Below are 143,871 nucleotides of genomic sequence, written 5' to 3'. Positions count from 1 at the left end.
AGGCACGATAGAGAACGCTTGGCCCAAAGCACCGAAGAGCAAACACAGCAAAACCCTAAGCCTCACGCTGCAGTCAAGCTGGGGATGAGGTGGTGTTGGCTGGAGCTGATGTTTGTTGTATAAATGATTGGTGGCTCTATGTGCCAAGGATGGGATAGCCTTGGCATCACATTCAAAGGTCATAAGAGATGGCAAATTTTCCCCAATAACTTATACAAAAAGGAGCAGAACATGTGAAAAGGAAGAAAGCAGCTGACATTAAATCTGTTTGAACCCATGCTGGCAATGATCTGAAATAAACTTGCTAAAATATGTCAGTAGGACAATTCAGAGTGAGATTTATTGTTACATTCCCAAACTCCCAAATTTTATGCTTCTAGTTTAAGAGTAACAGAACTAACCATCTCTTCTATAAAAATGTCTCACTAAATATTTGCAAGTGCAGTCATGTTAATTTCTACATTATAATTTGAATTCAGGGATGTGGCAGGATGGGACCAGTGCTCATGGGACCATTGAACCACAGGGGAGGTGGCAGCAATATTTGGTAACATGCCACTGAATGGTTCTTTTCTGCATCAGTTCTTACCCATTTAATTATATGAACACACATGGTTCTTCAACAGGCTTTTGTTCCAAGGATACCTCTTCTAAGCATCCCCAAAATACCCTGGGACATCTTTGTTTCTCTTAATTCAAAGGCCTCTTTGGCTGTGCAAATTCTGAATCATAGCCTTATGCAGGTTATTTATTTTTTATTCCATCTATCTGTTGATTTTGGTTAGATATGATATCCAAAATACGTCTGCACAGAACTGGGCGCTCCCTGATAGCTGAAACAACAGCATGGCAGGAGCTAAGGGCACCGTTAAGTAACCAGGGCTTGTTGTGTCTGCCGTGGCACCGCCGGGGCCATACGGTTGGACTGTATATGGTTTATAAGGTAATTTATAATGCTGGGCTTTATATGAATGCAACAGAAAGTCTGAGCTTGGCCTGCCGGGCAACAACTGGCAACAGAAAACTTGCAGCAAACAAAACTTCTTTATTCATTTTCTGTGGAAAAGAATAGTGGTAGGGAGGCCTAATAAAGAAGAAAATAAAAAGCTGGCATTACAGGCAGAGCACAAGCAGCAACCTCCTAAGAGATAATCAGTCCAGGAGCAGCCTGCAAATGGAGCTGGTTTGTGTTTGTCATTGTGCCACAAAAGCAGTGAATACCAATGCAAAGACATGAAGAGATAAATCTAGTCTGGGGGCTTCGCTCCAGCAATGGCTATAGAGGGGGATGGTGCAGGTGGGGTGGGCAGAGGGGAGGGGGGATCTGACATAATCTGCTCGGTGAGAATGGTGTTAGCAGCTTTCCAGAAGACTTATGTTCATAAGGTTGTGACCCCCACCTAGAGGGGGACTTCTGAACCAGTCACTCATCCAGATTCAAAGATGGCCTTTACACCTGGCATTAAAGTCCAGCTTTGGCAGTGCTCCTACAGCAGGTCTCATCCCTGCTATTCAGCAAGCTGCTGAAGCTTTTAAATGTGAAATACGTGCCTCCAGTGCCTCACTGATTTGAGGGTCTCTTTTCCAGGGGAGATGCCTACAAAGCACCATAAGCAAAGCGAATGACACAATACTGACAGCTAGGACCACCGAATATTATGAAACTTGGCCAAAGAAACATTATATTCCCAGCTTTGGCTCTGGATGTTAATTGACATATGAAATTCAGTGTCACTTCATGCTGGCCTCCTGAACAGGGTAAAATTTACCACTCTCATTCTAGCCAATGCTATTGCACTTTCATTTTTTTCTATTAGGACAAAGTGTACCTTTAAAATACAAAAGATAATTCTTTATCTCTGAAAGTTTCATTTAGAGCCATGGCTCAATATTTGCCTAAGACATTTGCATACCTGGAATTGTCTCATACATGATGATCCCTGCAAATTAAATGCATTGTTGATTTAGTTTATTATCCCAAAAGATGATATCGTGGTTAAGGTTTGTATGTGGTACATCAGGAGAAAAATACAGAAGGGTTGAATTGAAATAGATTTTAATTCTGCCAGGTATACTGCTGAAGTTAATGAAAGTCAGACATACATTTGGCTGCTGTTGCTAACTGAATAATACAAGTAATAACAGAGGCATCTATTCAATTTCTGATGAACATGAGTAATTTCCATTATCTTAAAATGTGTAGGAGTTATGAATTGTGGCTGCAGAGATTGCCCAACACTTTTTCATTATTATATCTTGTTGTCAGTTGCTTATACATTTGCCAAAGTTTAATGCATCAAGCTGAAATTTCCTATGCTGGGTATCAGCCTCTGGCTGACTTTATTTGTTTTGGTTTATTTTTGTTTTGCAAGTATTATCAAGAATGGTGCATCTGTATCCAAGAGCAAGGTTAGGAGAAAGTATGTTATTTTGTCTATGGTAAGACAAATTCCTTCAAACATTTATCTGAGAAGATGTTTTACCTCCGTGCATGGAAGCAAAGAGCAGAAATTTGGCAAAAGGAGTCAACCAAACACCAGAAATTTGCTTTCCAACACATTTGGGAAATTATTCCCAAATTTGGACCATGTCTAAGCATTACTGTCTTTGCAGTTTGTACATGCTCGGTAGACACTTGTTAAATTCTGACATCTAAAAATCCCATCTAGGCCGGGCATGTTCCAGCTCAGAGCCACAGAAATCTCTCTGTGGTTGGTCTCCAAATAAAAGGGCTGGCTGTAGATTTCCTCTCGGCACTTGCGAGACAAGGTCTGCTGTGTGTGCCTGTGGAGCGAGGGGGAAGAGAAGGGAATTTGCTTTGCTCATGGAGGAGTAAAGAGGGGGGCAGTGGTTGTAAGAGTTGGAGAGTGAGGAGGAAGAGGGGGGATATGGGGAGGGAGCAGCACAGTGGGAGAAGGACAAGAGCGATGGTAGAGGAAGGCGTTGGCACAGAGGGGCAAGTGCTAGGGCATCAGACCCACGGTTGGCGATATCTGCAGGGGCAGCGAGGGAGGAAAGCAGGGTGATGCAGTGCCTGGGGTGGCTGGGAGAAGAAGGGGAGGGAGACGGTCCTGCCAAAGGCAGGGTGGTAACTGCCCATCGCTGGGCAACTGCGGTTCTTCTCCAGACCTCAAAATTACCACTGCCAGACATAAGGCTCCACGTTCATCTGCTGTCAGCAAATAGTGATGGAAAGATGTTTGTCTGCCCCAACACTCTGCATTGGCTGATCAGCATAAATAATGGGCTGTGTAGTGAGAGATAATGTTGTCAGTTAGATCCATGCAGCGTTTTGTTGCCGAAGTTGAAAGCTACGGAGACAATGACAAAGACGACTGTAATTAAAGATCGTATCTTAAGGCATTAGCTGCAAGGACAACCTTAATTCTGATATTTCTCAACTCCGAGCACTTTGCTTTGTAGCTTAAGTGTTTTTATAGCAAAGGTTTTTTTAATGTTAGTCTTAAAATCTAATGTATAAGATGTCACACTTGGGTTAACTGATTTCTGTTGTCTGGCCCTGGAAATCTGTACCCATATGAGTAATGCTTACACACATGAAAAAATCACTGGAATTAATTGACACCACTTATCAACTCCTAACTTATGGGAGTAAACAGATACTGCAGGATTTGACCATATAATATACTGAACGTGCTAAAGTTAGTCCAGATTGGTGTATAATTGATGAAAGTATTTTAAAACAGTATCTTCTATCTCTTGCCTGCTCATACTTTATTCTTCAGATATGAGTATATAAATATATTTAAAATAAACATATATTCCAACAGCAAGTGAGCATCTGGCTATGCCAAGCCTTATCACAGCTACTTGGGTTTTTGCATTTCTGTTTCTCTCTCTGTTGGTGGTGTTTTTACCTTCTCAGGATGGAACTGGATCTGGAGCCAAAAGAACAACCAAAAAAAAGCTGTGTCCAGGTCATACATGTTTCAGTGTATTTATTTCAATCTCAGGATATACATCCTGTGAGCATCAAAACAAATTAGTCTGCAGTACAAGGAGAGTCTGTGGTCTGACTGTTTCTAAGAGAAAATGCAGCTGGACTTTTCATGCTAGAGAAGAAGCTTCATTTTCATGTTACAAGCTTTTCTTTTTTTTGAGTGTAATTGCAAACTCATCAGCTATGTAGACGATACTGCTTATTAAGGGTGGAATGAAATAATGGCCAGTGGCCCTCAGTGCTCGTATAGCAGTTCCTGAGGGAAGCCTGACACCCAGGTGAGGAGAAGAGCCACCACCTATCACCACAAGATGACAAGGTGTGGGGCTTCCCCTGGCTGGATCTTCCCTCATTTGGGATTTCTGAAATCAAAGGCTAGTACACACATTCTCGTTAATGACCAGCTTCCTAATGATAGTAAAGTGGGAATTATGCAGGGCTGCAAGCGAAGGACAGATTCTGAATGACAGAAAATTAGTTCAAAGCACGTGATTAAATAGTGGTGGGCTTAAGGTCTTAATTCTTCTCTCACACTATGCGAAGTAGGAGTAACTCATTTGTAGTCAGTGAAGCTACAGAGATGTAAAATGGCATCAGAGGAGAATCAGGCCATTGTTCTGTGCAAAACTCACTGATAAGACATTAATTACTAAAGAGAAAATGCCATCAAAAGGATTTTAAATGCTTTGCAGAACTCAGGAGACAAACTCATTAAATGCTATGTTGTACAGGGAATTAGTTCCAAATTTGTGAATGCAGAGAAGGCGAATGCAGCACTACAGATAAATGGATGATCATTTTGAAAGCCTTCTTCCGAAGGCCTGCTTTCTTTTGGAGGGGGAGCCAACCCTACACATTATATCCAGAGATGTGAAACAATCCCAGATAAAATAAATCACCCTGAACCTTGGTCCATCTCACACACTGAATCCCAGCCAACTGCAGTTGTTTAAGGTTTGTAAAAGTTCACTGGACTCTGTTTCCTGCCCAGCCTGTCTCCCCTTCCTCCCCTCCACTCCCAGCTCTCGTCTTAGGTCAAGCCAGGCTTGGAAGCAGAAAACCTAAACACCAGTCTGACAGCATCATGTGCGGTCTTTCTAACTGAACACCCAGTTAAAGCGCTAGAAACCTCACTGGGTGAAATCCCAGCTCCAGTGATATGATAAAATTCTCATTTGACCTCTCCAAGGGCAAGTTTTTACCCTCACCCTCAGGATAATCCCCATAGAGTTTTGCAGACCCCAGTTGCTGAGATATGGTGACCAAGTATTTGAAGCTTCTGATGTCTTTTTTGAACAAGAGCCCCGAGCAGTTAACCCTCCATCACATCCACCATGGAGGAGATGAAGTTTATTAATATACAAGGAAGAAGAGCAGAGGAGTTATCACTGAGAAGTGCAAGCATGACCACATCACAAGACACAGTGCTCTGTGCCCCCGCCACCACATGTCGTGTCCTGCTGGGTGACCCTAGATGTTGAGGCTGCCAGTCCAGCATCCTGGGGATCTTGAAGGCACATTTTTGCCCCAGGACTGAACAGTGATAAGCAGGATGAATAACTGCCCCATCTGCCCTTGCTCAGGGCATGGACAAAAGCCCTGCGTCAAGACACCAGGAGCCAGGCTTCTCGGGGCTGAGGTCCATCAGTCTGTGTGATGGGATGTGGGAAGCAGGACAAGAAGGTGCACGTGTCAAATGAGCCAGGGGCAAGGTGGGTATGCCAGGTGAATATGTCCTTAACACATGGCTTGTGTGCAACACTGTCCTGTAACCTGGTGGGGTGACTGCGTTCCTGTCACGGGATCTGTGTAAAGGAGAGTCCGTTTGAATGTTCCCTACATCCCAGCTTTTTCTTGTCACTGTTGTTCAAACCTAGCCACTCGAAGCGGGAAAAGGTTCAGACTATGTCATTGGCGTCATTGCGTACTGATCACATGTTGGGACTGGTGGCAGGAGCTCAAAAGGATTATTCACAGTCCCTCAAGCTGCCAAAGAGGCCATCCATGGCAGAGCAGCCAGAGTGGTTCCCTGGCTCACGGGAGGATGCGTCTGCCAGGACAGCAATGGCCTTGGGTATAGGATGCATCTGCCAGGACAGCAATGTCCTTGGCTACAGGACTTGCCTTGTCATCCCCATCCAGCCCTGGACACCTGCAGTTCAGAGTCCTGGGTGCCAAGAAGATTGACAGGTACCTAGCCGTGGTCAAAGCGGTCATGATAACAGTCTCACTCCTCAAAACAGGGGCAAGTTGTGCATTGGCCACAGACTGCCCCAATTATGTGTCTCAGTGGACGGTGCTGCTGCCTCACAGATATCAATTCCAGCTCAAGTGACACAGCGAGGCTGTCACCTTTCCCTTGCACACTGGGCTGGATGCTCTTCTGCTACCAGATAATTCAGGCTTCTCCTGCCCATGCAGTTCTTGTGTTTTCACAGTTTGGCTGAACTTGGTTGGAGTGTTGCAGCTATCAATCCTGTGGTATAATTCTGGGCAATAGTGCAGATGATACACCTGCAGAGTTTTTTGGACCTTTCCTCCTCCAGTCAAAGAGATCAAGTCTGATCAAGTGAGTGTGACCACAGAGGGGTGTGGGCAGCGTCACCAGAGGTGCAACATCTTAGGCACAAAACAGGAATGACCTGGAGGGTGTCCAGCTGCACAGTTTGAGGAGGATAGAGGTTTTGGTTGTCCTGTTACAATGGTAGTGGTAGCTGTGAGCACCCCTGTGCCAGACTGTGTTGCTCATCTAGGTGGTACGTGCCCAGGCAGGCTGACCGCAGGTGACTGAGATCATGGGCAGCAGGGAAGTGTGCACCATTGAATAGAGAGATGTACAACAGGAGGTCCTTCAATGCAGGTAACCACTGTCTACCTGGGGCACATCTGACCTGTCCTGTGCTGTGTGTGATCCCCCAGAGGCAGCAAGAATACGTGGTCATGGATCGGGGAAGAACCTAGGGAAGGTGTGAGCCAGAGGAACTACCCAACAGTTCTGGGCAGGACCAGAAGTCAAGACAGGTCAGGAAAAGTCTTAGAAGCAGCCACAATGGGTTTATGTCAGTAACAGTTGGATTAATTGCAAGCACTGCCTAGAGCAGTAGATCATCGTGCTAACCCTCAGCTCCAAGGCTAGCCAGGAGACTGTCCTTACTCAGCAGCAGGTCAATGATGGGTGAACCCTAGTAGAAAGAGCGCCTGTCTTTGTGAGTGATATATTTTGAATCCAAATCTACATGAGATTCTTTTAGTAATAAATTTATACTCAATTGGGGAAAATCTTAGAGATCTGCTTTTGCTGTGTTTGCAAAGACATCTTTCAAAGCTGGCCAAAAACTGGATTAATAGTACGAAATAAAAAAGGATTAAAACAGCCAACATCAAAGTCACGGCTGCACTGCTGCACTGTCCCATCACTGGGCATCAGCTTGCTGGAACTGTGTCTGTTCCAGTGTTTTGTTAAAATACTGCATTGGGAACAGTAATTAAACAGATTCTGATGATGGTTTTTAACACATGCCAGCTGGCTCCCAGCCAGTGTCGAAGCAAAAACATTGTGCAAACTCATGGTCAATGATGACTTTGATCTTTGAAGGGCTTTGTAGTGGCGGAAGGAAATGGGAGGATAGGAGGGAGGGAGAAGGGTGCAAGCAGTGGAGAGAAAAAAAGAGTAACATGCACTAAAGTGGGAATTATGTCCTGCACCTTGACAAGGGCGGTGGGTGCTTTCTTCCTTCCCTGCTTCCTTTTTGTAAGGCAGTAGCCACAGTCATAAACATTATCGTAAAGTCTCAGTTTTCTTAATGGCAACCCGTATGAGTAACAGAAGTCCCTTGAATATTCCCGCGTGTGCGCCATTGAGATTGCACAGTGAGTGACTCCCTCTGTGTGCTGGATTGCAGTAGCTGGCCCTGCAGCGTATTAATGTGCAATGGACACTGGGAAGTGTTGGAGTCCTTCAGGAGAGAACCTGGGGCAAAGGTGAAAACGAGGTCTTCTGTGGCCAAGAAAATTGTAAACACGTATGCTATTCAAATTATCTGCCTAGACGTTTCCTGAGATGCTACAACAGCTCTTCAGGCACAAGGAGAATTGTTGCTTCTGTCCAACAAGGTCCTCTGTTTAGATGTTGAATGAACAAGGATCAGGGAAAAAGGACAACCTCAAATGGCAAGAACGAGAAGAGAGGCATGTCTCTACAGTTCTGAACAGTTAGCTAGTTTAAATTCAGTAAGACTTTCCCATGTTAACTGTTAGCAATGGGCACAAAGAAGGAGAATCACGTTGTTCCTTATAAGCCTTAGAGATATGCAGATGGTTTAGGTAGATGATCTTGCTGATTTCCAGGTGTAATGCTAGCTGTGCCTTGGTCAGCAATGAGCCTGTGTTCCCGAGCTGTCCTGGAGGGCTCTGAATATTGGTGTGCTCTCTCTCAAGTGAACCTTACTTCAGAGATTGCAGCTGCTTTTACTCTAATATTCTTATGAAATTCTTCACAGAAGCAGGATTGGCTTGACAGTACAAGCTGCAATGCTTCTGTAGTAGCACAGGAAAACTGGAAAACCTTGCAAATATCTTCACATAAAAAAAAAAATCTTTATTTCCCTTCCAAATTCTTCGCTAATCTTAGATGATGACACTTGTGATTTTTCCCTCTTTCTTCTTTTCTGTAATGAACAACATTTTAAATTCATTAACTTCCAACTCTGGAAGGACACATTTAGCAGCCATGGGGGTTTGGTGCGACTCCTAAGTATTTCAAAGAATAAAGTCCTTAATGAGTTCTCCAGTGCTTTTGCATGCACAAAAGATGCTGTCAGTGAGAATAACCTTTATTTTAGTTCAAGGGCTCCAGCAGACAGCTGAGTTAAGTAACTAACCTTGCATCAGCCGAGCTCCTGTAGATGTCAATAATCATCTATGTGCACTCCTCACCTGCTCTAATTGCAAGGTGAGGCAACTCAGCATGAACTCTGTTGGGAGCGTTTTAAGCTAAAGCGTTTCCTCCACAACTGAATGACAGTAGTTCAGTTTTGTATTTGAGCCACAAAAAAAACCAATAAGCTGGAAAAGATAAGTATGTTGTTTACAGGATAGCGTCTGGCCCCACTGCGAGGAGACCTTGAACTGGAATGTAAGTACAAGCAATCTGTGAATCGGTCTTGCTTTTTATACCAGTCAGGTCCTCTGTGTGGACATATTTAATTGATTTACAACTGACTAATAGCAAAGAAATTGATGTAAATCAGTTCTAAAGCAATTCAAGTGTGCACAATGTAGCTCATCCTCTTAATTAAAATCCTGTTAATTAATGAAGTTTTTGTGTTCATACAGAACATATTGCAAAGTTCTTTAGATAGTACACCTTGAGCTCTAACAGCAAAAGTGGCCATGGCATTGAATACCCCAGCAATAGGCAGAAGTACAAAGACCATGCCCAAAAAAAAGATCCTGGCAATTATGTCCACCATGGACTTAAGGTAAGAAAATTTCCTGTATGTTTCTTCAATGCTCCTCACATATTTTCAGCATCCTTGCTTTTTGAGTTTGTTTGGATACTGAGGCAGGCTTGCAGAGATGTGCTAAAGAAGGGCAGCAAGAACTCAGAGGTTCTCCCTCAACATAAAGGAGACCCTCCTGCACGTACCTACTTCGTCTCCCTGTTGGCTTGCAGGAAGGAGATCCAAAATCACAGCAGGCCTAACTAAAACGCACAGTCCCTTGGTCATTATTTTAGTGCCATGACAAAATCCTTGTTCAAAAAACTGGGAACGAAGAACAGCTCTTGGTGCTGCAGCAGGAAGGACCGAAGCAGGTCGGCAGCCACTGCTGCAGGAGCAGCCTCTTCCCGCAGAGCTCCCAAGTCAGCAGCCAACAGGGCTGCTGGGCTCCAGCATAGGACAACACCCCTGAATTGCCCCAACCCCATGAGGATGGAGCCAGGAGCCAGGCCTGCAGCCCAGCCAAAGCAGTAGCTCTGCGTCAGAGGGTGCATCGGTGCCTCTGTCCCGGCGCTGCCTGCTCCCAGGAAGCTGCTCCCAGCACTGTGGGGAGCCACTGCCGCTGCAAGGCTGCGCTGCAGCGGAAATATTTGCCATGTGCATTTTTAATTGGATTTTTTTCCAGATGAATAGACACATGTATACACACAGAGATGATAATGCTAAATAACTACCTTACAGGTCATTGATTAGCCTCACCTTTCACAGATACATGTAGAACTTAGAGCTTTTACAGTAACACAGGAGCCAGTAATAAATACTACATCCTATCCTATGATGGGCACTGGCACTGACTGCAGTAGAACAGCTGCCATCATCAGTACTTACTGCACACGCTCTTTTGCAAATGAGCCTCGACCTGAAAATAAAAGGATTGCATCTGACTCCTAGAGACGCCAACAGCAGCTTCAATGGCTTGGGACTGCAAGTGGCTCAGTCATGGTGTGGAGGGGCATTTGTAGACATTTATTAATCCAGAGCTCCTTTACTACAGAAACGTGTATTTTTGCTAAGTGAAGATAGTAAGGCAAGAGATCTTGGTTGTAAACAAAGACTTGTTTACTGTAAATGCAAAAGGGAAACAAAGCCAAGATAACTGATCTTCTACAGCCATGTCCAGGGAAGTCACTCTCACACCAGCCAGCCCTGGGGGATGGAGGGAGGGCCTCGTACCTGGGCAGAAGTACAAGGACAGTTGTGCTGCTCGTAGGCAGGCGAGGCAAAGTGTCACCCTGGAAGAGTGTGCATGGCACAGGCAGGGGAGTGACATGCACACGGGGTTTAAAATTGTCTTGTCGCAAGATCTCAGCACGAGACTGGGAGCGCTGATCTCATGCCTCTGCTCTGCCAGGAGCACCTAGTATGAGGCTGAGCCTTCAGGTAGCTCAGCTGCAGGTGGCGAGAGCAGGGGTGGGAGCACTTCTCCACTGCACAGGAAGAAATTGGGACAGCTCACTGAAGACCGGGAGGCTGTCACATAGCAGGAGCAATTCAGACACAATAAATATATCCATGCTTTGCTGGAAGGCCCAATATTTAGGGCACTTGAAAATGTTGTCCTGTGTAATTAAAGACTCACCTCTGCATCCCAGTGGAGAGCTAGACAAAGCCCGGTAAGGGTAGCATTTCATTATGAGCTTTCCTTACTTAGTTAAGTCCTATTTTCCAAAATACTTGATGAAACTAAAGCCACTATTTTCCTTGGAAAACCAGATTACTGCCACCCTTATTCTTCTGGGCTGCTGCTCTGTCCATGTGAAAGGGAGTTCCTAGGAGATATTTAGTCACAGATTAAACAGACCTTGCTTCTTCAGTTGAGTTTGATGGCTCACAAAAAGTTACTCCTCCCTTAATGAGCCCCTGGGGATCCAGTTGTGTATTTTTTCAAGATCTGTGATGCACATATGTATCTATCTGGCATCCTCCCAAATCTTTTCAAAGATAAAATGTGAGATGAACATCTGGTTCACACTATTACAATCTTTATTAAACACTAATTTCTCCTCCAGAAAAGCACCATCTGCCACAGCTCCAGCCCTTACTTTTCTAACATGGATTTTTCTTCAGAAGTACACAATGAAATAAACCTTCACCAGTTATAGTCCCCAGAATTTCCTGAGATGAAAAAGCACAGTGACAGTAGTAGGATCCAAGAGCTGATTTGCTTCAAAAATCTTATGTTATTATTTAACTCAGTAAGAAACCATAGTATCAAGGATACTAGCTCCACTTCACATTATGAAGAGTTCACTTAAGCATTTTGATAAATCCACTGCTGAAGAATTTGATACTTTTTCAGCAGCTTAGAGTGCTGCAACTTCAAGCCTTGGTAGTCAAGGTGCGGATTTTTCAAAATCTCCCTTGCTTCTCACAAAAGCTTTGGAAAAGGGAGAGAGCTTGTTATAGATATGTAGAAAGTTAATTTTCATGCCAGTTAAGTCCCTGTCTTTATGACCTCTGTTCTTAAAAGCCAGGGGAGAAAGCACCTCTGAGCTGTCATCTGCTTGCCTCCTTCAGAGGCAACAGGATTCCCCATGTTTCCCGTGGTCGGGGCACAGTCCTGAGTCACTCATGTCTTTTACATGACATTTGGAGATTCACCTCATCCTGCTCGGGAACTTGAGTGTCTAAAAGGATTATAATCTCCTGGGCTCTTAGGCCCTTATTCTTGCCCATTACTAAAGCAAATTTAAATAAATGCTGTTAAGAGGCTAAATTCAATTTGCTGTCTCTTGGTGTTCCAGCATCACATCAATAAGAAGCTGTTTGCACATCACGCTGTGCCTGAGGAGCACTGTACAACCGATGCCTTCAAAGGGCTTTGTGAAGTGCCGAGTCCTTAATGTCATGGCATTGGGCAGCAGCAGTGCATGACCCCAACCCCTGCAGTCAGTCCTGCCTGGAGAAGACAAGGCTGAATTACCGCATTTAGCCTGATTTCAAACCCTTGCAGGTACTGGCAGCTGAAGAGCTTTGCACATAATGAGCTGCTGCCAAGATCAATGCTGGTTTTAGGCTACAGGGAAGCGGGGAGACCAAGATGGGCTCAGTCCCTCCATCTGTAGCTGGCTGAGGATCTGACTTGACATGCAATGGCCAGGCAAGCCTTTGCAGGGACTCCTTCTCCGCTACAGGCTAGTACTGGTCCTTTCTGTCTAAAGAGACTCCCAAAGCCTGAGTTTATATCTGCTGAATTTTTGGTGTCAGTGGTAGGAGAGACGACAGATGAACTCCACAAATGCCACATAACGATGCTTTCCTCCACATCAACAACTGAGAGCAGCTCCCTGTACCCCCAGCTCTGTGTGATGGCAACAAGCAGCTACACTCGTATTCACAAATTCTTGTTGTATTTTGCTGCCTGTGTAACTGTGCTTTTGATGCCCAGGAGTTGCATGGTCCACGGTGCAGCACAATATGACAACAGCCATGGAGACTGGGCCTCCTGCCCTTCTCTGCCAGCTTGCTCTTCTGGGGTGCCCTCCCTGCCTGAGTACCTCTCACAAGAGTTTGCTGGAGTTTATGGTCACAGCTGCAACAAAAAGGAATAAAGAAAAATAACCCCACTATGACAGGAGTCTGTGGTGAAACTGTTAAAGTGTATTTACATACTACAAAATTTACATATTTCTAGTCTGGACCTGCTCTTTGAAGAGTATTAGAAAGATGTACTGAGTAATAAAAATGTAAGAGATAAGGAGTGTGTCTTTTTAATGAAAATCTGAAATTGATCCCAAATGTGCTAGTGACAAGAGTGCTTAAAGAAAAACCCTTGGCAAGTATAAATGGTTTAGGGATTTTCATCAGAGTTATGACCTAGTGAGGTGCAGGTTCACATCTGTATCAGTTTCACAATAGGTTTCCCTACAGTGAGGGATAAAAAGGTAGAAACTGAGATTACAGAGAGTGGGCGAGCATCATTTTGAGCCAGAAATGCCTGCTCATGCCACACTGTACATGGGGAAGGCACAAGTGATGGCACGCTGACTTAAGGGAAACTGAAGTTTTCCTGCAGAGGTTCCTGAAATGTGTACACCTTAGGCGAGAGAAAGGTTCAGCCTCCTGTGGAAATAGACACCAGTAAGAAGGACTCAAAGGAAAACCAGGCAGCCCATGGTCACAGCTATCTGAGGTAAGAATCACCTTTTCTTAACGATTTCTGGATTTCAGTGGTGTTCCAGCTCAGGTAGTCCTCACTTGCCCTCCAGTACCGACACAAGGACCTGAGTGTCTTCAAGAGGGCAGCTGAAACTGCCGCACTTCTCCTGGTGGACATTCTCCTGCCCTTGGTGCTGTCCCTCCAGACACCACACAGGTGCAGACCGTTCCCAGAAAGTGTTGTTTATCCCAAGTGGAAATGGGGCTGGAGCCGCAGTGGGCAGAGTGCAGGAGTATCTTCTCCAACTGCATAAAAATCCTCCTGTTGCTCCTGTGGCGGTACATCCTGACCAAACTGCCAGGGACCTCTGGCAGCTCCATGAGAAAGGGTTGGCCTGCATCAGTATATTTGCTGCTAAAACTGAAGCATAGGCAAGTGGGAAAATTTGGTTCAAGATCACTGTGCTTGAGGGCGGCACTTGCAGAGCAGCCCAGGGCTGGCGGGCTGCTGCTCTGACTGTAACCCAGCTGAGTCCTTTGGAGGAAGGGAGGTCAGAAGTGGAGGTTGCCTTTATGTCACCCTCCAGGTCAGAGATCAATCCCATGGCATTCCTTGAAAAAAGAAGAGTGAATGTGTAACCCTAGCAATGTCACCTAAATTCCTTCTGAAACAAGCTGAAATAGGCATCAGAACCCTTGGAGCTGCTGTACGTGAGAATTACCTGCGCTATGTGGTTGGATGCTTGCTGCCAGCTGATGAACTGCCACCATAGTTTTGCATACCCAAAGTGTGAAAAATGAAATAAAATCCAAAATCCTCAGGACTTATTTCACAGCAATTTTAATTTTAAACAGATCCTGCATGCAGGCAGGGCAGGTACAGAAGGTGAACTCAAGGCACAGGGCATACAGTCACACAAACAAGACTTCCAGTGAGCAACATTTGTCCAGAACTGATATCTATTGCCAAGCACATGCACAGGCTGATGAAACCCAAAGTGACAAACTCTAAACGTGTGCACTGAATTGGTTGTGTGAGCCGCTTCCATGCACTGAGCCAGGAGATTACCGGAGCTTGCTGCATTGGATAATTCCAGTGGGGTACGAGGAGTTTCACCCCGTTGCCTGAGGGCGGTTTGATTACTCCGTATAGCGTGTTGCAATCCTCAATCAGAACTTTTCACTACGTTCAGTATGCCGCATGGAAACATCTGGAAATTTGCAGCAGAATGTCTTGTAGCATTTAATACCCCAGTATCTCTTTCCTACAACCTATTTTCATTTTACTGAATTGAGACCCAATTTCCTGAATTGTTAAACAGTCTTGCTAACATAATCAAATTACCATGATTACTCGGCAATAATTTCAAAAAGTCCTAAAAGCGCTGTTCCAACTTTGCAGTGAATTCCTATTACATGTAGAAGATTTTGTAAACACTCTAAATAAAATGCTTTTAATTCAATCAGAAGAGTAAACAGTGTTTGTTTTTAGCTATTCAACGTATTTGAGCCACAAGCATTTTTCCAAGTGAGTGGCTATAGGGGTTTGTAATGCAACGCAAAGCAAACACTGAGAATACAAAATCACACTTGTTCAAACAGGATTAGAGAGTTTATTCTAGCAGAGTTTCCAAGGATTTCAAAGAGAAAATAGCTTTTTTTTTTTTTCGGTTAGGGAGGTGGAAAATATGTGATGCCTGGTCAGTGATTATACTTGGTAGGATCCCAGCGGTACTGTGCAGCCCACACTCATGCTGGGGAGCAGAGCAGGGATGCCATTCATTTTTCACAATCTCTCAGCCCTCTGTGGCTTGCTCTGGTTCTGCCTTTGCTCAGCAATCGCTTTCACTGTATTTTGTTAACATGAGCTGGAAGCCAGCTAAAGCCTCTTTCTGGCATGCATACAGCATTTGATGAAAAACGTAACTACTCCATGCTTCTTCATGTATGATTTTTGCAGGCCATGTGTAAGATGTGCTGGTAAGAAAGGGAGTGGTTTCCTTGCCCTGGGGTGCAGGTTAGAGCCACGCAGAAGGCACAGTGCCTCAGCCCTTGCTTGGGCGATAGCTCTTGCATTCATGGCCATGCCACTGAACCTCTCCCTGCATCCCTCCTCCCTCACTGTCCCTCCCTGTGCCTCCTGCAAAGGTCTCTGGTACCTTTTGCCAGTATTTTCCAGCAAAACTTCCTGCCCAGTGCTGAAAACATACAAAAGCACAGGGTGAACATTGTTTTTCCTCTGCTTTCAGCTGTGTTGAAGAACCTGGTGGCTGGCCATCCTCTCTCCCACGGCCCTGCTCCCCCAGGCAGGGGCACACTGGGGAGGCAGCAGAGCTTCGTAGGAGTCGACCACAAAAACCCTGTCCAGTTCAAAATATTAGGCAACCCAGAAAGGTCACTGCAGACTCCCCTGGAAGTATTTCCTAGGTACCACACTCCAATTTTTCCATTATAATAAAGTACTTGTCACCGGGGGTAGTGAATACTTCATACTGGATGATGATTATCAGGTCAATTTGTGATCCCTCACACCCATTTCTTCAAATGTATTTGTTATTCATAAGCAGCCACTGGATTGCTTGGACAGATGATTTGCAGATTACAGGTTGTGCACAAACTTTTTTTGTTTCAGCCGCTCCCTGTTCAGGACTTGTTTTGTGCAATAGGCAATTTAAGTGACATGGTGTCACTTCTGATCCCAGATTAGATGGCTGAAGTATTTTAAAGAGAAGAGGCGAGAATGGCGGACAGAAAACAATGCCGTTCTGCTGCAAAGACACATTTCTTCTACAGTTCATCTAACTTCCATGGGATTTTTGTAGCCATCGACAGTGGTCCAAACATTGTCAAAATATCAGTAAAATAATTCCACCTTTCATAGTAAACTGAACCCAGGGTATTAAAAAAATATATTAAAAATTAAGATTTCTTTTACCAGCTGACCTTGTGTGTGTGCATGTACGTGGGCATATTTGTGTAGGGGCACATGCGGATGCACACATTTAAAAAGAAAATATTAACCTTGTGCAAATACTGTATGCACAAACAGTTTCTAGACTTCTAATGTGAAAATATATAATTTTGAAACCCCTCTGCAAAGTTTGAAAAAATGTTTAATGTCACCCATTACAGTACCGAATCTCTGAATGCTGCCTTGATTTAGTGCCCAGCAGAAAAAATCAGAGTGCTGCATTTTTATTTGTCATTGATTTCCTTAAAGTAGGTGTTCAAAATCAAATAACATTTAGGAACTGCAATGGTACCTAATTATTTCTGCTTTAATTCAGGATGTTGGGGTGCTCTAGAGAGCCTGGATAATAACAGGGAAAATTTATGTTGTTATTTAAGAGTTATTACCATCAACAGAAGCCCTGATATAACATAAAACCAACCACCCACATGGATATTTCCCAAAAAAAGGGTGATATTGATCGCAGGTGTTTTGGAGCAGGGCAGCAATGCACCATGACCCCTCTGCTCCACAACTCTTCCCACCAAGGGCTGGGCAGCGCCGGTGCCCAGCAGGATTTTGAGGCTGTGGAAAAGCAAAGCTTGGCAGTGAGTCCTCCCCGTGAGTCATCCCCACACTGCAGGAGTCCCCAGCACATTTTGGGGCCAACAAAAAGTGAGGATTTGCATGTGTTTTCTTTCCAGGGTTCCTTTTCACCTCGTTGATGAGCTAATGATCACATTCATTTGACAAAACTAGGAAGGATGTGTTTAAAATAGGGAAAGTGAATGCCTCCACTGGAAAATTTAGATTCTGAAGAGTTATCAAATATTTTTGTCACATGGGTGAGAGGATTTCCCCATACAGCTTGCAAGATGATATTGCAGGAAGACTACATATAAGGGTAATATTAAGCAATAGTCATATTTTTAGCAGCCTTTTAAGCAATTGAGCAACTGGAAGTAAGGAGAGTGAATCAATCACATGTGATTCATGCTGTAGGATCTCCTTTGTAGGTCAGAGTTTGGGATGCTCTGTGCTACCAGTATCTATTTCTGCAACAGTGTGACACTGTGAATCATTGGGCACCAGCATGTAGTGCTTTCTCATCAGCACATACTGTTGTCACAACTTCCTTAGAAACCCAACTGCAATGGCAAAGCTTTCACAACAGGATCTTCAGGCACAAGACTGTGGCTCAACCTAGAAAATATTCTTGTCCATAAATCTAATGGTGAGGAATTTCTTGATGACCACTATTTCTCAGCTGGCTGCATGGCATTCCTGTGTCACTGTGGGGAACACGAGAAAGGCTATGGCCCTAAACAACGATGATGGAGTGAGTTAAACATTATCAGTTCTCCCGCTGGAAGTCCTCTTGCAGTTTTTCAATCCCTTTTGCTTGGCTATTTTTATTTAAGTAAGTGCAATCTAAATTAACAAACAAATTACTGAGCATTTTGGAAACAGATTTCAAAACTTTATAACCAGCTGATATAGCCAGTTATTTACAAAATATTGAAGCAATGAGATTCTCAATGCATTTGTTGAGAAATAGAAGGCTAGGATATTTATGGAATTTATTTTTGTCTTACCAAAACCATGAGTACTCAATGCCAGTTTTTCACAGTGCCACCCCACAAACTCTGTCCTCACAGTGTGGGGCTGCGAGCAAGAGCTGCAAATGGGGCCGTGAGCCAAATTCAGCTCTTCTCCCAGTAAAGCCATCCCCAGGCCACACCCGGGTCCTGTCTCTGCTCCTTCCTGTGCATCCTCGCCAAGCTTCTAGCCAGAAACCCTCACATAACAGCAGGGGTCATGGCACGACTCTGGGTGCTGTGGTAGAGACCACTTGGTGGTGGGCAGGGGAAACCCTCTTAGGTGGCCACATGCTTTACCCGTGCAGCAGGAAGAAGCCTGCACATGCCCCCTGTCACGGCAGAGCAGCTATCATATGGTAAAATGATGTGCTGACAGGTAAGGTGGGTGGGAGGAGAAGGATCTGTTGGGGTCCAGCAGGTGCTCTGGCTGCCCATGTGCAAGGTCCAGGCTGCTACCATGGCATGGTGAATGACCGCCTCAGGTCCTTTTTTTAATGTGCAAATATTACATCCCTTGCATTCAGGTGGTGCTCATGTGAGGTTTTTTTGTTTTGGTTTTGTTTTGGTTTTTTTAGGTGAAAGCCCTGGAAGAGTAGGGATTGTACCATAATGAGAACATATAAAATAAATTAAACCCTCCTTTTCTGCAGCTGGATGCTACAGCGTATGTGGTGGCCACTGCTGGGGCCTCCAGCCAAGCCTGGCAATTCACTGACACAATAGATCAGTTGTGGACACTGGCAGCTAGTGAGGCACAGCGTGAAAGCTTCTAATTCTTGCTTTTATCATTTTATCTCATCACCTTGACATCATTGGAGCAGCATTTTATTGGTAAGCTTTGGAAGCCAGTAAATAACACCATGTAGAAAAGTGGTATGAGTTAAGCACTGATAATGCGAGCGGGCTGAGATTTCAACTACCTCTGGAGACGGTAGATAGAGGTAGGAGATGGGCACTGGGGTGTTTGCCGTTTTTTTTGTGTGTGGTTTTGTTTTTGGTTTTTTTTTGTTTAAACTGCTGCAGGTTGTGTAGTTCATTTGCAATTAAAATACCAAAGAGCAAGTGGCCTCAGGAATACAGTAATTTTCTACTGTGGCAGTGAAAGACAAGAATGTTGAAATTTCAGTGAATGTTATTCACAGCCTCTTACTTATCAAAAGAACCATGCTATTCAAAGGTAACTAATGGATAAAATATGGATAAAGATTAAACTACAAAGGGTAAAAAGGATTATTTAGAGCACTTCCATTATGCAGAGTCCTGACATTAATATTTAGACACTCATGAACACTTACATAACCACAGCTTATTTTTAATGGTCTTCTATCTTGCTTTGTTAACAGGCTGACAAAATGTAATTTAGGTCTGTAAGCTGTGAGCCCCACATGGAGAAGAAAAGCCTATAATTCACATCATGCTCTGGCTTTTAAGACTTAAGAGACGATGGCAATTGTATGGCAGAATGCAGCTTGCAGGGCAATATCCATTTACATGCCATTTGAGACCCTCAGGCTACGCAAAGCACTGCAGAGTGCCATCACAAAAAAAAAAAAGAAGAAAAGAAGCCAGTTTAGTTACAATTGAACTGATGTGATGGCAAATTAATTCATAAGGTAAGGGGAAGAAAAGAAGCCCCGGTTCTGTCGGTGCTGCTGCATACCCACTGACTCGGGCACGTCTCCGACTTCACTTTGCATCATTGATTCATCACTCCAGATTTTCTGTCCTTCCTTTGGTATAAAACCGCAGGAAGGGGGCAAAGCATCAGATCAGCATTTCGCAGGCAAATAGAAAATCAAGCGGAGCCAACATTAAAAAAAAATGGGTTTGTGTGTACTAGGAAATCAAGGTTATTAGTTAACATTTGTTTTCTCCTCGTTCAGCCTGAAGTTAATAATTATTAAGTCTGTTTTGAGAAAGGCAGGGCTAGGGCTTGACCCATGTTAAGCGGAGATGTCACCAGTAATTATCCAGGACTATACATGATGTGCTCCCTGGGGACGCAGTGTGGGTGACACTGCAGAGGTGCAGCTGCAGCACCTGAGTGCCTGATCTGGCTCTAATTTGTACTTCTGCAGCTATTTTCCACTTGGAGGCATCCATTAATGTTGTTAGCGTTCCCTGAGGGAGACCCTCAACACCCTGTGTGTGCTCAGAATCTGAAGTGTGAAGGCAAAGTGCTGCTCCCTCTGTCCATGCTCAGGTGTAAGGAACGAGGCACATGGGGCTGAGAACAGAGAGACCAGGCAGCTGCTGCAAACAGAGGAGCCCCGGCCACCCTGGGGTGAGGGCTGATGCTGATGTTGGTCCTGGAGCACGTCTGGAAGGTGGCTGGGGGACGTGCCACCTCCCTCTTGGTTAGCCCCCTCAGGAGCCAGTGACCTCTCAGGAATTGCATGGAGTTCCCTTCTCTTTGCTTATGATGGTTTGTCCTGTTTGTCTCCAGTTTCATGGCCACATGCTTTTTGGCCTTGAATTTATATGCATAAAATTATGTGTTTATATTCCTAGCCTAGCAAAGCTTGTTTCTATTCAGGGATTATAAGCAAGAAGAGAGTGAATATAAAAGTAAGATGAAGGCAGAAGGGATGACCGCATTTTATGCACAGTCAACATATCTGCCACCAAAGTCAGGGTCTATTGCTGCACCATGTTTCCAGCCTCCTTGTCAACTAAACTGCCGGTGGAGACTCACAGTGGCATGTAGGTCTGGCTCTTGGATACTGTCTCTGGGGGAGACCTCAGACATTGCTCCTCTCATCCTCCTCCCAGAGCTCCTCAGGGAACAGAGCAAGGCTCTGGTTCAGAACAAGCCTCTCCTGGAGCCTAGGCTGCTGGGACAGCCTCTTCTGTACAGACTACCACCAGTGGCCAGCACCTTCTACTCCTCATCCCATTTGACTGGTGCTCTCAGATGGGCAGTTTGTTTTATGTTAGCTTTGCAATAACTGCTTTAGTCAACAACTTCATCTGCCGTGGCTGGTTCCAAGGAGGTCACAGGCATGACTATAAGTCCCCTGTGTGATCTCTCAGGCCTGCCTACCACCTAGCACCTCCCAGCCAGGCATAGGTGTCCTGAGCCTGGCTGAGGCCTGGCTGCTTCCTTCCTTTGCTGGAGCCTTTCTTAGGAAAACATCCCTCCAGAAGGTGTCTTGTGGTGCCACAGCTGTGCCAAATCAATAGGTGAGAATCAATAGCCTATCTCCACCAGAAAAAGAGACCTGTTAACAGTTGTGGCATGCTAAAGCTAGAAGCTAGTGGCCTCAGTGTTCAGATGAATTATGGGGGAATTTGGGAAAATCCTGGTGGATTAGTCTGGGAGAGGGATGGGCACCCACGCTGTCTGCTGGGTCTGCTGGAGAATACACTTCCCTGCAGACATACTTGAGATTTTCCTAGGATTATGTCACTTGGGTCATCCTAAACCTTGTGTAAGGGTCATTCAGGCACTCAGTCCAAGGGTTTTCTCTTAAGAGACTATGTGAGTCGCCAGGCTGCCTCCTTTAGCTCCTGCTGCCAGCAGGTAACACGGGCATCTCCTGAAGGACTGACCCTCCCCCTTGTCCGCTACTGCTACAGAGAAGACTGTGGGCTGATGGCTCTTTGGTGGTGTTAATGCAATAGTGTGGTGGTGTAACTACACGGGTCTCAACATGTCACTGACTGTGTTAGTGCATAAAAATGGCTGTGAGAAAAAGCCACTTCAGCTCTGACAATTATAATTTCTTTCTTTGGTCCTTGCTTAAAGATAAAACCTACCTCTCCAGTCTTTTTCTGATCTTCATCTTTACTGAAAAGACCTGTGTCTTGAAGACATTTGTGATAGGGTTCTGGAAGCCCCAGGTTTAACCTGTGACAGGCAAAGGAAATAATTCAATGCAGAATTAACTTTACAGAGGACAGGCATCACCCCAGTCCTGCAGCCAGACCAGTCACCCCCATGGTGCTGTCAGAAAAAAGGCATCAGGCAGAAAAATCTGGGGAGCCTAAACTGGGGTTGCACACAGAAACGGCACCAAATGGTACACGCTGGGAAAAGCCACACCGCCCTACATGGAGCTGTAGGAAACAGAAGGGACACACAGGTTCTCCACAGATTAAGGGCATTGTGAAGAGCATGACATGAGCCTGGAGGGTGGCTGACATGTGTATGCTCAGAGGGCTACTGGCCTGAAGCAACAGAGAATGATGCAAGGCAGGATGAACAAACCAACAGCTGGAAAGAAGATGGACATCACCCACACTGAAGATGAAGATACTGCTTGGGGTACCTTGCTCAGACAGTATGAGAATGTCACCTTGGGTGGGCAAAGTGTCAAATTCTCCAGGCACTCAGAGGGGGAGGAAATGCTGCTGAGACAGCCATTCTGCCCGAGAAGGTTTCAGAGACAGCTGTGGCCACTGGTCCTTGCGCCTGGGAACATAATGCAATGCGACGTTACAGAACTGATCTAACAAACTTCCTCCCCAGTGACACTGGGGAACCCTCATAGGTCCAAGCCACGACAGAGGACTGCAGATGGCAGCAATGCTGCTACAGGACTCGGGCAGCTGCTGCCTGCCCTTGGACCAGGAGCCTGAATCATACCAGAAATGCCTATGTTGGGGAGGAAGAGGCAAGGAGGAAGAGGCAAGAAATTCCTGAGCCTGTTCTGACAGGCAAAAATCGGGCAAATATGGCAAATTACAAGGTTTTTCATATGTGCGAGGACTTCTCTTGCACTAACAGCAATGCTAGTGACCTTTTGGTAAGGCTGGAAAGGGAAGGAAGAGGCTGGTGACAGCCTCACAAGAGTCACGCCAGAGCTAGTTCCTGCCTTGTGCAGTGGCTCATGTTGCCCTTGTTAAGTAGTTACAACTCAGAGTCAGCAGAAGCAGACCTCTGCCAATTCTGTTGCTAAAAGAGGTTTCTAAGCAACACCTCTACAATGTGCCTATCTTTTTATATATCTAAATACATAAATGTATCGCTCCAGCTCAGGACAAACTATGCAAAAGTCACAGGTAGAGTGGCTGTTAGCCCGAGACCTTCAACAGAGTTGGAGTGACAAGAGATGCTGGGGACTCCATTAATTTTGCATGGGCTTTTATGAAGCTGGTTGTCAATGCTGTTTGTGAAGACAAGTTTGCTAGTTAAAAGCTTGATGGTGCTGTTAATGGGTAAACCTAAATGTTCTTTCCAACCTACTGATGTCCCAAGAAGCAGCACGGGTTAGCTGATGTAGGGAGATCATACTTTTAACATAGCAATACCCTGTCTTCTCCTGGTGAATTCAGCTGAGGACTTCTCTAAGCAACACTGTACAAAATTATACATATTCCTGTCACTGAACATTTCTGTTGCTTGGGTAGTATTAAACAGGAGAATTATTTAGGTTTGTAAAGAAACAGTTACGAAGAACATAAAAAAACTTGCTGTAGCTCTTGTCCTGTGGTTCTCAGGGCCTATTGAAATCCATAGTAAATAATAATATTTATTAATAATATTTAACATTTACCACATCGTAAATATTAGCAATGAGTTAGGCATGCTGTTCAGTAATGTTCTGCTGTTGCTTTGAATTCTTGTAACATAGTGTGCTCCCAGAGCTTTGAAGTAACATAATTTTAGAGAAATGCCTGCTAGTGTCATGGATGGAGGCTTTGCTGTGATGCCTGTACCAAAGCCAGCACATGCCAATGGAAACAACCCCATATGCCAGATAATGGACTTTGGAACTGCCAAGGCCTGGCTGGAACAGGCACCTTTCGTCAGAGCAAAGACTAATTCTGCCCTGGTAGCAGGTACTAGACAGTGTCATTCATTTAATTTCATTTTTTTGTCTCCGTATTCATGATGCAAGGTAGTCCATTAAATGTCAGATGACAAATCAATGTAAATGCTGTGTGCTGCAGAGACACTTCTGCTTATTTCCTGTGTGAAACTATTTATTTCCTACAAAACCTGTAGCCTGGAAATTCAGACTTTTAAACGGAACATAATTCTTCCAACACAGCAGGATAGCCATCATATTCCACACAGAACCGTCTGTAGTAATAAAAATAAAAAAACCCCAGACCTCACCATGAAAAAGTCCTCTTCTTTTCATTTTTTTAAACGTTCTTCTTTGCAGTAGTGATACTTTTTGCTTCCTCTTGCTCACTTGCACTGTGAGCCCAGATGGATCTGCCCACTGGTTTAATTTTCTTCTTAGAAAATGAAAAAAAAATAACTACTGGAGATACATTGTTTTCAACCTGACAAAGAAGGACTTTTCTGTGGTACGATGGCGGCTGCTTTCTTCTGTCAATCTGAATTTTTAACCTCTCTCTTTATGACGGACTGGGCACCAAAGGATGGGGATTATTTTGATGTGCTGCAGAGTGAGAACTTTAAAGGATATTTGTTTTAAATATTTCTTTCCTTGATGACTGCTCAGCTCCCAGGCCACAGGACAGCATGAGCAGCAATGAAGCCCTGCATGACTCTTGTCCCCACCATGGACTGCAGAGCAGCCCAAGCAACTGCTCAAAGGGAAAAGCCCGCACTGTCTGCAGGCAGCCCAAATGCCTGAAACCTCCCTCCTCCTAAGGTCCTGAACCCAGCTAGGGAATCCTCACAGCACAGGCTCAAAGCTTCACTGAGTGTTGATGGGAGGTGAGTCTTTGCAGAATAAAAAACTTGGGTTCGGGTCTATGAACATCCTCTGAGCCCAGTTCTTCAGGCTTCTGGTAGGCAATTTTGCCTTGGATTTCATCAGGGATTTGTGTTGATGCTCTCTGGGTCATTTCCTTGTCTTTACCCTCCAGCATCAGGACTGTGGTTGGAGGCAAATTGATTCTCTGAAGTCCTTGCAAATGAATTAAAAAATCATTTCAAATACAGTTGAGAAAGGTTTTTCAGGCTCCTGTGGACAGCCACCTTTCAATGATAGATGATTCTGGCTCCAGATCTTTTTCGTGAAAATACACTGAAAATAAACAAGCAGAATCCCATAAAATTGGTAACTTGAGTAAGGCTGTATACATAGTTGCTGTTCATAATAAATGATCAATTTAAAGAAGGAAATTTTAGCATTAGCTCTGTTTTAATTTCCCAAATAGAAAATTACATCAAGGAAGAGAATAGAATGACTTTTCTGACACAGAAATTACAGGAATTGATTTCCTCCTCCTTAGCACAGACATAGAGACCCCTTGGGTGAGTGCGGTACCAATAAGAGGAGAGCCTAACTTACAGATTTGGGTGCAAGCAAACCCAGGAGTGCTGCAGTGAGTAGGACATTGCCGTTCACTTCAGGATGTGTAGGCTCTGACTTTTATACGCACATTTTCCTTTAAAGTAATAGCACGCCAGTTAATTGTTTGTGTGTGTGTGTATGTATGTGTATGTGGACCAGATGCACAGATTTGTGGACCCCAGAGAATTTCAGTGCTTTCAAAGGATGTGATGTAAATTTCTGTACACTAAATTTATTTCTTCCCATGCAACTGTGTACAATCAGTTCTAATAGGAACTAGACACTTCCTGCACGTCTGTTTTTTAATGGAATCTGCTAAGTTTTATAAGGGCCATATTTAGCTGTACATCCTCTCAACTGTTAACTGTATTATCCTTTTAAGGAAGTCATTAACTGTTCACAAAACACTCTTCCTATAGTGGTTTTACAATGCATGCACATTGAAATGTGGTTCTCTGTGGGCTAAATAGCTCTTCATAGTAAAAGAATCAGTGTGTATGTATGTGACTAGAATAAATGAGGAGAACCTCTAAAACGTATGGCACGATTAGCAAATAATTTCTTCTTGTCTGCCCTCCAACAGCTCCTAACACAAACTTCATATATTTAAACGATTTCCTTTTTTTTACAACCGATCCTGGGACTATTGCTCATGCCGCCTAGAAATTATATTTTTAGTTACATTTTTGTTTCAGCTGGAAGGAGAGAAATTATTTTCACATCCTGACTGCTTCAGCATTTGCAGCTGAGGCTGTTTTCTTCCTTGCATCATTCTGGACTAGCTCCTACATTTCATTTCACACTGTTCTGTTATGCTTTCCATGTACATAGTGGAACCATCAACTTTCAGTCTAAAAGATCTATTTTAAGATGAAGGGGAAATAAAATGAGGAAGATTGTAAGTGAAGTCTCCATGAAGAAGTTCACTGCACTTCCTTTTCATGAAAAAAAACTGGAGACTGCCCCTGGCAAAATGAGGTCTGTTTTAATGTAACTGTAAAGACCTTAATCCTTGAACCTGCCACAGTCCTGTTCTGTGAAGTCTTCATAGAGTTTACAAGGGAGTCATAAACCAGAAAGAGATAACACCAAAATAAATGGTCTGTAGTTCCTATGGGATAATGGTATTGTTCTCTGCCAAGCTGCAGGTTAGTTTTTTGCTGTACCTCTTATGCACTTGAATAACCAAATATCAAGAAATTAACAACTGCATTCCTTTCTTCACTTACCTGTATCCACTTCCTTTGCAAAACAAAACAAAACAAAAACCCCAGCAATTCCTTCTTTCCAATGTATGTATTTTCTTCCTGTCGTTTCTGGTTCTTTCTCCCCCTGAGACTTGTGGAAGTATGTAAGCAGGTGCCCAAACAATTTCAGGCATTCCCACATAAGGAAAACTTCCCTTTCCAACTGTGTGGGGCTCTGCAGCCCCTGGAGGTGGGTTGGTGGTAACGGGAACTGTGCACAGGGTCACACAACCCACCTACTCTGCCTTCCACTTCTGCAGGCTTCTCCTCCCATGGCAGTGGTAGACTGAAGATAAAAATAAATAGCAGAAAAATCGTTATGCTACCTTATACTTTTAAGAATTTTTATGTTTGGGCTCTTTTCTCCTCTCTGATTCTGTCATGGGAAAGGCAAGAATGGATGGGGTCACAAGCCTGGTGCAGTAGCAAAATGCTGAGGTATGGATGCACAAGTAAGACCCGTATCCCAGCTGGCAGACAACATGTATTTGAAGAGAAAGAAACAATTAGATGGCCACGGGAGATGAAATCTTGACAATGTGTGTGCTCAGAACAGGCTAATACTGAGCCTTGGGAAGGTATTCGCATATGTCTACATATGTCAGAGGAAAAGAAGAGAACCATGAGCAACCACATCAGCTGAGACCAGCCCAGCAGTTCCCCAGCCCCAGCACATGGGTATTTACAGTCAGCACCAGGGTTTCTCAGCTCATTCTGGGACGCTGGTGGTGCTGTGACCTCAGCCTGACGTGTGATCGCCCTGCTGTGCTTTGCCCAGAGGAGAGGGTAGGGGAGTGGGGAGAAGGTTGTAGGTCTTGTCTTCAGTCCGGCAAAAGGACACCTCATGTGCTGTCAGGCTCTGTAAAGCCAAGGGGCCACACGACATCCTTCTTCCCAAAACTGCAAATCCCAGGAGCCTGATAACTGGGAAAATCCAGAGTAAAACATGGAGAAAATTCTTAGAGAGTTTTTCCTTCATCTGCGTCTTTAGGAGACATGACCAAGCTCTCAAGGTTGTTAGCCTAACATTTGGCATCCATTTAAAAAGTATTTATTTTCAACATCCACATAAACAGGATAGTTTTTTCCTCCTCCCTTCTGAAATTAAAAAAATATTGGCTGAATGTTTCTAGGAAGCTAACAGAAAGTGAGAGTGTATACAAAGCTGTACGTGTCTGCTCCCCATAAAGCTCTGCTCTGCTCAGGTGTTTGTAGGACTTGGTCCTTTATGAATGAAAACAAGAGAAATTCATTGAACTCAGTATGCCCCAAAAGCAAAGATTCCTGGAGGAATAATGTAAGAACAATGAAAAGAAAATACTTTTATTTTACAGAAAGTAAAGGAAAAAACTACTTTTCAAAAAGATCCCCAACCTGCTTTTCTAGAAATAGTCAGAGCTTAATTTTTCAAAAATTCACTTACATTTTGTTTTGTTAGTTGGGGACTACATCCACTGACAGAGCAAGGAAAATGTCAGGATGGCAATGTGTGCAGCAGACACAATCTGAATCACACAGAAGGGCTGTCATCTGCACGTTAGACTTTTAGGGGCATCCCAGAGGCCTCATTCACAGCTTGGACCCCACCGAACAAGGCCCTGTGTAAACTCCCTGAGACATGCACAGCTGATTTATTTTTAAGAGCAGAAGTATAAAATCAGTCGTTCTTATACAATAGGAAACGGACCCGGTGGGTATGGTTTTGATTAAGCAGAAGTTTACCTCTATTACGTGCAGGAATAAATGACTATGCAGAGAGTGGGGCAATAGGGAAACAGTCTTTTTGATGGAGAACTTCAGTCTAAAAGCCAAAGTCTGGTGTTTAGGATAAAGGCAGATCCCTGCGTCAGGGAGCTGGTGGAGGACCTGCTGCACACTGACTCTTGGCAGATTCAGAGAATCAGACAGCTTTGCCTGGGCTTCTTGACCAAAGGCTTCTGACAAAACTTCTCACCAGAGCCCTGGGAAACTGCAGGCTTGGTTAGAAGAGAGGAAACAAAACATAACTTTGCAATGGAGGAAGGTCACTAAGAGACTTGCAATTTGTGCTGGGACCTGCTGTTCAATATACTTGTAAATGACCTAGACAAAGAGGTGGGTAGCAAGGTGAGAGCATTTTCTGAAGACAGAAAGTGTTCAGGATAGCAAGGCACCCTGCATTCTCTGGGGCAGAGTTATAAATTTCAACCTGATGCATAAAACACACAAGAGAAATTCCTGAACATATATCTTCTAGTGGCAATGTTGGCAGCTCTAGACTGCCAATGGCGTGTAGTATGTATAACTACACTGTAAATAGATTTATTTCAGTTTATCTTTTAGTTAAATTCATGTCTGTAAACTGCAAAAACTAAACACTTCCTGGGGACTTAGAAGAGCTGTGCCGGATGAAATGACGTTCTTCGGCTTTGAATCGGATCTCGTGGCTAGTGAGAAAGTATGATTAACAAAGACAAACATCTGGTAAACAGCTGATGATGATGTCCCCCCAAGGGACACAATCAAAATATCCTGAAAGAATATTTTGGTTGCAGAGGCAGGGCCAGTATTGCACACAGAGAAGTAATTTTTCTTGGGAAAATAAAAAAGTGTCCCTGTCCAAAAGGCTTTTTTTTCCTCTCCCCATTAAAATTTAGAAAAAAAAATTGAAACAGTAATTCCTCCTTTTTCGGACAATGAAAATAAATGCTTACTAATATCTCCATATTTAGACAGGCCAGCATACTTGGGGGATGTAGTCACTCATTTGGTATCAAGGGCTCCTTTGTTTGCAGAAGCAAAAATAGCTTTAGTGGAACAACACTCGTGGATACTTCTGCCTTCAAGCGTAACCTGGCTGTAATAAAAAAATGCAAGTGATTCAAACCCCCTTTGAAATCAATGTCAAGATCCAGCTCTTTAAAGAGAGGTTGACTCCAGAGGGGTTTGCAGGGTGTTTAGGTGAACATCAGCCAAGTCCCGTTGGGTTCATCCCCAGAGCTGCACTTCTGGCTGTGCAGTGGCTCAGGCAATGGCCAGCAGCCTTCCAGCAGGACAGCTCTCATTAGCCTTGCTTCTTAACTGGACAGAGAGATACCTGCACATCAAAGCTCCCTTCCATGAAGGATGACCTGTCACTGTCATCTTTAAGGCCTGAACTCATTTCCTCCCTGGCAGAGCCAGAGACTTGCTCTTGTACGGTGACACAGGGCTCAGCTCTGTCCTCCACAGCCATGTGCTGCGTGGGATGGTGCAGAGCTGGGTGCATCAGTCTCCAGCACAGCTCTGCCCAGGACAACGAGCAGAAGCAGTGGATGCTTGAAGGTGACCTGGGGCAGCCTCCTGGCTGGCCCCCTGCCATCCTGACAGAGCCATGCCCTTTCCCACTTGTTCTGCACCCTGTCTTTTCCTTGCAGGGTGTAGACATCCCCTCCAAGATGCTCCGTCAATCCATACAATTTTGCATCATTTATCCACATGCATTATCATATCGTATGTATCAGGGGAGAAGCACTACTCGGAGATCTCAGTCTGCTCAAGTTTTCCTCCACGACCTGCTCTGCAAAAGTGAAGATTTGATAGTGATGAGCTGTAGTAAGTCCCTCACATCAGGAACAGCACTGGACAGCTTGAGAATTAAGAGAATGAAAGCCTAACATTTAAAAAGGGAGCAGAGAAGAAAACAATCTAGGTAATCCCCAGACTATTTCCCTAACCCCCATAAAGTCCAGTTCTGGAAGGCTCTGCACAATTTGAAATACATTCTGTGGGGAAAGGCATTTACAAGCATGGAGTTAACTGGAAAATGGTAGACATAGAGATTTTTCTTTAATAAAGAGCTGATGGTATGGATGATGGAAATTTTACGTATCACAGATCTCATCTGTCTGGACTTCTGAGAACCAACTGATGGGAGGACACAAGGGGAATTATTTCTTGAAATGATGAAGAGGGGAATCTCAATGAGAAATCTCAATGAGAAAGAAAAAGAAATAGAATTGTAAAATCACAGAATACCAGGTTGGAAGGGACCCCAAAGATCATCTGTTCCAACCTTTCTTGGGAAAACCACGGTCTAGACAAGATGGCCCACCACCCTGTCCAGCCAAATCTTAAATATGTCTATATTGGGGAATCCACCACTTCCCTGGGGAGACTGTTCCAATGGCTGATTGTTCTCATTGTGAAAAATTTTTCTCTTGCGTCCAATTGGAATCTTCCCAGGAGTAACTTGTGCCCGTTACTCCTCGTCTTTTCCATATGACTCCTTGTAAAAAGGGAGTCCCTGTCTTCTTTGTAGCTACCCTTTAAATACTGGAACATGGTCATCACAGAATCACAGTATCACAGAATGATAGGATTTGGAAGGGACCTCTAGAGATCATCTTCTCCAACCCCCCTGCTTGAGCAGGCACACCCAGAGCAGGGGGCACAGGAACGCATCCAGGTGGGTTTTTAATGTCTCCAGGGAAGGAGACTCCACAGCCTCCCTGGGCAGCCTGTTCCACTGCTCTGGCACCCTCACAGGAAAGGAGTTTTTTCTCATCTTTAGGTGGAACTTCCTGTGTTCCAGCTTGTGCCCATTGCCCCTTGTCCTGTCATTGGGAACTATTGAAAAGAGCCTAGTCCCATCATCCTGACACCCACCCTTTAGATATTTATAGGTATTGATGAAATCCCCCCTCAGTCTTCTCTTCTCCAGGCTGAACAAACCCAAGTCTCTCAGCCTTTCCTCAGAAGGGAGATGCTCCAGCCCCCTGATCATCTCGGTAGCTCTCCACTGGGCTTGCTCAAGCAGTTCCACATCCTTCTTAAAATGAGGGAGCCCAGAACTGGACACAGGACTCCAAATGTGGTCTCACCAGGGCAGAGTAGAGGGGGAGGATAACCTCTCTTGACCTGCTGGCCACACTTTTAATGCAGCCCAGGATACTGTTGGCCTTCTTGGCCACAGGGCACACTGCTAGCTCGTTGTCAATTTTCTGTCCACCAGCACTCCCAGGTCCTCAACAGATCCACTTTCCAGTAGTTCAGCCCCCAGCCTGTACTGGTGCATGGGGTTGTTCCTCCCCAGGTGCAGGACCTTGCACTTGCTCTTGTTGAATTTCATGATGTTCCCCCTCGACCCAGCTCTCCAGCCTGTCCAGGTCTCGTTGGATGGCAGCACAGCCTTCTGGTGTATCAGCCACTCTTCCCAGCTTGGTATCATCAGCAAACTTGCTGAGGTTACACTCTATCCCATCACTGAGGTCATTGATGAATATGTTGAACAGGACTGGACCCAGCACAGATCCCTGGGGAACACCGCTAGTGACAGGCCTCCATCCAGACTCTGCCCCTTGATCACGACCCTCTGAGTTCTGTTGCTGAGCCAGTTCTCTGTCCACCTCACTGTCCACTCATCCAACCCACACTTCCCTAGCTTGCCTGTGAGGAGACTATGGGAGACAGTGTTGAATGCCTTACTGAAGTCAAGATAGACAACATCCACTGCTTTCCCTTCATCGACACCATCATAGAATGATATCAGGTTGGTCAAGCATGATCTCATATTGGTGAATCCATGTTGACTATTTCTGATAACCTTCTTGTCCTCTACATGCCTGGAGATGACCTCCAGGATGAAGTGTTCCATCACCTTTCTGGGGATGGAGGTGAGGCTGTCTGGCTTATAGTTTCCCAGGTCCAGGTACTTGCCCTTTTTGAAGACTGGAGTGACATTGGCTACCCTCCAGTCCTTGGGCACCTCTCCTGTCCTCCACGACCTTTCAATGATGATGGAGAGTGGCTCAGCAAGAACATCCACCAGCTCCCTCAGCACTTGTGGGTGCATCCCATCAGGGCCCATGGATTTGTGAGGGTCCAGTTTCGATAGGTGATCTCTGGCCGAATCCTTCTCAACTGATGGTAAGTCTTCCTTTCTCCAGATCTTTTCTCTCTACTGTGGGCCCAGATGCCTGAGGGCCAGCCTTAGCAGTAAAGACCGAGGCAAAGGCGGCATTCAGTAACTCTGCCTTCTCTGCATCCTGCATCACCAGGGCCCCTTCTTTGTTCAGCAATGGGCCCACTGTGTCGCCAGTCTTCCTTCTACTGCTGATGGATTTAAAGAAGCCCTTCTTGTTACCCTTGACATCCCTTGCCAGATTTAATTCCAAGTGGGCCGTGGCCTTCCTCATCGCATCTCTGCATACCCTGACAACATTCTTATATTCCTCCCAAGGGGCCAGTCCCTTTTCCCACACCCTGTGAACCTCCCTCTTCCATTTGAGTTTCTCTAGAAACTCTTTGCTCATCCACGCGGGTTTCCTGGCTCCTCTGCCTGACTTCTTCTTCCTGGGGATGCATCGATTTTGAGCTTGGAGGAAGTGTTCCTCGAACACTGTCCAGCTCTCTTGGACCCCCCTGCCTTCTAGAGCCCTAGCCCATGGGATTCCTCTAGCAGGTCTTTGAAGAGGCCAAAGTTGTCCCTGTTGAAGTCCAAGGTTGTTACCCGACTCGTAGCCCTGTTTCTACCTTGCAGGATCCTAAACTCGACCATCTCACGGTCACTGCAGCCAAAGGTACCCCAACTCTCACATCCTCAGCCAGCCCTTCCTTGTTTGTTAGGATGAGGTCGAGCAGCACATCTCACCTCATTGGCTCCTCCACCACTTGCATCAAAAAGTTGTCCTCGATGCTCTGCAGGAACCTTCTGGATCGTGCATGGCTTGCTGTGTTGCTTTTCCAGCAAATATCAGGGTGGTTGATGTCCCCCATGAGGACTAGGGCCTGCGGTTGCGAGGTTACTTCCAGCTGTCTGTAGAAGGCTTCATCAACTTCCTCTTCTTGATCAGGTGGCCTGTAGCAAACACCCACAACAGTGTCGCCCATATTTGGCTGTCCCTTAATTGTTACCCACAAGCTCTCAACTTGTTCTCCTTCCACTCCAAGGCAGAGCTCAATGCATTCCAGTTGCTCCCTCACATAAGGAGCAAAACTCCCCCACTTCACCTTGCTGGTATGTCTTTCCTGAAGAGCCTGTAGCCATCCATGAGTGCATTCCAGTCATGCGAGCTATCCCACCATGTCTCTGTGATTGCAATGAGATCACGGCCCTGCGACTGCACACAGACCTCTAGTTCCTCCTGTTTATTCCCCATGCGGCGTGCATTGGTGTACAGGTATTTCAGAAGGGTGCTTGAGCACACAGGTTTCCCTGGAGGGGTGTAAAAGGACCCACTACAGCCATGTAAACCCTTGAGGTGGTTGGTCTCCTGGTTGCCATTGCATGAGGTTGCCACGTCACCTTTATCACTGCTCAGGTTGTCCTGTCTTATTCCCCCATAGTGTGATGGCATTAGCATTGCCGGTTTGTACCCCTCCCTTGGAGTTCCTCAGCTTAAAGCCCTCCTCACCAAGTTTGCCAGCTTGCTGCTGAAGATTCCCTTCCAGACATGTGGATAAGGTCTCCCCTTCTTTTCTCAAGGCTGAACAAACCCAGTTCTCCCAGCCTATCCTCATATGGCAGGCTTCCCAGTCCTTTGATCATCTTGGTGGCCCTTCTCTGGACCCTCTCCAGCCTGCCCACATATTTTTTGTATAGCAGGGACCAAAACTGGACACAGTATGCCAGGTGTGGCCTGACAAGCACTGAGTAGAGTGGGATAACAACTTCTTTATCTCTGCCGGTGATGCCTTTGTTGATGCAACCCAGCATCCGGTTGGCTTTCTTTGCTGCAGTAGCAGCACGCTGTTCACTCATATTGAGGTTATTGCCCACCAGGACCCCCAGGTCCCATTCCACAGAGCTGCCCCCCAGCCAGATAGATCCCAGCCTGTGCTGCACTCCTGCACTGTTTTCCTAGGTGCAAGACCTTACATTTGTCTTTCTTGAACTCCATAAGGTTCTTGTTAGCCCACTCTTCCAGCCTTTCCACTTCTTGCAGGGTGGCTCTCCCTTCTGAAGTGTCTGCTTCCCCACTCAGTTTGGTATCATCAGCAAACTTAATCAGGGTCCACTTGATCCCACCATCCAGATCACTTATGAAGATATAAATCAGCATTGGGCCCAATATCGATCCCTGGGGGACCCCACTTGTGACACGTTGCCAGTTTGAAAAGGAGCCGTTTACCACCACCCTCTAGGTGATCCCTGTCAGCCAGTTCCCCACCCACTGCACAGACCACCTGTCCAGACCGTAACCCATCTGTTTCTGTAGAAGGAAGAAACTGTATCGAAAGCCTTGGAAAAATCCAGGCAGGCAGTGTCCACTGCTCACCCCACACCAACCAAGCAGGTTACTTTGTCACAGAAGGCGATCAGGTTTGTCAAGCAAGGTTTGCTCTTGGTGAATCCGTGCTGGCTTTTCCCAGTCGTGATTCATTTGACTTGTGATAGTCCCCAGGAGGATTTGTTCCATAACTTTCCCAGGGACTGAAGTAAGACTGATGGGCCTATAATTTCCTGGATCCTCCTTTAAGCCCTCCTCATAGTTAGGGGTCACTTTAGCCTTCTTCTCATCTTCTGGGATGTCCCCTGGTCTCAGCGACTTCTCGGATTATGGAGACTGGCCTCGCAATGACATCAGCCAGCTCTCTTAAAACCCTTGGGTGGATAACGTCAGGGACCATCGACTTGTAGGGGTCAAGCTCCTGTAATAGTTCACATATACCAACTCTTCCTTCACTGACAGTGGGTCTGTGTTTGCATTAACCTGGATTTTTGTTCCCAAGGCCTGGGGCCCAACAGTGCTGGTAAAGACAGAGTGAAGAAAGTGTTGAGAACCTTGGCCTTTCCAGCACTGTTGGTGACTAATTCACCTCTCCTGTTTAAAAGCAGGCCAATATTTTCTTTTTGTTTCTGGTTGTTGTTTACATACCTGAAGAACCCTTTCTGTAGTTTTTGGTATCTCTGGCCAATTTCAATTCAAGCTGAACTTTTGCTTTTCTAGCTGCATCTCTGCACACCCTGGCCATGCCCTTGCAGTTCTCAATGGTTATTCACCCAGTTTTCCACCTCTGGTACTGTGCTGGGTTGACCCTGGCTGGATGCCCAGTGCCCACCAAAGCTGTTCTATTACTCCCCTCCTCAGATGGATGGGGGAGAGAAAATATAATAAAAGGCTTGTGGGTTGAGATAAGGACAGGGAAAGATCACTCACCAGTTACCATCATGGACAAAACAAGTCTTGACTTGGGTAAATTAGTTTGATATATTACCAACCAAATCAGAGTAAGGTAATGAGAAAATAAAAACTAAATCTTAAAACAACTTCCCTCCACCCCTCCCTTCTTCCCAGGCTTAACTTTACTCCCAATTTCTCTACCTCCTCCCCATGAGCAGCACAGAGGTCAGGAAATGGGGGTTGTGCTCAGTTCATTACATGTTGTTTCTGTTGCTACTTCCTCCTCAGTGGGATGACTTCTCTCACTCTTCTCTGCTCCAGCATGGGGTCCCTCCCATGGAGACAGTCCTTCATGAACTTCTCCAACATGGTCCTCCCCACACACTGCAATTCTTCACCAACTGCTCCAGTGTGGGTCCCCCATGGGGTCACAAGTCCTGCCAGCAATCCTGCTCCAGCGTGGGCTCCTCTCTCCATGGGCCCACAGGTCCTGCCAGGAGCCTGCTCCAGTGTGGGCTTCCCACAGGGTCACAGCCTCCTTCAGGCATCCACCTGCTCCGGCATGAGGTCCTTCATGGGCTGCAGGTGGATATCTGCTCCACCATGAAACTCCATGGGGTGCAGGAGGACAACCTGCTTCACTGTGGTCTTCATCATGGGCTGCAGAGGAATCTCTGCTCTGGTGCCTGAAGCACCTCCTCCCCCTCCTTCTTCACTGACCTTGGTGTCTGCAGGGCTGTTCCTCTCACATAGTCTCACTCCCCTCTCCAGCTGCAGTTGTGCAGGGTCTTTTTTCCCCGCTTCTTAAATCTGTTATCCCAGAGGCGCTACCACCATCACTGACGGGGTTGGCCTTGGCCAGTGGCGGGTCCATCTTGGAGCCGGCTGGCATTGGCTCTGTTGGACAAAGGGGAAGCTTTTAGCAGCTTCTCACAGAAGTCACTCCTGTAGTCCCCCCACTACAAAAACCTTGCCACACAAACCCCGTACTTCTCTTTTGGGTTTGAGCAGACTCAGAAGGTTGCAGTTAAGCTAAGGGGATCTTTTGCTCCACCTACTCCCCTTACCTTTAAAGGGGATGAACTGGTTTTGTGCTTCCAGAAAAGTGTTTTTGAAAAACTTGCAGCACTCACTAACTCCTTTATCCTCCACGGAAGCTTCCCACAGAATCCCTCCCAACTCAGCTCTGAGCAACCTGAAGTTTGTTGTTCTAAAATCTAAAACCTTTGTCTTATACTAACCTTCAGCGTGCTCAGCAGGATCCCAGACTCCACAATATTGTGATCACTGCAGCCATTGTGATCACTGCACTAACCAAGATATTACAAAGCAGTTTTTCTTGATTTGTGAGTGGCAAGTCCAGCAGTGCCTCCTTCCTGGTTGGCATATCTAGCATGTGTGTGAGGAAGCAGTCCTTTACACATTCCATTAATAGATGACATGTGAGCTGCTGTATTGTTCTTCCAACAAATGTCTGGGTAGTTGAAGTTACCTATAAGAACCAGGTTTTGCTGACAAAAAGCTTGCTTAAGTGTCATCTCGTACACCTAGAGCAGGGTGCACAGGAACGCCTCCAGGTGGGTTTTGAATGCCTCCAGGGAAGGCCTGTTCCACTGCTCTGTCACCCTCTCAGGAAAGAAGTTGTTTCTCATGTTTAGGTGGAACTTCCCGTGTTCCAGCTTGTGCCCATTGCCCCTTGTCCTGTTGTTAGGCACCACTGAAAATTCAATGGGGCTTCCACAATCACCGTAGTTGACTTCTATACATTCAAGGTGCTTCTTAACATAAAGCATGACTCTTCTGCCTCTTCTTCCCTGCCTGTCATTATGAAACAGACTACAGCCATCCATCGTGATCCTTTAGTCATGTGAGTTGTCCCACCATGTTTCAGTTATTCCTATGATATCATAACTTTCTGACTGGGCACGGAGCTCCAGTTCCTCCTGTTCGTTTCTCAGGCTGCATGCATTGGTGTACATACACTTGAGGTGGTTGGTCTTCTGGTCTCACCTTGGGAGGTAGCTAAGGAACATCTGTTGCTGCTCTGGTTGGCTTGGCTTATTCCCCAGTTAGTTGCAATGGTGTGAGCGTGCCACTTTGGACCCCGCTCCCCAAATCCTTCAGTTTAAAGCCCTCCTCACCAAGTTGGCTGCTGTCAAAGATTCCCTTGCCTCTTCTAGAGAGGTGAATCCCATCCCTCCCTGCCAGGCTATAGTCATCGAAGAATGTCCCATTCTCATAAAAGCCAAAACCCTCACTATGGCACCAACCACGAAGCCAGAAAGTGATTTGTAAATTTGCAAATTTATAAATAGGGAATGGAAAAATATGAATGGTGAATTAAAAGATTAGACTGAGAACTGATTCATAATATCTTCATAAATGGTCTTGATACAAAACACGGAAGTGGCTTTTAAAAGTCTGGTTGTGACACAAAGCTCCAGATTAGAATGGGATATTGGATGGGGAGAAAGAGGTGACTTTGATGGCACAGGTAACAGATGGGACTTAAAGAAGTGGAATGAAAAGTAGGAATTCAGGATTTCACAGATAACAAATGAGGATTCCTCCATAAACCAGGAATTAAAAGGAATAAAGGAAGGGAAAGATGTAGATGCCTCAGTTATTCTCAGGCTATAAATCACCAATGGAACGTGACAGAGAGTGCAGTAAGTAGTGAGACATTTCCAGTAGAAATGGGAATTGTCAATACTACTTTGCAAGCCTCAAGATGTAATCCAGAGGCATGTGTTCAATTCTGGCTACCAGCAGTCAGTAAGCACAAACTGAGCCTGGGAAAAATGCAAGAGAAGAGGAGCAGGCCATGTCTAACTTGTCCAAACCAGGAGGACATCAGTTCCTGTCCTCAGTGTGTGTGCCAGGCACATCCTGACCCGCAGCAAGGCAGGAGCTGGCAGCATGCCCCTGGAAGAGTGAAACCTGAGAGTACAGTCAGGGGCGATGCAGCACAGGTGGGCAGGTCCTTGGCTGGGGTAATGAAGAGAATGACACCTCAAGAGCTTCTTGGAGGGCATTCCCACCCCTCTGGCTTTTTGGCTGCCCCAGTCTCCTCTTATGAGACAGGACCGCATCGGGCTGGCTTTTCCAGCCTACTGAGGCAAGGCCTGGGCAACTGCTGCCTCTAAGTCCTTTCCTAGCCATCCAAGGGCATGGAGGCTTTAAGTCAGCTTCCTAGTCATGACAGTGGGGACAAAAGAAACTGATGAGCTTTAAGATGGAGCTTGATCCATTTAGTAAAGGACTTTGATGAGTTGTTGGACCACTTCTCAATGACCTGAGAGCCCCAAGTTCCTAGGAAGCTATAGGCTCTGTATTTTTCCATCAGTACAGTACCAGCTTGTGCTCCCAGAGGACTGCCGGCAGCATCAAACAGCTGATTCCTTGAGTGTTCTGCAGAACTACAGAAATGCTGGCCAGTACTGTTTTCAGATATTAACCTTTGATGATGGCATTTAGTTAATACTTGCTCGCACTCTGGTAGTAAAAGGTTCCTTCTTATTCCTGAACTTGAGTATTGCCTAGTTCTGTTCTATTTCTAGGGTATTTTTCTCCACTTCTTTTACACTTCCAGGAGGAAACCAAGGAACCAAAGAGCTTTAAAACAACATTTTTTCAGCATGATATTTTTCCAATATGTCTTGTAGGCAGCAGTTGCTATTACCAGCCTCTTGTGCCTGTCTCCATGGGATTAGTTTTTCCCTTCATGGCAGTATTAAGTTAATACAATCCTGCCATTACCTGCAGTGTTTCCAAGGTGCTTCAAGTCCTTTCGGTGGAATCTCAAAAGCAGGCATGCTTGGCTGCAGCAATTTCTGGCGTATGACAACCACCACATTCCAACGTACCAGCAGCAATTAGGTCTGCAGTGTGAAGTTAGCCTCCATAACAAGGAAAGAGAAGTGAGAAAATGGCAAGGAAGTGGGAGACTTGGAGTCCAAAATTTCAGGTAGTCAGAGCCATCTGAGATCCCATACTGTGAAGGCTGGGTGAGATATCTATTAATAAGGCTGCATGACTCAACGCTTCAGTCCCTTTTCATGTCTTCGAGCAGCGAGCAGCTGTGCTGAAGTCAGGGACAGTCCACATGGCTCCAGCTACTTGGAGGTTCAGGATTTTTGCCTGAGTTTTAAACAGTTACCAGAATGTAATGGGAAATGTGATCACAAGGAGTCCAGACTTGGTAGCTTTCCTACCTAGTAAACAAGCCCATTTATTTAGACTTAGTAGTTTCCTGTGGTCTACAGTGTATTTCCAGAGAGGAAACTCAAGTGCTGGTCTACAACCACTGCCTGTACGTACCATCAAAGAAAGACAATATAGAAGCCACTTTCATTTATTTCACAATTCGGAAGTAATCACCCTCCTTTGTAGTCATGTGCCTTCCATGCAGAGCGCTCTGTGTACTTACTTCTCCTTACCACAAAGTCACTTTCTGTTGCTAAAATTTATGCTTCCTAGATACTGCTCTCATGCCAGAAGAGCTGGTAACACCACTGACTCAGTGCCACCCACATACGTTGCTCTGCCCAGCCAACACCTTGCCAGAAGGAGTCAAACCTGCCCCTGGGTGCAAGCTGGCATGCCACCGAGTCCGTTCCACAGCCCCCTGCACACGGTTCCTAATGACCTGCTTTGCCTCCAGCTCCTTAGCGCTGCACTCACACTGCCTTATTCCACATAGAGGTACCCAAAAGAATTGACTCAGCCTGTGCAGCCAAGCTGGATGTAGGACTGATGGCCTCTTGATTTCCAACCATGAGTTAAATTCCCATCTGGCACTATACTGATGTTTATTAAAAACAATAACAAACTCTCAAAACTGTGTAGCATTCTGTTGCTGTCTAAAACCAATCCACTTATGAAGAAGAACATCATCACTCAACACTATGAAAATAAATAGAAAAGGAAAATTAAGTGGGGTACGTTACGACTGGTTGCCAGCTCCGGGCAACTCACACTATGCCACCAGACCTTCTCAGAGTTCATCCCTATAACACCAATTAAGTCAGTTGTCAGTAATCTGGCTAAAGATAGCCCATGAGGCTGAGTAAAAACAAAGAAAATCACAGCAATGAAGGAAAGTGAATCCAAAACAATATGCATAACAGCAACCAGTAAGAATCCTGGCTCCTCTTTTCAACACCATTAACAGTTATTAAATTTCTATGCAGTCATTACAGATGTGTATGCAGGATACATCAAATAGTTGTAATCCAAGTTCTTGCAGAAGCCTTCAGCTGTTAATGCAGGGACTGGTGAGAGTAACCCAAAAGGCTGTGCTGTCTTCCCGCGATGCTGGCTCTGCACGAGCCTACGCCCTCCAAAGTGCCGGGTGGTTTGGTGTGGGTAAGTCTCGGAAAGGATCTGGAAAACATGTTCACAAAGATGTTATTTAAGGGACAGAAATTATAACCAGCAAATTTGTGGTCAGATTTTATTGTAACATGTGTATTTATTGTTTACCCAGAAAATTGACTAATTAACAGTTCTTCTTATAGCCACAGCAACTGAAAGTATTTGTACTGCCCAGGGTATGCACAGTGACTCTGAAGCCAAGCTACAGTTTGCATTTCTAGCCAAGGCTTTTCGCCTAGTCCTTTGCCAATGGGGGTTTTGGAGTGAAACAATCTCCCTGTCCTTCCTTTGGAAAGACTATGTCATAAACCTTCAAAATCTCATATCCTGTCCTCTTTTCCCTCTTGTTCCCACACCATCTCTGTGCATGCTGCCACCAAGACTGGTGGTCCCTTGCCCGTGGCAGCCAGTGATGACAGGGGTCCAATGGAGCAAGTGGAGCAGTCCCCAACTGATGGAGAAAATATTGCCTGGGTCCAGGCACCTGAGGCCAGCCCCAGCCTTACCCATGTTGTTATAAATAAACAAGCTGCCTCATTCAGGTTCATTAGCAGTGGGGTAGGAGCGGTTTAGCCACATAAAAACTTAAGCAGGCTGGTGGGGATGGCACCCAGCCCAGCAGGTCCCGCCTCCATCCATCCTGGCAGCCGAAGACAGCGTATGCTCGGCCGTGGCGGCTGGCATGGCTCGGAGCTGGGGATAAGCAAGCACACCAGTGCCCTAGAAATTGGAGAAATATTGACAGATGGATGGACTTTAATTTGCACAGGCAAACTCTTATGTCGCCGTATTGAGGGTGATTGCGTACTGTTCCCGCTATTCCAGTTAGTCTGAGGTAATTTCATTGGAAACTGCTTGTTTTCTCACGGGTGGTTTTGGGGGGTTTTCTCTGAAGCATGGACTGGGGGTGACTTTTAACTGGTTTTTAAGGGTTTCCCAAAGGGATCTCCATGGGCAGAGAGTTCAAAGGCTGTCGAGCAGTGCTGTACGGATGCTGTTTTATACATGTGATGTTAGCAATGCTATCCCACCACACGCAACAGAGCAGGCTGTCTTGCATCTGCCCTTCCAAGCCATCACACCATTTTATTTCTGCTTTTAGCCAAAGAAAAGCCTGGAATAGTTTCTCCCAGGAGCAGCCAGTGGGCCTGGAAGCTGGGCTATGGATCTAAACCTAAAGCTTCATTTGGTGCAGAAGTCCAACCAAAAGGACTTGTTCTCTCCTTTTCCTCCCAGGCTAATGATTTGTATTTACATTAACTCTACATTTCTACCTGGGTTTTTGATCTAACAGTGTTGGCGGGGGAGGGAAAAGCTGTCATAAATTGTTTCCCCATCCTTTTTTTTTTTTTTTTTAATCAAACAAACTCTGGAGAAATCTATTTTACAAACAAAAAAATAATCTACAATGAAATTTGGAGACCCATCTAATCCCAGTTTCTCACTGATTTCCAGAGCAGTCACTCACACTTAAAAACATGGGCGTAAAATGCTGCAGAGAATCTCGTTCTGGAAAACTTCATCTAACATATCTCATGAAAAGTATGTTTGTATTAGGAATGCTAAATAGATAGATATGTATTTATATATATACGTATAAGATTTTCAGGCCAATATTAATGTCCAGAATGTTAAAAGGTAGCTCACTGTGTCCAGTTTATGCAACAGAAATATTGACCAGCGATTGTTACCAGCTTCCTCTCGCTTAGGTCTGAAATCACCGTCTCTCTGTTTGTGAATGCCTTGGGAGACATTACTTGAGAAAAGAAGGCATGAAGCAAAACCCAGCTTGTAAGACGTTAGTGTGTATTGGCTCCAGAAGAGAAACTACAATGACAATTAGATTTTGCCATTGACAATGGAGCAGCTAATCATCAAAGCTAAAATCAGATTACCCAAAATGAAAGTCTGTTGCCTGGCTGCAGCTGAATTTCAGATGTTCTTATTGTAAGTGTACCAAGAGGAATTGCAATCCCGTTATCCAAACAAGGACCAAAAGCCCAAATCAAATGCCAGACAGATTAAACAGTGACTTCCCAAGTTCCCTCCACCACCCGCACCTGTCTTGCTGCTGAGCCCAGAGCCGGGCACTGTCCCTCCTCAGACACCTCCAGCCAGGCATTGCCTTCGGCTCTCCACCAGCAGAGTTTAAGCCAATTCACAGGACCTAGCCTTCAGCCCCAGTCTGAAAGATGATGTAAATGTAAACTGAAAAGTCTCAGTATCTTGCCTCGTTGGTCTCTGGAACTTTCCCACTCTGTGTTCACATGTTGGTTGCAGGATTGCACTTAAGTTTGATAAATTTTATCCTCTGCTGGTCATCCGAGCCATGGTCAGAGGCAGTGCAATATCATGTTGGCAGACATTTGGGGTCTATGGTATTTTTGCAAATTTACTAATATTCAGCTCAAGTTTGCAGAAGGGTTTAACTGAAAGGTCAATGAAAGAATATCTGCATATTGTAAATCTAATTATCAGGAGAGCTGTAATTTGTTTAAATTTAGGGAAAAGCCAAAGTAAACTCTTTAAAAAAACTGCTCATATATTTGAGGCTAGCAGTGGGGTAATAAAAATAGAAATTATGTACATAGGACCTATTGTGGTATAGAAACTTAACCTCAACATATTGATTGAGGCAGTTCTTGTCCCTGAATTAATATACGCCTACAAGTGAGTATTTGTTTTAGGAAAGTTAAATAGAAAGGCCATGAATAAATATAAAGGCTGAGATGAAATAGCCATCTGGACTATATTAGACCAAAATGCGTAATTGAAGCAAAGAGAGCGTACATCCTTTGATCCAGTCACGCACAACTGAAATGAAAGTAAATGGGCAATTCCTCTTATCTAATCATCGGAGAAGAGTTTGCAGCACATGTGAGTGAGAAGGACCGTTGGAGGGCTGCAGCTGAAGCCACCTCTGCGCCACAAGGACCCCAAATGTGCCGGCCACAGGTATCCTGATGTCGGCTGCTATGTCAGGCCAGGACTTCAGCATAAGCCCTAGCCGGGCTTATGTTTAAACTGCTAAAACCACACACCCAGCCTCAGCATCTCTGCTGTTTCCATGGGATTAGCAGCACAGACATATGGCAGGGCAAGCTTGAGCTTGGCTTTTTGTGCAGATGGAAGAGATGGGGTGGCTTTGTGGTGCCCTGCTCTGCCACAGCAGGGACACCCGTGCAGCGAGCCAGGGCAGGCAGCCAACCAGGGAAACCCTAGTCCTTTTTAATCCAGATTGGTTTTACAAGAAATGGCACAGAGAGGGGACATTGTTGTCCCTCTGCTTTGCAGGGTCCCCCATTTGATTAAATATGAGGGCATTGGGATGGGATTGCCAGAAACTGCTGACGGGAATGAAAGCCCATACTTCAAGAACCTGAATTCTGCCTCAGCCTTTGAACCCAGGGCTGCCTTGGGGCTGGCACTAGTCTTTGGGGTGCACAGCCATACTTAACACTAAGGTGAAGGAGCAGGCAGAATTGAGGTCTTCTGAATAGGTTTTGTAATCTACTGTTGAAATCCCAGCCAGCTCTTGAACAAGCCATAAACTAATCAGAAACTGCCTTTAGCAAGTTCTGCTTTACTGAGCACTGCTGCCTCCTCACCCAGGCAACATGCCACCCACCATCAAATCAAAGCCTGGAGCAGGTGGCTCTGCCCCCTGGCCCCTTGGTCCCTTGGTCAAAGCTGTACTGTCAGTCAGGTCTGCAAAGAGCTCTCGTCCCAGGTCAATAGTGTTGTGCTGACAGAAAGCTAACAGATAAATCAAGGAACATTAGAAACTTTTCCCTGGTGTAGCTGATATGGTTTATGTTCATGTTACTAGCCTAGCAGACCACCAAGCTTTTACAGCAATAGAGCTGTACCAATATCAGAAGAGCTTCCCTGGCTGAATAAAGGTACCCCTGGAGAGATACTCTCAGATTAGACTTCTCCAGCTTTCCAGCTGAGCCCCTCATACCTGTGGTGTTTTTGAAAATTATGCCCTAGCCCTGACATGCATCCTAAAGATGCTGCAACTGAGCCCAAGGGTTGACCTCCTGGAGTCTTAAACTGCTGATACAAAACTCCCCCAACATCCCTCGATCATCTCATCTCAAATAGGACTCATCAAACTAGTAGGCGCCATTCTACCAGCATGGTAAGATCCCCATGCTAAGGGACAATGACATTTGGAGGCACGGGTGTGCTGCTAAATGAGTGCCAAAGGGTCTTGCAATCAGGGCATAGCATGAGGCCAGGAGACGGAGGCACCTGCTCAAGGCCCAAGCAGGAATAAGCTGCCTGTTGATTTGGTGATAGGTAGCACGTTGCCTGGGCAAGGAGATGGCGGTGCTTGGGAAAGCAGAGATTGCTGAAGGCAGTTTCTGATTAGTTTTTTGCTCGCTCAGGAGCTGGCTGGGATTTCAACAGCTGTTTCAACCACAGTGGCCCAAACTGTCTCCTAGGAGAGCCCTGTCTGGAGCAGGGGAAGAAGAAATTCTGTTGAATCCAAGGAAATAATTTTTCAAGATCCCGTTGTCAACTGCCAGCTTCTTGAATAGCTTTTCCATTTCTCCCGTGCTCCTCAGTTCTGTGCCTGTGGTTTAGTCCTGTGTTTAATGTGATGGGTTTGGGAACAGGCAGAATGTAAAGTCAGCTCTTCTGTGCCAAGGGCAACAGGCTGGATAATAACCTCGAAACAACTCTGTGGCCAACAGCATAATATTATCTAATAACTTTTCTTCATTATTTTCTCAGCTCACAGAGCTAAGGAAACTATTTGCAAATGTTTATTTATATATATGTGTGTATATACTTTTTAATATTTTTTATACTTTTTTATATATATGCATTTTCTGACATTGCAACATAAAATATTCACGTGGAGATTTTTTCCGTTACTTCCCAAGCTCAAGCAGAAATTTCTTAGAACAGTTTGTCTGGTGGACATTATGTAGGTCATTTCAGAGTCTTTAGAGGATAGAGATGATAACCCCAGAAAAAGGGGGTGCCAGAGCCTGATGACTTTGGGAGAGAGAGGGAAGTTTTTAAAGATTAAATTTTCAAATCCTTGAAAAATTCTTCATGGAGTGACTTCCAGACTGAGAAAGACCCATTTCAACTAGCTCTGTTATGCAGTGGCAAAGCTGGCTGAGTAACTAAGAGATGTGCCTTATGTGCCTCCCTTAAGGCTATCAAAAATTGCACGATGAGGCCTGTGACATGCTGGTCACGATGGATGCTCTTTGGTAAAAGCCATCAGTTCAGTGAAGGTGGGTGCTTGCTTCCAGCTACTTAGGGAAGTCTGTATGCCAGGCCCTTGTACCCAGAGCAAAGACAAGTAGATACAGGGAGGGCAGCTGAAAAAATACGCTTTTCCTTTGAATAACAGCTCTGAGTCCTGACAGCTCCCTGATTTAAATCCAGTCTCCAAGCTGGAAAAGGACTTGAAAAAAGTTTTCTGTCATGGGCTGTATCTATCACTGTCCTCTCTATCCTCTCACTGGAGGATGTCTTCCCTTTGAGCCCAACAGTTTGGAAGAACTTTTTTTTTTATTTTCTCCATTTGCATTTCACTATAACAAATGAGTGCAACTTGCACAAGGGTTCAGAGAAAAAGAGGATCCCCCATATTGTGGGCACTCACTCTTTCCCACGCAGCCTGGCCACCCTCCTGCGCTGTCCATCTGCCAAGCAAAACTCAACATCACAGAGACAAACGGCAAGGGGAAAGATTTTGCATGAGAAATGGTGAATTTTCAGAGCAAATATCATATTCATATTTGTCAGGAACAAGAAGTACAGTTTATGGCCACGTGTGGCTGAATATAAATTAGTTTGCACAGCTGAGTTAACCTTTATCCCTGCTGCGGAGGAAGAAGTTTAGCTTAAATGGGAAACCCCAGGGCAGATTTCTCCAGCCATAGCCCCACGCACTCCTGTACTGGCCCTTTCAGTCACACCATTGCAACCTGCCACCAGCCACCTCCGTAATGGAGAGGTTCGTAAAGAAAATGCTGTACTTTGGGTCCAGAGGAAAGAAATACAGTTGCGGACTTTTTTCACCACATTGTTCTCCAGACCTGAATTGCCCACTTGCATTTGCAAACCTACCACGAAAGCCCTCCGTGCACTTACTTAGCCAGATCCCATCGTGGCTCCGTGAAGTCCAAAAAATATTGTCTGAAAATTAGGTCAGGGTGACCCATCTGAAACAGGAAGGGTGAAGTCAGAGGGTGAGGCAGATCTTTACAATGATAAACAAAAACAATTGCTACCTTTTGTCCCATTTCCGAGTCAGTCTCTCAAGGTCTGTAGTTTCTCATCTGGAGATGTGGCTTAAAGTTCCTGCTCCATCTCAATTGTTCACATAGGCATTTCTGCTGGAGCTGGTGTCCTCTCTGGCTGCTCTTAACTGTACTTACCCAGCACTCACAGCATCACTGCCCACCCCTGGAGGTAGCTGGCTCTGTGTTTGGTGAACACAGGACCCTGTTTCTTTCCTGCAGGCTCTGGGAGGTTTGGAGAATAACTCAAACTTTTTTGGGGGCTTCCTGGTAGAACTTACCATTGCTGACGTGGTGCTGTGTGTGCTAGGCTGCCTGTGACAGCATGCCATTTGCTGCCACCCTCCCGTCACGCAGAAGCTGAGGGGAGCCCAGGGGTCTCTCTGATGAGGTCCAATTGCTGCGACTCCCTTCCTCATTTGGCAAGGACCAGCTGGAGATACTCAGGGCACACTGTGAGAGCTGATTAGCTGATGTGGAGTTGCTGGCGGTCAAACACACGTTGCCAGAGGAAAGATTAGGGGACAGAAAAGTGGGGGAACACCATATGTCTGGGATTTGTCCTCTTTCTACCCCTATGCCTGTTGCCTGAGTCAAGTCTGAAGGCTCCATATGTGTGCCTGGCCACCAGGTGACAGCAGGGGCAGCAGCCAGGCCGTGATATCCCGCAGTGCTGGTGGCGTGCAAGCTCCACAGCAGTGTGGGAAGAGCAGGTCCCCTGCTTTCCTGGTATGGCTGGCTCCGGTGCTCTGGCCAGGCTGGCTCAGGAAGGCAGTGGCTGCTCTGCAAGGAAAAGGTGTTTATGTGGCTGTAGGCTGAGGGGGCTGATATAGTTGTCCCTGTTGAGCTGGTAGGTTAGATATTGCTGGAGATACTGGGCTGTGATATCAGTTGAGTGTCACAGGGGCCAGGTGCCAGCCTTGCATTAAACAACTCCTCCGCAGTGAGAAACTAGGGTTTAAAAGATTTGGGTACCCAGACTGTCTGCAGTATGAGGCAATGTTGTAGTACATTGTTTGAATCAGACCTAGTACATCACGGGTGTAAATGGGTAACCTGTGTAACTTGGCCTTAGATTCACTTAAATGGACAGACGGATCCATCTCTGGTAAAACTCCCCCGGCTTTGGTGGCCTTATCCTAGATAGGCAGCTGCCTGAATCTTGTTCCAGCTCAGTGACAGCGGGAAAGGCTGAAGCAGGCTGTGATGGAGGAGCTTCTCAGGATCTTAAGTCTCTCCAAGGCCACTTGAACATCAGCCTGTCGCTGAAAGTACGTGCAGTTCCTGTAGGGAAGAGGGAGCCCTGGGCTCGGCAGGGGAGCTTGCAGGCAGCTCTTTAGTCCTCAGTCCCTAAGCAAGACAGTAAATACAGGAAGGCAAAGAAGTTTTCCACAGGAAAAAAAAAGGTGAACCTCCACACATGATTTTTATATTGAGATGCACTTCTCAGGAGCAATGAAACCAACACTCCTCTAAAAAAGCAGGAGCCATGAAGGGCTCATTTGCTGAAAGGCTCAGTCTCCTGTGGCTGTTGAACTTGAGTCCTACAGGGAAGTACAATCATTTATATAGTGCAAAAAACCACTGGGCTTTATCATAGCCTGCCACGGGAATAGAGACGCCTACAGATCCGGGGGTGTAGCTCTGATCAGCAGAGAAGACTAGAAAGGCGGGAAAATTTCCCTGAGGGAACTGAAAGCAAAACAACCCCCCAACCTTCAAAGGCAGCTTAGCAAGAGAAACAGATCCCACAAGCTGATTTCTGTAGGCACTGCTTATCGTTCCAAGTGCTGGAGGTTTCACATTTTAAAGGCTCACTTCCTCTACAGTGCTCACACAACATCAGTGTAATAATATTTCCCCCTCCTCCCCGATGTCAGGCATTATCCTGTAGCCTCCCATATGTCTTATCCGAATTATAAACACTAACCATTTGTGGGCTCTTTTGCAGAGCCACCCGTCCACACTTAATATCCAAACAATAAATAATTGCAAATCGTTCCCCAAGGTTTGTTTTTCCAGTGCTGTCAGATTTTTTTAAGACACCTTATAAAACCCAAGCAAAATGAATGGTCCAAAAGAAGAAAAATAATAACGTTCAGGGTGATTTTACCCAACCTATTAAGAACTATACTTCTGACAAAAGATAAATTGCCAGCATCTGCAGATGGCATAACAAAGAGGACCTGAAATGTCCTACATTAAAATTATCTTTTTTCTATGCTTGTCTTTGGTGCCTGTCTATCCACTTCATTACCTTATGCAACAACAAAATGTTTTCTAAATAAAGCTCCAAGCCTGAAGACCCCACACTAGATAAATTAACTGAAGTAAACATGCAAAAGCACCTAACTGGAGCTAATTATATATCTGCCAGCAGCCTTTCTTTTAAGCACCTTAAAGGTGAACATTTTAATTACTTAATGTGCTCTATTGTTCTCAAATTAGATATGAGAAAAATAACATTGATCCAATCCTTTTTTTATTTTTACGCACTGGAGGTGGAAGGCAACTGGCTTTGTAAGGGGATTACGCGTGCGTTAATCCTCCTTAGCTATGATAAAGTTCTCTGCTTCCTAGTGAGATTGTTTAACCCTCTTCTAACAGCTGCAGCTAGCTCCTAAAGAAATAAGCTGGGGAATATGAATTACAGCTTGGGGGAGTTGAGAGAAAAAAGAAAGAAAGGTTTGTCTCTTATCTTTTCCCATGCTGAATATCACTTATTATACTAGCAGGAAAATGGCCTCAAATTTAGCGGGTCCTGTAAGAAAGCAGGTGAATGATATGTTCATGCTGGCATGAATCCCTTTGTTTTCTTTTTCACCCTGTAATGGGCTTAGAGTATCAGTGGCATCCTAAAAGCACACTGTGCCACCAGGAAGAGGGGTAACAAAAAATTCCCATCCCATCAGATGGGAATTATCCATCGCTGGAGTACAGTATTTCTGCATTTGGAAAACAGCATCACACTGTGAGGACCAACAGGGGAAGAAGAGGGATGGCTCAAACCAATGGAGCAACATGGGACAAAGGCCTGGACTCATCCCTTGTAATTTAAGCGCTTCCAGGAGGTGCTGCAATGAAAAGGCAAGCATAGCTACACGCTTGCTGCCGGCAGTGGAGGCTCCTTCAGAGGTCACCTGCAACTCCAGAGGGTGATTAAACCATCCACAATCTGCCTTGGTCTTTGCAGGTGCCTACTGAATATTATTGACGGGCAAGGAAGACTACGGGGGCTCTGCACCTAATTTAAGCTCTTCCATTGATCGTGCCAAGTGGAGACTAATCCAGGTGACCCGTCCCACTGCTGGAAGGGGAGCGGCTGGCTGCTGCACGGGGGAAAGAGATACAGCTGCTGAGGAGGAGGGGTAAGAAAGAAACTGAGTGAGGCAGCACAGAGGCTGAACCAGACTGTCACCAGGACACCTCTGTCACCCACTGAAAGCTGAAGCCTTGTGGGATCACGTCAGATGAAAGAATAGAGGTGAGCCAGGAACCCAGCTCAGAAACAAAAGCTGTATTTTGGTTCCTTTTTCTTTTCACTTTAAGGTGGTTGGCATCCTCCTATCAAGTACAAAAAGTAATTAGTCCTTGATGAAAGATCTCTGATGTGTCAAGGTAGAATAGCGTGGCTGATGGAAGCAAACACCACGGTCTGGGCAGGTTTGAGAACAGTATTTACAGAGCAGAAATTGAAACTTTTTAGCCTGGTACAAACTCAGTTGGTCATAATCTCCTTTACCCTTGCTATAACAAAACAGGGAAAACCAGATGATGCAAAGGAGACCAGCTCACCCAGCAATTTTGATAAATTCAAAACCATGAGGGCCTTAAGGTCCTGGTATTAGTACTAGGACTGTGCCAAAATCACCCATTTCTACAGATTACAGTTTCCACATGCAGGTGCAAGAAGGCAATGCATGCCTGGGCACAAAAACCCACACCAAACAGGTTTCTCTGCAACAATGAATTGTTCATTAAAAAAGAAGAAAAATTTAAATTTATGTGGTGGCCAGACTTCTACTTATCCCAGCTCTGGGCTCTGCAAACATCAAAGCCTTCAGAAAGATGACTGATGCTTCAGTGCTTGGTACTCCAAGTGAATTATAGTTGTGTAATTTTGAGTCAAGAGCTGCTTGGACATACTGGGATTGTTTGGCGTGGAGTCGTGGCCTATGTTCTTAGCCTGTTCTGGATTTCACACCAGTATCAACAGCCAGTGGCACATGAGGGGTACTTGTAGCCAACTCCATAACCAAGCTAATGAGAGCTAAATTTGAAAGATTTGCTGTTGAGAGAGACACAGGAGGACTGTGCTATCAGCTAATCACAGCAGCTTTTCTCAGAAAGGTCCTCTGGAAACTTGCTAGGAGTCAAATGGTCAGAAAAGAAAGCAGCGAGTGATAGTCATTGTGGAGGTCCACAATAAGGACAACCTTGCAGTAAGCTGGGAGACAAAACTGATTCTCGCTCATGAGAAATGGACACACCCAAGAGAAGCAAAAGGTCTGAAATAATCTCACACCTCAAGACAGATGTGGAGCATCTCAGTAGAGAGCGCGGCTCTGCAGGGAGAATTGGTATGGCCCTGCATGTACCCAAAGAAGCAGCAAGGAGCCCATGAGACCAAAACGCTGTAATGTTACTTATTTTAGAACAGTTCCAGTTGCTATGTTTTCATGTACAGGGGGCAACAGTCTTCCAAAGGAGTAAGATCTCCCTTTCAAATCAGTTCTGATCCAAACATGGGATGCGAACCCCACTCCTGACCTCTGCCTGCTGACCCTTCTGCAGCCCTGGTTCTATCAGGATCGCTGGACTTGGTAAACTGTTAAAGGCAAAATGGCCTGCCTGTATCATATACCTTGGGAAGTCAAATGTATCAGACTACAAGCATTATCAAGAAAAGCAGAGAGCCACCAGGTTGGCTCAGAACCAGTGTCTCAGCATGCCTTGGAGATCCAAAGATTTTTTACTCTGCCCTGCACATCTTGACCTACCATTAGTAATTTTACATCAACAGCCAAAGTATTGGTCATGAAAGTTCATTGGAAAAGGTAGGTAAATTGAAGTAAGTCAGCAAAATAAAATGAAGACTAGACTATATGAATGGAGGGAGTGTGTCACCTCACTCCTGGTTCCTCTTTGTGTAACACAGCACGTTTTCATTTTTAGGGATTAAGAGAGGTGGATTCTTGGATTTACTACAGATGCCCTTTTTTAGCAAGTCACATGATAATTTTCTGGTAACAGAATGAGAACCAAAGGTCTGGGATCTTACTCTTCTCTTTGTCTTCAGCTTCCTGAGGAAATGTAGACAAGTCACTTCACCCTTTGTCCCCATTTCTAATCTTTAACATGAATTTACACGCCACCCCCATCAAGTTTGCAATGTCCTATGCATTGTTTCAAAGAAATTCCTTCACATGGAAGCAGTACGAGAAGAAAACTCTACAGCATGAAAGATCATTACTGTTAATCATGTTACCATGCCTGTGAGAAGCACAGGGACTGACTGAACAGCGTGTGCTGCCGAAGCCTGAAGTCAACAAGTAGAACATTTCACCCTGAGATATTTTAGGATGTTTAGAGAAGATGTCACCAGGAAATTACAATTCAGCTCTATCTGGTTTCTCCGCCCCAACCTCTGTCCTGCTACTCCAAATGCATTTTAAATATGAGTAAGTGGAATGCACAGATCCGGATTTGGGATCCAAATATGGCAAAGTCAGCAAATGGGCAGAAATTAGAATATTTTGAAAGTCATAAGCATCATTATACATCACCTATGGCTCTTACAGCACATCAATATGGGAAAAAGCCCCCTGTATGCCTCAGCTAATTTAATAAAAGGTCCTGGGTTTCTTCCAGATTATTTGTTTGATTAATGGAAATATGGGTCCTTCAATGGTATTTTTCGCTGCATTCTTTTTCCTCTCCATTAAGTACTGAAGTCAGGCTACAACAAAACCAGTACAAGTTTCTGCTAGTGGCCACCCTGTACAGAACCGGATTGAGAAGAGCAAGGTCACTGTGTTTCCTCCTGCAAGGAATGAGGGCTTCAATTTCTCTCAGCTGGCCACATACAAATTAAATGGTCTAGAAGTTTTTTCCTTGTCCAGTAGGAACATCTCAGTGCTAACAGCTAGAAGTCATTGTAATTGCTACAAGTCGGGTGCCCTGTGGGGGTTTGTGACTAACTGGGTTTTCCGTATCTTTAGAAAAAATGCTCAGTGACTCTTTTGGGAAAAGTGGGAATTCTTTGCACAGTATGGAGTTCTGAACGCTTACTGAAATGTACTGAACCATCCCAAACTCTGAGCCACATAAAGACATAACGCAATAATAATCATGCAGAGTGGCTTCTCTTTCCCGAACAGGATGGCAAGGATGAGGGACGGGCTCATCTGAGCAAGCAGGTAAACTCACAGCTTCATTGCTACAGCCAGAAACTCAGGCGAGCATGCAGCACTGGAGACTGTGGCCTGCTCCAGCTGAGTTCCTGGGAGCAAAACCAAACCACCTTTTCAAACCACGGTGACCCAGTCCCACCCCGATGCCCTACACAAAGGTCAGTGGGAACAGGAGGACAGCCAGAGGAATCTGCCCAGAGCTTCATCATGAAGATCCTCTGGAGAGAGTAGAGCTCCCTTCAAATGTGGACTGAAACCAGGACATGTAGACAACAAATTGGTAGCCTGTGTGTTTGGTAGAAATCAAAATAGAAGTCTTTCACTCTTGCTCTCCAAAGACTAGAGCTATCATTTAAGACTTTAATTAAAAGCCTCCTCAGAGCTTCTGATTTTATTTTGCTTTGGTTGTTCTGCAGGAAGCTTGACAACACGGGCACTTTGCAGGCCTGTGTGTATGGCGCATGTAATTAAAGTCAACAGGAGTTACGAAGCCTTTAAAACCAAGCCAGGGTGGCTAAAGCCAGTAGCCCAAAATTAGAAGCAACATTTGAAAATCTGGATCGCGTCCTCTGTGTTTGTGTTACAGCATCACCTAGGGGCTGCAACCGAGATTAATGCCTAATTGTCCTGGATGTTATAGAGGTACATACAGACTTGGACACTTCCAAACGTCCAGGCGTGCAGCAGCCGCTGTCACAGAAGCTACGCTAAACCAAGCCCTCAGCATTTTAATGAGAAAGTTCATCTGGTAGATTTATATGTATATATACATATACACAGTATTTTATGCATTTTTTAAGCAAGAACCACCGAAATACTGAACTGGAGGGCACAGCGGTTGTAGACCATACTTTGGATCATGGCCATAGGAATGCTACTGCTGTAAATTCCCCTACTCTAAAAAAACATTAAATAAGCCATCCAGTTATCTTATGATCATCTGCTAACTGAGATCCATGAAAACTATGAAAATTAAACTCATGTGTATGCTTAGCATAGTCTGGCACTTATATTGTTGCTGATTATAGGAATTCAATGTTTACAATATACATTCTTTCCCAGACTTTCTTTTTTTGCGAATCGAAGTAAAAACTTGCTTGGTCTTACGATAATATAGTTTAGACTGTTGAGGGCAGGACTGCTGCTTTGTGAGAGAAGCAAAGTCCCAGCATGAGAGACCAATTTTGGTCTTTTACTGAGAGATGATGGAAACACAAGCAGATGCAGTCCAAATTAAAGACATAGGAAGGAGCTGAAAATAAAAACTGATCCCCAAAATTTCCAAAGTCCTTTGAGATACCCATGACTTGGACCCACCTTTAGAGGATGAGGGAGCTTGATACATTTTGCTGAGCAACTGTCCAGAGTGAAGAGAGGTGAAAAAACACGCCACAGGAAACTTGTGCAGGATCTGCTCTTCACGATGGTTTGCAGATGTATAGCAAACTGTATGTTACCAAAGGCAACAGCAGGCCTGGAGTCCTCCAGAAAACAGAAAAAAAACAAGTAAAAGTAGTTCTTCCAGACCCAAACTGGGTTTCTAGAGCCAGTCTGGTGGTTTATGCATAGGACTCTCATATACAGGCAGGTTACTGGCCTGATTGGTACCATGTAAAATGTAAGAAAGCCTGAAAGCCTATAATCTATCATCATACTTTCAGTGGTAAGCCCTGCTGGACCCAGATGTGCTGAGCAGTGGAAAGGTGTATCACTAACTCCAAAAAGAGCTAGGAGCAGGCAGACCTTGAATGTCAGCTGGCTTCAGAGGGGGCTGGGATACATAAGCTAGCAGTCCCGTTGCCCTTGTGCTTTAAGCCCAGTGTATGAAGAGCTTGTGGCTTTCTAGTCCTGCTTTCTTTGAATAACAATGTATGTTCTCAATTCCTGACCAGCCATGCAAAAAGCAAAAGCAAAGTGAGTAATGGGTGCGTGTTTGTCCAAAACACACTTCCATCCAATTGTGAAACTGTACCTTTAGTGAACTACGTTAATTTGTTGAAGTAGGACCAGTCCCTGCCAGGGCTCCAGAGAACAAAACTATGTGGTGGCAATGGGTAGAGAAGAAGGCAGAGCAAACCTGGAGAGGGAGACAGACTAGTGCAGGAGGTATTTTGAGCATACGAGGTTTAAAACCAGCTCAGAAACCTCTGGTTAAACCCCAGCCCCCAGTGGTGTCATCCCTACAGTGCTCCAGCATGGTCAGATGGAGAACTACCAGTAGAACAGCGGCACAGGAGGGTAGCGCCTAGGCCTATGGGCATATTATCGTCACATAGTTGAATGTGAGCACTCGGACATCAAAGCAGGCATGGACACCAATACCTATTTCAATCAGTACCGCGGCAGCTTTTGGCTCTAGCTTCCAGGCTGTGCCAAACCACATTATCAAAATAGCATGCAAATTGTGCCACAGGATGACTGCGCAGAAATGAAGCTGTCTGGCTCCTTTGACCCTACCCTGACACTGCTTGTTACAGTGCCACTGCAACAGAGACTACCAAGACACAAAATAAAGAGGGGTCCTTCAAAAGTAGCAGAGCCCCGTGCTTACAAAGGAGCACATTTTTCAAGTGTTGCTTCTTACAGGAAGTTTCTTTCAATGCTTCAGGTTTTTTTCCAGAATTTTTAATGCTTTCATTGATCAGAATTAAGACATAAAAAAGCCTTCTCCAATGTAGTAAGCAGCGTCAGGTGAGAGAGGTGGCACTTTTAAATTGTTCAATCAGGCATTTTCCCAGCCTTGAGAGAAGATTTACGAACTCAACACTTGCCTCTTAGCTGTTCTTCCCAGAGGATGAACAAGCTTAAGTCCTGGCTATTCTAAATTTTATTACAACCTCAGAATTTATAGGCTCTCTATAAATCAGTATTCAAAAAGGAATGCCATATTAAAGAAAAGCCCTTCCCAGCAAGGCAGAAGATGCCAGTATTCAATGCCTGTAGAGAGAAGGAGCTAAGAAAGAAAGGGAAAGCCACGCTTCTTTACACACTAGACATCAGGCTAGTACCAACGGCAGAGGAGCAATCAACAGCTCACAATACATTTTAGGTATAAAAACAACTGGAAACTGCTGTTGAGGAATCTATGGTAGCAGTGGAAGCCAAAGCATTGCATTTCTGATACTCAGTGACACCTTTATACTGGCAGGATTTTATTTGCCAATAGCCTGCCTGTCAGTTCTTCAACGGGAAGTCTCATTTCTTCTTTGACGTTCTGTCGTGAGACCATCTTGCACCTCAGCTCTCTCATCCAGTAGTAAAACAAATCCAAAAAGAATGATTAAGACAAGACTTATCCTGTATGCTAGAGAAACTTCAAAAGGTATAATGTAACTGTTCATATTATCAGATCTGCTGCTCCGAAAAAATGATTTACAGCAAAGCCTTAGCGTGCCCCATAGGCTGCTCAGGAACCACCGCATTTGTCAGCATACAATTACATAGAATAAAATGTAATGGCTTCTAAAGGCAGTATGTAATTACTTCCTATGCCTTGCAGGTACAGACAAACACACATACTGGTGACATGAGTTGATTTACTGAGTTATTGCAAAATACAATACTTTTCAATCAATACAGAGCAACTCTATTCAAAAACTATTAAATACATGGTAACATCTGTGTCCTCTTGTGATAACAAAGTAAAAAATATTGAAGTTTTAACAGCTGGAACATCAAATGATGATCTTCACAGAAGAGTAACTAAAGCACTGATTGAAATCACACTCCAAATATTTAATTAGATGATATATGCCGTAACTTTAGTACTGGAATCCAGTACTCAAGGCTAGCTCTGGTTCACTGTATACCAGCATTTTAAAACTTTCCATTTTTATTTAATCCACTACTGAAAGTTCTTGCCACTACCCTCTGCTTACACCATGCTGCCCCGAATTAGCCTCCCTTCAATGACTGACATCACTGATGGACAGCCTCTGGAGGGCCAATTCAGATCTCTCCATAGCAGCAGGGGAGATCACGAGAGGACAGAGAAGGAAAGAACATCTGGAGCAGGAATGAGAGGCTGTGACAGAACAAGTAGTTAGGAACAGGACAGCGCATCCGTGACTGTTACAAAATACTGTTCAAGCAGCAGAACTCACACATCGATGCTTGTTGCTCAACAGCTCAGTGATTTGTCATCGTAGGTGTTACACACATACAGCATTCAGCAATAGCGCAGTAAATGATAACATTGAGATCACTAATTTTACAGCAGTGATCAAAAGCACCTTTCCAACGCCTGCCAGTGCAAAGCTCACGTCCAAAACAATGGGGCTGAAAATACAGTTGTCAGTCAGTGGAGGACTTCCGATAACACACGTGAATTCCAGCCAGAACTGATGACTGAGGACAAAGTGCCATTTTCCAAGCAGCACTTGAATAGTTTATTCAAGTTTCCCCTCTCCCTAGCCATCTGTCTTTCAAAGTATTAAAAACAAACAAAAATACCAAGCAAAAAAACCCCAACCAAACAAAAAAATTAAAGTAAAAAGACTTCGTGGGAAATATTTTTAAAGCTGTTGTCAAACAACGTTTCTTCAAGGCCAAGCTGTTGTAACAGTATACAGAAATCAGCTTCCAACAAGACGACACTTCATATTTGCCTTTCCAACATTTTTAGGGTGCAGTTCAGCAGCATGAGCACCAGGTCTGCGTTTACAATATGTCTGCTTGTCCCACACGCAAGTAGATATCGTACTTCAGCATCTGCTTACACACGTAAGCTTTGTATACATAGTTGGTGTGCATACACCTTGCAAGTACAAAACAGGCTCCCACCCTTGAAAACCACAGTACTTAAAATACCTAAACCATTAGGCTTCCAATCTCTTGCTTTGGTATTGAATCGATAGAAAATTTACAATGCCATTCTTCAGTCTTACACAGACTGAGTTATTAACAAAGAAAATAAAAAGTAACAAGTCTCAGTGTCCAAAGAAACCTACAAATACATTCAGCAATATGTAGTACGTTACGAGTAAGGAGGCAATATATGGAATTGTTATAGTATGAATGAAAACCAAGTAGTTGCAGGAAAGCCTGAAAGTCTTCCTAACATTTTTTCTCATGTAACAGTTAATGTCTCTGTAACAACGATGATATAGCAGCTTCTACTACATTACCTCCCAAGTTGTACACTTTATGTTTGATTGAAAAGGGGGGTGGGAAATGAAGGGCCTCCGAGAGTTCAGCAGCAATGCTTAAGTGCATTGAGAACACTGATAATCTGTGGCACATAGGAATTAATGGATTTCACAGGATACTTTTTTCTATTTACAGTATCATACACTTGCGTAAAGTCTCTGCTGCATTTTTTTAGTACTTAGCCTGTGGCAAATCACAGTAACATTAGCCTTCGTAAGAAAATGGGATTTCCTTTTTCTTTGAATAAGTGACTGATGGGTATTACTTATCCTTGCTTAAGCTATCTACAACTCTGAACCCCATGAATCCCAAAATCTAATTGGCACAAAAACATTATGATAACTTAATACGGGAACTGATTGCTCTTGATTGTTTACCTCTTGACTTAATCACTATGTTCACTGCTGGAGAATTATCCACTTTGCTAGATGTCAGAATGAATACATTTAAAAAACAAACAAACAAAACCAGAAAACACACAAAGAACCTGCAAGAAAAGAGTGACTTTGCTGCTGGGTATCTGACTGCATGATAGGAAATACCAAAGCAATGTGGTATATCACAGTAATATCATGCTGACTCTCAGACACCAAAGACTGCAGTAAGATTTCAAAATAATTATGTTTATGGAAGCAGTAAGCAACTCAACTTCAGCAAAAAACTGCCTTATCACCAGGCTTAGTAGGGCATCAGAGCCTTCAAAGCAGTTTCTGATATCAGTCTGAAGACATCGGGACTTCTGGCTCCAGCAGAGGCAAATTAGAGGGGAGTGGGAAGGAACAATGTACACAACAAGACACAGCTGAAAAAAAAATTACATATTTGCACTTGAGCATGCAAAACACACTGTAGTAAAGGCGGAATAACAACTAAGTGACATGACATTTGTCTCTGAGGGCAGGAGGCATGGCCCTCTACTTTGTAACAGGTTTTTACATAAGCATTCTAGGAACTTAGAAGAAATTGAATGTGTAACTATCGAGCAGAAGGACAATGTAGAACAAAAGAACCATGCCTGAAGATCAGTTTCAGATCCTTTACAAGAAACCTGGACCCATTTCTTCACCAGTAAAACCCTCTCACCAGGTCTAAAGAGCCCCTACATAAAAGCAACCAGATGGATACAAGTATGGAAATTTTAAATACCAACTGTCATATAGAAATCTTGAGCTGTGAGACTGAGAAAGAAGGGCAGAGTTGCTTTTAGTCAAAGGATTGCATGTTCCTCCAGAAAACAGCAAAACCACAGTGAAACAAAACAAAAAATCCAACCAACTATGCCAACTGATTATCAGTTTACTAACTGTTGTGTTTAAGTCCTCAACTAAGATATTAAAAATGTACTTTCAACACCTGAACACAAAGCAGGGTGTACCTGCTACGACACAATTACTTTTCTTTCCAGATACGCTCTTCATTAGCTTTTAGTGCCACATGCTGAAGAACCTAGATTTAAATCAGTGATGGCAAGTGTCAGCAGGCAATGATTTGCACTACACTGGTGGCTCCCTCTTGATCTTCCTTTTCTTCAACACCTCCTTTTTTAACTTTTAAATTTAAAAATCAGTCTTCCATTTGGAAATTCAGAGCCAGGCCTGATTTTCTTTGTCACCCCCAGTCATGCTGTAGGATGTCTTCAGAGACCGTTCTTATTTCTTGCCAATTCCATTCGCTACTTTTGATTTGGAGTGCCGATTCCTCCTTCTAGATGAATGGCTTTCACTATTGACTGAATGTTTTGGTGGACTATTGTCAGCACCTGCTGAGAAATAAATATTTTTTTTACTCTCTATATATTTGACATTGTCAAGCTCTTGTCTAGAAGACTGTAAGGCTTTCTAGAACTGGAGTGTTTATGGTACGGATTATTTCAGGCTAAGACAAACTGGTTGATACTCGTACTCCATCTAGTGGCCTTTTTTTTTTTTTAAAAAAAAAAAAGGCCATTCTTAAGACTTCTGTAAAATTCTTCCTCCTCCAAAAAAATTCTGAAGTTTACTATAGCAGGATATAGTGGTGAAATCCTCCATTTTAAATGAAATCAATAATTAAACCTCCACATTTTTATTACTGGCAGGTACTACTACCAGAAATTAGGAACTATGGAAGTGAGGTCACAGATCCTTGAAAGAATACATTTCCTGGTTTTAGTCTGTCTTATGACAGACCATGTTTAAAGCACAGGGAGATGATGGGGACTGAAACAAGAATTCCAGAGCAAAACGTGAAAGAGGCTGACGTCTGTAATTAGTGAAGTAACAGAGTCAGAAAAAGACTTGCTTGGCCAGATTTCTTTGGCATATGTATATGGGAAAAACATTCTGAATGCAAGCAATTTTTCTTCAAAATATAAAAATCCAGCAATTTACTAAACTGAGAATAAATTAATATCAGCATCCAGAAAAATCAGGTATGAAGTATAAAGCTCTGCTGTAGATGCTTTTCAAGCATATGATAAGTAAGGAATATTTCTAATGATACAAACACCTGGAGCATAAACTCTGACAGAGGTAACTTCCAGGTGTGAATCTTCATATTTGTTCGATAAGCAAGACCACACTAAAGAGTTAATGGAGGAAGCAGGTAACTTAACTGACCTCTAGTGTAGGGAAAAGAAGTCAGAGAAGGAGGCTGCTGTTGCTTAGGTCAGAGAAAGCTGTTTATGACCATCAGCACTGCATTGACTAGGCAAGTGTCAGTAAGAACACAAGCTCCAGGGCACGTTCTTGAGTGTTTCTTAACAAGTAGGAATAAAAGCACAATTCCCATTCATATGTTTCCAATCAAACATGCAGTGGACAGGTTTCCTCTCTGAACATAATGGTTATGAAATGAATAATGCCCTAAACCTACAAGAATGGCCTGGAAAATGGCAGAAGAATTCAGTTGCTTCATTAAAAAATAAATACATTTCCAAGAGTTAGAAGAAAAAAGGCAGTAAAGGAAAATAGCTTTGCAGATGATTTATCTGTGTAGCTGCCGCAGGAATGTTTAAATAAGTCCAGTTGTCTCCAAGGTAAGTTTCTCAAGCCTCATTTCCTAGTACTGAGCCTTAATGGTACCACTTCGAGAATACAGGTGCAAAAGTGCCAATACCTCTACTGAATTTAGAATGAAGCCAGGAGGCATCTGGACTGTATGGGCTGTCTTCACTTTCTGATAAGGTCTGCGAAAACAAGAAGGACACATGTCATTGGGATGCTGGTGGCTCTTGTGATCAGCACTTCTGTTTGCAATTAGACTTGTAAATTTAAACTGTGGCAGAAGTCCTAATAAAACATTCAACCAGTATTTAGGACTTTTTCCTTCCTAGTTAAAACGTACAACATAGATGATATAAGAACTCAGCACTTGCCACATGATCTGTTGTGTAACCAAGTATTCTTAATATTCCCATAGCATTCCACCTGTACAATGGGAACATTAGCTAACCATTCATCCCTGAATGTTTTGCTAAAATTACAGCCTCATTTTGAGTAACTAAGAGGACAGCATTCTTTAGAAACCACAGGGTAATTTGGGATCTGTCCAAGGCCTGCTGAATTCAGAGTTCTTTCTATTGACTTCAGTTAGACTCTGGACCATCCCCCCTCAACCCCATTTATACTAGCCCTGGTAAAGAATTCTAATATCTAGGAGATTTGCAGTTTTAACTCTGGTATAAAACAAAAACAGACTTCTTAATAAAGTACCTTTTCTCGGTGGCCATAGTATTCTGCGTACCAAACCATACCATATAAACACAGGAAAGTTGTAAAGGCCTAAACAAGGGAGGAGAAGAAAAAGAAAAAATAACCTGTAGAAGTTTTATCAAATTCCTTGCTGATTCAAGGTCTCAGAGTCCCTAGAAATTCCACATTCAGAGACTTTCATGCTCTGTTTCTCTCTACATCTTTTGTCAGAATAAGTAAGACTCATGCTTCAACTTCAAGGTACACAAACATTCTGCCACCATGGGGTATGCAGACAAGTTCTCAGTGGGAGCACGAGAATATGTACAGATCACCCACATACACACAGGACACACTGTCAGTATGGTTCTTGTCCTCATCCTGTTCAGTTACCATACAAAGGCAGTTGGAGGCACTTGTAAGTATATTATCAGGAACAACCAGTCTGGGAGAAAAATGAATTCTCCTTCTCCCTGCCCCATGCTTCAGGCAGGGTTACGTGTTTGGTTTTGTCATGCTCTGATTCAGGAAGCAATTCAATACTTTTCTACTCTGCAGCTTCAGGAATACAGTCGTCATGCTAAATAAGAGAACAATAAATTCTGACTCCCTATCACCTGTTCAAACTGTGTTCCCAACTAGAAGGGAGAAGTATTTATCTGTCAGCCCATTATAAATGCCGTATTTTTCACTGGCCATTAAAAATGTGTTTGGCATTAGAGTTACAAGTCTGGCAAGACAAACATCTATTTACTGTTATAAAATGGGCATTTTGTGCTGCATTTGCAGTAATCACACTGAAGTACAGAAAGTTGCAGGCTGGGTGAGAATGATTTGCCTGATAAAGCTGGGTTGTTTATGTAATTTTAAGACTTCAGTGTGAAACAACATGCATTACTTACTAATGCTATTCCTTAACTCCTGTTCCTTTCCAGTGGGCACTATAGCAAGCACCACCAAAGTTAGCCTCAATTGAACTGACATTTTCTCTCATAAAGATAAACAAATCGTGCTTACAATGACAAAACAGATGTGATAAAACAAAGCGTCTTTCATTGTTAAGCACTGGTAAAGTGGCTATATTCTGCTACATCAAGAAATAAGAAAAAGTTCTTCTAGTCCTTTCAAAGTGTGTTCTAAACGATCTAGCGTTTGTTTTTCCTCAGATACGCATAAAACTCTTTACCAGCATTCCCCCGCAATGATCCCCTGCTGCCATTGTTCCAGAGAGGAAGCTATTTAGATGCTTTCAATGCTTTTGCCATGCTTTATGTTTCACATGAGAAATCTCACTTACCACACAGAGAAGCCAAAACACAACATACAGTATTTGTGTTTTGGAAAAAAGATCCTGTCCAAACTTTATGCATACAATGGCTTCAAGGAAAGCAATAACCCTGTGGGTAGAAGAAAGGAGGGCAGGGGGGAAAGTGGTTACAAACACCAAGGATTTAACTCACATGTTCACAACCCAGACCCCAGACTGTCAGCTCTAAACAAGCACTACTCTAGTGAGCACACACCTTCCCAACACCACCATTAACTGAAATTTTTGGGAAATTTATTTTTCTTTCTATACTTTTCTTCAGGGTAAACAGCATACAAGAAGTGATTGACTGGCAGTTCGCAGTTCTGTGAACCTCTGCTTGCCCAGGGAACAAGCACGATTGTGTGCCAATAGCAGAGAATTTCCGTTTATACCTACCCACGGTGCTTCAGCCCTCACCAGACATTTCTTTTCCATGCTAAACAACCAAGAGACTCCCTGTTGGGTGAACTAGAACTGTGCTTTGGGTATTTCGCTACTGGATGTAAATTTACTGCAATTCTAAATAGGCTACTTTGCTTGCTTCAGATGGATTTTAATGAGAAAATTAACAGGAAACAGCATTTTAAATTCTCTGAGAATCCACACGTTTGCTCTAGTTTATGCATCCACACTACAGTGTCAGAGGATTTGGGGAGAAATGTGAGGGGAAAATTGCAATTTTTATTTTCCTCTCTGGCATTATAAGCATTAAAACAAGTAACTCCAGCCCTCTACTTGTTACCAGATGTTTACATCCTTTCAGGCTCAAAGCTATGGAGACTTGTCCACCACTTCGTGAGGAACAAGTTGCTAGAAATCCAAAGCTTCTGCCACCTGCCATGGAAATATACTTAGTTTGTGTAGGTCCTGGACACAAAATTACATCTTTTTAACAAATACTAGTATAAAAATGTGACTCGTGCAGCAAACGCGTAGAAAATTGACTCTTCTCAAGTTGAAGCAAACCATGAAGAAAACTATTAAATTTATAAAAGTTTAACACTTAACTTGTTCAATAGTGTCTCTACATGAGCACATGCATGAGCACTCCTCCTGAAAAGCGTGCAGGCACACTTAACATCATGTCAAGTGTTTCTGTATCGAATATTCAAAAAGGTAAGCTCAACTGCAGGAATCACAGGATGTTCCACTCTCAAATACTTTAAAGCTTGATACTGCAGGACACATTCCCTACCAGCACTCTCCACGTCCAGGGAGCTGCCAAAACCAGCTCTACTGCCTGGCAGAGAAGACCCAGGTCCCTCCATGAAAGAGGGAGGAAAGATGTGTGCATGACTTAACTACTGGTATTGCATATATGGTCCAGGTGCAAATAATAAATTAAGCTTTCTCTGTACCATCTACTGTGGCTTGCAGCATGATGAGCAGGGCCAAAACTTAGAATTGTGCAAGTAACACCTAATTAACCAAGAGTGGAAATCAATGAGGTGCACATTAGTAAAAACTTGAGAGCAGTGTTACTCTGTTGGGTCACCAACTATTTTTATATTATTCTTACTGATCCAGCTGCATATTAAAAAATAGTTAAAACTGAACTACAGCAGTGGGAACAGAAAGACCAACGTCAGGAAATAAGCACGAGGGTATGATATACTCAAAGGTATAAACAAAACAATAGGCTATTTTCAACAAGGACTCAAAAAACAATACAGCTGTTTGTGCTGCATTTATACATTATTTCCATTATTCTTATCAAGAATACTTGGGTTAAACACATTGTACAATAGGTCAGCTATTACAGTTAAAGAAGTGGTACATCAAAAGGCAGAAGAATGGTAACAGTGAAAGGTGTTAGTGTGCTACCGAAGAGTGATAGAGAATATGCAACAGAGCTAACGACACTGTGATTTTTATTCAATCAGAATGGTCTTCTAACAGCCTAACAGACATTCCTTTTTGAAAGGCTTCATCTTGAGGAAAATGGTACAATTTCCAGCAGACCTGTTGCACTGGCCTTGTTCATGCCTTACATCACTTACTGTCCATCTGTTGAGAGTGATGTTACAGTATATGTCAAGTTGCAGAGAGAACAGTTTCATACTAATGCAAGGCACTAATTTTAATTATTCCCATAGTCAGGCTGTTACAAATTCAACTTGTGCCTTTCGAAATGTGTCTTGATCACCACAGACGTGAATATTCTATATACTTGCTTTTAATGGCTTCAGAAATTGTATTCTGGGTAGTTAAATTACTGGAAGAGTGCTGCTTTTCCAACAAACACAGGAACTCCTCATGTTGCTCTGTTTTTTCTAGAAGATTACAGAAGCAAGCAGCATCAAGGAGAATACTTACTCCATGCACATTTCCCACAATTAGATCAGACTGTAGATGCATATTCTATTGCAGTTCTTGTTATATGATCATAAAGAGATATTTGGGCATCTATTTATTGACATATATTACATTAATGTGTTCAGTGAGAGCTTTGAACCAAGGATGATGGTGCCTGTAATCCTTAACAATTTTTCAGAGGCAGAAGGCAAACATTCAGCATCACATTTCCCTTCAGTTTGCAAAAGAATACGTTTACATTCTTTCCCTTGGATGAAACCGAAGTTCATCTTTCTTTCTTCATAATGCAGAACTTGAAAATTCTTCCCTCAAAATTATAAAATTGTTTAAAATGTGTCTTCTATAAGACTTCAAAATTACCATCTATAGTTGAGAAAATTTCCTTTTACATATAAACATCTCAATTGCTAAATCATTTAAATAGATTTCAGTAACATGTCTGTATCCAAATGCATATCTCCAAAATAATAATACAGTTGATCTGTAACTACTAAGATGTTTATGCACAAACAGAGCAAGGCTATTTGATTCTAACTGTAAATTAAGTAGGCATATTAACTGTCTGACTAATTAGTCATCTTCAGTACTAAAGCACCATCCGCACCAAACCCAGAAAGACAGGTTGCTCTGCCATGATCGTTTGAAAAACCCAATGCCTTTTTTAAGGACTGTGTGTATGTCACAGACTCTCTTTAGGAATCTAAATGCATCTTTTGAGGAGGGGGATCCTCCCTAAGTAAGGAGGTTTAGGCTTACAGAAAATACCATCAACTCCTACTCAGCACCAATAAAACTAGACAAGAATATAATTACTACCTTTTTTAAGCCCATTGAAAGTTACAGTCATGAGTTGAAGACAGTAATAGACGCATCCAGGCAGGTGATAAGTCAGTGAAAGAGGTGTATATTTAAGTCCAGCCAAACCCAAGGAGACATGTCACATTCTCCAGGGTACATTTAAAACAAGAGTAGAAATCTCTTCAATTACATTGCAGCATGCTCTGCTCTCATCCCAGTTAAATGCTGACAACGGGGTATTCTTTACAGTGGTGTAGTGCACCTGGAAACACCTTTCAGCCCAGCACTGTTCCTAAAACTCTAACATCCCCAAGACTAACAGTAAAGATGAGATAAGTTTGCCAGAGCACTGTCTCTAAATGAGATCTGAGTATGTTCAGACAATTCTGGAAGTATGACATACACTAATCTTGACAAAGAGAATGAAACGGCTGTTTTAGTTTAAAACCATTGCCATCAGAAATTAGCTTCTTGAACAGTTTCTTAAATTACATATTATATTTTTTTTCTTTACGATATGATTTAGGTTCTTCTATGTTTTCCCATTTGTAAGCTTCCAAGTCGTAAGTCAAAAGGGACACAGCTATGCTGCTTATTTACAAGAAGCTTTCACAACACTACAATAACATATGCTTTAGGTTTCCAAAACAGTACATTTTAGTCAAGCCATCTAGAGAAGGAAGCTCTCACCAGAAGCAATCATGCAAACTCTTCATTTAAAAGTCTCCTCCAAGAGACGCATTGAAAGAGATTCTAGCCAAGATAACTGTCTTCCATAGCATTACTTTTTTCCCTCTCTGAGAACAGAATCAAAATAGTTTACAACTGTGGCTTGTTTCACTGTCTTCTGTTGTGATTCCGCTAACAGCGGCAATGCCCACCTTGACGGCCAGGTAAACATTGCTCCAATGACAGGCAAGTGGTAGAGGCAAAAGCTTTATCATTCTCACCTGACTGAGAATATGGGCACCAAGGCCAATGCTACTGTGAAGGAGCCTAGCTTTATCCAGCAGTTTCTAGCTCTTCCTTCTGTTCTTCTCCTTACTCATTCCATCACTTCCTATATTCTACCTCCAAATCCAGAATTTTCCTTTCCTCTGAACTTGCAAAAAGAAGAAAATCTCTCCATACTGTTCTTTATACTAAAAACAACACAAGACAAGGAGTGGCTTCATGCAAAGCCTGTTCCTGTGCTGGACTCATACTTAACACTTGCCCAAGTGCTTCAAGAATGCAGCAAAATCACTTACCCGAACACCCAGCACTGAGTTCCCACCCTCTTGCACTGCGTATCTGTGAGGTACGCGTAGTATTGCCTGAGAGGGGAAATAAGAAAATCCTTGAGTGAAGCTGAAAGTCCCCGGAGTATTTACACTTAGAAAACATGTTTATGTTACAAATGTATCTATACTGAAAATTAAGTGCTGATGGTTAAAATCACATGCAATCGTGCTGGATGTCTACCAGATGGCTTCAATTCTAGGAGGACAGATTATCATATAGACTGAATAGCCTGAAACAACGCAGAAAACCATCCTGAGACCACGGACTGGGAAAGTACCCAAACCAGTAGTCTAATAAAGCTACATATTTGTCTCCTGCCTCTCCACTGAATCTCCAATTATTTCAGGCAAAGTGCAACAGCTTTGAAAGAATTAGAGAATCCCCCACTTTTTACAGTTTTTAGTTCATTAGCAATTGCATTTTCTTGACAGAAGTGTGTGTAAATCTTGGAAGAAATTGAATATGGCTATTCAATATCCTAGGTGAGTGCTCTAACCACTGGCATGTTTTTCTCTGAAGAACAGAGTAGAATTTCTCACTATTTTGAAAACAGTCTGGAGACCATTCTGCTCTGTTCTTTATGCTTCTAAATTTTAAGAGTTTAGAGGGAGGAATTCCAAAGAAGTAGGATAAAAGTTCCTTTTCTTAGTCTCCATCTCTCATTTCCACTGACTGATAGGGAAGACAAGCATTACTCTTAAACAATCCTGGTACTGTTGGATTAATAAAAACTTCTACAAGTTGGCAAGTGCCATAAAAATAACTTGAAAGCTTGAAACTTTCTTGAAAAATAACTTGAAACAGGAGCTTATAGGATGTTTAAGGTGGTTTAGTTAACTGTGAAATCACTGCACCTAACGTGAGACACTAACAGCTGTATTTTAGGAATAAACCAATTCACAGCTGCCATTTAACTGTCCAAGATAACGTCACTTTACTCATGAATGGGAAATTTCCTGCCTCTAACTTCAAAACTGTGTGCATTCTGTCTACCTCCAGCTACGTCACAGGAAAAAAAAAAAAAAACTATTGAGGGGACTCTCATAACAATGTGAAATACTGTGCATGTCTAAAAGCAGGTTAGTGTTTCTACACAACTGCTAACACTGCATATACACTGTTCTCTTACTCAGAATACAGTAATGCTCTGTCTTTTCTTATAACATGCTAATGCTTCCTGTAGACAGACAGAATGAGGAGCTCAGTTAGAAAAACCAACAGCTCTGTTTTTCCTCATCTACACTTTTGTGAGCATCTGACTCATCAACTTGGATACTTTCACAGGCAGAGTCCTCAAGGATAACATATGCAGCTAACCCACAACACAGGCAGATGCTATACAAACAGAAGATGGAACAGACTGGTTTCACATCCCTATGGAAACGCAGATGTTTATATACATTTTACTTCATTAATTTACTTGGCAGAAAATACACTTTATTGAAAAGTGATGATTGTTTTGCTTTTCATGGCAGCAAAAGTATAAATTTCTTGAAACATGCTGTACTTAACCGTATGCAGTTCTTGGGTGCCTAGAAGTCAAGCTACTTTAAACATAAGAAAAAACACCATGGCAACAAAATTACCTTACAGTGGGTGCTGTAATGATTCCTATGAACAGAATTCTCCCCCAGCTTAAAGGGTGACTTGCTTGGAACACAAAGATATGTTTCAAAAAGAACGTGTTCAACTCAGTCAGCTTGAAGGAAAAAAGAAATAGTTAATAGTGTTCAACTTATGTAACTCTTAATGATTTACTACAGGAAAGTGTACAATGAGTAATATGGGAATTCAAACAGGGATGGAAAACTATTTATGCTCTACTATAACCGTGCTGGTTAGATTGGGGATTGGAAGAGTCTAAGATTCCCAGTCTAGGACAAGCAAGGAATAGACTAGCAAAACAAAGAATTCTGCCCTAGACACCTCTATGAAAGTATTTGCTCTCTTTCCAGAAACCCATTAAAGGACCAGACACTAACTCACACTGCAGAGGTTGTCTGATAACTTTTGTACCCTAAATCAGGTATGAATGACTGAGGCAAATTTGGTAGAAGAGTAGAAGAGATTGTATTTAAAAACTAACAAAAAAAAAACAACCCCAAAAACTTCTGGTTCTCACTTCAAAGACTAAATTAATCAAATAATCAAATTTTTAAAACAGTTTAGGTTTTAGTGAAGTCTGCTAGCATTGGCATGACAAAGTACCAAAGCAATTGGGACAATTTATGGAGTCTTGCTGGATCAATGCCAAAATTCTCAGTATTGCTGATCCATTCAACAGTTGATGGGAAAGAACCCACAAAAAAAACCCCACCAACAACCAAAAAACCCACCCAACAAAAGCAAAACAAAACACCCCACCACCCAAAACCCCACTGTCTAGCAGTTTTTAAAACTGTATCAATTGCAAAGAGCAATCTGATAGCCAGTACAGCAATCTGTAACGTTTGTTTTTTTCCAGAGATTCTGTAATTACACACCTGAATTATCATGTAACTCCCATGAACAATGCCCTGACCAATTCTGTATTATCAATTCATTTAATTGTGTATTACAATGACAGACATACATTGCATTAGAATATCTTCTACCCAAACACAGCCAATAAGTAACTGAGCTGATAGCAGCTTTGATTTCACAGAATTTATTTCTTACCTGCCAAATGATCATGAAAAGGTAGATTCCAGCCACTCTTTGAAATGAAGACTTTGGGTCGAACCAGCGAACGTAGGTCCAGCTGGCTGGGGTGAACTGTAATACAGCTCTCTTGATTTTCCCTGTGGTCGTGTGAATGTCCCTAGAAAAAGAGAATGGCTGGAGTAAATACAAGGAATATGCAAGGGGGGAAAAAAAAGCATGTTACTGATGTTTCAGAACAATCACACTTTTTTGCAAAGATCTTCACAGCCACAACTGTGTACCAAGCAAGGGTGAGTTAAGAAATACGATCTATTAAGCATTTCAGTCAAGGTGCATTCTGCTATGAAAGCCCACCTCTTCTACCCTCAGTCAGTAGCTTACTACAAAACATATCTATCATTCTCTCCATGAAGGAAACAAACAAGGCTTGCAATTCTGCACCGCCCTTGTAAAATCTAGAGGATATTTCTTCCTAGTGTATGCTGCCACTACTCTTATCCCCAAGACTCCTTGTTCTATAGCTCACTGATACCAGTCCTTCAAGAATCTGTCTGATTTATTGTTCATTAATTTTATAAGGAACTGGCTCCACAGGTTTGAAAATACTGCACTTAGAGGACATATAACCCCTGGTGTCCTGATACTAGATGCATGCAAATCTTATGGAGAGTTGTGATAACACCATTAAAAGCTAGAAGGCTTTTAAATTCCCTTTTGAAAGGGGATGTGAATGGAGGTTCATCTGACAGATGTGTTACTGGTTCTTGCTTTTGATAACATTAATTCAGAAGAGCAACAGCATCCAAAGGACAGGGAATCTAAGAAAAACTGAGTCTCCTTTTCTGAAGGAGGACTAGCAGGGCTAGAAGTCAATTTTCACCCTGTTGTTTCCCTGGCCCTTCTGGACAAAAAAGGAGACTCAGATTTGATATTTCTGATACTTGTGTTCTTTTAGGCTAGTGGGATCTTCAGTTAGGGGGAACATTCTAATCTCACATCCAGGTTTATTCAATGAAAAAAGAAAAAGAAAACAAAAGGGCACAAACAAAAGCTTCTCCTTCTATGCAGCTCCTCTTCATATTAAAGGTGTTTTTTTTAAAAAAAAAAATCTACTCATGCATTTAAAAGAATGTTAGGAAAAATTGTTCCAAAGACAGTAAAGACTAGTCCTGCCATAGACATTCTGCTGTTTTAACTTCCAGTGAGCTCTCTGAAAACAGAGGGACCATCAACTCTATAATGCTTATTATTGCTCCTGAATTGAAACACAGAAAAATTGAATTGAGACTAAAGGCTGGATTGTTCTCAGAGCAATTAGCAAATCTGAGTAAGAAAAGAAAGCAGCACAGGAGTTCACGTAGATTTGAGCTCCTTTTCCATCTCTCAAGGCAATTTAGTAATTCATTGTACTTGATCCTGTACTTGTACAATTCATTTAGCAATTTAGCAATTCATTGTACTTGATCCTGTTTCATCTATACCACTGGTAACGTGCAGTTACGTGGTAATGCTTGTCACCAACTGGCAGGGAAGAAGGCAGGAGAGGGACAAAATAAAATGGTAGAAACCGTAGCTGGACAACTGGGAACTGACACTAGGCCACAAGCTGTTGCCCTTTTCCACAACAAATGTTACTTTATTTTGCAATTACTCCATTTTAGAGGGTCAGCAATGGGTTAAGGCAATTCACAGCACAGGTACACAATCAGCCTGATCCCTCTTCTGCAATTACAGCTAGTGCTGACAGAATGCCACACTAATGCCTCACTAAGCTGAGCCTAAATCTAGTTTAAAAACACTGTATGATGGGAAAACAATTACAATTTGTTTTGTTCACTGCCTTCTTCAAAGTTTAAATTGTGTAAAATAAACTGAAAAAAACAAACAGCTTTACTACTTTGTATTTTCATTTGGCATCAATGTTGTAACTTCAATTGCCAAGGAAAATAATATATACATCATTATATTTACAAATATATGCTGTACAGTAGCATTACTACGAGATGGACTTTTATAATTTGAAATAAATTTACAGCATTGTTAGCACATGCAGATTGCATGGTATTTCTATAACACATGCATTTTACATATGCAAAGAAGGTCTACTTCCAAAGGAAATGAATTTAATATTATAACATCAAATATAATGTTTATCAAGCTTTAATTTAGACCTACTTGAAGCTTGCCCAGTGATAGGTCCTCATCTCCAAGAAACGACAAACTACCATGCCCAACCAGATGCCACCCCCGTTACAAAGCAGGATGTCCAAAATGACTTGATCCCACCAGCATTCAGCAAAATTAGGCAGAAGGTGCATGAAGAAGAGCTACAGAATACAGCAAAAAGATTCTGGGTGAGGAACAGCACAGAATTCATACAAATTCACTTTTTAAGTACACATTCAAAAATCAGGTTTTCAGTACATGTCATACTTCAAGGACATGAGCCACAGTAACTGAAACTTGACGGGCATCCTTCCATTAACTTCCAAAGGCCTTGGATAGAACCACACAAGACATCAGAGGTTTCCTTCTCACCATTCCCTGTTGGGGTAATGCTGTATATAAGGATATCATCCAGATCTTGCCCTCTCAAAGACGATACACAGAACATTAATAGAAATGCATGAAACAAGCAAAACTACTGCATTTCTTGGAGGAAATAAGGTGTTTTGTGCTTTAAAAAGTAAATTGAAGAGAATCTTTATTTTTTGCTAAATAGTTTTAAGAAGCACATTTTCTAAACCAGCAACAAGATGCAGTATGTAGAATGGATACATTTGTAACAGCTGTCAGCTGGAGTTCAGGACTTAATACTTGCTCTATTTCAAAATTATTTTGTACATTCACTATTTTTAGGAAATTTAGTGACTGTAAAAGATTAAGAGTTCACCAATATTTCAGATACTACAAGCTTTGCTGTTATACTTGATCCAGGACAGTTTAAGAAGTTAAGAGGATATTCCGCTCTCCTTTCCTACTTGGTCTCTGGTAAGCACTAAAGATGAAGATACATTTACAGTGAAGATACTGGAAAACAGGCCACAAAGAAACCAACATCAAACTGAGAAGCTGACACCATCTGGATATATCAAAACATATTCAGTCCCTTAAAGATTTCCCCTGGAAAGTGTACAAATCATTTACCTCTGAAGCAATCTGTTCCTTTCTGAATCCTCAATTTAACTGAAGACCGCTGCGAGGCATTAGTAAGGCAGTTAAATGTATTTACAGATATATTTGGTGAGTTTATACTTTTGATAGAGTGAAGGAGGACAAATAGCGAGAGTTAAGCCAAGATATAAACATAATTTACCGAGCGCTAGAAATGGATTCAGCGCCTCTCATTCTTTAGGAGAAAATAATTGTATTCTCTATTCTACAAGAAAAATCACAGCAACCCAAAAAATAAACTGAAAACATTAGCTGTGGACTGGAAATCAAGACAGCCATGTGTTAAGCAGTCCCTTTGGAATACTCAAGGAGATGCTTAACAAAACATGTAGCAAACTAAATAATATTCTTACCTCCAGAAAAACAGTATGGTTTTCGTCAGTTAATGTACATACACTCTGTCTGTGGAAGACTATTGGTATGATTTTGTAATAAAGATTCTTTTTTGTTAACAAACGTACAAATAAAATATTGAAAAAATCAGATGTGGGAAAAGGAGCATGAAGAACGTTTTCTGTACACAGCAAGAATGAATACTGGTCCATTTATAATAAATTACAGTGACTGATACTGACAATGAGAGTTCCTTTGAAAACTCTTGCAAAAGTATATTAAAGCAACTTGGGTTTTGTTCTTTTTTTAAGCTATGGGAATTTCAACCTGTAGAAAGGAAAACTTGAATATCTCTTCAGGACCCAAGCTATACAATGTTGCTCATATTCCTGCTAAGTTTTCCTTTCATGTTTTAAATTAATTTAACCTGAAAGAGTCACTAGGCTCCTAATTTCAATCTGCAATAATCCAGTCAAAGACACCAGAAGTTAAAGATAATAAGGCAGCAAAAACCAGAGCACAAGCATTATCCAGACCATCTCTAAGGTACTACCTGTTTTCTCAGACTAAGACACCAACTTTAATCAGATAGTATGAAGCACAAGCCAAGCGTTCCGTTTCAGAACAGGGAGCCAGCTGAAATCCATTAATGCTAATAGGAGATGCACAGATAATCCCTATTTAACTGCCCTGATAACTTCTGTAGGTTTCTAATGACTCTCCTAAATTAACTAATTCATTAAAAATCGATTTGAGTGGTAATAACCTCTTTATATGCTGAACCTTACCCAACATATTGTCGGTTCTAATAATCTGCCTTTCAACAACAGGGAATACTAGACACCCCATGTGGTGTCAAATTGAAGATTATGGTTGCATGATGATCAACTGAACAATAAGACGGTGTGTGAAACAAATCCAGATTTATTCTTTTCCAGAGGGAAAAATTAGTACAATAACTAGCAAAGTTGTTTTCTGTGAATGGGCACTTGTGAAATCCCTATCTTAAGCAGTTTCAAAATACCTTAGAAAACAGCCAATGCCACAGAACAAAAACATGTTTTGAAACGGAACTTATGGCACCAGTATTTTCAAACCCAGAAATTTAATTTTAGACAACTGAATCCCTATCTATGTTTCTGAATTACAAATGTCTTGTCAGATGAGCCAAGCATTCTCAAGGCAGCAAGCTCTACAGAAAACTATCACTTCAAGGACTAAATTCAGGTGTTTACATCTACACTTAAAATACTAAGTGTGACAGGTTAGACCATGATGTCCCAAAAGCTGATAAAAATTTGATATTTTTTTTTTTCAGAATTGTCCAGAGAATATAATGAAGTTAAATTCATTTTTATGGAAACACATCCTTGGATTTTAGGTGACACATATTCTACTAATCAAGCTCTAGGTTACATGGAAATTAAAATATTTGGAGTAGCAATTAATCAGCTTGAAGTCTTAAAACAGATCTAACAATAAGTACCAGCAGTCCTAGAAACACTCAGTTAACTGAATCAAGTCAAGTATTTGTATTTTTTTCATATCCTATTTTGGATTAAAAGTGCCAACAGTCAAATGACTTAAGCATGTGCTTGGGAGAACTGCAGTAAAGCTAGACAACAAAAATAAGTCAGTGGGCCTCCAAACCATGGTGCAGAGCACTACACCACACATGATCTAGCTTAGACCCAGGTCTAGTGAAAATCACGTTTTTATGTCAGTGAACATGAATAAACTTGGTTTGTGGAGTACAATTTAACAAAAGAAGGGCCACGCACTCAGGCCTTATGACAGAAAACAACACACAGAATGGTGTCTTGCCATTCCATACAGACTTCTCCTCACAGGTCTTCACATTTTCTTTAGGGATCCCTCAACTCCATTTCACTGTACAGAATGCATGACTATACACAATGTGTAACACTGTTGTATTTGGCGTAAGGGATCGTGACAGTAGATCACAGGTATTGCAAGGTGAAAAAGGAGGACAATTGCTCTTAATCAGGGCATATTAGTCAACATCTGAAGTAGCATGAGTGTTGACTGCTGTAACAGCAGAAAACCAAATTACGGATGGCACCAATAGGCTGGTCTAGACTTCCCTCCTGTTCAAGTAGTATTACATCACTTACCTAAACCCCAGCTCGCTGTTGTCCACTAACGCAACTGCATTGATTGCTCAGCATCTGGTTCATAAGCCTTAAAATGTGAATCTATACTGAGAACTAGCGAGTCATCCTTCTAGTAACACTCACATTTCCCCCACGAACAATTCAAGTCTCAAACATTTGCTTATAATTAAGAGAAATGGGTGGCCTACCTCAGTGAGCTCCCAGGTGATGCTAATAGTCCAGCACAGCCCATAGCTGCGGATCAGCAAAGCCTTCATAGCCCAGCCCCAGAAATGCCCAAAAGCAAATATATCAAAGTGGCTGAGGATTCTCTCCCAGGTGATGACATGACAGTTCACAGCATACTCCTGTTAATGAAAGAAAGATTAAAAAAAAAAAAAATAAAAACCACAAAACCTCAATCAACAGGCAGCTTCAGAAACACTAGAATGAAGAAACTTATTTCTATCCAGTGCAATAAGCCTGAAATTATAAGAATATTAAAATAGGCATTACTCTACTTTCTTGTCCTTCTAAACTCTGCAGGAAAACTTTCAGTATTAAGATTCAATATCATCAAAGTACAGCTTTAATTTGAAGGGAGTTAGAATAGACCTTGATGCTTGAAAAAGCATTTATTTCTTACATGACAGAGGAACAGCAGGAGCAATAAAACTCAATAAAAATAAAACCAGCAAACAATACTCCAGAAAATAGTTATTTGCTATTCTTTGGGGTCTTGATCTGAAATAACCACATTTGCCCATTTTCATGCTGTCTGGTGTTCAGATGTGGCTTATCAGTGGCTAATCCTCACCAGTTTATAATGTTATGTTACTCACCAAAATGTTCATTTAAGTATCTTTTGTGTCTTATTTTCCTCATGAAAGCAATTTTCCAGAACATTCATATTCTGCATTGTTTTCCAATGTGATGTCCATCTACAAGGGCCAGAAGGAGGATCTGGGGAACTACAGGCCCGTCAGCCTGACCTCAGTACCGGGGAAGGTCATGGAGCAGATCATCCTGAGTGTGCTCACCAGGCAAGTGCAGGACAACCAGGGGATCCGGCCCAGCCATCATGGGTTCATGAAAGGCAGGTCCTGCTTGACCAGCCTGATCTCCTTCTATGACCAGGTGACCCACCTAGTGGATGAGGGATGTTGTCTGCCTGGACTTTAGCAAAGCCTCTAACACCATCTCCCACAGCATTCTCCTAAAGAAGCTGGAGGCTCATGGCTTAGACAGGTGTACTCTTTGCTGGGTAAAAAACTGGCTGGATGTCCAAGGCCAGAGAGTTGTGGTGAACCGAGCTAAATTCAGTTGGCGGCCGGTCACGAGCAGGATTCCCCAGGGCTCTGTGTTGGGGCCAGTCTTGTTTAACATATTTATCAATGATCTGGATGAGGGGATCAAATGCACTCTCAGTAAGCTTGCAGACAACACCAAGTTGGGCAGGAGTGTTGATCTGCTCAAGGGTAGGAAGGCTCTACAGGGGGACCTGGACAGGCTGGATCGATGGGCCAAGGCCAACTGTATGAGGTTTAACAAGGCCAAGTGCTGGGTCCTGCACTTGGGTCACAACAACCCCATGCAACGCTACAGGCCTGGGGAAGAGTGGTTGGAAAGCTGCCTGGCAGAGAAGGACCTGGGGGTGTTGTTCAACAGTTGGCTGAACATGAGCCAGCAGTGTGCCCAGGCGGCCAAGAAGGCCAACAGCGTCCTGGATTGTATCAGGAATAGCGTGGCCAGCAGGAGCAGGGAAGTGATCGTGCCCCTGTACTCGGCACAGGTGCGGCCACACCTTGAATATTGTGTTCAGATTTGGGCCCCTCAGTACAAGAAAGACATTGAGGTGCTGAAGCATGTCCAGAGAAGGGCAATGAAGCTGGTGAAGGGTCTGGAGAGCAAGTCTGGTGAGAAGAGGTTGAGGGAACTGGGGTTGTTTAGCCTGGACAAGAGGAGGCTGAGGGGAGACCTTATCGCTCTCTACAACTACCTGAAAGGAGGCTGTAGCAAGGTGGGCGTTGGTCTCTTCTCCCAAGTTACTAGCTATAGGACAAGAGGAAATGGCCGCAAGCTGTATCAGGGGAGGTTTACATTGGATATTAGGAAAAATTTCTTTACTGAAAGAGTGGTCAAGCATTGGAAGAGGCTGCCCAGAGAGGTGGTGGAGTCACTATCCCTGGAGGTGTTCAAAAAAACGTGTAGGCATGTAACTTCTGGACATGGTTTAGGAGACCTGGTGATGTTGGGTTGATGGTTAGACTCGATGACCTTTCCAGCCTTAATGAAGTGATGCTCAGGTTAAATGATATGGAGAGAGTTCAGTCACAGGGCTGAATTGGGGGTGGTGGTATGTGGAATCAAAGGGAACTTGCAACTGTTTTGTCACTGATGAGTGGCAGATTCCTCAAGAATATGAATTAATATTCTAGTCGTCAATAACAAAGGAAATGTGTTCTCTCATCATGTTGTACAGCAAGTGCTAGAAATCACTGCCCAACAAAAAATTATCTGTAGGTCACCAGGAGGCTGCATCTGTGGGGTTCTGTCTCGTCACTGGGCACAAACTGAACTATTCCCAACTGGAAACACATATTTAAAAAAGATCTCCACTTTCCAACCCTCCTAAAATATATATTGCCACCTGCAGGCGACAACACAACACTGCTTAGTGCTGTTGAACTAAGAAAGGATTCTCTTTCAGGCCAGAATTTTGCTAATACTGCACAAAAGAACAGTGATCAAGTTGAAAAGGGGATGGCAGAGAAAGATTTAAATCCTGGTCTCCATAAAGAGAAGGATGCACAATTTCACACAAATCAGCAGGCAGTTAAGTCTCACTATGAAATTGTAACTAACCCTTACTGCTGGTTCTCCCTGAAGTGAAAGCGTGGTATTGCTTCTGACACATGCCAGTGCTGCTGGTCATTCAGAGAAGGGTGCACTACCTGTCCTAAGGATAGCAAAGCTGCAGCTTCAGTGCATGTACCCACCAAAAAGATCTGAAACTGGCTCATTTGTCAGCATGAGAAGCACAGAATGTACAACGGAAGGTGCAGGCGCCCAGCTGCACCGTGGTATCTGAAACTCTATGATGACTGAACACAATGAGGTTACTCCGAAAGTAAGCTTTTTCCCAGGGCTCTTGCTTTTATTCTTACTGGGCCTTTGCTGCTGCTATCTCATCTTTCCAGCTGCAGCTCTGCCAGTCATACAGTGAAACGTGTTGAACTTTTATACTCAAGCAACTTTACTAACCCTGTGCAAGAAACCAAGCTGCAGCCTTCATTATAGTTGCACTTTAAAAATTTACTCCAACTTTAAGTGACAGTATCAGGATTGCAAAGTAGTACAGAGTAAGTTTCCACTGACTGCTACAGTCAGGGAATCTGCTGTACTGTCACTCTATGCCTGTAGTAATACTAGTCCTCCCCTAACTTAAATCTATTTCTAACTTAAATGACAGGAATCCCAGGTGAATCTGACTTACCAACAGACTCCTCATCTCAGCTCCCTTTTGTTGCTCAGCAACATCACTACCTCCCATGCTCATGCTCCATTTAGCAGCATGTCCTCCCACCACCCTTACAGCAGGCTGCCTACACCTCACATCTCCTGCAGAACAGAAAGTCACAGCCCTACTCTGGATGCTGGAGATGCACAACACGTACTGCTGAGCAGCTGAGGTGCAACACCTGAAGCATCCAGAGTTTTCCAGGTAAGGAGCCTGTATGCAGCCCTCAATACCAATCAACGAATGTAAGCTCACTGCGCTGTAAAGATTTCCATTCCCTCCTATGTGCTACAGGGCAGGAGTTTGCAGCCACTGCTGATGAGGTGTTGTGCAGTAGTTTGCATATGCAGTAAGCTGGTATTTGCCAAAGACAGTTGGTGTATTTTCTTACTCTTGAGGCATGAGTCTCATAACAGCACCTACTACACAACAGGTGACCATGGCAAACCCAAGGGCAAGGAAGCACACTGGTCACATGTTGGGCAGTAACGGGGTGCAATGTGAAGAGGACAAGACTGACAACTCTTGCCTCTCCACACAGTAACTCTCTTCTGCTTGGTGCTCAGCCACTCACACCCTCTTCTGCCTGCTTCCGAACATACCTCACATACTTCTCCCAGGCTCATTTTAGTACTTTAACTCCCTGTGCTAGCGCCCTCACCTGAAGGGGAAAGTTCTTTCTATTGAAAGCTTTCTGCAAGCTGCTCAACAGGCAGAACAACCAGCCTGGCTTTACATGCCACTCCAGACCATGGACCGTGGAAGTAATTTCCCAATGGTAACGGCACCAGTGCTTAGTTGGGTAGCTGGAAGTCAGCAGAGCCCTGCAGTTGCTGTACCTGGATTTCCACATGCTCAGTAGCATGCCAGTGATGTAATAAGCTTAGAGCAATAAGGCAAGACCAAAGTTCTCTGAGTGCAGCATCATAGCATTAAAAAAAAAACCTCATCTGGGAGACACACATATACAGGCCTTATTTAGATACTGCCTTGCTAAGTCTATTTTCAGTATCCAAGCTCGTATCTATTATTTAAAGGAATCCAGAGCCACCCCAGTGCAAACATATCTCACACTCCTGACTGCATGCTCATCTGAACATCTGCATTAGGAAAAACACAGAAAATTGGTGTTTTTCACACCAATTGATTTCAATGTAAATAAATACCAGTTGATACAAAAGACTTGTTGACTCTGTCAAGTATAGGCACAAACTTGCGCTGCTCATGCCAGCAAATTCGGACTTATCCCTTCCCACTCACGTAAAACATACCTAAATTAGCCAAAGTGTCCAATAAAGTGCCACGGATACATACCATAATATCTGCTTCCCTTGTAGCATATCGAAGATTAGGATCCAGCCAGTACATCACTGCTTTTACCTGCTCAAAGTTAAGGAAGAGCACGAACACCAGGAACAGAAAATATAGCACACTGAGACCTGCAAAAAGACTCAGCTTTAAAATCAGGTTCGCTCACAAAACTCCTCAGGACACAGGGAGTCCAAAAAGCTGCTTTCAAACTGTTGCTCTGTACATGCCCAGTTTGCGCAAATGAGTTTTCTACATATAGTGGCTACATGCAAAAAAGCTTAAGAGACACAAGTCAGATGGTAACGCTGAGCGCTCAGCCCTTCACATCACCTCCTGTTTCAACTGATATAATACATGTTTGACTGCATGAACCCAATCAGTCTAAGCAGTTCAGACACAAGTAGTATAAGGCTGTGATCAGGAAGCTCTTTATAAGAGATACATTAGGACCCCAGGACTGGATTAGCTCTGTCCCTTTGCTTTAAGTACTCTGGGTCTCACTAATGCAGGTCCCTAAGCCAATATGCAGATTTCAACACAAGAATCAATTTAATAATTCCACCTGGCAATTCTGAGCTATACTGGCAGTAAAGAGTAGTTATAAATATAAACTAATGCATGTTTGAGTTACTTTTCTGAGCTGGAAAATTTGCTGTTTGAAGCTTTTAAGGATAAAGATGATTATTATTTGTTTTCACACCATTATAAATTATGAAAGGCTGTTGCACTTGGGACTACTGCCTCTTTCCTCCCAATGTCTGAATATGGATTTTTTTTTTTAAGAAAGAAAAACTTGTAAGAAGTTAAAAGTCCTAGGTGTAGACCTGTGGGTAGATGAAGTTGCTGTTGGGAGCATATCTTTACATTATTCACAAGTTCACAGCTATCTAAGACCACATTTGGAAGAGGCATATAAACACTAACACCATTTCCATAGTCTAGCACTCCAACTTACTTGTATCCTGCAGCAATGTCACGGAAGGCAAAAAGATTAATGTGAATAAACTTAGTATCTGCCATCCAAAATAAACTATAGCAATTCTAAAAAGTTATTTTAAACTATAACCAGAACTTACATGTTATTAACCTCCAGCATATGCTAGCGAACAACTTCCGTGCAAGTACGCACGCATGAACAGAAAGTTGTTGGGTTGATGGTTAGACCTGATGATCCTAGAGGTCTTTTCCAACCTTAATGATTCTATGATTCTATATATACTGTTCTCTGCAGTACATCCTAAAAACACATCAGGTAAACAGATGCCACACTACTGCAAGAAGTACAGCATGCAGGCAAGGGTGCATCCTGAAATGCTGAGGCACACTACTCCTGCCTGTCACCTACTGAACAAGTCCGAGACACCAGCAACAGCTAAATAAGCCATGCCAGAAGGAGCAGAATTATACTGGGAAAACATTGCTCTTGATTTTGCATACAGCCTTTTCCCCAGAAGTACAGGGGGTCAAGCTCTGACAGTATGAACATTGAGAATGAGCTTTTACTTTACATTTGCTGAAACCTGAAATCAGCGGTAGGACCTGTGTTGCCCAAACTTCAAAAGGAACAGGATTCTTTAATGAGTACTATCTAATCAGCAGTATCCTCTCAACGTCAACAGATGAGTAATCGGCTGCTTTGGGAGGCTACTTATTTTTAGCTACACAAGGTGGCTGGAGAGAGAAACATTCACTCCCCATAAAAAGAAATTGATCAGCTTTTAAATCAAATATGCCTAATTCTCTGCAAATGTGCTTAAAGGATATGCTCTGTGAACCCTGAGTTGTTTCAAATTAAAATTCCTTATGTTTTTGCCATTTAATTCAGATGTTTAAAGAGCAGGTTTTCACTCGCATCTGTAGTTAATAGGATTTTTTTTTCCAAACTGAAAATGCAACTAACATTTACAGGTGTTTTTGCTGAAATTATAAGAATATATACACGTTAAGAATATTAACAAATGTATGTTAAGCTATACAATTATGCAATTTAACAAACATATCAATAGCGTATTTTGTCAATAATGACAAGAAGCACCTTACTAAACTGGGTTTAGTTAGAAGGCAGATAGTACATGCAATAGCTATAAAAAAAACTTTTTTGAGGTGGGAATAGATGGCAGTAGGGAGGGTGTGGGGGAAGGTGATTAGGAAGCACAAACACAAAACAGGATTAAAACAGAGTATCAGAATGAATGATCCCTTTCTGGTGATGTAATTTACACCACCCTGACACAGAGCAACTACAACAACATTCCCAAGCATAATTAAGAACAGATTATAAACAACCGCTCAGAAGTGGGAGGGAAGTGACATTCACACAAGTTTGATGCACAATTACATTTCATGACAATTCCACTCATCTGAAAGTTAAAACGGCTGGTCCTGCAGAAGCACTGAAAGTCAGAGACACAACTTAAACTTACCAAAAACCATTCTCCATATTGCAGGGTGTGGACGTGTAAAGGGTCCTGTGGACAGTAAACAAAAATCTTATTAGAAGACAGTCAACAAGAACCACATAATCTTTTTTTCTATTCTTGAGTATTTCTCATATGAGGATTTGGCATGAGCACAGATGAGTTCTCCATCAAACTATGTAACATACCCAAAAGTGGGGGCTCTATGTTAAAACAAAAAGGTAACAGTAGATTTCAGAGAAGAAAAGGAGACTGCCAATCAGTAGAGTGTAGGCAAAATTCTCCATTATTTTTATGGAGTTGTTCCCAGAACAGTAGTATGCTGTTAGCTCAGCGGGCACCATATATCAGGTGTCACCTGAGGATCTCTTCATCTGGTTTCTAGAGCACAGCTCACACACAACCTACTCCCAACGAAGTCATCAAATAAAAATTTCTGTGTGCTTGCAAAGAAACGTGGTGCTTAGCTTTCAGGCAACAATGAAATGTTAGCGAACAGGCCTCCTAAAACTTCCAAAATGAGTATCATGTATCTGACAAGAAGTAAGATACCTATGCTCTTTATCAGTGATCAATTTTATTTACTTTAGAGCCAGTGATTAAACTGACTTTATTAGATCAAAAGCCTCTCAGCATGAAGAGCAGAGAAGGTAAGCCTGGTGACACTGGAAAATCTCTAAACATGAATCACACATTTAGGGAGCAAGAACAAATATTTTCAGCACACACTGTGGACCGCTCTTTCAGCACTGTACGCATAAAGCTCACTTCCCTCTGGCATTCAGTTTTTCAGGGAGCACTTTTCGAAAAGTACGGTTAATGACTTTTAAAATATGAGAAAAATACATCCCAGCTTTGAAGTACAAAGCTGCCCTGAGCTCAGTCACTGTTTTTTCCTGAACATTGCCAATCCTGAGACAGTTTAGACTTGATACAAGAATTATGCTCTTGCTGATGCCAATAAGTAAAAATTATAAATAAATAATAAATAAATTAAAACAAACAAACAAGAAGCCCCAAACCACCAATAGGAAGACAGCATTTTCTCCACAGAATTAAGTGTCATGCAAGGGTTTTTACCTTTTTGCACACTCTGCTCCTCACACAATTACCGAAACTTTTGTTCAACTTAAGCTTCTACTGAGAAACTGTGGTTTTACATTGTAATGTGACTTAGACCATTTCTAACTATCACTAGCTTCTGGTAAGGTGATTTATGTAAGGTGATATATCTCTAAGAATTTGTAGAATGACACTTCTGTTAAAACACACTGAGGCAGACTCCTTTCAAACGTTGTTTAAGGATCTGGCAGCATCACTACTTGGCAATCTGAGCTGCAACTGCGCATCTGCAAATAGAGACACTGATTTTGAGAACCTGACTTTCTTGTTAGATACAGACAAGCTATAAATAACTTGCATTTTACCGTTATCTCCACTCAGTATGACTGCAACCCATTTTTAGACTGTTCCTTAACATAAAGGAATTCAAAAGCATAAAGAAAAGGGAAAAAAACACAACAAAAATTTGGTACTTCAATAAAAATCAAAACAAATATAGTGGCAATAAAGAGAAATTCACATGTTACAAAAAGAGAAGTATAAACAATAAATACCTTACTCACCATTAGGAAAAGCTAGAACACTGATGATTAGAAAGAAGAAAATCACAGAGAGGATACCCCTCCAAATATTATCCTCTGGGACAGAATCATCCCTGAAGAGACAGACAACATCAAAGTATTAAAGTACATTATAAGGATGAAGTTGAAAGGCTCTGAAGATACCATATTATTTAAATAAAACTACATGGAAATTAAGTACAAGAAATAAGCATGCTGGTTATATAACAAGTCAAGATAGGAAATGCACTGAATGATCTTACTCGGCGCTTCTGCGTATCCCTTTCTCACAAGACAGTTAAACATAAATCAATACATGTGAGCCATAAGCATTGTTAGAAGTCAATGCAGAAGCAATGACTAAATTTAATACAAGGTGAAAAAAATCTTCCTGCTTTAATGTTCACAAAAACGTCATCAGAATTATTTTACACAGCAAACAAAGACCTAGACCAAAAACTCTGGAAGCCTGGATGCAAGTCCTAGGTTTGCTTCTGCTGTTTTGCTGCTGCTCACAATCCCCTTCAATTCTCTTGGCCTGTTCCCAATGCCAAGTGCCTGACGTGAGTGCAGAGAGTGGGCAAATAATGATTACAATCAGCCTTTGGAAGTAACCATTACACAGCTTAGAATCCATGTATAATAAAAAGATGGCACAATTTAAAAGAACCAGGGAAAAATCTCAACTTGCTTTTAGATCCATTAAGTTAAAGCTCCAAATAAAATACCCAGTACTATTTGTGCTACTGTCATATTGTGGCCAGAAGAGGCACCTAAGAATTCAGTTTGGAATGCCAAGGCAAACTTGACTGAGCTCTTCTAGAACATACAGTGTACAGCAGTGAGATGAACAAAAAAAAGCCCACCCAAGTCTTCTAACCAGCAGTCAGCTTCTAAGATACTTCAGTAATACAAACAGAAACAAACTTCAGACTACCTAATATACATAGCTAATATTTCGTAATGTATCACCCACTATGACTGAAATCAAAGTTTTGCCATCTGGGTAATTTTCATGTACTTAGGATCAGTTTATCTATTTAAATATATTCCTTTCTTTATTCCCAACCCATGATACGAAAAAATTCCTAGCAAACTTTAGAGGAGTAACGCTCTCCCTGGCAGAGCACCTGTCACATTTCTGGATGGTTCAGTAAAGAATCTGTGACAGCATAAATGCGTTCCACAGTAGATATTTGCTGCAGTTATAAAATATTTCTCACTTTGTCAAATTGTTTCCCTTTCCCTCAAAACTGAACCTCAACAGTTCCACAGCAGACTTCCATCATTGTGAGGCATTTAAGCACTGTGTTAGCTTAACTGTATGGCAGGAAAAAGTACATTAAACATGGATGGTTTCTCTGCAGGCCTCAGGGACTCCTCACAGCATTTTTTTAAAACCAGCTCAGTCCAGATTTACCAGTCATTTTCCAGCAGCCTTGCTGCACAGCCTGACACTTTACACCAGCTCTGAAGCCCAAGTTCCAGACCTTAACCCTGGCTCCCTTGGCAATCTCAAGAGCCTCATGCCATGCAGCGCGCTTCCCAGCCAGAGCCTCAGGCTCCCATGGCTCACATAGGAAAACCATATTCCTGTTTTAACGTATGCAAATAATACACACACACACACGCTGTCACAAGTGCCAGCATGTGGGGGAATTTCTTTCGGGTTTTTTTGTTAAGAGAGAACAGATTACTAGAGTCACATCACGGTACAATTCACAGTGGCCAAGAAAGAGGTAAAAGACACTGTGATTATATTACTTAATTGTTGCGCCAGCTGGGCTGAAGGGTCCTCAACTTTAAATATCAGGATTCTGAGTACTACTTAGCTTCAGGAAAGCTGTCCTAGTCATGTTGGCACCACTTCCCCCAAAGATCAACAAAGATGCGGTGTTAAACTGCATTTCATTCCCAGTGAGTGGTAGAGGGATTTCATTTGGCTTGCAGATACCTTTCAAAGGGATAGACAACCAATGTTCTTGCCAGAAGCAGGTAAAAACAGGTGGGAGCAAGAGACTTGCTACTGTGCACTAGTTAGAATAAGAATTATAGTGTTTGCTTGGAAGAACTGTTTTGGGGAATGCCAAAAGAACAGGGGAGCAAAATAACTGTTGGAAGAAAGACAGTCACAAAAAGCTGCAATCAGGAAAATGTGCTAAATCATCTCCTCACTTAGCCTTAGGAACTTCGATGCTGACTTTGAAATATAAGCGTTCATGCAGCAAAAACAAGGCTTCTAATGCTCGTGTGGGAGGACAGATGAAAACTCTCTCAATTTAAACCCACTTCACCAGTGCATTTTTCAATTCTGTGGCTTTCTAGAGAAGAATAAAAAAAATAAAGCACATAATAACTGGATAACCTTTTTCTCTCTCCTGCTCATCTCAAGAGCACTACATTACACTGGCACATTACAAAAATGTAAACTAGTAAGTTATTGCATCACGAAGAAAAAAAAAATGAGGATACTTCGCTGAGGAAAAATAGCTAGGACACTAAATTTAGAGTGTGTGTGCATGTGTATGGGAAAAAAAATCTTCCATAAACTCCCCAAATCAAACCAAAATGCACAATAATCCAGTTTAATCAACTCCATTAATCAAGGGATGTGAAAGACAACTGCCCTATATCCTCATAGGTCTTACTCCTGCTTCCGTAAGCCCCTGCAACTTCACACCAGAAGCCACCAATCTGTCACCTTCTTCCTCAGTCCCATTGTTGCGCTCCACAAAATGTACCCTCCAGCACCCACCTGCCCTCCAGGCTCAGAGAAGGCCACATCCCTCTCTGCAGGCAAGAAAGGGACAGGGAAAGCTAGAGCCACTCCACGCCTCCACTCCAGGGCACAGCCTGGATCAGAGGAGCCTGTGTCTGGCTCATTCATCAGGAAATAACCAAGGCAGCTGCAGCCATTGTAGAAGCACTAGAAGGATGCGCTGTAAAAATGAGAATACCCCCTACTCCCCGCTCTAACACAGAGAAGTTAAACACACTCAATTTTTTTTTGTGGGTTGTTATTATTATTAATGCTACCTGAAGATTATTGCTATCTGAAGTTCATCTTCACCTTTACCTGGCAGCCCAAAGACAGTATCAACTAGTGTCAGTGACTCCAAGGGAAACCCAACGTTATAGCTTGCTACATCCAAGGGAAAAGTTTTTTCCAAGTTTGTATGAACCCCCACATAGTTCTGACATAAAACAATTAGAGAAGAGACAAGGAAGACTTTAAGGGAAGCAGAATTTCCTCTGCCTACCCTGAAGTTCCTAAAAAATAAATTTTACTTAACATCAGTATTAATGTATAATAGAAAATCCCCTGCTTAACAGATTGACTAGGAGAGCTATCTACTCTCTCCCAGCTTCTCAAAGAGTACATATGGTTTCGGTAGTGTCCCAAATAAGGCAACAGAGGCAGTACTCTGGTATCACCCACAAGGTTTAGGAAACTCCGGCAATTGTTGGAAATAGCAGGGGGTAAGAAAAAAATCAGAGTAGCTTCCACAACCTGAGAACAGGAGAACTAGAGCAGAATTAAAGAGAAGTCAATGGGTATTTAAACACAGGAATTGAGGGTAAGCAGAGACAGACAGGGGGAAGAAAATGAAACTGAAGAAGTCAGGGTTAGAAAGCTAGCAAGACAAATGGAAAGAAAAGCTAGCAATTCCCTTGGAAAAAAGCAAACAAACATCTCAGAAGTGAAGCAATATTCTTTGGGCCTAGAAGACTCCATAGTTCTGAAATCGTTGCTTGGCTCATCCTCTGCTCGAAAGAATTAACAGCAAAATTATTTTCCTCCTCCAAAGGTGAGTGATCTATTCCATCAATCCTTCAGAACAACGTCTGGATGAGAATCCCTTAGTAACTCACAAGTTTGACCTAAATTAGCCCCATAACGAGAAAAGCGACTGGGTCACAGAAGACAGGACAACAGCACTTGTAGCAAAGGTGTCTAATTAAACATAGTACCAAAGCACAGAAGCATGTCTCCGATTTAAGAGTTAAGAAGGGATCCCTGGGTCATTCCACCTTAGCTTAGACCTTGTTACCTAAGTAGAACAAGGGATGTGTTCACAAAAAAATCTTCCTTAGGGCCATGCACAAGTTGAAACAAGAAAAAGCACACGTCAGACCATTTGCAGCTACGCTTTTTTACGTTCCCTTATCGTCCTTTCTCAGCTCAACCCAGGCTTGAGCATTATTTTCACAGTTGATAAAAACTATACACTTGGATTCTTAGAATAAGGCAGAAGATTACACACTGAACTGTATACCAGGCCTAGGGACAAATAATGATGTTCTTCTGTCAAATACAGAGTTTAATCACCAAGGCCACTGAAATCTGTGTACATACAATGTCACAGAAGTGTAAATGAGCCCAAAGCACTATGTTCAATTCAGCTAAAAACTCTCAGGAATCACTCTTTGCTCAGAGCCTGCACGATTTAGCCTAAAGGAGGATGATATTATCATCTTCCCAGCCCCATTCAGCAGGAGGCATTAAAAGCTGGCACAACTTAGAAAAACACCGCAAGACACCCTTCAGACTGCACTGCTATACCCTTTGTTTACAAATAAGGCTCCCAAAAATGACTGTGTCCATCCTTAGCTTTATTTCCATGAATGACCGCAGTGGCGAACACCACAGAGCTGTTCCTGTGGTGGGGAAAGGATGTGGCTGAGCGTATCGGTACCGGGGCCTAAGCCGCAGACAGCGTGCGTTGTATAAAAACGATGACACGAAACAGTCGCTCGTGTCCACTGAATGCTTGGCGAATTATCTGCCTGAGTGATGTCATTCTTGACAGTCTAATAAAAGGCATTTTTGGCAACTGCTTGAAACACACGTTTCGGTAGAGACTTTAACAGACAGCCTCAAAACGATCAACAAGTTCGCAGGGAACGCAGCAGAGAGGCCCCGGGCTCTCCGGACGCCGGGCCCCCCCGCCCCGGGGGGGTGCTCGCCGGCCAGGCAGCGATGCACACCACTGCCCGCACAGGACGCAGCAAGTCACGGCCCCGTGCCCAGGCTCCCCTTAACCCGCCCCCGGGAGGAACCACGGCCCGCCGGGCCCGTCCTCGCCCGCGGGGGACCGGGACCGACCCCCTCCTCATCCCCGACCCCCACCCCAGGAACCCCCTCGGCGCCGGGGGCGCCGCGGGGCGGGGGATCCGCACCTGGTGAAGGCGAAGGCCATGAGGCTGAGGATGGTGAAGCTAAGGAGGGTGATGGTGTGCGGCCGGTAGAAAAACTCCAGCGTGATGTCCTCCACCTGCTGCTCGTTGATCATGCGGAAGTGCAGGCGGTAGTTCACGTCGTCCTTGCTCAGGGTCCGGCTCCCCACGCACGACGCCATCTCGCCCCCTTCCCCTCGCCTCAGCCACGGCTTGGGTACCCCGGGGCGGGACGGGGCGGCCCGAACGGGACCGGCCCGGCCCGGCCGCCCGCGCCGCCTCCCACTGAGGCGAGTCCGCGGAGGGGAGAAGCGCCGCGCCCGCCTCGCCGAGGGGCGGAGCTCGCCCTGCCACTCCCGCGGCGCCCACGCGGGGAGGGAGGGAGGAACAGAGCGGAGTGGGGGGGGGAAGGAGGCGGAGCCACACCTCCCCCTTCGACCAAGCGGTGGGAAGAACCCTTCTCTGTCTGCTTCCCCCCCCCGCTCCCCGAATGGTCTCGCCCGGGTTGGGGCGGGGGGCACACACGTGGGCTGGGCGGCGGGCGGGAGCGGTGTGAGGGGAAGGTGAGGTGGCGGCGGGGCCTGGCGGATGGTCGGGGTGCTGGGGGGGAGGGTGCGCCGGGGGCGGCCGCGATCGCTCTCGTCCTCCCGCGGGCCCCACTCGCTGCGTGCCCCCCGGCCTGCAAAGAGCGGCGAGGGCGGCCTGTGAGGTGACGGGGAGGGCCCCGTCCTTCGGGGAGAGTGTAGGTCCCGGCTGGGCTCCCCCTGCGCTCCCAAGGGCGAGCGGGCGGAGGCGTCCAGAGGCGGCTCGTCTCCTCAGTTATACCTCCGTTTGTCAGGCGCTTAAAGCCTCAAAGTAGCTACTTAGCGCTTTGTAACGAGTAATTACTGCTTTAATGCCCAGGGAATTAACGCTCACGGTCCCAGCCCTGCGGGCGAGGTGAGGCAGCGCTGCGTTACTGTTCCTCGGGCCGCGGTCTCCCGGCAGGACGCTGCGCTGAGGAGGAGGATGGCTTCGTGGGCTCGGCAGCTCTCCCGCTGGCGTTGCCTGCTGCAAACGGCCCGCGCTGCTGAATTCCCCCGGAGGCTCAGCAGCAGCAGGAGCGCACAGGCGCGCCGCAGGCTCGCCCCTCCGACTCTGCTGCCCTCTAGAAATGACGTTCTTCCGTGGAGATCGCAGGCTTGCAGGCGGGTGTCTGCAGGGAGCTGTTCTCCGCCTGGCGGTGCCGAGGATGGATCCTTTTCTTCTCCCGAAAGTAACTTGCCCTCACCAGTAAAACAGGAACAACCAAAAGCAGAAACATTACCTAACCTGAACGCAAAAATACTGTATGAAGGTAAGAGGCCTTAGAGATACCATTTCTCCCGAATCTCCAAATAATGCTTTCACTGTTACCCTTGGCTCCCCATTTTTTGGCCTGTTTATCTAAAATATTTGACTGAAGTTCCTGACTTTCCCTTGGGTTTGGCCCCGTAGCTAACGCAGAAGTCGTGTGGTCGCTCTAGCCTATGAAGTATACCTTTAAGCCAAGATAAAGATATGTTTCGGGTAGAAATGTCAGTCAAGCTGCTGCTTGAAGAGCTCTTCGTAACTCAACCTGCAGCAGCTGAGCATTTGTCTTTCCCTTGTAGTTGTACTGGAACAAAATAAAGGGGTTTGTTGTGTTTTGGGGGACAGGAGTGGGAGAGGCCACCCCTGGAGCAGCTCACACAAAGCAGCCGTGTGAATCACCAGGGATGAACAACAGGAGGCAGCAGAGTGTGAAGCCTGCCTAAGTTAAGCACTGCCCTCATGAGAAATGCTTCTCATTGAAATGCTTCTCCTGAGGAAAGGAGAGACCCCCTTGGTGGTGTTGCCCTGAGGAAATTGCCTCACTTTTCTGTACTTTTATATCTAAGTGAGGATAAAAAAAAATACCACCCTCTAAAAATCTAGTATGCCGAGGAAACTTGCTCTGGATTACTAAGCAGTCTTGTATGTTCAGATTCTGCTTTGAGCCCAGCCAACTTGGATCCTACAGAGCTTATTTTTGGGGTGGCTCAGAGCTTCAACTGAGAACTGTGTGTTTGTGCAGCTGGTTCTGGAAACAGTGCTGCACCAGAACTGACAGGTCAGCCAGCTCCTATGTGTCTGCACCTGCGGTGCAGTTTATTTACGTGCCAGATTTTTATCTGCCAGCAGACTTACTGTTGTATATGCGTGTGTGGAGCATTTTGCCCAGTTGGCAGTGTATATAAAGGAATAAACATAATTGCTAACTTTTTTTTTTTTTTTGGGGGGGGGTGGGGGTGGTAACTTGAGGTATGTTTCTTGATAGGATGTTTAACGAAGTTAGAGTAGCAAAAAAATGGCATCCATGCTTCCAGAATGGACTTTGGTGTGTATTGGTTCAGTCCTCAACAGGTTGAAGGGAAATGCTTGATATCCATATAGATTCCTAGAGAGTTCTTATTACTGTTTAAGGTGTAAATGTTGCTAAAACTGTTTTACTGTGCTTTTGTTTCTGAGGCTTTGAGAAAAAGAAGTGGCAAGACCTTCAATAGTTATTGAGCTAGTCTGTGCAACTCTTCCTAGAACAATAGGATCTTCCTACTTATTATGGTACCTGTCTTGGTAGTTCTGGTGTGGCTTTGGTTTTTTTGACCCTAGTCTCTAGGAAGTCCTTGGGCAAAGGTACAGGACATGGAAAATCACCATCCTGAAGAGTTTATAGTTAGGACTGTCAGTCAGTATTGGATGCTAGCAGTGAGCCTGTACAACAGTAACCTGGATCTACCTTCTGTGAGCCCCTATCAATGGAAAAATGGATCAGTTTAGAGAAATGTTTTTTTTTAAAAAGACACTGGCCTCTGACTTGGAACACTTAAGGGGAAACTAATGATATTCACTTGGAAACTTCAACGACTAGGAAATGGAGCTTGACTTCCTTAGCTGTTAGAGGTGGTGGCAGTCAGCAGCCATTCTGTAATGGATAAGACACGATAGCTTAGTTGGAGTTGGCTGTGAAATACCTTGAAAGTTAAAACAACCACAGTTCAGGCATCAGATTCAGGAGAGGCACAGAGTAGCAGGCTTGTCAGGTTTTGAAAAATAATCTTTGCAGTCGCCTTTGATCTGGATAGCGTCAGGCAAGCATGCATTTGTAAAGACATGAAAGAAAATTCTTTTTCAAGAAGGTGATGTGATCTGTTGTCTACACTGATCAAGGCAGCAGAAAAAAGGCAGGCTTGCCGGGTACTACGCTCAGATCTGGCCACATGAGCAAGAGCTGATTGGCAGTGACAAGGAGATGGAACAGAGACAAAAACTGGGAGTAGAGACTATGTTTTAAAATAATAATAGATTGGCTGTTCGTGTCATTGCATGGTGTTCTTGCATTTTGAACTGAATTTTAAGAGATCTGGATCGTGTTTGGTGGGAGCAGCTTTGTCTTTCACAAAATGCATTTAGGTCTTCTATATTTGTTTCTTAGACTGGGATGATATCCCACCTTCGTCTGCTTTGGAGGAGATTTCTGAGGAAGAAGCTGTACAGATCATTGCAGAACCACTTCTTCCCCTTCAATCTTCCACACTCCGAGATTATGTTGATCACTCAGAAACCCTGGCAAAACTTGTCCACCTAGGTATGTGTGATTTTGTTTGTGTTTATGTGGTTTGCCTATATCTGGAGCTTTGGGGATTCTACAATTTGTGTTTTGATCCTACTGGTTGCCTTGTAAACTTGAAAGTAGGCACAGTGACCAATGGCTAAGGGCAGCAGAAAGCTATCCAGGGTAAATGGAAAAAGAGACGGGACTTCATGACTAGCTAGCAATGCTGTATTACTTGAAGACAAGACTGGCTAGCTTTGTCTCAGTGCTGTGGATGCTAGGAGGCATCGCCCATAGCTTCCAGAGGTGGGGAGCACCTTGTGTAACTTCATTGGTCTCTCTTCTTTTGGGCTGGTTAAAGATGCTTTAATTTGCTGCAGAAGAAATTGCAGCTTTCTGGCCTTGGAAGGAAGGAAGGAGAGTGGTTGCTGTGCAGAACTTTAGAAGTGGGGCACAGGAAACTGGAGAGGCAAGAAGGAAGGGATGGAAGAGAACCTTACTTCTCATCAAAAAGCACTTGGACTGGGCAGGGATAGATGAGTTCACAGTTGCTGGCCACCTCCTTGTCTCCCAGAAGTCCCAACGAACACTAGAAGGAGGTTGGAGAAATAAATATTTGAGAGGGGGTGATTTGGCTCCATGCAGTAACAAATCGCTATATGTGAGCCAGTATCCAAAGGCACTTCACTGCAAAATCGTCCCTTCCCCTTGTATAATGGAGTTGGGAATTCCTTGTACGTGTACTGCTTTGCCACAAGAGTAGGTCTCTACATGTGGCCCATGCTAGTGTACTTGATTCCTCACATGCCACTGCAAATGTCTTCCCTCAAAATATAAACTTAGCAAAGCTTCTAAAACTACTGCTTGTTTTGTCTGAAATTGTTCCACAACACACAAGGTGTTGTGACCTTGCTGTGTTGAGCAATTGAAGCATGCTAAATCAGTGCAAAAAAGGAGTAGTCCTGTCCATTTCAAGATGGCTTCCTGAAACATTTAGAGGAAGTAAGGTCCGTGTTTAATTAAAACAGTATCTAATTTTGTTTGTCGTAGGAGTTGACTTATCCCAGGTGGAGAAACGTCAAAAGGCAGGTCAACTCTTACTGACCTTGGACTTTGAAAAAGATATAAGAGAAATACTTCTGTTTCTTAAGGATGTGGGTGTAGAAGACAACCAGCTGGGACCGTTCCTGACCAAAAATCCATACATCCTTGCTGAAGATCTGGAAGCTTTAGAAACCAGGTAAGCCTTTCAAATAGCAGCAGGGTGTTAAGCCCCTTGGCTTGAAGATCTGGTTTTCCAGTTGGCTTAACCTTGGCTGAACCTGTGTTGCTGCTGCTTCCTTTCTCACTTGCTCCCAGGCTCCATGTTCCTGTGCCTTCCCATCAGTCAGCATTAACATGTGGTGTTATCGTATGTTGAGTCAACACCCTGATCCATCTGAAAACTGTCCATTAAAAAATTTTACTGCTTATCCCTGTCTCTGTGCCACAGAGGAAGCAGTTTGCCATCCTAGGCCACTTGCTTTACCTGTGTCAGCTTAGATTCCAAAATGTTGGTCCCTGAGGCTTTACCTAAATTTGCAGAACAATACTAACCTCTTCAGTGATGGTTTGAAACTGCTCTTCTGGATTATATGTCTACCCCTACCTTGTGAATTCTGCAGTAAAAGAAGCAGACCAGATCTCTTCTGTTTACTTCTAATAGCAGCAGAGGTTTTGGTGACTTTTTTTCCCTGTTGTCCAGCTCAAACTGAACACAAGACTACAATGAACTAATTCTTGTGAGTGTTCACACTTGTATGGCCCTAGAATGTTCCTCAGTGTCACCCAGCTTGTCTGAGCATAAGGGTAAATACCAGTCTCTTTAGGGGATTTCGTATCTTAAACCAAAGCTTATTTAGTTAGCTGCCCTGTGGAGTTCGGTTTGTTTTTTTAAGCTTATCTCTGTGTGTATCAAAAGCACCAAAGGTGGAATTCTTTTTTTTTTTTTTTTTTTTTTTTTTTTTTTTTTAAGAAAAGCCATTGTGTTTATGGATCTTTCTTCTGACACTGCAGGGGAAACAAGCTATTTTCTGCATTTACTGTCAAACTTTCATTTTCTGTATCACCCTCTCCTACTGCTCTCTGCTCTTTTTAATGTCTTAAATCTAGATGCTGTGTACTGCACTGTACTTCATGTGGTCTAGCTTATTAGAGAACACTAACTTCAGAAAATGCTGCATTCTGAATATAAAGGCTACTTGAATGAAAGTAAGCACTGAAGATATCAGATAACTGTGGACACATACTCCTCCTTCTCCAGCAGCATGACTTGGAAAATGATGGGATTTGTGTCAGAAGTTGACTAAAGTCTGCCGATTTCAGTAGTTCGAGTGTTGTCTGAATCAAATTGTATAATTGTATTTCTTGTTCTCTGACAACAGTGGGACTTCCTCTTTAATGGCAGTTGTTATTTCATTAACAAATCTTTGTCTGATCAGCTCTAGAGACATAATGGGATAATACTGCAACATAAAGTAGCTTTAAAAACCTGTAGCTGAGTTAAAAGGAAAAGGTGGTCAAAACAAGAATATTGAGGAGCTGTGGCAGATCTACCCGCCATGGTCTAAGCTGTTACTCCGAGCAGCTGTCTGTTCTCCCTGTGTTGGAAATCAGCCATCACTGTACTGTTTTATCACATATGTGTGCATCTGAGTGCAGATTTCAACTGTTCCGTTAGTGGTCTTAATCTGGGATGCTGGACTTCATCCTGCAGTGATGGATAGACCTGTGCTGATGCTGGTAAAGTTGAGGTTTTATGGTTGTAACTGTAAATATCTATTTGCAGAAGCCTGTCCTTAGTGGTTTTGTATTGTTAACTTCGGAGGACTAGTTCTAGAGCTTTAAAGATGAGGTTTGTATTTGTGGCAGAAAACCTTTTACTTCTAAAGAAAAATCTTCCCTAAGTTAAATAACTGGAATTAAAAGTCCAGATCTTTAAAATAATGTATTGTAATAATATAAATTATCTATTTTTTAAAAAAAGTTATTCTTAATTCTTCATTTATCTGAAATAACTGAATGTAGGTTTTGAGGCCATATTTTCACGAATCCGCAATGAGTTTTGCAAAGGTACTTTGCCCTAGGGATGGTGTGGTAGCTTGTTCCAGTCTTCCTCCTTCTTGGTTTATGGATACAGTCATCTTCTCTGTATTCCTTTGCTTTAGTACTTCATTCCATATTTTTGCAGGTGGGATCCCATTAAGACATGAGAGACTTAAGGTATCAGCACCAGACTATATGGTTGGATTTTTTTATCTCGTTTTGTTTTGGGGTTGGTTTTGTTTTGTTTTGGTGGTTTGGTTTTTTTAACTAGTCTCTGTTTTGCAGTCATAGAGATCCTAGCTTTCTTTACTCAGCTGTATTTGTTTGGTGTGTACCTATACGAATTTGATTCTGAAATGGCATTGCTGTATTCTTCAGATTCATACTTCCATTAGGTGTGTTGATTATAGAAAAAATTGCAGGATGGACTTTAATTCTTAAAATTACTCCAGACAGACTTGCATTAATCAACAGTTCTTTGCAGTACAACTTTTGTGTGCGTGTACTTTGTAATGTACTTAAAATACCTTTAAAAATTCCAGAAAATAAAGTCTTTCTGCTTGGCTTTTGCATGTAGTAGCTGTCTAAGACAGAAATCTGAAAATACTTTTTTTTTTTTTTTGAGACAGGCACATTAGTAGACTTATGTCTAACACAGACCTGACTTTTCTTCTTTCTCCTCTGTTCTTCCATCCTCCTGTTCTGTAAGTGGCCTTTCAGAAACACTATCCAAAAAGAGCCTGTGTCATTTTTCAGCAGTAGTTTTGAATCTAAATGTCGGAGTTGCTTATACTCTTCTGAAGACAGTATGTTTTGCTATGATAAACATTCTAACTCTCCTGTGAAGTCAGATTTGCTTTTCAGTGACTGTCCTGTAGTACGGTCTGGTTAGTACTTCATTTTCTGCAGCTTGGTTTTTCAGTGAGTTTACCTCTGGCACTGGTGAATGCTTTCCTGCAAGCTTTAAAGTAAGTGTGCTGCGGGAGCTGTGTGGCAGGCCATGAAGTGAATGTGTCTCTCATAGCTGTCTTTTGAAAGCTGAGTATCACCTTTGCATAAACACTTCGGTGCAGATGGACATGGTATTGGTTACATCACTCTGGAATGTTTTATTGCTATGGATTCCATGTTGCCAGGAAACAAAACACAAATTTCAATGGATTTGGCATTTGACTTCAGATAAACACTGTAAAAGTCAAAACATTCCATAATTCATAACAATTCTGACAGTTGCAAATCAGTGTCTGCACTGCAGCTGCACCAGATGCTTTGTTTTACGGTATTGTTAATGATGACTTAAAACTGTTAATGTGCTACATAGAACTGCTCACCCCTGTAGCAGAACGAGGGCTAACCTTGATGCCAACACTCACAAATTTATCTCAAACTTCGGTCAGGTTGGATGATTGTGCTTCTTTAATATACCAGTTTCTGGAGTCAGGTTATTAGAATCTTGCCATCCCTCTAAAGCTTTTCCCTGCTTTTCCAGGATGCAAAGATATGTTTCAGGTGTGAATCTTAATGATGTGTTAAGAGAAAACAAGTGGAGGGGAGTCAGGAAAACCGAAAGGTTTTATTTTTAATCTACTCATATAGCTGTGTTTCTAGGGTACTTGGCAGTTGTCCTCTTGAAAAATTGAATGGAAGAAGTATAGTGTAGCCAAGCTGCAGCATTCAAAATGTAATGGGATAACTTTCGAATGGGCAGTTGTTCACTGTTGTGTTCTGCATTTCTCCCCCTCCAAACCACTCCTTGTCTCTGAGGCTTCTGCAGCCAGTTCCATCAACACTGTCTGGAGCCTAAGGCTGCTACCTTTGGTGGTGGTGTGCCTGCTCAGCTAGGATTTGGTCCTCTACCCATTGTTCTTAGATCTTCTGTCTAGAGAGTTTTGGCTTGTGATGACTTCATTTTTGAGGGCTTGTGGAAAGAGAGGGAGGTTGTAAAGGCTGGAAGGTTTGGTTTGGTTTTGGTTTTTTTCTTTTTTTTTATCTCCACACGACATGATTTAACACACAGCCCATCTTTTGCTGAATACCCTCTTCTGCAGAATATTCTGCAATCCATTTAGTATTTTAATTACTGCCAGATAAATTCAGTTCTTGACTACTCTAAGTTAGTCTGACAGCAAATACTTCTGTATGTGTTTATCTATAACCAAAGGGAACCTCTTCAAATTCAGGTTTTTTGTAAATGGTATCACATGGGTTAATCATGTCACTTCTTATTTCATGTGCTGTATTTCCCCCCATTCCTTTTTCTGGGAGCTATGGTAATAAACTACTGCAAGTAGTAATCGAAATAGGATTTCACTTTCACTGAATTCAACAAAGTTTGGAAAAAGTTTTGAGTTGGAAAGGAAGAAATCAAGCTTTGTTGAGCATAAGAACTCTAGTCAGCTCCTTTTCCTTTCTGACAACCAGATGTTTTGTAACTAAGTCCTTGGACCAGTGACTGAAAGTAGGGACCTATTGTAACAAAAGTAACTTCAGTGGATTTAGAAATGTCTTTTTGGACGATGTCTCTACAGATAGCATTGTTGTATGATATTTCGACTCCAGCACTATTGGCAAAATAGGGATGTATGAGGTATAGTACTCTGTTCTTTCAGCAGTAGAAATGGAATTCATTAAAATAGCAAAAGGCTGTATATATCTTCTTGTCCATAGCCTATGATGATCTATTAATGTGTTTGCAATCTAGGAGACAGGCTGGTAGTTAAACGTAGGTTAACATAGTTATCTGCTTAAGTACAGCTGGAAGGAATTAAAATCTGTCTTCAGTATTGACATTCTGCTCTGAGGTTTATTTTACTTCTAATTAATTGGAAGGGATGGTATTTTGCTTTTATGATAACTGCAGATTTCCCCCTAATTATTTTTGGCAGGGTTGCATGTTAATGCTAGAACATCTGTCCATTTATAAGATATCACTGAGGAATTTAAGCAAGTACTGAATAAATGGAGGCAATAAAATTTTCATCACTGGATTTTATTTTGTTTTTGTTCTCTTTCTAGAGTGGCTTACCTAAAATCAAAAAAATTTGGTAAGGCAGAAATTGCTCAGATGGTCTCAAGAGCTCCATATTTGCTGCTGTTTTCAGTGGAAAGACTGGATAACAGACTGGGTTTCTTCAAAAACGAACTTGGCCTCAGTGTAAAAAAGGTAAAGACTATACACTCAAGTCTTTAGGAACTTTGACAGTGACAACTGTAAGGCCTTGGAACATAAGTACTTCAAGTGTTTGGAGGTTATCCACAAACATTAGTGACATGACCGATGGTAACACAGAGCGTTACAAGAGAAGAACATGATTTTAACTGTCTATAGAAGTAGTGTGGACATCTAACATTCAAAGGTCCTGAAGTACAGTTCTTGAAGATGATCTACTGTAGGTTATTCTCAAACAAGCATGTGTGCGTCCAGTTTTATTATCTGAGGTGGGTTGGAGGATCCATTGCTGAAACAGAAAGCAGCTGTTTTAACTTCTAGAGAATTAATTGGCACTCTTCATCTCTTCAAGATACTGTAACATACTTAACTCATTGGTGAAAAATAGTCTAATCTGCGAACATCATATCAAACTAAATGCCAAATCATACGTGCAGCTCACCAGGAGGAACCCCTGGGTTTGCTGGTGAGTGCTTACCGCATTATGTGCTTAGCAGGTATGTAGAACCACGCTTCAGGATCTTCAGAGAAGGTAGTAACTAGACTTTCCTGGAATAAGTGGGCAGTGTTAGTTGTTTCCTGCAGTAGCTGGGGATTGCAATAAATGTCACATTCCAAGTGGAAACTGGTGTTCTTCTGATGGCTCTGTTAGCTGAGCTGTCACAGTGCCTGTTGCAGTGCCTGTTGCTGGCCTTTCCATGCTTGGGGTAAGAGATTTCTCTGGAAAAGTGTTTAGTCAATTCCTTGTACACATGGCTTAAGGGATGTAGAGTTCTTGTATGGCCATAATACTATGGTCTAACCAGATCCTGAGGCAGTCAAATTCCACTGCAGCTGAAAAATCCTTTTATAGCCTCTATCAGGTAGTGTTTTGATCACTTTTTTTTTTTTCCAAAAAGATGGGAAGAAACAACTTCAGCACCAAGAGAGACTGGGCACTTGAGCCCAGTCATATGCTTTTTTGGGATATGCTTTTACTCCCTCTTCCTGTCTGTTTTACAACAGCTATGTTATTTTTTGTTTTTCAGATGAACATATTTGAGTAACTTTTTGCATCTTAATATACTGCAGCTGCATGCAAACTCAGCTTTGGCGTAGCAATGAAATGAAATGCAAGTGAAAGTGCATCCCTGTTTCAACTAGGAAAAAAGAGTTTATATGAGATCTCCATCTTTCTTTCACAGATGGATTCACAAACAAGTTTTCAGTAATAATCTTTCCTTTGTGTGTTTTCCTTAATTGTAGACAAAAGATCTGGTAATTCGTCTTCCAAGGCTACTGACTGGCAAAATAGGGCCTGTAAAAGAAAATCTTCAGGTGAGCTTACTAGTAGATATTAAAAGTGTATTGTGTATCCACATAGTTTTAAAAGTTGTCAGAAGGTTAAATTCCTGCAGGAGAATCCTGCACAGAAAGAATTCAGTGAAATAATTTTAGTGGAGAGATAAAGTAACTGAGGATTTTGTAAAACAATTTCTTTTCTGCTATAGCTTGCAAGCTTACAGTGTATGTGGAGCGGTATCTTATTCTGTCTTCTACTCTGATGTAGGTTAGAAACTTAATCTGGGCCCCTTCCTCCCAAAAGTTGCCATCTGATAACACCAATTGCTGCCCATTTCTTTACAATGAGTGAAAAACAAGGCCTGCTCCCTCTTCTTTTTTTTTTTCCTTTTTCCCCTCCTTAATTATTATGTTTTTTTGCTAACTTGGATTGTCCATGAGGATTTAGGAGCAAGAAATGTGCAGTTGATTATTTTCTTCTTGGCAGGTAGCTAGGCTGCCAAAATGTGCATTTGACACCTATTGTCTGATAGCAGATGGTCGTTATTAACAACTGTTGGGTAAATAACTTCAAACCCACAGGGACTCCTTTCCCTTTTGAAAATGTAACTATGTATTGGTTTAATTATTGTGCTATAAAGCCATCTAGGCCAAACAGCATGATGTAGTGTAACAATTTGAGAAATCCCATTATCCTATAACGCGTAGCTATGAATTAAAATACATAATTTTCAGACAGACTCACTGCTCTGAAACTATTAAACACTGGGAATCTTGCAATCTGAAATGTGTGTGTGGCAAGGGAGGAGACTGCAAAGTAGCAGACTGTTCCAATTAATAGTGCTTTCTTTTTAATGAACATTGTTTCCACAGGCTAGGGATTCAGTATATTATACTGAATGTGTTTTTAAGATCCTCAGTTCTATGCAACTATGTTGTCTATCTACCAAAAAGTGTATAGTGTAGCATCCTTATTTTTAATATGTTCTAGAGACAGAGGAAGGATTTTTAGGTCCTCAATATTGAAATTTACTGATACTTAGAAGCTCCAGCCTTTCGGGAGGGTGGATGTCTCAGACTCAGAATCCAGGTTCAGACCTGCATGTCCTAAGCTAGCACTCTGAAAGTGGAACCATACACGAGCAGTTCAGAAGTGATCTGGTGGTATCCCTCCTTCGGAGTGGGCTGTTACTTAGAAACAACAGCAGCAGCTGATACTGGTTGTCAGAAGATCCCAATCATGGACTAAGTGAGCAGAAGGATGGCTTATTTGGTCCTCTGAAGGTTTCCTCAAGTACAGTTAGAGATTCACTGATAGGGTGGAACTGCAAAGCTTGTGTTACCACTGCCTATTGTGGGAATCATACAGAGTATGTTGAATATTGCTGGGGCGTACACTGTAAGGATATTAGCATATGTGGTCTAGAAAGTCTTTGAATATTAAATATGTTTGCTGTCACACTGAGAGCAGTCAAAGCAACTTAGACTTGAGCTCACCATTCATGCCAAGAGAGCGCTGTTCCATTTCACAGAGTAGAAAAGAAAAGCTCAAGATTCTTGCCACAATTGCCACTGTCTACAGTGGGGCCAGCTATACATCTCCACTGATTTAACATCAGGTCTTACTCTCGGTTGTGTATCTAAATGCAGCAAGTTACCCCTGCCAACTCACATCTGTGGAAGACACCGCTAAAGGGCAAACACAACTCTTCATACTTGAATGCTGTCTTAGTTCTTTAGTATTTCTTGAGATATGCAAATATTTATAAAGCAGATAAGGAAGAACCAGGAGTTGAAAGACCTGATGATAGTCACCTCTAGCAGCAATTCCCTGCAAGGATCTGGAAGTCCTAAGGTAGCTTCAAAACACAGAATCTAAGCCCTTCCCTTTGTATTTGCCAGGCAGTTTTGGAAAAGAGCTGCAGTCCTGGCACATCAAACTGGAAAAACAAAAAGCACCACCTTTTCGCCAACTGAAGAAATACCTGAGTTGGATTTGAAAGTCTAGTTATGTTGACAGGCAAGCATGCCCACTTCATGACTTAAAACAAGCTGCTTGTAAATGTCACTGGAGGATAGAAGAAGTGGCTGAGTTACCAGACACTCTTGAATGCTGAATTCCTTTCTCAACAACTCAATGAACTGCTTGCCATTCTGCACTTTAGGAGGAGTGTTCATGATTTTATTGAAAAAATGTGTTCTGTTTCTCCTTTTGGGAAACCATAATTGGACTCAGGGCAGTCTCTGAAAAAGACGTATTACTGTAGACATTAACTAACTGTAAAATAAACTGAATACACTGCAAATTCCACACATCTCTTTCAGGTTCAACAGACTTCAGTTGAAGATTACAGGACTGAAATTATACTCCCTAATATAAAAATATAACTTGGATACATTAGCAAAAGCAATAACACATTAACAAAAGCAGTCGCTAGCTATTTGATTGCTGTGTTTTACAGAGCTCAACAGCTCCACAACTAGAGAGTCGGTCTCTTTTGACAGCTTGGTATTGAAACTGATAAAAGACTCATAGGAGAGAATTTTTATGCTTGTAACTACCAGGCATATTGAGACACAGCTTTTTATGTTCGTATCTCAGCCAAGCTGAAAAACGCATAGCATTCACAGAAGTCATCTTTGCTTCAGGGATACTCTATAAACAAATTAGACTTTAATCCAGAATGATAAATAATTTGCACTGTCTGACTTGAGAAGAACTGGAGTGGCAGATATTATTGTGGGTTTCATTCGTGTTGCTGTGTGATAAAGGGTAGAAGAATTTTGCGTTAGTTTCAGTGGCATGTTAAAATAAGCTAAGTTTGCTGTACCTGACTCTTGAAGGTAAAATTGTGCCCTTTTTCAGGTTTTCCAGATTGAACTTGGTTTTCAACATAATGAAATTCAACAGATCGTGTTTAAAACCCCCAAGATTTTAACTGCAAGTAAAAAGAGACTCAGACAGACATTTGACTACTTACACAACATAATGGGCATTCCCCACAACATGCTTACTCACTTTCCTCAGGTGAGCTGTTAATCTGGGCATAAACTGTGCTTTTTGCAAAACCGCTTCACTAGTTTGGTGCTGAAGGTGGAGCCTCACGTATGCAGGACACGCATAAATTCTTCAACTTGTCTGTGGCTTTTACTCTAATTGGGATAACTTTTATTAGCAGTTCAGCAACCAGTGAGGATTGCAGTGTGGAAGTGCCCTTCTTGCCCTGGCACTCGTGGCACCACCACCCCCAGTCTTGTGAATTTTTAAGTTTTCAACATAAGTAGTTACGCTCATCTCCTCTGGATTCGTGCAAGAGAGATTACTGCCTGCTTAGGTGTTCCTTGTCCTGAAATCTTATCTAGCAAAGAGATGCAAGTGAAGACAGATCATGTGGAAGATCTGTTCATTAGACACATATATATAAACATTTCTTTTGGATTTGTCTAATTTAAAAAATAATTTTTATAGATTCTATGATCTGAAAACATAGTTTAAATGTAAGAGAAGTTAGGCAATCAGATTCTCATTGATTTTTCCTGTTGCTGCATCCTTAGCTACAAAATCACAGGAGTGAAAATAGATTAGTTTCTTGATGACCCTTTTGGGTTTTTTTATCTCATTACTGTTATTCCCTCACAAATTAAAAGCTGAAAGCATTAGTCACTTCATCCAGTGCTGACATACAGTCACACTACCTTGTTACAAGTTAAAAAACAACAAATCACATATTACAACTTCTGAACTGCAATGATTTTCTTCCTAAAGCAAGTCTAGTAGGGAATTTAACTGTCTAATCTAACTGGCTAAAAAGCCAAAATTATATGGGGAAATAAAACTGCTCCCCAGGATTTTGGTTACTTATCTTGCTATTTAACATATCATTACTTACCAAGGATGCTTGCTATAGCTCCAATCTGTGTGTCACTTTTGCCCTCCTTCACCTGTAAGTGACAAGTTTTGCTTACTTCCTTCTCAGTTGTCTTATTGTTGGCTTTGTGGTGGTTCACCTCATTATTTCTCTTCCCTTTGTTTGGAAGTGTAAGTGGAGAGTTTTCTCTAGTCCTTGTTCTCGGTGCAGTCGCTGTCTCTCTTCCCTGTTCTTCCCATCCATTCTCAAACACTGAGAGTTCCAGGATGTGGCTAGTGCAACTCTGTATGTGGTCTGGCCATTAACTTGGGCATTCACAAATGCATACTTGTGTTCATCTGTTGCTGCTGCTATCCTGAATGACAGTAATGCTAAAAATAAAAGGCATACAGAACTTCCTATTGTCAAATAATCTCTGATGTTACAGCTGCTGTTGTAACCATCCTTCCTGTCAGCTAGCTCCATAAACAGTGGTTAAGGTTTTTTCCCTGTCTTCTGACTCCCCTTCAAAATTCAAAGAAGGCAGAGCAGAAATGGTAGTTTTGTTTTCTGTCTTAGTTCAAATTAGTTTGCATCCTCAGGAAGTCCTTCCTTCCGTGGTGGAATCTCTCCTTTTTAGTGAATCTCTGCTCACTTTCATTGCTCTAGCATTCTTGTTTTCACCAGCAGCTTCTCTCTCCAGTTATACTGCCCAGAAATGCAATTAAATCTCTGCTTTTAAGACTCCTTAACTGTGCATCTCTTGTTTTCCCTGCCCCTCTCTCTTTTTAGACATTCCACTGATTTCCTCCATGCTTCCCTTACCATTGTTCTCATCTTTGTCTAGAATTGTCTTTGTGACAACTATCTTCAAAGGTACCTGTTGCTGTGCAGCAGAAGAAAAGAGGTTGTTCTGAACCACTGCACTGTGCCTTTTGGCTGTGTTATGGCAGGAGGCGCAGCCGCTCACCTCTTCCCTTGTCACTGTATTGACTCGTATTATTCCATGTGGTCACCTGTTCACTTCTTCCTTACAACAATGCTCACCTGAATCTATGTATAGTAGAGAAATATATAGAGTATAAACACTTCTGGCAGTATGGGAAGAATGCCTTGGTATTCTTGCTCCCTGTTTCTTTCTTGGCTGTGATTACACAAAAGTAATATAGTTATCATATATAATGAAAAAACCTAATGTGCTTAAGGGAGTTATTATCACTCCCTGATTTCCCTTGTCTATGTACCTCAGCATATTGTACTGAAGCATTTATTTAGAATTTAGGTAATTTATGTATAAATGTAACCTACCTGGTGTTTGACATAAATTAGGAGAAAAGATGCAAGTTATTTGTTTTCTTCCTAGATCTTCAGTTTGTCTAAAAAATGCTCTTACTTTAGATTAATCAGAATCTGAAATTTAGCCAGCCTAAAACATTCTTCCCTTTCTTTCTTTCTTAGGTTTTCAACTCAAAGCTATTACGAATCAGAGAGAGACATATGTTTCTTACATTCTTGGGAAGAGCCCAGTATGACCCAGCACAGCCCAGCTACATCTCTCTGGACCAGCTAGTATCCTTGCCCGATGAGGTGTTTTGTACAGTGGTTGCCAAAGCTTCTATGCAGGACTTTGAAAAATTCTTAAAAACACTTTAATTAGTAACACATGTAAAAAGGAATAGAATAAAGTTATGAAGTAAACATTTTATAAAACTACTCCTTTTTATGGTCTCTTAACTTCTTAATTACTGGTTTAAGAAGTTGCTTATGAAACATTTGTAGGATGTAATGGCTGTCAGTAATATTCTTTATGGTGACTTGAAATATATTTCAAAAGTATTAAGTGAATATATGTTGTTTGCTACTGATGCAATCCTTGTAACTAATTACTAACTTAATTGAGAGTGAATGATGTGGCACACTAACAGAAAAGTAAATTAAAGTGGATTTTTTTTTTCTTTCAATAATTTCAGAATTTTAGGAGGTGGAAACACTGGCTAGTGACTTATTCCCTGTCTCACCCTCTGTCTTCTCCCTCCCAAAAATTAGAATAACAAGCTAATGCAGTCGTGAAGAAGTGGCGTGACTACCTGCTTTTATTTAACAGCTAATAATGGTATGCTTTTCCTCGTAGGGTAGGAAGAAGTACACTGTTACACACGTGAAGCCCTTCATACAAAAGGGCATTTTTCAACTGGTTACAAACGTGTTTCTCTGTGAAGCTGGCTGCTGAAGTTAATATCCTAAAAGCTGTGCAGTGAAACTCAGTTTGACATATCAAAGAAAGTCAGGAAGCTGAATCCAGGCAAACTGCAGAAAGGAAATACACTCCTAAGATTTCAGGGACATGTGTATTTTTATTTTAAGTCACTTTTCCGCTTGTTGAGGAGGTAAAGCAGTTTTTCCCCACCCCGGTGAGATTTGTATGTAAGCATACAAAAAGAGGCTGTAGTATATACTTAGCTGACAGAGATCTTGCTCAGTTATAAGAACTGAAGTAAATGCTAACATTAGGAATCGCAGGAGTATTAAAAGTACTTAATCCTGCCAGTAAGCAAAGCACATTAATAGGGAATTATCAAATGGTTCACTGTATTTGGTCAAAGGGAAGAAACTGACTAAACCCAAATGCAAACTGTCTGATAGTTTATTGTTTAGAAGTTTCCATTCTTTCTGTTTAAATAGTTCAGGAAACTGAAATCCAGATGTTTTCATTTGCATTTAAGCTCATTTAATGAAAAAGTCTTAATGTTTTAAAAGCTTACTGTTGGAGCTTAAAATACCAACTTGAGCCATGGAAGAGCCTGAAGAGGATTTTGTATGCAGACAGATGAATAAAATTCAAAAGGTTAAATTCCCCTAATAGGTGGGAAATACAGTAAGGTTAAAGAGACATTTACTATTCTCATAAAGAATGAGAATAGTAGTGACCTCTGGATGACAGCTTGGGTCTTCTATCCAAAGTAAAAATGTGGATAATGACGTGGGTCTTTTATCTAAAATGAAAATTTGGAATTTGAATTACAACACCCAAGAAAAGGAATGTTGTCAGAACAGGCAGGGTGCAAAATGATTTACTGGGGCATCTTCACTTGAAACACAGTAAAAAGCCACATTCATTGTCTGCAATATATATCTGAGATGCTCTCTTTTGTCTTTCGTTCTCATGTTTCCCCCTCCATTGGCCTGGGAAGATCACTTGAAATGCTCTATTGAGTAGACTGTTCTTGGTGGAGATGCATAATATTTCATCTAAAGTGGTGGCTGAAATGTGATGGCTAAACACTTTCCCCATTCCTTCCTTTTAAATAAAAATATCTAAGTCTAATTCAATATGCTTACTTAGATTTTGATTGTGTTAAAGCCTAATAACAAACTATAATCTTCAAGCAATCTAGTAAAAATTAATCTTTCTAGTAAAAATTAATGTTAATAGAAAGTGTGTGCGTTCATAATGCCAAAGTAAAGTTTGCTTTTGCAGATTTACTCCGCTGTCCTTCTCACAATCTATATTACCATGTAACAAACCATTATAATGTTACATTATAGAATACGTATATTTTTAATGTCTTTAAACTTTGAGCTTTTAATTCCTTTAATATTTTTAAATCTAAAAATGCTGCCAGAGCTAAAGCAGTGTCTCTGAAATGTTAAATGCATGAGCTTAAGCCAAAATAGCTGCCCAGAAATACCATGAAGAAAGGAAGCAAAAGATTTTATGGGAGCACTAAAAGGAAACGGGAGAGAGGGTACAAGAACTGTTTGAGAATCGTGCCAAATACTTTTTGGCTTTAAAATTAAAAAAAACTCTTTAGAGGAAATGGTTGGCCTAGAATTACCAAACTTATTGTAGTCCCCTGGTCTTGATAAGGGCCTTTGACTGAGCATGTTGGTTAGCTGAGGCTTGCCGGCTACGCGGCCCGCTGAGGTGCAGCTGAGCCGTGCGGTGCTTGCGTGTCACGTTCGGCCGCGTCATTTTCTGACTGAAATTGCCTACTGTAGCAATATTTCCAGAATAACTCCACGTACTTATTTTATTGCTTTTAAAAAAGCAGCGGTCCGTGTCTGAAGCAACTGCTGGGGACAGGCAGTGATCTGCGCCTCAGAAACAGCCACTCGCCCGGCAGCTGCGATACCTGAGCGGGGAGGGCTTTCTGCTTCTTTCTGCGATTGGCTCGGTGCTTTGCTTACTGCGCTTTAACTAATTTTTAGCAAATATTCACCTTTACCCCTCCGTTTGCGGTTATTGGTCTGAAGAGCCCTCACAGCGCCCAGTTACATCAGTTCAGCTGCCTCGACTGACGGCTGGATTACCTTAAACTGAGGCCAGCGGTCGCTCACACGCACTCCTGAGGCTCCGCGTTACGGCCGTGGCCCCGCAGGTTTGTATTTTGATTTGGGGATGTTCGCCACCATCCTCCATAAAGCCGCGGCCGAGCGGCGACCGCTGCCATTCAGCTACCGCCGCCGAGCCGCGTCCCGCCCGGCGGTGCGCATGCGCCAGCGGCGGGCCCCGGGGCGGGATACCGCGGGTTACCCAGAAAGCAGCGCGCCGCGCCGAGGTCAAGATGGCGGCGAGGGCTCCCGGTGAGGCGGCGGTGGGCGGCTGGCCGGCCGGGGGTGGTCGCGCGGGGCCGCGACCGTGGCGCTTGCAGTGCTGAGGCTCGCCCTGTCCCGCCGCCGGGAGGCGAGGCGGGCCGTGAGGGGGAGGTGGGGAGCCGGGGAGCCGGTGTGCGCTATGCGCCGTGTGCCCTTGACGGGGGCAGCGCCCGCAGGCAGCGCACCGCACCGCTGGCAGGGCCCTGGCGGGCGGCCGTCCCACCTCGCCGGCCCTCCCGACAGCGGCCCCTCGGCCGGGGCCTCGGCGGAGGGAGCCTGGCTACCCGGTACCGAGGTTTTCTGGGAGCGCCGGAGGAGCCTTTGGGCTGCCCCGGAGAGGCCTCGGGCTCGGTGTCCGGCCCGGATGCTGGCTCAGCCTTGGCTGGTTTAGCGTACTCCTCTCAAGCCCCAGCGTGCGAGGGAATAAGGCCTGATGAGGTAGTGTGCCCATGGGGTACGGGTAGCACACGTAGCACTGATATTATGGGGTGACTTAGTAAGACTACTGGCTTAAGGTCAAGAAAGATAGCTAGCCCTGGCTGCGTTGCCCATATCGTGCTGTTTCTGGGTTTGTAGACCCTTGTTGAGCTAGTTTAATGGTATTTGGCCCTACATTGCATGTGCTTACATGTAAAAACACCTTTCTTATACAAAATCACAGATAAGGAAAGATGAATGTTCTACATGTGGTATGTTTTATTTTTTCTTTTTAAAGTCAATTATTTTGTTTTGATGTTTCACTCTTAACTTTCCAGTTGACTTTGGAAGCTCTTTGAAAAAGGAAGCTCTGGAATAGTATTTAAGTAACTGGAGAGGAGAGCGGAAGGTTAACAACATAATAATATGCTGGCCTTGAAATTTAATTAACCCATAGTGAGAGCTGTGGAGCTTAGATAAATTATCTGAGAAGCACAGTGGTTTTGCTTTATGTAGAACATTGTTTTTAGCTCAAGCAAGGGTTATGGAGCTGAAAAGCATTGGTGCTGTCTTTGACAGTGAACTGTTAGTATTGTTTCAAGGCTTAAAGCAGTCTAATACTCAAATTCTGTGAAACAGAGGTCAAATGATTGTATATAACAAGCGCTCGTTCTGCCTGTTGGGTCAGTTAAGGGATGCTGAAAAGCAGAGAGGCCAAGTCATATACGTTCAAATTCAAACTTGATGTAGTGTTGCATTACTGAGTGTGAAGGTGGCCAGCAAGTATTTGTGTACTGTCATAGTACTGTGTAAATGTTGAGTTTTATCTTGCTCTGCAACTGATGATAGTCGCATTCAGTTGCAGGAGGTGGCCGCCTGCTAGACAGGATTCGCAAGTGGTATTATAATGCAGCTGGATTCAACAAACTTGGTAAGTGTTTCACTGAATTTTAAAAACTCTGCAAAGGTAACAACCCTCATATTGCTTATGGTTCATAACTGGGGTATGTACCTGCAGTTTGGCATAAGTTTTTGATCAGAATTAGCTACTACTTTCAGGGGGGAAAAGTTGGCAGAGCTTCAGTCATCATGATTGCTACCTAGTAACAAATCGGTGGCTTTTCTGTTATTTCTGTGTTTGCTCTTGTTTTCAGTGAAGTAACTTCTAACAGCTAAGATTAAGCTAGAGCAGTTGGAAGAAATCTTTCACAAAGCAGTCCTGAAAGCTTAATCCCACCAAGTCACTTTCACCGGTCAGTATCTTCTAAACCAAAGGCTGCCCTTGAAGCTGGAGGGATTGCCCCGATAGCAGTCTGTCTGCAATACTTACGCAAAGTATCCAAAGTGCAAAAAAGGATTTAGTTAGTTCTGCGCTTTGTATCACCGTAACTTCACTTGGTGTGTCTCTGGCCTGTGCAATGGTGAAGTAGGTGTAAAAATAGTGTGAGGAGGTTGACTTGGTGGTATTGTCTTCAATTTGTTCAGAGTTGTTATCAAGTTTGTTTCAACTATTTAGATGGCAGGATGACATCTAAATGACAGGAGAATCTGAATATCCAGAGGCTATAATTTACTGCTGACTGCAATATGAGCAAATCTTTTAAGGGAAGTTAACATACCTGCCCTGGGGAAGTTAGAAAAAAATTGCAAGACAACTGTAAAGGAATAAACTTAGGTCTTTCCTCCAGAGGTGCAGTGCTTAGGCCCTCTTCTTATATGTGTGTTGAAATTCTTAAAGGCAGTAATACTTTTTGCTGTTTTTCTGGCAACACAACTGAAAATGGAGGTGAAACACCAAATACAATCTAGTGATTAACCTAGTGGCCGTGCTCCCTGTGCCTTTGAAGTAAATTACAAAACTGAATTCAGGAATACATAGCTCAAAAGAAGTATGTTCTATTGGGAGACTACTACCAATTCAAGTCACATGAGATCAAAACCTCTAACCACAAGTCAGCAGGTATACTCTTGTAATCTTCATCAATCTTGGAATGTTACAGAAGTAATGTTTTGTCCTAAGTTGTTAATACTGAAACTTAAAGCAAGGTTGGCCTAATTCCAGTAAATGGTGTGGGCGTGTTCTTGGCTTTGAGAAGACTAGGTACTACTTCCTGATTTAACTTCTGATTTGGGGTGGGGTGGGAAAGAACTAGCTTGGGCACAAACATCTAACTTCAGGATTCCATAGTTTAATATAGTCAATGGAGAACTAGATACTATGCACAGTGGGGTTTAGATAATAATTCTTAAGTACTGAGGTAGTCACGTTTGTGGTTGACTGACTCTAATGGATTCAGAGCTCTTAAACTCTTTACCTAGACAGTCATCTTAAATACAGATATAAAATTAGGTAAGCATAATCCAGATCCAGAATACTGGTCTGTGTATATATACTCTTATGAAACACCTTGAATCAAACACCGGTATTCCCCACTCCTCCTTAAGAAAAGGAGTAAAACCGAGTAAATAGAGTGTGCGTAAGCCAGTGTTTAGCATTTGCTCACTGTGAGCAATTGGTGGTTCTCTTCTCCTAGAGTGGTTTGTTTTTCCTTCGTAACTTTGCATTGGAAATGTTTTGCCCATGTTATGTAGAAACACCTATGCTAATCCTACATCTTACTTAAGAACATTTATTCAGTGATATTATAAAATCTTCTTGGTACAGGATTAATGCGAGATGATACACTGTATGAAGATGACGATGTAAAAGAAGCACTGAAGAGACTTCCAGAACATCTTTACAATGAAAGAATATTTCGCATAAAGCGAGCACTCGACTTAAGCCTGAAACATCAGATCCTTCCAAAAGACCAGTGGGTGAAGTATGAAGAGGTAAGTGTACAGAGTGTTTCCAAGGTTGGAGGTCTTAAATGGCACTGCCATGACTGGTCTTTGGGATTTTCAGGCTCTGAAGAGATGTATGCTTACATGTTCTTTGTAATGAATGAATGAGTGTGTCTTGTAGGATACCTTTGGAAAACACAGCTTTTGATCGCTGTTTAAAAATCTGTTTTTCAGCAGAAGTCATAACATCTTGCTTGGGATGACAAAGGCTTAAACTACAGTTCAGAGCCATAGCACATTGTTTGTATTCAGGCAAAATATGTCTTCTAATCTTTCAGATTCCAAGCTGTAACTAGCTTGGAAATTCTTATAAAAGGTCTCTTGCTTTTCTGATTAATTTATTGGATTTTTGAAAAATCTTGAGCCAAAGCTTTTATTCATGGAGATGCCAAGGAAGAATAATTTAAAAGGAAATCTTACATGAAAATAAGTGTCATCTTGTAATTTGAAAAGCAAACTACATCTTCCTCTTCAGATGTAACTAAATTATCTTTTTTGTAATTCACAGACTTTTCATTACTGTCCATCTCAGCTTTCTCCAAATTACCAGGCAGAGAGGAATTTTGTCACTAAATTTTGACTGTAGGGTAATGTAAGGGTATTATGTTTCTCTGTACAAGCAGAGGCTGTTTCTTGTGGTGTTATTGTGATATTTAGGTAACTGCTGCATGGAATAACTGGTTGCATGGTTCCTTAAGCAGTGGTTTGTTTTGTAAGTGTTAAACACAGTCAAGGTGTTCCATCAAATCCAAGTTTACAGTGCTGTTTAGAAGTTAAGTTCAAAATTAGTTTCTCCAGAGTGTTACAGTTGGACTTTGAACCAGTTAAAGTGGATCTTGTATATTTGGGTATCTGCCAAAAGAGCACTGTTTCTAAATTTATAGCTGGAAGCATCACTTCGCTTGTTAATGTTGGTGAGGTGTTAGGAATTAGTGGTTGCTGCAGTAAAGAACTTGTCGTTGCAGACTTGGCAGATACAAAGTTTACTTTTTTCGGAGAAAGTAATATTTGAGTTGCTTTTTTTCTTGTTAGGCTGTGTTTTTTGTCTCTCATTCCTCCTCAGATTTGACTATCTGTAGGGATGGCTTGAGGTGTTTTGGGCCTCCCTGTAAGTTTATATTCTCTTCTTTTTCAGGATAAGCATTATCTTGAACCATACCTAAAAGAAGTAATCCGTGAAAGACTTGAAAGAGAAGCATGGAACAAGAAATAACTCTTGAACTACTTCATGCAAATATCCACATATTTCTGATCTCTTTAAACATTCAGTTATAGAAGTCTACAGGGAGGCAAATGTGAAGCTGTTTCAGCTTGTTCATTGAATCTGTTCATCCAACTAAAATAAACATGTCAACGTATAAAACCTACTTGGAAGAGTTCTTTGCAAATGTAACACACTAATGTTCCGATTTTTCCTATGAATGTACACATTACATATTAGCTTAGTGATATGCAGACTTCATTCCAGCTTTTTGCTTCTTACTCTTTTCATAGTAGAGCTGTTTTCTGCAGTAGTAGGATTAGGTAAGGTACAGGCAGGGCTGTTGGTGCTAGCTGCTCTGTTAAATTAAAAAGGGAGTGCTTATTTCCTTTATGACTTCTCCCTGGAGATAACGATACCAGACCTGTGTTTGATGTTCCAGTGGCATCATGAGAGAGCAGAATGTAATATTCTGCGCATCTAAGCACATAAGTATTACAGTAATTGAAAATATGGATGATTCCTTAATCACATAGTTAGGAAATGTTTCACTAGCTTTTTATACCATATACATTGTTAAACCTTAAAAGACTATTTTCATATAAGCCATAATGACTCTCATTTCATATTCTTGAGACTTTTTATCCTTTTAAAGGGTAAAAGTGGTATGCTGATATGCTTTCAACAGTGTAATTAACTTCCTATATATTTTTTTCATGGCCTAAAGCATGCTTTTTACAGTGATTGGTACCAAGTACTTTAAATTATCATGCTTAATGACATTAGAGATATATGTGGAATTCAGGCTCTGCTTAAAACTGGAAGGAATTCAGTTGTATCCAGAAAATACCAGCCATTTCTGGCTGAAGACCTTGAGTCTAGTCTTTCATAGTTTAATGGTAGTGTTAATTTGAGACACATTTTGGTATTACATATGAAATTCAAAGCCTATCATACAGTGCTTTGTGTGTAGCACCAATAGGTAGTTTGGTAATATTTGGTAGTTGGTGATAGTCCCAAGGTTAGTTTTTTCTTCTTGTTATGCATGCTTGTCTGCCAAGTGCAAGAATCCATTGACTGAAAGCTTAAGCAGTTTATCAAAAACCAAAATTACATAAATATGGAGCAAACCATGCCATACCAATTCAAAACTACAGGCCAGAGAAGCAGAATACTGGACTGGAAGTCTGAATGGAAACCATATTTTAACTTTACTCATCACTCTGTTGTTAACCTTCATCTGCTTGCGTCAGCTGCTTACACCTGTAGGATGGATAAAGTGATCCCTGGGTGACATTTCAAAACTTCACAGCCTGATGCAGTAAAACACTGATATTCCTTAAAAGTCTATGGGGAGATTATATTAAGAATGTGAGGTTTCTTTCATCTCCTATAGTAAAATCTTGAAGTGTACATAATTTAATGTATTTTTGAGAACTTTCTAATTTTCTTCCAGGAGACAAATAGGGCCTGAAGTTTCATACTTCTTTTTATGGTATTGTGATAATACTTAATTTTCCTAATGGAATCAGAACTATTTTATTATCTGTTTGAATAATATCAGAAGACTTAATTATCTAATGGAAGTAGCACCTGAAAAACATAGCTGGTCAAACTTCTACGAAAGGTAGGATTCTGTAGAAAGACATCTGCTTATTTGACCATAGGTTTGGATCAAGATTAATGTGGTTCAAAAGTCCCTCAAAAATTACTTGGCTTAGAGAGAAGGGTTTTGTTGGCATCAGGCACTTAAAAATAGGCTGACCTTTGAGTGGGGTGCAAAGCAGCCATGCTCTGATTGGTCTAACACACCTGAAATCACTGACCTCTTTACACTCAAATTTAACCTTTTAAAAGTCAGAGGTGAGTAGTAGAAGGTAATAGAAGGGTCTTTCCAAGTGATCTTTATAGCAGTTCAAGGCAGGAGAGAAAAGGAAGCCATGACAGCTTTCATTTAGATGTATTTTCAGATTCTCCTGACTGGGACTGATCATTTTTAAGTTCCCATAATGTGCAGTAGTCTCCTGTTGAAGGATTTTGAGAAAGTTCAATGAATACTTTTACAATTATATTAGTAGGGAAAATGTCCTTGGTTTTGGTAGAGAGGGATGTGTATTCTTTGAGATGTTTAGGAGAATCTAAAAATAGAAACAGGGAGGAAGGAGGTGTGTGTGAGAGGGGGTTATCTGCTGCCTGGGAACCAGGAGCTGTAGCAGCTTTGTATTAAGAGACTGTAAAATCTTATCTAGAATATGTGATGTGAGATTTGGATGCTTGTGCTACTGGCTGATAGATGAGTAACTTGGAAGACATTTCATATTTCACCCTCTCGTGTTCCCCTCATGCATGCTGAGCCACTAGAATTAATCTGTAGCTAGAGGAAGCAGGAGTTTTCCTGTACAAAAGATCTGAATCCTGCTGGTGACAAGTTGGCAGGTCAGTGTGATTCCCATTTTTGAATCCTTGCATTTATCCTTAAAAATATCTGGGGTGGGAAGGAATGGACTTGCAAAAATTAGGGATTTTTAGATCTGTGATTTTCTTGTAATGCTTTCATCTGACGCATGCAGCTCTCTGTGGGATCCTGCCATGTACCTTGTGCAGGCTGTGTGCTCCTCTGTGAATGATCCAGGACTGTGTAGCCATGAGCTTGCTATCTGCAAAATTCCTCATTTTAAGGAAAAGCCTGATAACAGTAAAGGGGGTCAAATTGCCAGAGGTGAAAAGATGTTCTGATGATGAAGGAAAGAGCATTCTGATTTGGACAACTGGATTTCCTTTCTGCTGCTGTCATGAGGTGGTTCTGTAACACTGAGCAAGTTACTTGGTTCACAGAAACTCACAAAGTATTTTGCTAAGTGCTTGGGGCTATGTCTGGGTTCAGTAGATCTGTTCTGAAAATAGTAGGTGAAAGTGTCAGTATGCATCCATGCACGCAATGGATGCTACAGGTGGTGGTACTAGGAACAAATCTCACAGGGACCCTCTCAGATTTGAAAAAGACCTCACAATCCTTATTCCTCTGATGGTAAATGCAGAAATACTTATAAAGAAGCTGATATGTTTGTGGTCTGTACGGAGTGCAGAAAGCGAGGTTGAGCCATGCACTGAAGAGGATTGAGGAGAATTCCTGAATGAGAGAGAGGTTCCTGCTGGGAAAAATGTGAACCTGCAATTTAAGGTCATATCATAATGCACAAGGTATCTTGCATTTCCTAACCTGACTTTGAAACCTTCATCTTTGTTAGCGTAGGGTTTTGGATATAAAATCTATACAGATTCCATAAATTACTGAGGTATTTTTGTAATTTGAGATCACGTCGTCCCTGGCACGTCTAAATTATGCATGTCAAAGAGAGAGCCTGAGTTGATATTGCTAATCCTATGCTTTGATGACAGTTTTAGCTTGAATTCATTTTCATCACCTAAGCAAACCTGCGCTTTGCTTGAAGTTCTTTTATTAAATACATAGTGAAATATAAGAATACATTTTAATTGCTGAAGATCGTGTTTGTTATGGCAGACTGATTTCTTTAAATTTCAAATTCATCAACCCAGAAACAATGAATTTTTTGCAGCTCTGTAACAAGAAGCATATGCTTGTTTTACATCCAACTTCCATCCTAACGAGAGCTACAGCAGATATAAATCTTGCAAGAATTTTGATGAAACTTCATGCTTGTCATTATAATGGAACTGTTTTCACACTAATATGGTAAATACACTCCTACTTGAAGCATTTTCTCTCTATATAGAAAAAGTCAGAGATTACCTTCAGGATTTCGCCACAGTGCTGCTGTGCCCTTCCGGTCAGTTTTGATGGACTGACATTTTGTCCAGGGTAAGGGCTGCCCTTGCGCTGTGGAGCAGGCAGAGGCAACCTGAGCCACCGCTGCTCTGGGGTGAGACCGGGTCTGGAACAGTGTCCCACCTGATATGCAGCTGACTTGAATGCCTTGAGTGATTTCACTTCTCAGCCTCTTTTAGCTAGTCTAAGGCCCAAAGTGTCCTGTTCTGCCCTGTTCAGCTCTCTCCTGAGAACTCCTGAGAACCCTGAGCCAGTCCTGGCACCTGGACCAAGGGGCTAGGCCAAGGGCTTGTATGAGGGACTGGGATAGACCCAAGCTTAGGAAATCGTGTGCAGTGACTTGGAAGAAGTGTAGGGAAAATCAGTTGACCTCAGTCCCCTTTGCCTGTTTTAGGGGTGTGCGGTGAGGGTGAGATGAGGTTGGGACATTCATATGTGAACCAAAGATGGCCACTGGGAAGAGGGAGAAAGAAAAACATGGTTGAACACATTGTGGGAAATGGGACCACTGAGTAGGACAGTGAGAAGAGAGAGGTATGTGGTGGTCTGGCAAAGGCCAGGATGCTTTGCAGGGCACTGCAGACAGTGATGCCTGTGCATCCTAACTTTGGGAACCCCAAGTTCCTGGCACTCACTGAGACTTAAGTTTTCCCTAAAGAACATTTAAGTATCATCCATTGAACTGTATCAGGAGTGGAGCCCAAGCTGTCCTTTCCTCCATCCAGAGTGCCTGGATGTGACCTAAGTGTCCATCTCCTCTAGCCCAACCTCACCTGTTTCTCATACGTTTTTTTCCGTGAAAATCAGAATGGTTACAAGAGGATGCCCCGACAGCTCCAGGGCAGGTCTGGGTTTGGGGTGCTCGCATCTCTGCAGCGCAAGAGGAGCACTATATCTTTCTCTTCCAAAGCCCAAGCAAGTGCTGGAATTGCTGTTGCTGTTTTATGAGAATGTGCTGCTTCAGTTCCTGTGCTGGGAAAGGATCTGGGGCTTGAAACCCGATCAGAAAAAGGTACCTCAGCACAGCTGGGCTGTGCTCTCCTCAGCGGTTCCTAAAGTGGTTCCCCACTGGCCTGTGTAGATCTGGTTCTTTGTGTCTAAATCTTCTGGATTGCATGGGGAGGCTGGATAGCAAGACATGGAGTTAAACACTGCTGCACTCAGTATTACAACACCTAAGCCCTTTTATGAAGCTTCATACTCCCGCTGCGGCCCAGCAGATTGAAATGATTGTTTATAAGCAGCAAAGTTCAGAGTCCAAAGCTCAGATCTCTTCAAGGCACTTCAGAGGGTTTTTTTTTTGTCTGCAAGTTGTGTTCCCCGGTGGAGTATTAGCTTAAAAAGATACTATTATGAAATAGTCATAAAAGCAGCTAGATATGTTTGGTTTACTTCAATTCATTAAAAAATCTCCAAATCCTAAATGTTTCTCAGCTGCACTCTCACCCTGAAGAAGACGGAAGAAAAGTCCTTTAATTTTTCATTAGTGTATAAGCAGGCCTCCAGCGATGCTCAGCGCCCAGCCTGCCTGCTGGAGCTCATGAGACTGTCACGGCAGTGTGGAGGTGGCTCTGATAAAAAGCAAAATGTATTCTGCTGCCAGGTGAGGTTTGGCTCTGCTCTGCGTGTTGCAAAAGCTGAGGTAGCAGAGGAGGGGTGAGATCAGCATTTTGGGGCTTTATGGAGGTGGTCACCCCTGGCCAGGAGTGTTTAGGCTGTAGCAGGGCAAAGTTGGGACCCAGGTCTGCACTGGCAGCAGCCAGTGATGCTTTATTTTTCTCAAAAAAAAAACCAAACCACCCAGGATAAAAGAAATTCCAGGGAAAAAGTAACATGGCATATTTCCTTTCAGAAGTACAGCTGTCTTAGAGAGACTGCTATTTCCATTAGAGTACTGGTGATGTAATTATGATGTAATAATTTAGATCTGTAGTCTAATGCTTGCACGTGGTAGCCCAGGTTGACCTGGCTTACCCCAAGGAGCACTGTTATCCAGCCAGCCTGTTTTCCAGGTCTTGAGGACAACTTCTGCTGGGAGCAGCATCTTCTGCTGGACAGCTTGTAGGTTTGCAGCCATTTATTAGTGCTGGTTCTTGGTGCAGAGTGCCTGGATTTGCACGGCCTCATTCTTATCTGATCACAGTCTTTTGCTGTTTCTCATGGAAAGGAGGGGTGTAGCCACCTCCACCCCTGGAACTTTTGGGGATTTCTTTGATTCATTTTTATACTTAACTTTTCATATGTATATTGAACTCATTGGTGTGGCTGGACACCTTCAAAACAGCCATTAAAGCCTTGATACTTTATAGTGATTCAACAAACAACTCCAAAAAGAACATGAGGAGGTATGCTTTGAAAGGAGACTTCTCCAGCTCTGCTTCCATCCAGCACTTTAAAACCACATATGACACAATAAAGCATGTGTTGACATAAGTGAGCTTCAAAAAAACCATTGGATTATTTTGAAGGAGTATAAACACACGTGGGGAGAGTTATCATCCTTCACCCAGCAAAACAATTACATCAGTGCAGCTTGGACTGGGATCTGCCTTAAGATCTCCCAGATGTTGCAAATGGCACAGTTGCCGATCGGTTGCTCTGGGTAATTATAAACTGTCAAATGGAGGAGGGGAAGTTAGTTCTCAAAGAAAGAAACATAAAAGCTTTTTGGGGAAGTGAAGAGAAGATCCACCATTTATAGCTGATACCTAGAGCAATAACAGCCTCTACTTATGCGCAGCTGTGCTGGGCCAGTGCTGTGGACCTGTCTCAGAGCCTACCTTATGTCTAAGCTCCGGTGTGCTGCATGTGGCGGATGAGCCCCCCAGCAAGGAGCTTGCTGCAGGGTCATCCCAGGGATGATCAGAAATTTTTGTACTGGTGTTGGGTAGGATAGTTATTTTACTTCATAGTAGCTGATATGGGGCTGTGTTTTGGATTTGTGCTGCAAGCAGTGTTGATAATACAGGGATGTTTTAGTTGCTGCTGAGCAGCGCTTACACAGAGTCAAGGCCTTTTCTGCTCCTCACCCCACCCCACCAGCGAGCGGGCTGGGGATGCACAAGAGGCTGGGAGGGGACACAGCGGGGACAGCTGACTCCGACTGACCACGGGGATACCCTATACCGTATGATGACATGCTCCAAATATAAAGCTGGGGGAAGAAGGAGGAAGGGGGGGATGTTCAGAGTTATGGCATTTAGGACTTGCCGGAAGTCTGTGCTGCCATCCAATGAGACCTGGACAGGCTGGAGAGCTGGGCCGAGGGGAACATCATGAAATTCAGCAAGAGCAAGTGCAAGATCCTGCACCTGGGGAGGAACAACCCCCCGCACCAGTACAGGCTGGGGGCTGAACTACTGGAAAGCAGCTCTGCTGAGAAGGACCTTGGAGTGCTGGTGGACAAGTTGACCATGAACCAGCAATGTGCCCTTGTGGCCAAGAAGGCCAACAATATCCTGGGATGCATTAAAAGGAGTGTGGCCAGCAGGTCAAGAGAGGTTATCCTGCCCCTCAGCTCTGCCCTGGTGAGACCACATTTGGAGTCCTGTGTCCAGTTCTGGGCCCCCTCATTTTAAGAAGGATGTGGAACTGCTTGAGCAAGTCCAGCGGAGAGCTGCCAAGATGATCAGGGGGCTGGAGCATCTCCCTTCTGAGGAAAGGCTGAGAGACTTGGGTTTGTTCAGCCTGGAGAAGACTTGGGGGGGGATCTTATCAATGCTTATAAATATCTAAAGGGTGGGTGTCAAGACAATGGGACCGGACTCTTTTCAGTGGTGCCTGATGACAGGACGAGGGGCAATGGGCACAGCCTGGAACACAGGAAGTTCCACCTGAATATGAGAAAAAACTCCTTTCCTGTGAGGGTGACAGAGCAGTGGAACAGGCTGCCCAGGGAGGCTGTGGAGTCTCCTTCCCTGGAGACATTCAAAACCCACCTGGATGCGTTCCTGTGCCCCCTGCTCTGGGTGTGCCTGCTCAAGCAGGGGGGTTGAATGAGGCAATCTCCCGAGGTCCCTTCCAACTCCTACTGTTCTGTGATTCTGTGATTTGTCTACCCAAGTAACTGTTACGTGTGATGAAGTCCTGCATTCCTGGAGATGGCTGAACACCTGCCAATGGGAAGTGGTGAATGAATTCCTTGTTTTGCTTTGCTTGTATGCAGTGTCCTTGCTTTACCTATTAAACTGTCTTTATCTCAACCCACTCACTTTTTCTCTTCTGATTCTCTTCCCCATCCCACTGGGGGGAGCGAGCAAGTGGCTGTGCAGTGCTTAGTTATCAGCTGGGGTTAAACCACAACAATTGTGCTGATGGCCTCTCCCAGCCTGGAGTGAGGGACCTGCCACCCACCTCACTAGCAGAAGCCCAAATGGTCCTGAAGCAGGAGGTGCTAGACATGACACTCAGATAGGAAGGGAGACGTGGCAGGGAAACAACTCAACTGGCCCCAGGGCTGGTTTCCTGCTTGGACCTGGGCTGTGCAGCTGGAGAAGGAAGCCTCAGACAAGGACAAGTGTTCAAGACTTTGGGGGCTGCAAGAAGATGGGGAGCAGGACCCTGATGCTGTAGCTGGGTAGCTCAGACACTTACCAGAGTCCATCCCCAGCTCAGGGATGCATTTTTGTGTGGTTTCTGTGAAGCAGTTGCTCCTCAGAGCACAGGAGGAGCTGTGGGTGTGGGGCACATGAGACCTGATGAGCTTGTGTCAGGAATGAGTCCCAGCTCCTCTCCTCCCCAGGGGTAGGTACGCTTAGGCCACCAGCAACCCTCTGCTCAGCTCTTTGAAGGACATTGGAAGGCACCAGCACCCTGAAGAGCCTTCTGGACTCAGCAGCCCAAGTGCTGGGAGATGCTTCAACCTCAGAAACAGGATGGATTTAGGAAAGCCCCTGTGCTGGTGTTTCCATGGGGTAACATGGGTTGGTGAGCTGTCTCTCTGACATCTCTTCCAACAGCCCCAGCCTGCAGTGCTGCTGGGATCCAGCCATGCCCCCATCACCGTGCTGGTTGTCCCCTCCCTAGGTGGCGAGGCAGCTGTGGTGGCTCCCCAAAGCCCAGGCCACGTGGCAGGGCTACCAACTTGCATCTGCTGTCTGGTAGCAGTACGTCAGGCTGTGAATGGTGATGAGTGAAAATTAGAAGCAGTGCTGTGCTGCTGCGGTGACATGGTCTCCAGCAGAGGGAGGGGAGGGTGGACAGGTGGTGACTCCCCCAGGTGCCCTGACCGAGGCAGTGAGCGACGGCCCCAGCAGCTAATGCTCCCAGGTGCCACGACAGAGAGAACACAGGCACCCAGCCCACAGCTCTAGCTTCTATTCCCGGCACGTTCCTGCTTTACCAGCACTAGCCCAGTGGGGTTACTGAACTTGGCGCAGAGTGGCGGTGGAGCAGGATGCCAACTGGGAGGGTACGCTCACCCATGGCCCTTGCAGGAGCTGCCCGGTGGCGGAGATGCATGCAGCCTCACAGCACACAGGGATGACAAGCTCAGCAGCAGGTCAGCTATGCAAAAATGAACCCCTGGCAATGCTATTCCCCCATGCTAAGGGGCCGTTTCACCCTGTACATGATGGCAGTAGTGGGGAGAAACGTGTCACCATCCCCAGCATCGCCCATCAAGGCCAGCTCACCCCAACACCAGGTGGGGCTGTGCTGTAACAGTACAAGCACTACCAGAGCGTCCTGGCATTGTCTTCTTTATTTTAATTTCATTTTTCAGGATGACAACACTTTAGAGGTTTATGACCAACAAGAGAATTTACTACTAAGTCATATACTGATGTAATGAAATCTAATATATGCTGTGTAATGAGTTATGAGATGTTATTTGGTTTCAGGATTTTATTACTTCAATCAGTTATGACCATATTTCGTTTTATATGATTGCTCACTCTTTAAACATACCAGATGACTGTATAAAGAACACCTAATAAAGTCTGGAGATGTTAAAATATAAATGTTTTAAATTTTGCCGTAAATTTATTTTAATTCTACCAATGGTGGCTTTTGAGCTAGAAGTGGTGCAGTCCTTGTTAGCAGTGCAGACCTTGGTAGTGTCATCTCAGATCCTTTGTGTAGCCCTACTTCATTATAAAGCATAGTTAGTCACCAGTGCTCACCCTTGGTGATTATGCACAGGAATGGAAAGGTTTTCAGAATACAACTAAAAAGACAGAAAACATTGATCTGTGATATAAGTAATTGTCGTAATTACCCTGTAACCAATGTAACTGCAATACACTCGTCCTGGTTTCTACCAGTCTGCAGTCAGACAATCAGACTTATGGTCTTCAGCATCAAAATCAAATATATACATGTTCTGTCCATGTGCCTTTTGGCAATCCTCCTGATTTTTCCACATTTATGCATTGTATTTTAAAGTCATTTGGCATAACGTCATAGCAGTGGAATTATGTAGTTGTGAAATAAGATCAGAATCAAGTCTTTAATAAATCAATGTTTAAACGAGTGAAGGACTTCAACTGCTGAACAATTGCAGGAACCAAGCAGCATCGAGTCCTGGCCGTGGTAGGTTCGTAGTCAGTGTTGAGTTCTCAAAAATTATTATAGAACACATTTTATGACAGTTCACAACTCTGCAGTAAGAGCTTGTGTCCATGTTAATATAGGTTGCAGCTATTGTAAGGCTTTAGCATGCTGCTGCTATCTAGCAAGCCACCTGCTGTGGGCACGCAGAGGTCTCCAGCGCTGCTGGCTTGGGTCCTGCATGGGTGTCACCTGCCTGGGCAGCCCCAAATTCATCTATTTACAGCTTTCCAATTTTCTCCTCACCTCTGCAACAGGCAGCACTTGAACAATTTGTTCAGCCTGATTGAAGCCCCCACCGCCTTTGTAGCAGGGACTTGCTCTCTCCTGCTTCAGGCTGCCCAGGCCAGATGCTGGTCCTGGCTTGAGGATGAAGTAACATCACACAGCCAAGGGTGGGGGAGCAGGGAATGGTCCCCTTTGTCCACAAGCTGTTGTTACACAGGCCTAAAAGCAGCAGTCAACAAACTGTTTCATACAAAACCTCAAAAACAGTTTGCAGCAGAGCATGCATTTCTGCTGTGCCTGTACAAGGCGCAGGCCAGGCTCACCCTGGCTGCTCAGCAGCGCAAGGGAAACCAGCCTATGCTGTGCTCAGCTGGGAGGCTGAGCTACTGCTTTCATGGGAGATAGGTGAGCTGGGCGGAAAGGAGCCTGGTAAACCTGAGCACGCTGTAGACATTTGTCTGGCCAGCTTCAGGGGAGGGAAAACTGCCTTTTAGTTACAATTTCATCTAGAATTTGCAGCAACCAGAAATATTTTTGGCATGTTCGGTCTGCTGTGGCTGTGGCTACTCCCCCTGGTTCATGGCCCAAGGATGACTTTGGAGCGATGATTCCTGCTGCTCCATTGCTTGTGGCAGAAAGATGCCAAAGGCCCAGTTTGGCAGAAGTCCCCTCCCCATCCCCATCCCTGTCCCAGCCTCCAATCCCTGTCCCTGACAAAACCTGTGCCTTGATTTAGCTGTGGTTAGTGTTGCTGCTATCTGTAAACCCCTTCTTCTGGTTCTCCGAGGCAGGGTATCATCTCAGCATAGTCCTTCAGACAGTTATTGACCATTTCAATTTTTTTAATTGTACATTCATCAGGATGCTGTACTTCTCCTAGTATTTATTCAATTATTGCTAGAGATACTAACAGAAGGGAAAAACTTCTAAATGACCCATCCTGCTTCTCCATTCTATATCTCTATCGCTAATTGGATAAATTTTAGGAGAAGAATTACAGCAAGTAATGAAATGAAGACTTTACTACTCACAAATCCAGGATAATAATTCAGCCAAAGATAATCATACATCAAATAAATGGCCAAGCATACTTAAAATATGTCTTTGTACAGTAACAAGGCACAATTTAATCCCATTAAGAAAATGTTGGCAGTGGCTCAGTGTTTGGGAACATGCCACTGAACTGTCCTGCTGTAACCTTGGATGTAGAAAAAGTTGAGACAAAGCAGCATACTTAGTTTGACACGTCTTTGCTCTTTAGGTCCTTAATGATGCAATGAATTACTAAAACATTCAATATTGTTTAGCTGCAGAAAGTCTTATATGCAGAAGCTAGGCCATAACATGCTTGCTGAATGTGCCCTATCTGCTGCTTCATATGCAAAGCTTATTTACATCTCCATAAACCACAGATTTCTGAGCTATCTTAAAGTCTGCATATTATTTTAATTTGCAAGAAACCAAACATTTGTTCCATATATCTTACTTAAAGGATAAAAAGACAGGTAGGTTAGTTTCTCACTAACGAAAAATTTAAGGAAAACACTGGGTTTTTTTCTCAGGTTTTATTTTTTCACCTGTGTTACTCTGCTTTTACTTTGTCCCCAGTATTTTCTGTAGGATCTGGAGTACTTTTTTTTTCTCTGGGTACTTTTTATGTGGTACTCAACTGCCAAAACAACTGACTTCTCATTTCTAATTAAGAAGGATTTAATATGTACTGTAGAGAAGATAGTATGGCTAGATGCATTTCTTGTGGTCACATGTTATATCTTTGGAGTTTTAGCTGTAGATATTGGAAAAAAATACCATGTGGATAGTTTAAAGCATTAGATTTTCAAGAAAAAATCACAGCTCATTCAATATAACCTAAGACCAGCAGTGTGTTAGGGGGTCAACATGATGGGGGGGTCTGTGATAGGGAGCGCTCCCTACTTCTCTGCAGCTCAGTGGGGCATTGGTGCTGCTCCTCTGACACAGGCAGCTTGCTTCTGAGTGGTTGGTATGGCACTTCCACAATTTCTGTAAGCACAGAAGGAAAAAGGATGTTTTGATGGTTATTAAAATATGCAAACATTACAAGACAGAGGTATCAATATTCAGTGCTGTCCCGTGATTCTCTGTGAAGGTCTTGCCTTTAAAATACCAGCTGTGTGGTTTTCCTCCACTGTTACTTGCCATATCATGTTGTGCAGAATGAATTACTTGACAGAGCTTTGTGTCTCTTTGTACTGTAACAGCTTCTAGAAAAATTCAAACTGACAGTTCCTATAGTAAGACATGAGGAAATATATTTGAACAGAGCATGTGTTTTCTTGTGTGAGGTCAGAGAGTACACATATATCACAGGCTACCATGGGGAATAAGAGGGTAACTATACATATAGACACAACACACAAACATGAGTGATTATTCTGTAGCTCTTGATCCATCCTCTGGCATTCACTGCCAAACCAAAGGAAAAAAAAAATGCTGTCCCTTTTCTGTGTGATTGCAGAAGGAGTCTTCACTCCACAGAATGAGGTTTAGAAACCACAGAAAGCAAGCAGCGTGGCCCGTAGCAATGGGATGGCCCCATTTTTTCTTGCACGAGTCGTTATGCTAAGGACTGGCATGGATCCTCAAAGGGGCTGCGCTCCTGTGCCAGTGGCCCCACCATCACGACCGGGGTGGGGTGACGGTTCTGCTTCCAGCAGGTTTCCTTCAAGAAGAGGAGCAGGATGGCTCAGTGGGTCGATGTACCCTAGGTGGGCTCAGCACCAGCGCAGGCTTCTAAGCAGTTGTCTGTGCCAACAGCCTCGCATCGATATTTTAAGGGCAGCTTGTTGACAGAGGAAGCAATATGACAAAATTTAGGTAGGCAAGAGGGATTAAAACATGTATAATTATGCAGAATTTGTTAGGCTCAATTACATGAGTCAGGAACTAGTGAAGTGTTTGAAGACCTGGAAATAATTCCAATTTGTCATATCGGGAGTCTCCTTCCCAGAAACAGGCTGTGGAAGCAGAGGCAAGTCCGCCATATGGAGAACAGATGTCTCAAGGGAGCTGAAAAGAAGATACTTTGCTAGTACTAAAAATATTCAGTACGAGGAAGTGATAACAAGTGCTTCTAAAGAAGAAGCAATTACTTATCATTGAGTAGACAATTTTTCATGCTTCCTAGAACACAAACCTGTATGCTTGAATAACCCCGGACTGTTGCAGAAGAGGCACTGATTCACAGCTCGGAGAAGAAGCTATAATAGTAAGCAGATTGCACAACTTGTTTAACCGTCTGCTTTTTAAAGCACGTTTTATCACAGGCTGTATCACACTGAAAAAAGGTAGGGAAATAGGAAGACAGTGAGTTACCCGTGTACAACTGGTTTGATGTACAAAGCAGTATGACTGCCTTTGCTGCCTGCAGCTTTGATGCTTTACTTTTTAGCACTTTTATTAGGAACTGTGCTGTGGAGATTGTCTAAATTTATAACCTCAGTACTGTGGTGGTGTTAGATGGCTCCTGTGACAGCTGCCTCTGAGTACCAAACCTGCTTAGACATCAGAAATGAGGTTTGAGAGAACTTCATCACTACCTTCAGGTGCCTTAGGAGACATTTTAAGGAAGGAACCCACTGAGTGAGGAAGCTTAAGCTTGAAGTTAAACAAAGCTCTGCCTATTCTGTAAGCAAAGACAGGCAGCTGTGGCTAATGCCTGTGTATGTACCAACCACCACGTGCTCATGTCACTCATGTCCCAGGTAGCTGTTTGGGTTTTCCTTCTGCTGGAGCGGCTCTGCTTCCCGAGCAGCAGGCGAAGCGCTATTGAGACAGCTCCCTCAGCTCCTGCAAAACTTCAGCAAATTACTGCAGGAAAAGATAAAGCAATCCCAGCAAGGTAGGGCTGTGTGGCTTATTCCCTGGTGCTGAGGTGAGATGAGCTATAATAGACCGTCTCTGACAGACGTTCATCTAATCTGTTCTTAAAAACCTCTAATGACTCTACTCTCCCAGCCCACAAAGGTAGCCTGCTCCTGAGCTTATCTTTGATTATAGTAGGGAAGTTTGTCCTAATATCTAATCTAAATCTCCCTTGCTTCCAGTTAAACCTATTACCCCTTATCCCACTCTCAGTGGACATCAATGCAACTGATTTTCATCCTTTTTACAGTAATCTTTGAAGGCAGTTATCCTGCTCCCTCCAGTCCCATCCATCTTCTCTTTGCTAGACTAAACAACCCCAACTTCTTTCAACCTCTCCTCGCAGGTCAGGTTTTATAAACCCCTTAACACCCTTGTTAGTCTCTCAGGGCTTTCAATTTCATCTACATCTTTCTTAAAAGGTGATGCCCAGTGCTGGACACAGCACTCAAGCTGAGAAGTTGCCAGTGCCATGAAGTTACCACCCAGCCCTTGGCTTTCCCGTTCCCGTGGGTACACTTGTGGGTATCACTGTGGTCACCCAGTCTGTGCTTACCCCGCAGTAGATTCCAGGTCTCTTCTGCCATCTGGGTAGCCGCCCTCTGTTTCAATCCAAGTCCTTTTGACCTCCTTGCACTTTGCACGTGTCTCCCTTTGGTTCCATTTGTTGATTCTGGAAAACCTTTCCCATTTTTCATCGCTATTTTGAATTTTAATCCTGGGCCCCAATATGCTCGCAATCCTCCTGGCTTAGTGTGATGGGCCGATTTTATAAGCATACTTTATTCCATTATCCGAGTTACTAATGAAAATATCAAACAGAAACAGGCCCCGGACAGACCCTGGGTGACCCCATTAAAAATGAATTTTCAGTCTGATGGCAAACTGTGATAAGTTCAGCATGTTTTTCAACCACTTGTGCACCCACTGACGAATTATTTCATCTGGTCTGTGTTTCCTTAGCTGGCCTTATAAGAACATCACAGGGGATGCATTCAAATGCCCCACTCTAGTCAAGGTACATATTGCTGCTCCCTTCCTTTCGCCAAGAGAGAGGAAATATTTTTGTTCTTCCAAATCAGTTTTGCCTTGGACATGCCGTGCCAGGCTGTGAGGAGTTGCCAGGTGTCAGCTGGAGTCAGGGAAGTTTTTAGTAATTGCTATTTTAAAACTGTAAAAACCCACATTGTTAAATACAGTGTTTCTTACTGCTGATAAATGCTGGAGCCTGGAATGATCATGAGTCTGTAACGCTACTACCGTGTTAGTGGTATTGCCATAGCATCCTTGGCTACTAGCACCCGAGGAAACAGCTAAGAAGGGAAGGAGGAGAGCAAGGCAGCAACCCACACAGGCAGCAGTCTGTCTCAAGACTCCTTCCCTTGTCCTGAATACTCACCTTGGTTCATCCATAGCCCAGTCCAAATCAAACCCTGCACCTCTGGTAGCCAGCAGTGAGAGAAGCAGCATCCACATCCCCAGAAAGTTTGAGGCATGTTATGCTGGAGTCATTTCAAGGTAAAGTCAAGTCAAGTCAAGTCAAGTCATTTCAAGGTAAAAATCATTCTTCTTGATTCAAGACAGGACTAGCATTTCCATGCAGTCCTCACAGGGAGTTCAGAAAATGGAGAGACATTGTTTTACCCAGACCAAGAAGGGCAACCACCGCAGGGAAGGAAAGCCTGGGGAAACTTCCTTTGGTGGAGGATCCCCCAGATGGAGGAGAAACGTCCTCCTGGGAGAGCACAGGAGAAGGTTGGCTGTGCTTCTCAGGCACAAGCTTGAAGAAGATGCTCCAGGAGAGGCAAGACTTTGTTATTCATCATAAGCAAAGAGACAAATAATTTTTAATACATATTTTGACTGCCCGAGGCCAGGCATGCACTGGGTGTCACAGCGGCCTCTGCAGCCGCAGGATCTGGGGCACAGCCTTTTGTGCTGGTAGCTCTGGGCTATGTATATTGCACCTTTACATTCCATTTGATACTGCCTTTAGCCTGCTGGCCCTCTGCCAGCACAGCTGCAGAAAGGTTGGGGAAATTTGCCATAATATGCTTGGGAATTCTTGTGGAAAGCAAGTTTCACCTACTGCAGTGGATGTGGATAGGTTTAAGGGGCTTGGGTTTCTTTTTGTCCTGAAATGCTCATCCCCACTTAAAATCAGAAGTAAGGTAGAGTTTTACATTAAAATATTCCAGCTTGGACATACAGGACCACCGGAAATCAATGTTTAAGTCTGTTCAGAAAATGCCCTGAACTATGCCCCTGATTAAAACCTGCAGAAGCAAAACATTACATTAACCTGGATCCAGCTGGTGTTGCTAACACCAGCAAAGATGATGGTCTCAACCCCGATTTTGGTGGACACCTTCAAAAAGTACAGCAATGGATGTCCTAGCCACTGCTCAGCCAGTGGCACAACCCCAGCCCACTGCGGGGCTTCAGGCAGCCTTGCCCACGCACTGCCTGGCCAGCAGCCAGCCTTCCCCTGCCTTCCAGGAATGAAATCCCGGTGCAGAAATCTATGCTGGCACTGGGCACCCTAACTGCTACACCTTCAACTGCAAGAGGGTTTTATCAGGCCTAGAGGAGGATGATTGAGAGGGCATGAATGATAAAAGATAAAGACAAGGTGGACTTTTATCTGTTTCCTATCACAGAAAGCATAAATGATGTTTTAGGTTCTCAAGAATACCCTAATTCAGCATTTTGCTGCAGCAGGGTGGTCACTGGGTTTTGGACCATAGCCCAGCCAAACAGAATGGAGCTTTTCATCAGTTAAAATCCAAGAAGGGAATAGTGATCTCAGAGTTTTGTATTTATCATTGGATTTGGCCCGCTGACCTGCCTAAGGAAAGGCAATGGCTTGAAACAGTTTTCACAAAGCCAAGGCCTAAATGGCTGCAATAAAAATTAATTCTACCCTGATCTCTTCTTTTTTTTTCCCAAACACACGTATTTCAGTTGTGTTTGGATAATCCTGCCCCCCAGTTCCCTCAGTGTGGTCAACACAGCTCTCCACGCTCCGAAAGTCTATGCTGGCCCAAAGATGTCACTATCTTGGCAAAGGCTTGCGCACCCCCAAAGAGGGCTGAGTGGAGTTATGTGGAGTTATGTGTGATTCAGCAGCAACAAGTGTGAAAAGGCTGAGACTGCTGGCGCTCACCCTTCATCAACCTTTTCATATTCCTGGCACTCGCTCTGAGCATTGCTGGCTGCAGATATTTAAAAAGCAAAAAGAGCAAGTACTGCAGTTAGCTTTTTTCTTCTTTTTTTTTTTTGCTGTTTAGCATTTTTCCCTCCTCTTTGTTCACTTAAGCACATATTTATGATTTTATGGACATGAAGAGCTTCCCCTGGCCCTTGCTAGCACCAGCATGGGCCATCTTGTTCTCCCAGCAAGTGCTGTGCAGTGATGAGCAACAGTCCTTCTCCCGGCAGCTATTCTCCTGATGGTAGGCACTTTTCGCCCTTACCCAAAAAAACATGTGGGTTTTGGGTGGTGAAAGCACAGAGGTATTCCATCATGTGATGGGAGCACATTCAGCGTGGTGGGGCATGAGCACCAGCTGAAGTGATGGGGTGTCTTACATGTTCCCCTTTACAAGCTGGCCCTTGCCAAGAGATCTCTGCATTTTTGTCAAAAGGCTGGACATTACTGCTCTGTGAAAACCTAAAGACCTTCACACCAAAAAAAGCATAATGTAAAAACACCTCTAAGAAAAGACTATGGGATTTCCATGCTACCCAATACACCTATGGAAAATGAAGGCAAAATCCCTTGCACGCTACACCTACAAAAGCATGCTACAAAATCCCTTTATGTGTGCTACGTCTTGAAGCCCTGTGTTTCTTCCTTCTAATATGTTTCTTCTGGTATTAAACAGAGGCAAGATCTAGGCCACCTAAAGCTCAGCTAAACTGGGACTTCAGACTCGAAAATCCACCTAGATCCTAGGCTGTGATTTAGTCTCTGGGTTGTCTCGTCCCGGGAGGTGCCTACATTCCTTGGGTACTTCCCAGGTCCCTGGCAGCTAACTTCTTCCATCCAAGTGTCTCTCAGGCATGATGGCAATTGTTAGTTATGTTAAATTAATTTGGTGGTGGGTGGAGGATTTGAGGAGGGGTGTTCAGAGAGCCAAAACCACCATGACAGGCAGCATTACTTTACATCTGCGTTGGCTGCCTCAGCAGAGTTGCTGATGATTAAATGGATGGAGCCTAATTTATCAGTCGAAGACAGTCTCTCCAGGTTCACCATGAGTAGCTCTGCTCGCTGCTAAATCCAGAGCTGAATTCACTTTCAGATGAAAGCAAATTCACCTACGGTTCTGACAGCAAAAGAAATCACATGCTTAAAGACAAATGAGATGTATATTTGATTTTATTCCTTTTTCCCACAACATACACAATTGCTGGAAATTCTTTCTTTCCTGTGCAGAGTCTTTTTTTTTTCTGTTTATTTGTCCTGATTTGGAGCTAACAGCTGGTTTTACCTATGAGAACCAGCTCACAGGCGCACTTCAGGATATAAAGCACATTTATGATAAGACACCTGATAAATCCCTTTATGTTCCGTATCTTTCCTGTAAAGCTGGGGTGGAGGGAGTGGAGGAGGAGAAAAGACCTGCTTTAGGATGATGTCATAGCTGTTGGGCACATCTGCCCCAAATTAAATTGCCATCCAAAGGGCTTATTTCCCAAACATATTTCTTTTCAGCTTGGAAGGAGACATAAAGCAGTGTATCCCTTCAGTTTGCATTTGGGGAGTCTCTGAAAATTTGGGATCACCCTTTACAGTATGCCAGCAAGATTTACTAGTGCCGAGTCTCTCAAGTGATGATGCTGTACAAGTTGCATGAAAAATGAATCTTTCTTGGTTCCTTGATTAAGTTGTGACTCATAATAAATCTTCTGGAGAAATCAAGGCTGTCTTGCTAAAAGCATGAGGGACCTTTGCAAAGCCCTCTAAGAAGGTGTGAGAAAGGCCTATCACCTGTAAGAAGAAAGCTTGCAGAAGTGAACCTGTTCAAATTTTAAAACATCCGTCCTCCATCTTTCGAAGCGAACTCTGTGTGTGTGCCAGAATCTGAAGACAAAAATGCAAAAGGCATAGAAATAAACAGCAACGTTTAAACACACCAAGGATAAAACACTTGCAAATAGGCTTCTTTGTCTACTGCAACACCAAAAAAATGTAACAGAAAAAGGAAGAAGAAGAGAAAATGCAGGAAAACTAATTCATTTTTTAATACCTTCTATGCAATCTTTCTCTATGAGGGCACTTAGACCATATGTCTTCCAGGTGATAAAGAAGAGGGAAATGCTGCCCCGGCCACAAACCCCACTGCAGGTGTCTGCAGCATGCCCATCCTGGCAAAGCCCCATGTGACAAGGGAGCCATCACTTCCAGCTTTGGCACCTGTTCCTGGGCAGACCCCATGGGCCCAGTGGCCTTGACAAGCTGTGCACGTGTGTGGCATGGGCTGCATCGGAGTGAAAGACCCCGGTACCACCCGGGCAGCCGGGACAGCTCAGGCAACTTGGATGCTGAGCGCAATCACACTGGCATTGTTTTACAGGAGCTCCACTAAAACCCATGAACCTGTCATTTGACCATGGTAGTTACTTAGAAATGGAGTAAAAATGCCCCAAACCGACTCTTTCAAAGCATCTGACAAATAGCATCCAAACACAGCAAAAGCTTTCAGCCCATCTAGAAACCACGGCCCTGTTTTTGTGCTGATGTAAACCAGCGCAGTTGGTGGAGGTATGCTGATTTACACCAGCTGAGAAATTGTTCCTATATTTTCACCTGGTTCATGAAGATTTATATACTACTTCCCTGCAAAGCATTATAATGAAAAAAAGAGTCTTTTAGCTGGGTCCACAAGTCCTATTTCATAAATAAGTTATCTCAGCCTTGCTGGGTCAGATCTTACTGAGAGGACAATACATCCAGGGCTGTCATGTAAATCATTTCCTTTTGAATACTTATGTCTAATCAACTTCAGACCTTGTTTTGGACACATTGTACGTTTCATAAGCTGAAGAACTCTCTCTGATGAAATCCTTGCCTCCTGACCCCAAAATACATCTGAACAAAATTGTCCCATCAGGAGTTCAGATAATTGCTTGGCCTTTCCTGTCAGTCATAAACCAGACCGATCCAACTTTTTTGGACAATTCCCCACACTTTAATGTGCTTTTCAAACACATTCCGAACAGCATAACAGAATAGGAACAGTTGCTTTTATAAATGTGTGGTACTTTATATGCTTAAGCAAAGAAATCAGAGACTCTCTTTGCTGATGCCATATGTATTATTGTGTGATAAAAATTTACCAGCATGTAGTTCTGCAATTATTGTTCTTACAGCTAGATTAGTCTTAAATCTTATTTATGTATCGTAGTCTTTTTTCTTTCACTGGAACTCCCAGGCTCTCCCTGTTGTTGCGCCAAAGCTTACAAAGCACTGAGTAGTCCAGGCACAATTTGAAGACTCGATATTTCTCATGCCCAGAGTGAGCATGTTTAAGAGCGATTGATGCCTTTCTGCTCCCACCCACAAACTCCTTCAGGGTCCACAGCTGCGCAGCTCCTTGGATCTAACAGAGGTGGCCAGTGGCTGTCGCAGCAGGACACTGGCACCGAGCACGGTTCACGCCCGCGGCCCGGCCACGGCAGCCTCTGCCACACGGGGATGCAGCTTACAAGAGGGAGAAGCCGAAGTCCTCGTCAAGGGCCAAGCTGGGACGCTGCCCAACCACTGCCAGGGGCAGCAGGGCGAGATGTCTGCATGGCAGGCATGGCACGGACTCAGTAAAAGCCGGCAGATAGTTTTCTATTGACTGCTGAAGGGGCCATGGTTTTCTGCCCCCAGCCCTCCTTGGCAGCCTGACGGTGTGTGCATGAGAGCTCAAGGAGGTGAGGAAGATTTGCCGGAGGAAGCCCAGCGCATTTCTGCTGGTGAATGGCAAGCCGCCCCACGCACTTGGATGGTGCTAAATCCTGAACAATGAGAAGCATTACAAATATTCAGACATCACAGACAAGGGTTTACCGAGATCACAGTCTTGAGTTGAAAGCCTGGGAATTCCTCAAGGAGAAGGTGTGGTCTAGGGCAGCACATGTGAGCTGAGAGCTTTCCAAGTGCCTCTGCAGCTCTCAACATCTGATGAGAAGATTAAGTTCATGGGCAAAACACATTGTGAAAATGGAAAGCAGGCTGCTGCTTTTACAGTAAAAATGTATGTGAATGTTAGAAAAGAAAAAAATCTTAAAACGGTCATTCTACATCAAGAAGAAACCTTTCCAAGGAGTGGAAAACAGGGTCCTGCAGGGCTCAGATGCCACAGAGGAACTTCGCTTATGCACCTGAGTCCTGGCTGCATGAGTGGAGGTGCAGAGCCGTATGTGTCACCTCACAGACTGTTAGGATGCTAAGCCTATATATCTCATAGGTCCTGTGGACAGGAAAGGCTCTGTTAGTCATCACAGACTGTATTTGAGGTGTCAGCTTCTCAGCAGTTTGCTGGAAGTCATTGCTACCTAGCAGGGGTGACAAAAACTGAATATAATGTGAGTCTACCTGCTACAATTTGGAGTTTAGCACTATACACCATCCACAGAGAGTAATCTGGGAACACAAATGGTGCTTCTGAGACTGGTGAGTGACACACAGGGCAGGGGTTTGGCTCCGGCACAGCCTCGTGAGAATATGTGCTCACGGGTTGCAGGCCTGTACATGTTACAGAACCGCTCCTGAAGATCACGCTGGCTTTATCATTTTGCGGTGTACCTTTGTGAACCTGTAGTCTCAGCCAGAGTTCTCGCAAGGTTTAGAAGCTGTCCTTTGAGGACCTGCAAAGAAGCATGGGTCCTCAGAAAGTTTGTATTCTGTGCAAGAGCACCTGCAGCAAAGGCCACAAGAGTCCCTTGCGTAGCTGTTGCACGCATCAGGTTGACAATGCCCATGGACCAGCACATACGGAGCTGCTTTTCCCCCAACTTTTCACGATTTCAAGGCTTACGCTAAGTGTAGGAAAATACCTTTCCAATTTTCATAGCCCTACATTTCTCCTCTTCATTATTGTGAGAAAAGCCCTTATCTCATCATTCCCTTGCACTCTGAATGCCTTGTGTGATTTCCAGGATGGATGCCCGCTGTTTCAACCTTTACCTTCTAGTTTCCTCAGCTGGGATGCTCTCTGTAGCTGCTTCACATCTCTCCTGTCATTCCTGTTTGATCCTCGCAGTGCACAAAGCAAGTATCATATGGGAAAAAATCAGCCTGCAGGCTGCTTCTTTGAGCACAGAAATGAGCATACAGAACAAATGAACACAGAAATGAGGTCAGAGAATTTTGTGAAGTCAGGGCGCAGCCCCCAGTACAGCCCGACCCCAGGAAGTCTGAACAAAATCAAGTGACCAGTCCCCAAGAAGGCCGGAGGGCTGCCACAGGGGCGTTCGGGGGCGCGCAGGACGAACAGCCGGCGGGGTGTGGCGGGGGTCCCCCGAGCTCCCCCCGCCGCCCCGGGGCCGGGGCCGGGGCCGCATCACGGGCGGCGGCGCGGCTCGCTCCGGCCGCCAGGTGGCGCTGTCGCCCCGGGCACGGCCCCGCCGTGCCGCCCCCGGCAGAGCCCACCCGCCTCCGGGGCGCTCCGGGAGCTCCATCAGGTGCGAGCGCGAGCCCTATGTCCAGTGGAACACATCCCCCGGCAGGGTTTATTCACAGGCTCCCCGGGTTTTCCACTTGCATTCTGTTCATTCGTTGTGGGGGACGCATGGAAGGGCTTGGTGATTTTCCCAAGGGCCCTCTGAAGCAGCAGTTTCTCTTGGAATAGAAGAAAAAGCCTTCTCACTGCCTCATGCTAGCCTCTAAAATACACCATGTAGTACAACCACCGTGGTTTGGTGCTCCTATAAACTGGTCTTCCATAGACAAGTGTGTTTCTCAACTCTTCCTTCCGATCATTTTATTCTGTGCCGGTGGCTCTGAGCTCCCGTCTCTGCCCAAGACACTTGCAGCAGCTTCACCATATCATTTAGCAACAGCTCGCTTCAGTTCAGAGGCATTTGGAATTGAAGCAAGTGCATGATTCAGAAGTCCGTCACAGTCCAGTTCCCCCAAATTCAAAGAGCTGATCCCCATCACACCTCCCAGGAGTCGCCGAGTCCAGCCGGCATTTCATCACCCATCAGTTGTTTTCTCCACAGCTCACTGCTACGGGCACTGCCAGGTCTCCCTGTGATGTACCCCACTCCCTTCCCAGGCAAAGGGCAGCCCATGACATTTTCCAATCGCCATCTGCTGATGTTTATTTTGGCCCTCCTGCAGGTGTTTCCAAATTACTTTTGTGGGAGACGCATGGAAAACAAGATTTAGGGCAACTTGTTGAAGAAATTGGGAGACTGAAGGTGAGAGCTCCCCCAGGCTGACATCTGCCCTTTTTGCAGCTTCAGTGCTCCATCCTGCCCTGCTCTGAGCCCGGGTACGAGCACACAGCACCAAGTCCCTTGGGAGAGGCGAGGGCCACCCGCAGTTCTCAAAACTGGGGCTTAGGAGTTTATCCAGAACCCAACTTCTGCTCTGGAAAACATGTGACTTTGGAGGCAAGTGGGGTTTGGACCAGCTGAAAATTCAGTGAGAGCAGCAGATTTTCTTCAGATGCGTGGGTGCTGTTGCAGGCTTCATGAGGCATTGGTAAATGAAAAATGAAGTTATTTTAATAAACAAACATTCACAAGTAACCACTGGAAGGTGAAGTCAGAAGTTTGGAGTTGGTTTGCATTTTAACAGACGCGGAAATAACAACAAACTAAGGAAACATGCTTGTTTGTAAGGCTGCCTGAGCAAAGCCATATGAGTCAGACTGAGAGCCATCAGACTTACTTATGCTGAATAATATCCTGTTACTCCCTGAATGAATAAGGCAGTCCTCGATGGAGCTATCAAGGAACATGATCCCAGTAAGTTATACACAATTCTGGACTTGTTTTCTAAATATATGCATTATTTTTTTGGTAAGAAGCCCGTTGCAATATTTTGGCCAATGCTCTCCTTTTCTATACCTCGGTAAAGCTCAGTCTGTGAAATATTTCTTCAGCTACCTCAAAGCAGGTGTTGACATCACCAAGAAGGAAGCAGTGCTAGGGCAGAAGACATGTATATAAGGGAAAGCCCAGGCTGTGATTACATTTGATGAAATGGAAGATGCCCAACCAAGCACTGAAGTGTTTCTATTGACTTACCCTAGAACTTGGTTGTTTTGCTGAAGAACTACTGTGGGATTTCAGGCAAAAATGAGCCTTGATGAATTTTGAGGCAAAATTTGATGCTGATTAGTTATTTGGTAAGTTCTGAAAATTGTGCACATGCTGGGGAAGTGTCCCTGTAACATGCATTTCTCCGGTTTCCATTCCTTGTCGCGCTGCTGTTGGGGATATTGAACACTCCTGCTGTGGAATCCCTGCTCAGGGAAGAGGACGGTGTCAGCCGAGTGCAGGCAGCGCTGAGATTTATAAAGAAGTAAAGACAACTTCTGATATTAAGCAAAGAAAGCTGAGCTGGATAAAGAGTTTGCTTGAGTAAAATGAAGCCTTTCTCTTCCCCCCCCCCCCCTTTCTTTCTTAAACTTAACAAAAAAGAAAAATGGAAAATCCCCATTGATTGCATCCAGCTGTTAAAATTTTATGATACCAAGATCCCCAGTTGTCATGACCACTTCATGTAGTTTAATATGCAGTCATATTCTTTTCAGTTTCATTTTCTTCCCCAACTTTAGTTAATAAAACACCTTTCAGACAGCCTGTTCTCAGCAGTTACAGAGTGTCTGGTCTTCTTTTATAAAGAGGAGAATGCATGCAGCTTTAAGAACTAATTCGTATACACACACCCGGGCCATTACCTGTGGGATACCTTGGCACGTGAGGAAGTTGAACTGCAACCGTAATTCCCATCAACGTCAGTGAAAGCAACATTTGCGCGTTTCCCCCTGCAAAGGAGATGCGGACTGAACGGAAGCAGCTCTCTTCCTATCACCGCAGACCAGCCCTGCCATAAAAAGGTTGACCCTCTGCCCCAGCCAAGACTCCCCTTGCCTGTGGATGGCTTTGGGCTCAGGCCCAAAATGAATAAATCTCTCCGGACTTTGGAAATTCAGAGGCAAACCAGCACCTCCCAAAGTACTGCACGTTTATTCTCTGTTTCTTCTGCAGTGAGCATGGGGGTTGTTATCTACACTGTTTGCAGTTTGGCTTTCCTAAGGGACTTTTTTGCTACTCAGTTGGCACAGATACGATACCCGGGATAAAACCAGTGCCCACATTTTCTGCTTTTAATACACTAACATTTTTAGTCTGCTGTCATTCCCGGTTCCCTCCTGCCTTGCTGGCGTTTGCCCACGCCAGCAGCCGTGCACGTGTGGTGGTAGGAGGGGCAGGAGCGAAATTCCCTGTGCCAGGGCAGCGTTGGCATTGGCAGGGAGGAGCAACATCCACTGACACCCACTTCTGCTTCAGAGCAATTTATTCGCTACAGCATGCTGGCATTGCTCTGGCTTGTTACCACTGCTCCTGTATATAGAAAAAAAGCCCACTTTACATTAAGAAAGAATAAGTGTACACATCAGTAGGTCAAGGATCAGACCAGCTGGTTTAATTAATCCTAGGACAAGTGTTTCAAATAAGGGAATCCAGGATTATGATTAAGCTGCAAAGGAATCAAAATACGCTATGGGTGAGAGGTTTTTGCTGTGCTGGCTGGTGAATGCTTCTTTTTCAGCCTCGGCATTCTTTTGTATTAGTCTTTTGCCTCTGTGGTGTTGAAAATTGTTTGGGGAATCTATTTAACGACACAGCTTTATGTAAAAGGTAACCACATTACTGCACTAAATATAAAGCAGTCAGAGGAGCTGAAAATAAACTGGTTTGGTTTCCTAAGAGGTAGCACTGGTAAACATTTTGGTCAGCCAGTGCATTTTGTGGACAATGTTTAAGGAAACATTAGCTGCTAATATGCTTAGCTTGAGGAAGCTTTATACTCCCTGTGCCAGTGTTTATAGTCATAGTTTAGTAGGAAGCCTTTAATGATAACATCTTACTGCTTGTTTAATCATCTTTTACTCAGCCAAATAACTGAGTTAATTTGGGACCGAGAAAGGATGTGGACACCACGGCTGGCTCGGCTTGGGGCATCGCTGGTCTGTGTGTGAGGGAAGCTCTCCGTAGCAGCCAGCTCAGTGTGGGGCTGTGTGCCATAGCAGTGCCCCCTTGGAGAAATACTTTAACTGTTTCCCTGGGGAAAATCAGTGGCTTCCCTGTGCTGTGCCCGTCTCTCATACGGTACCAGGGATATGAAAAGTGGCTTTTTAAAATTACTGAGATTTTAAAACACAAAAATGGAAATGCAAAGTGAAAGGAACACTAGCAGCATGTGGGGATGTCTTCTGAGATGGAGCTGAATTCACACTGAGGGTGCCCATCTATTTAGTAGGTAAGGTCCAGCTCCCAGCTAACCTTGTGATACAAACCTGCTGCCAGCCTGCCTTTTCCTCTCCTCCCTTGATCCCCTCCTCTTCCGCTCTGTGCATTTCACTCCCTCCTCAGTAAACCCAACAAAAAACAGAATAGCGGGAAAAAAGTGGGATTAACATGACAGCTGTCACCATCACATGGGTCAGTGTGTGCCTCCCCTTCCCCTGCCACCATCTTGAGGCATAACCTCCACAGATCAGGGAATGTCCCCAGCCTGGGGACTGCTGCAGCGTGGCTACTTCCAACACCAAAGCGTTGACAAGGGACAACACGAGTTTTGTACTTCCCAGGAGTTTGTTTCCTTTGCCAGAGGCTGCTCGATTGGCACCACCTGTTTCGGATCTGTATGTGGCAAGACTCCTGTGCTGCTCCTAAAGGCATTTCTTTAGAGGAAACAGCTGCAGGTCCTTGCCCAGGAAGGCAGTAAACAACAGCCACTGGGCTCAGAAAAGCTGGCACTGGCGGACAGCTTTGAAGTGAATCAGCATGAGGAAAAATTAGATTTTTCCCTACCAAGAAAAAAATTAAACAGCAACGGTATGGTAGGAAGCAGCTCCTGTCCTGAAGAGTTTGCAGTTGAAACAATGAGGCAGAAACAGCAGCAAGGAGAGGTGGAGTGAAAGTCCTGAAGTGGTGTGAGTATGGATGAGATTGGTGCCCACATCTTCTGGGTCTCAGGTAAGCTGCTCACCTGCATCCTGACACTGGCAACAGGACAGCAACTAATATGCCTTAAAGTGATCTCGGGGCCTGCAAGAAAACCCGGCTGCCATGCTCAAAGTGCTCATGCAGTGCTGAAGTGACAAGAAGGAAGCGAGGGAAATATCAGGAGTGAGAAAGGAATTGTAAACTAAAAGGATGCAAATAAGTTCCTTCATGCTTTTAGGCCAAACTATGATGATGCAGCACTTCATACGGACTCCTTCATCTTTTTTTAAAAAGGGATTTGCTGTATGCCCCTGTCCCTCTCCAGGCAGAACATGTGGTTGTGATCATTTGTCACAGTGAGCACCATTTCATAGCACCAGCCTGAGCGAAGGCAAAGCTGGAAGCCTGAGCAGAGGTTCTCACCCCCAAACCCTCCCCAAACCTGCAGTTAAATCTAGCTTATCAGAACTGTAAGCATCCTTATGTAGAATGTGAAACTGTAAGAAATGTCTGCAAATTATTCCACATTTTTTTCTAAGGTCAGAAGTTACTATGCATATATGAGATCCTGCACTCGCTGCACTGAAGCAAAAAGCAGTCCTAGACATATGGCCACTAAGTATTAAAGACAACAAATAGTATAATTCAGCCCACAAATGGAGGGCTGGATCCTGCGGGGCTGAGGTTCTTTTGTTCCTACAAAATTAGGAATTGTGGATACTCTGCACCGAAGAAGAAATGCTGAGTATCCTCCAGGGCTGGGTTCGCAGCCTAGTGGAAAGTCAGACTAAAAAGAAAACAATAAATTAAAATGCCACCAAACTCCTCAGAAGAGAGAAAACTGCATCAAAGCAACAGCCTTTCGCTTTTAGCCCCCCAAGATCTGGAATGAGCAGGCGCCGAGGCGGTAAGTGGTTCTTATCCTGCCGCCGGCAGGAGGATATACATTATTTAGAAATGACAGAATTTGCCTGAGTTAGCAGTGTAGCTGAACAAATTAGAAATGATAGTATAACTGGAGGTTCGGTTTATATAGCTGGAGCTCCGAGACAGAAATACAGATTATGACAGGTTAATGGGGACTGTGACATTCCCTATACATGTAAATAAACACTGAATTTGAGAACCTCTGTTTTCCCCAAGCGCTAGTAAATAAAAGTACAACAGAGACCTCATGTAAAGTAACCATATGCTTATAATTATACAAACATTGTAGATCCCCTGTGTGAAATTTCACATCTTTATTGCTTCTATTTTAATGTTTACAAAGTTAGCAGTAATTTTTCAAAACCAAATCTATCCTAAACAGGAAAGACAATTTCCTACATCATTTTAATTTCCTACACCAGAGCAAACGAAAGCAGATCCGCTCTTGCAAACCTCTTCCCTTTCTCCTGCTCAATATGCCGCAGCTTGCTTCTCCGACGTCAGGATGTGTTTTGACGCACCAAGAATGCAGGAGTGGCTTCACTCTTCGTGCCCATATACTAAGTTTTTCACTGTGTGTGAGAGACAATATGGTTCTAATCTAAGGCAGTGACAAAAATGCAGAGAGCTTGCAGAGAAGCAACGTTGCCACTGGTCTGTGGCAAAATAAAACACTGTA

The 143,871-nt window shown here is 43.4% G+C and overlaps 3 protein-coding genes and 1 long non-coding RNA gene across 6 annotated transcripts; 2 read left to right on the top strand and 2 right to left on the bottom strand.

Moving 5' to 3' along the window:
- Nucleotides 1–57,240: 57,240 nt before the first annotated feature.
- Nucleotides 57,241–90,911, bottom strand: PTDSS1 (phosphatidylserine synthase 1). Of its 2 annotated transcripts, none has more exons than XM_075085451.1 (13): nucleotides 90,564–90,911; nucleotides 85,386–85,477; nucleotides 83,767–83,811; nucleotides 81,347–81,471; nucleotides 76,722–76,880; nucleotides 73,067–73,218; nucleotides 70,907–71,048; nucleotides 69,835–69,947; nucleotides 68,215–68,280; nucleotides 63,839–63,938; nucleotides 62,563–62,631; nucleotides 61,967–62,036; nucleotides 57,241–60,629 (listed from the first exon to the last, which is right to left on the bottom strand). In XM_075085451.1, the coding sequence occupies exons 1-13, from the start codon at nucleotides 90,740–90,742 to the stop codon at nucleotides 60,520–60,522; spliced, it is 1,422 nt and encodes a 473-aa protein (XP_074941552.1). In that variant the 5' UTR covers nucleotides 90,743–90,911; the 3' UTR covers nucleotides 57,241–60,519. The 2 variants fall into 2 exon arrangements, with proteins under 2 accessions (XP_074941552.1, XP_074941550.1); XM_075085449.1 differs by having other exon boundaries at nucleotides 57,241–60,632; nucleotides 90,564–90,910.
- Nucleotides 90,912–90,965: 54 nt separating this feature from the next.
- MTERF3 (mitochondrial transcription termination factor 3) lies at nucleotides 90,966–107,247 on the top strand. 2 transcript variants are annotated; one of them, XM_075085452.1, is made up of 8 exons: nucleotides 90,966–91,123; nucleotides 91,464–91,896; nucleotides 94,033–94,185; nucleotides 95,203–95,392; nucleotides 100,252–100,399; nucleotides 101,651–101,722; nucleotides 104,553–104,714; nucleotides 106,993–107,247. In XM_075085452.1, exons 2-8 carry the CDS (start codon nucleotides 91,569–91,571, stop codon nucleotides 107,185–107,187), a joined length of 1,248 nt encoding a protein of 415 aa, XP_074941553.1. In that variant the 5' UTR covers nucleotides 90,966–91,123; nucleotides 91,464–91,568; the 3' UTR covers nucleotides 107,188–107,247. The 2 variants fall into 2 exon arrangements, with proteins under 2 accessions (XP_074941553.1, XP_074941554.1); XM_075085453.1 differs by lacking the exons at nucleotides 90,966–91,123; nucleotides 101,651–101,722 and having other exon boundaries at nucleotides 91,130–91,896.
- LOC142053597 (uncharacterized) lies at nucleotides 100,207–110,031 on the bottom strand. The gene is made up of 3 exons (XR_012659270.1): nucleotides 109,846–110,031; nucleotides 100,884–101,702; nucleotides 100,207–100,694 (listed from the first exon to the last, which is right to left on the bottom strand). It is a non-coding gene; the product is annotated as an uncharacterized LOC142053597 (long non-coding RNA).
- Nucleotides 110,020–114,758, top strand: UQCRB (ubiquinol-cytochrome c reductase binding protein). The gene is made up of 4 exons (XM_075085454.1): nucleotides 110,020–110,118; nucleotides 111,407–111,478; nucleotides 113,213–113,379; nucleotides 114,527–114,758. Exons 1-4 carry the CDS (start codon nucleotides 110,100–110,102, stop codon nucleotides 114,602–114,604), a joined length of 336 nt encoding a protein of 111 aa, XP_074941555.1. The 5' UTR covers nucleotides 110,020–110,099; the 3' UTR covers nucleotides 114,605–114,758.
- The last annotated feature ends 29,113 nt before the right edge of the window (nucleotides 114,759–143,871 follow it).

The sequence above is a fragment of the Phalacrocorax aristotelis genome, chromosome 2 (genome assembly GCF_949628215.1).
Source record: "Phalacrocorax aristotelis chromosome 2, bGulAri2.1, whole genome shotgun sequence".
Classification (NCBI taxonomy): domain Eukaryota; kingdom Metazoa; phylum Chordata; class Aves; order Suliformes; family Phalacrocoracidae; genus Phalacrocorax; species Phalacrocorax aristotelis.
The sequence above is the reverse complement of the archived record's forward strand: the minus strand, read 5'-3'. Positions and strand labels throughout refer to the sequence as shown.

Coding starts and splice junctions, on each gene's coding strand:
- PTDSS1 (XM_075085449.1), bottom strand. CDS start 90,742: ATGGCGTCGTGCGTGGGGAGCCGGACCCTGAGCAAGGACGACGTGAAC. Junction 69,948..70,906: donor TTTTCATGATCATTTGGCAG/GTAAGAAATAAA, acceptor TTTTCCTTCAAG/CTGACTGAGTTGAACACGTT. Junction 62,037..62,562: donor ACTATGGCCACCGAGAAAAG/GTACTTTATTAA, acceptor TTGTTTTCGCAG/ACCTTATCAGAAAGTGAAGA.
- MTERF3 (XM_075085452.1), top strand. CDS start 91,569: ATGGCTTCGTGGGCTCGGCAGCTCTCCCGCTGGCGTTGCCTGCTGCAA. Junction 100,400..101,650: donor TTGGCCTCAGTGTAAAAAAG/GTAAAGACTATA, acceptor CCTTAATTGTAG/ACAAAAGATCTGGTAATTCG. Junction 101,723..104,552: donor CTGTAAAAGAAAATCTTCAG/GTGAGCTTACTA, acceptor GCCCTTTTTCAG/GTTTTCCAGATTGAACTTGG.
- UQCRB (XM_075085454.1), top strand. Junction 111,479..113,212: donor AGCTGGATTCAACAAACTTG/GTAAGTGTTTCA, acceptor TTCTTGGTACAG/GATTAATGCGAGATGATACA. Junction 113,380..114,526: donor AGTGGGTGAAGTATGAAGAG/GTAAGTGTACAG, acceptor CTTCTTTTTCAG/GATAAGCATTATCTTGAACC.